Source organism: Salmo salar, chromosome ssa19 (assembly GCF_905237065.1).
Source record: "Salmo salar chromosome ssa19, Ssal_v3.1, whole genome shotgun sequence".
NCBI classification, from domain to species: Eukaryota; Metazoa; Chordata; class Actinopteri; order Salmoniformes; family Salmonidae; genus Salmo; species Salmo salar.
The window spans coordinates 28,984,822-29,129,000 of NC_059460.1; the positions used below are offsets into that span (position 1 = coordinate 28,984,822).

General features: G+C 43.2%; 2 protein-coding genes, 1 long non-coding RNA gene and 1 pseudogene across 6 annotated transcripts; 3 read left to right on the plus strand and 1 right to left on the minus strand.

Annotated features, from left to right (window-relative positions):
• The first annotated feature begins 10,073 nt into the window (after positions 1 to 10,073).
• Positions 10,074 to 40,555, plus strand: LOC106578714 (structural maintenance of chromosomes flexible hinge domain-containing protein 1-like; annotated as a pseudogene).
• Positions 11,250 to 12,508, plus strand: LOC123723864 (uncharacterized). The gene is made up of 5 exons (XR_006760700.1): positions 11,250 to 11,341; positions 11,439 to 11,552; positions 11,649 to 11,765; positions 11,879 to 11,956; positions 12,243 to 12,508. It is a non-coding gene; the product is annotated as an uncharacterized lncRNA (long non-coding RNA).
• A 2,301-nt stretch (positions 40,556 to 42,856) lies between the features above and the next one.
• On the plus strand, positions 42,857 to 67,500 carry LOC106578698 (EMILIN-2). 3 transcript variants are annotated; one of them, XM_014157802.2, is made up of 9 exons: positions 42,857 to 43,148; positions 43,556 to 43,681; positions 45,438 to 45,625; positions 45,854 to 47,935; positions 65,705 to 65,920; positions 66,069 to 66,119; positions 66,199 to 66,255; positions 66,403 to 66,519; positions 66,705 to 67,500. In XM_014157802.2, exons 1-9 carry the CDS (start codon positions 42,946 to 42,948, stop codon positions 67,040 to 67,042), a joined length of 3,378 nt encoding a protein of 1,125 aa, XP_014013277.1. In that variant the 5' UTR covers positions 42,857 to 42,945; the 3' UTR covers positions 67,043 to 67,500. The 3 variants fall into 3 exon arrangements, with proteins under 3 accessions (XP_014013277.1, XP_014013278.1, XP_014013279.1); XM_014157803.2 differs by having other exon boundaries at positions 66,202 to 66,255; XM_014157804.2 differs by lacking the exon at positions 66,199 to 66,255 and having other exon boundaries at positions 42,858 to 43,148.
• A 1,158-nt stretch (positions 67,501 to 68,658) lies between these two features.
• On the minus strand, positions 68,659 to 116,367 carry LOC106578699 (phosphatidate phosphatase LPIN2). Of its 2 annotated transcripts, none has more exons than XM_014157809.2 (20): positions 116,095 to 116,367; positions 84,382 to 84,582; positions 81,437 to 81,532; positions 80,913 to 81,232; positions 80,581 to 80,697; positions 80,027 to 80,159; positions 79,345 to 79,816; positions 78,494 to 78,596; positions 78,157 to 78,344; positions 77,811 to 77,904; positions 74,385 to 74,454; positions 74,221 to 74,304; positions 73,593 to 73,690; positions 73,040 to 73,187; positions 72,649 to 72,797; positions 71,738 to 71,824; positions 71,087 to 71,239; positions 70,507 to 70,621; positions 70,312 to 70,415; positions 68,659 to 70,110 (listed from the first exon to the last, which is right to left on the minus strand). In XM_014157809.2, exons 2-20 carry the CDS (start codon positions 84,571 to 84,573, stop codon positions 69,966 to 69,968), a joined length of 2,868 nt encoding a protein of 955 aa, XP_014013284.2. In that variant the 5' UTR covers positions 84,574 to 84,582; positions 116,095 to 116,367; the 3' UTR covers positions 68,659 to 69,965. The 2 variants fall into 2 exon arrangements, with proteins under 2 accessions (XP_014013284.2, XP_014013282.2); XM_014157807.2 differs by having other exon boundaries at positions 80,027 to 80,162.
• Positions 116,368 to 144,179: the final 27,812 nt, after the last annotated feature.

Consider the following 144,179-nt stretch of genomic DNA (forward strand, 5'->3'; position numbering starts at 1 on the left):
AGCATGTGTTGTTATATTGTAAGTATGTTGAAGAGGGGGAAAGATTGAATTGTAGGCTCATTGAGGTTGGGGGGGGGGGGGGTTTGGAAGGGATTTGGGGGATGGGGGAGGGTTTATTAGAAGTTAGTTGGGCTCTTTTCTTATTTTCTCATAAGTAGTGAGTTAGGGGAATTTAGAAATGTAAACCGAAATTGACCACACACTCCAGCACTGTAGGTGGTGGCATGCACCTTTTTTAAGGTTGGTTTGCTGACCGCCATTATATCATAGAAGAAGGGTGGCAGGTGCATTCTCCATCCAGGCATTACAAGCTGTCATATTTCCCAAGTTAAGGTTTGAATTAAATTGTTAATATCTAGTTACGTAGCTCTTGTTATACACAAGTTGTCACATTTGTTGTGAATACAAAATCTAAACCAAACTATCAACCTGTCACGTCTGTGTTGAGATATTGCTACACCTATTTCCAATGCTTTCTCTCCTAAGGAATTTGCCATTCCTTCCAACGAAACGTTTGTCTTGACAACAACAGACAGAACAGAAATAGATTCTGCCAGTGGCAACTACGGAACACATTGTGTTCCTCCCTCACTACGACACACTGGTCCAAAGTGGGTGCCTTAGTACAGTATTTCAATCTCCAGGCCAAAAATATACAGTAATGTTTGTATTCATTAGCTATATTCACACTGCACTTAGCCCAGGGCAAATTTGTACCCAGCGGATGCAGTATGAAAAGGTGTATTTTTTGCTATAGCTAATTAAAGCTTTGTTCCCCCCCCCCAGCGTATGCCTTTGCAGAACTAATTGACAATGCACTGTCAGCGACATCACACAACACAGGAGTGAGGACAATAGACATCCGATTGGTGAGTTAGTGTTTTTTATTTTTTTGAACAATTGTAAACCTCACTTTCGTTATTGTGTTCTTGAATAAAAGTGATGCATAAGGATTGAAGTGTTTTAGTAGTCCTATGAAGTTTAGAGTTCTGCACCTCAATACTGTGTCGATGGAATGGGACACAGCAGTTGTTGATTGTTTCTCATCTTTTCCCCCAGCTGTTCGACGAGTCCTTGGGGAAACCGACAGTGGTTGTCATGGACAACGGCTGTGGAATGACCTCCAAGGAGCTTAATAACTGGGCTGTGTACAGGCTCTCCAAATTCACCAAGGAAAACAACATGTTTGGTTGGTTTACCATGTGTAGGGCCACAAGTTTTTCTGATCACATGACCTGGTAATTCGATAAAAACAATGCTGCAAAAAATATTGCAGCATGTATAATGGAAACAGCAGCTATAGGAGAAATGTTCTAAAGATCAACATTTTTATCCGTTCGACAGGTGGAGTTATCTTTTGTGAAACTTTATTTTTGTAACATTTGAAATAATTGAGGTTGAGTCATCAAAATTGAATGATCATATCATTAAAATGTTTACTAATGAATGTAGCAACAGTTAGGTAGATACAAAAACTATATTCAACTAAATTGGGCAACTCTGATGCCAGAACACCAATATGTCATACAGTAATACCAGTGGCGCAATGTAACAAAAATGACAAACATATGATTATTTCAAACAAATTTGATCAATTTATTAGTTCATATGTTTAATTACAAATAATTTCAGATTTCATAAGATGGGTTCATTTTTAAATATGAACAATAAAATGAGGGTTATTAGTCAAGGATTAAGACCAAAAGATGAAGCCTATTGACTAAAATGTTTTTCATAACACAATATTGTCATACCAACATCTAAAACATGTCCACTAGAACATCAGAAACACTAACTTTGAAAATAAAACTGTTTTCCTAACCACACTGATACAAACATTTTGTATGCAGTAAAACATGTTCATGGAATTTTTTCCTGTATTATTCTTCACTTTTACTTCAGATATGTTTCTTTGCCCTGTTATTGTGTCGTGTCCATATCTCTGAGCCATTCTCCATTGCTTTCTGGCTACTGACGGCTTCTTCACTAGTAGCCAGTTTAGATCTGCCACTTTCATAGTCAGCTGCTGCACCAAGTATTTCCAGATACTTTGGCAAATTTGAACTGATCTTTTGTTCAATGACAGTTTCCTTACTGTGTAAGCAGTCTATGGACAAGGTATGACAGCAATCAATGCTTTGGTTTTATGCCACAAATACAAAATAATTAGCATTTTGAAACAGTGGCCAGGTAAAAAAAAAAAGTTTGGTTTTATCGTCATGTCACTGGTGTTACCAGCAAAAACAGTAACACCAGTGACGATTACGCCAGTGACAAATCTGCAGACAAGATGGCAAATCTAAGATGGCGGCCACTGTAGCTCAAACCACACTTCTTAAATTGTAAATAAGTCACTTAATCATGCAATTTTATCAATAATTTTAATCCAATTTCCTTTCCCCTTAATATAAACTGTATAACACCAGTGACACATCTTAAATCCTCTCCTGAAATTACCAAGTTAATCATCAAATTGTTAACATATGAAGAGTGCACACTCACCATGTGCTTTTCAAAACAGTCCTGTCTCCAATAAACCTTTGACCCAGGAAGAATTTGACAAGGATGTTGCATTTCTTCAGAGTGGTGTTTTTTTATACATTTTAACGCCAGTGACATGAAGTTGAGGGACAGCTATTATTTGTAATATTTATTTGCCATTTTAGTTTTTTAAGTAGTCCACTAAATAACTATAATACTTTCCTTTGCATTATGACATTTAGAGGAAGAAAATATATTTTAAAACTCAAAATATGTCATTAAACCATGACTCCTGACCTGAGGGACAAGCTAATTTCATGGTACTGACTGTGCTCTACAATATATACAAAATTGTTTGCAATATTGTCTTACATATGTTATATTAATAATAAAACACTTCAGTTAAAACAAAACATTTTTTTTTTGTCATCTCACACTTGTGTTTTTACTGGTGAATAAGGCCGGGACAGGAAAGCCACTATTTTCGTGGAATGACCCAACAGTGAAATGCTTACTTACGGGCCCTTCCCAACAATGCAGAGAGGGAGGGAGAGAATTAATAGAAAAATAATAACACAAGGAATAAATCCACAATGAGTAACGATAACTTGGCTATACACTGGGTACCAGTACCGAGTTGATGTGCAGGGGTACATTATGTCTAGCTGTACATATAGGTAGGGATAAAGTCACTAGGCAACAGGATAGAAAAACAGTAAGAGCAGTGTAGGTGATGTGCAAAAGGTTCAATGCACATGGTCTGAGTAGCTGTTGGTTATCTATTTAGCAGTCTTATTAATGGCTTGGGGTCCTGTTGGTTCCAGACTTTGTGCATCGGTACCGCTTGCCGTGTGGTAGCAGAGAGAAGTCTATGACTTGGGTGGCTGGAGTCTTTGACAATTGTTAGGGCCTTTCTCTGACATCGCCTGGTATCAAGGTTCTGGATGGCAGGGAGCTCGGCCCCACTAATGTACTGGGCCGTACGCGCTACCCTCTGTAGCGCCTTGTAGTCGGATACCAAGCAGTTGCCATACCAAACTGTGCACTCTTTACAACTGTTGGTGTGTGTGGACCATAATCCTTCCTTAGTGACGTGGACACCAAGGAACTTGAAGCGCTCGACCTGCTCTGCTACAGCCCTGTCATTATGTCTAGCTGTTTTTGTTGACACAAGCTAGTTCAATGGAAACACACCATAGCAGGCAATTGTTGCATCGATTTTTCTATGCAAACTTTCTAAATGACGACAAAACATCACTGGACAAGTTAATGGAAACGTAGCTAGTGACTCACAGTAAATGTAAATTGCAGTGCACTTTCCAAAGAATTAAATACGGGGATAAACTAGAAATATGTTTTTGACGCATTCCCTATAGCTATCGTCACACGCTGAGTATGTTCACCCTGATCCAGTCTCTCGTAGTCTCAACAGTGATATATCATATTTAGGTGTGGGAGGGGAAACAAGCAGTGTTCTACATTGGACAGTCAACCCGGGTAAGTGTTTAATTCTTGGTCATTTTCCTCCATTTTGCCATATTCCCCTAATGGACTGAAGCACGATGTGCCTTGATATGCCTTTGTTAAAGATTATCACCAAACCAGCGAGCTCACCAGATGTCCATGAATTCGAAATTTCAAAAGAAGAGTTTGAGAGGAAGGAGCGGAACAATGACAATATTTACAGTGGTTTCATCAGAAACAGGAAGGTAAGGGATTACCCACAGATCACCCAAAATGTTGACTATGTAATCAACAAAACTAAGGTTATCTCAATCCATCCATACTTTGAAATATTAACCTGTCTGTGTTAGGTCCAACTGCTGTACTACTATCCTTCCCACAGCGACCATCTTCTTTGTAATGACATCCATGTTAACTCTTCCCCCATGCAGATGGGTGACTTGTCCCACGTGAGAGATGACAAGGAGTGCTTTCTCCATGGGCTGATTGCTGAGGAGGTGGGAAAGGAGAGCTTCACAGCTGTGGTGGTGACAGGGATCCAGCCTGAACACATCACCTTCCTCAAGCAGGACATCCACCTGTGGACCAGAGAACTGGCGTGAGTCTGCTCGGAGTAGGGTGAAGTTGCCTCTAGCCACTGATCTTGACTCAATTTAGCATTTTTCTCGAATGGTTAAGGTTAGTATTATGGTAGGCGAATCTGATTCTAGATCTGTACCTAGGGTGAGAACCCCGGAATGAGTAATCACCCTACACTGCCTGATCCCATATACCCTAACCCTCCAATCTGATTGAATTATTGTCCTCTTTAGTTCTTTTTCATTTCTACATCTTCATTGGTTTCAATCTGCTTTGTTTCAGCCTCTTGTATCACTATTACATTCACGGCCTAAATGGGAACGACATGAAAGCCTCTTACCGTAACTCTGATTGTGTCTCCAACATTGACATTCAGGTGAGAAGATCAGTTGCACAAAAGTGACAATTTTGATCAAGTAGCCATGTAATCAGTGCCAAAAATTAACACCTGCCAAATGCGGTAGATTTTGGCATTGGCGGGTAAGATGTCTATTTGCCCAGTCACGTTGGCGGACGGTTAGGGCTTCAGAGTGTGAGAAGTTTCACTCGTATTTGTGAATAAAATATAGTCAAGTATGATCACATGTATAGCAAAATAAATTCTGCAGTAGCTATTTAAAGATTTCTGCCATTTTTTGGTTTCATGGTTGGTCATTTAATCGCACAAAGTCAAAACTACGACTCCTACTATAGCCTATCCCATCTCGCGCTTGAACCCTGCCTGGCTGGGGGCTGTGTGCACGTCAGGCATAAAATCTGGTCTAATTTACTTGAAATGAAAGTGATACCTTTGAAAGACTTTGTCCTTGTTTCTTGTAAATTTACAATATTTTTGGGGTTCACAAGCTATGTTATGTTTGAGTTTCAACTGTTAGGGAAGGGAAGACAACGTGGCTACTAGTCCAGCCAGAGTCCGTCAAAGAACAGGAAGTTATCAAAACAGAGAAGAAGAAGAAAATGTGGTTTTCGGTGATGGCTTTATGGCATAGCTAGAAACTTGTAAACGATTACCCATTCCTATAATTGAGTACTATTTTAAGACTAATGTTAAATAATACACATTGGCTGTTAAGCCAATTCTATTATAACCTAGTGACCTGCTTTTTATATTATATGAACAAAAAATATTAAATTTTATTTGGAATGGCTAGCCAGACAAAATTCAAAAGGCCTATTTATACACTGCTCAAAAAAATAAAGGGAACACTAAAATAACACAATGTAACTCCAAGTCAATCACACTTCTGTGAAATCAAACTGTCCACTTAGGAAGCAACACTGATTGACAATAAATTTCACATGCTGTTGTGCAAATGGAATAGACAACAGGTGGAAATTATAGGCAATTAGCAAGACACCCCCAATAAAGGAGTGGTTCTGCAGGTGGGGACCACAGACCACTTCTCAGTTCCTATGCTTCCTGGCTGATGTTTTGGTCACTTTTGAATGCTGGCGGTGCTTTCACTCTAGTGGTAGCATGAGACGGAGTCTACAAGCCACACAAGTGGCTCAGGTAGTGCAGCTCATCCAGGATGGCACATCAATGCGAGCTATGGCAAGAAGGTTTGCTGTGTCTGTCAGCGTAGTGTCCAGAGCATGGAGGTGCTAACCGGAGACAGGCCAGTACATCAGGAGACGTGGAGGAGGCCGTAGGAGGGCAACAACCCAGCAGCAGGACCGCTACCTCCGCCTTTGTGCAAGGAGGAGCAGGAGAAGCACTGCCAGAGCCCTGCAAAATGACCTCCAGCAGGCCACAAATGTGCATGTGTCTGCTCAAACGGTCAGAAACAGACTCCATGAGGGTGGTATGAGGGACCGACGTCCACAGGTGGGGGTTGTGCTTACAGCCCAACACCGTGCAGGACGTTTGGCATTTGCCAGAGAACACCAAGATTGGCAAATTCGCCACTGGCGCCCTGTGCTCTTCACAGATGAAAGCAGGTTCACACTGAGCACGTGACAGACTTGACAGAGTCTGGAGACGCCGTGGAGAACGTTCTGCTGCCTGCAACATCCTCCAGCATGACCGGTTTGGCGGTGGGTCAGTCATGGTGTGGGGTGGCATTTCTTTGGGGGGCCGCACAGCCCTCCATGTGCTCGCCAGAGGTAGCCTGACTGCCATTAGGTACCGAGATGAGATCCTCAGACCCCTTGTGAGACCATATGCTGGTGCGGTTGGCCCTGGGTTCCTCCTAATGCAACACAATGCTAGACCTCATGTGGCTGGAGTGTGTCAGCAGTTTCTGCAAGAGGAAGGCATTGATGCTATGGACTGGCCCGCCCGTTCCCCAGACCTGAATCCAATTGAGCACATCTGGGACATCATGTCTCGCTCCATCCACCAACGCCACATTGCACCACAGACTGTCCAGGAATTGGCGGATGCTTTAGTCCAGGTCTGGGAGGAGATCCCTCAGGAGACCATCCGCCACCTCATCAGGAGCATGGCCAGGCATTGTATGGAGGTCATACAGGCACGTGGAGGCCACACACACTACTGAGCCTCATTTTGACTTGTTTTAAGGACATTACATCAAATTTGGATCAGCCTGTAGTGTGGTTTTCCACTTTAATTTTGAGTGTGACTCCAAATCCAGACCTCCATGGGTTGATAAATTGGATTTCCATTGATTATTTTTGTGTGATTTTGTTGTCAGCACATTCAACTATGTAAAGAAAAAAGTATTTAATAAGATTATTTATTTCATTCAGATCTAGGATGTGTTGTTTAAGTGTTCCCTTTATTTTTTTGAGCAGTATATAATGAATATGAATTCGGAGGGCAGAAATGATTAAATATTAAAGCATTAGACCTCTCACTAAAGACATCAGTCATACAAAAGTTATACTTAAATCTGAAATGGTTCTCTAGTAAATTGGTAGGAATGTCTCACCCCATGTTCAATAATGGCCTTTTTTCCCTTTATTCAGATTACAACTGCTCATCTCCAAAATATCGTAATTTTTTTAAACAAGCCGTTGAAAGTTGGTTGCAATTTCAGTTTAATCCACCAGAAAAGACAGAACATATTAAATAATAATATAAATAATATAAATGTATGAATTGATTAAAAAAAGCTATCATCTTTCTAAATTAAATCATAAATAGGACTGATGGAGTTATGTCACACATGCAGCTAACACAGACATATGGAAATGTCTGCTCTACCCAAAATTACAACCAACTAATTGCACCATTACCACAAAAATGTAAGAGGCAAGTAGAAGGGGGAAAAAGTAAGGAACTTGTCTGTCGGCCTTGCATTAAAGACCATAAATGGTTAAAGAAAATTGTGATAAATAAAAACATATACCAATTTCATTTAAGGACCAGAAAATTGATAGCTGTGCCAAATAAATTGCAAAATAGTTGGGAAGAGATTTTCAATGTACCCATTCCATGGCACATGGTTTATGAATTGACACACAAAACAACGCTGGATTCAAAACGTCAAATTTTTCTATTTAAATTATTATACAAAATTCTTGCAACTAATAGAATGTATCCCCCATATTTATTTTTATTTTATTTATCTATATATATATATATATAATCTTCCCAGCTCTGCAGATTTTGCTGTGAGGAGGCAAAGTCATTTGATCATTTATTTTGGTACTGTCCATATGTAGCTCGTTTTTGGACACAGGTCCAGGAATGGCTGAAGAATTGTAACATTTACCTGGAGATAATGCAGCAGATAGCAATACTGGGTGATTTGAAAATTCATAGTCAATCAATCAATAATATAATAATTATTTTAGCAAAAATGTTTATCTTTCATTTACAATCTGTAGAAACTATGACAATAGAAAGGTTCAGTACTTTTGGGTAGCATCACAGCACAGTTGAAAAATATATGGCAAATAGAAATCCAAAATGGATGGTGTTAGAGATAGATGGGAGGGGTTGAATGGAGCTGAAGGGTGGGACTAATAACAAGAACCAATGTAAAACATACAGGTCTGTAAAATGTATGTAGGTTCAGAAATGTTGTGAAATAGCAGTTACAAATAGAATAGACATCAGAAATAGAGGAAGGACTAAAAACAAACAAAATATAACTATTGTAAAATAGATTGTGTATGTATAATATGTATAAACTGAAGGTAGAAGCCTAAGTGTTATTTGTTGTTTTTGATAATTGTTAGGTGGAGGTCACTAGCTACAATGGTATCTTTAGCCTAGCTTTTAGCTAGCTAGCTGCTCTGCAGTGCAAGCTAGCTTGATTTAAAATAAAGAGAAACAAGTTGAGGAAAAAGTAACTAAACAAAACATGTTTTATTAACACCTGAAACAATATATTTCTCATGTCTCGAATGAAAAGGTCATATTTTGTAATCTCCCAAAATAAATGCGAGACAAACGCTACACGTTCAGTTGCTGTGCAAAACTCAGTGAAGATGGCGTAATGAAATGCATCATGATGTGAATTGGGTATCCGACTCAATCTCACAGGCACAAACATGACTCAGTCACCTTACCACTGTAACCTCCTGCCCTTAAAGGCGCAGGTGAACTTTTTTTTCTTCTTCACATCTGTGATATTTTGGTTAAATAACTTGGGTCACAAAAAATGAAATTAAACAGTTATTGTTTTAGAAACATTACAAAGCATGCTCATCTGTTTTTTTTGGTGTTTTGTTGGTGTAATTTTTGCGAAAAAAATATTTTGTCTCGAAGAAAATCTGAGTGGCTGGTAGATTTATTTTAATTTACCTGCCACACTGCCTGGTGGACCAAAATGTCAATTTTAGGCCCTGCATGTAATTATGTGTTAATTTATTTTATGGTACTCCAGACAAGTGCTACAGACAATAGTCATCCAAGAGCATCTATACAGTCTTTGAAGATGCCTATTTTCTAACTCTAGTCTTTTGTGATATTATTGATCCTCATCTCTTTATCTGCCGTTTTAGATCTCTACTGGAGAAGTTCCCCAAGATCCCTCGCATGGTGAACCTCCGAGAGATCGACAACGACATGCAGACACTCTACATCAACGCATCAGCTGACACATTTGAGTTCAGGGTCTACGCAGATGCTGATGGAACAGTGGAGGTGTCCTGAGGTACCACCCCTTCCTCTATGACAGGGGAAACCTACCCTGAAGACCTCAGTGCCATACCAGGTAATCTAATTTGCATCCCAAATGGTACCCTATTCCCTACATAGACACGTGTGTTTGGACACATTGGTCACGGTCAAGTTTTTAAATCACAGTAGGCCATGTAATATCATGTAAGTGTCATAACCTAGAGTACTGAGTAGTAATGATATGATGTAGCATCTGAAATGTACATTTTATTGTAAAGCTCATGTAATCTCATCTTTGATTTCATTCTGTTCCCTCTTTCATTTTCACCAGCTGCGGAAGAGGATGATGAGGACAGTATCATCCAAAAGATTTTGGATATTTGAGTGTTTCTGGAATGGACGTCTCATCCCATACACAACTGTATCTGTGTAAAGAATTCCAAATACACTTTCAATAATGCATTTTTCTTCAGTGATGTATTCCCTTCTTGTTTTCTTAAAGTAACGTTTGAATTTTCTGTGTCCATCGTGTGTCAGGTTTGACTGGTGCACATTCCCCAAGAAGGCAGGGACAGTGCCTGCAGAGTCTTACAGCAGGTTCTCAGGGGTTCTGTTAACCAACGACAGGTTCCAGGTCAGCACCAACAAGCTCACCTTCATGGACCTGGAGCTGCAGCTAAAGAATGAGATCTTCTTCACACACATCGTGAATGGCCAGGTAGCTTCCCTGTGTCTGTGACGTTTATGGTCTGTCACAAGCAAACCCCATTCCTCTTGGGTGGAAGAAAATATTAAAGCAAATTTTAGCCTCACAGCTGACACTTAGACTCTTATTAGACAGTTGTGTGATGTTAACAGTTGATGCATTACCACCATGATGTGGAATAAAAATTACTGTTACTGATGCATGTCATTTTCCCTCCCAGGAACAAAGAGTTAAAATCCAGAAGGAGTTTCACCAGTGGCTGAAGACCTGCCACGAGACGTGGGACAAGCAAGTGACGTTCAAGAGCACCATTACACGAACGGACGTGGCCACCAAGAAGATGCAATCTCCCTGGGCTACCTTCTCCTCCATCGAGAGGGACGGTAGAACATACAAAGCCGGCCAATACGTGAGCATCCTCTCTTCCTCTTACTTAGACAGTCGAGCCTGGCTCAATCTCAATTTGTCTTTCTATGATTCCTCGCATCCTCTCTGAGGCTCATTCTCTACCACATTGGAGGAAAAAGTTCAGACCTTCTGCTCTGTTTTGAGAAGGAGATGAGGATGCAAGCAAATGAGGAAAGATTGATTGAAAAAGGGCAACAGAACTGTTTGGTTGCTGTGTTTGAAGTGTTAATAAACGTTCTGTTTTAAGCATCTCTAAATTCAGCCTGATCATTAAGTAGCTCTAAATCTGTTTCCTTCTAGGTGAAGTCTGAGAAAACGCAGCCCATCTTCTTCGGCTCTGTTGTTCAGTTCCTACTGTACGGCGATCACGAGGGAGATGTCTACGCCACAGGAGGGCAGGTGCACGTGGTTATGGTGAGACATGGATGTCATCAGAGAGAATGATAGTAGTAACGCTTTGCTCTGTGTGCCTTTTTTTATATAAACAATCTTCTGTCTACTCATATGTATTTGAATGATTTTGCCTGTAAAATCATCCCATTTTTATATTGGTTTCCGTAGGAACCAAAGGTGCTGTACGATGAAGTCAAGACTAGACCCATCTCCAAAATTGACAGAGTGGTTACCAATGCAGCCATAAAGACAAGCATTGATGATGAACTAGCCAAGTGAGCGAACCATTTTGGATTTAAATCCCAACATATACATTTGAATGTGGCCCTTAAGCCCCAGTGGTTCATGGGTTTTGTGCCTGTTTTGCCTCAGACCCCCAGACAAGCTGAAAGTGACCTGGCCGGAGGGCAACCCCTGGACCCAGAATGATGTCCAGACAGCAGGCACTCCACTAGTTACAGAGATGGGCTCCCTGCACCTTACACAGTAACTCCGTGCTATCTGCTAAGTATTTTTGATACTGTATCCTAAGTATGCACATATTTGTGAGTGACGGTAGGATCTCCCTTTCATTCCTTGCAGGGCCTCTCCATGTGGAAATTCTCAACAAGAAAGGAGAGCCGGTATGTAGGATATCATCAGCCACTCAAAACGCAGCACGGAAAGCACTTTCAATCGAACTTAAAGTTGTTTGGCATTGTAAGTTAATTTGAATGCTAAGAATGATTGCTGTTATTATGTTGTTGGCAGACTGTTTCAATGGCTAGTTTGTGTATACCGTGTCATAAATAGTTTTCTCTCTTTTTCCCTAGCACCTAATGGTGATGTGGAGACCAACTTTCACATTGCAGCACATTCAGCCAAGTGGGCATTCTGGTTCAGAGCCATGGGTACTTTCTTGTTTCAATTTACTGGAAATTAATTTCTTATTTCTAACTTTATTGTAATGATTTAGAGTTTCCTCTTAAGTATGGTAAAACCGTATTTATATGTTCTAAATTTCCTTAAATGTAGAACATAAATTTATGGAAAACATTTCCCTAAATTCTTAAATAAAGAAAAAAGCAAATTTTATGTTTTTATTAATATGCACGTTTTTGTTACTAGCTAATGATGCAATGTTTGTCATAATGTCTGACTCTCTGGTGGTTAAACAGTGTTGTTCTCCCTGTGTAGGGAACCTAAACAAGTTGGGGAAGTATACCCTGCAACTGAACACGGTACTCAACGAGAGCAACGCTACTGTCTGGGCTGGGAAACAGCTGCCCAACCACACACTGGACTTCTCCATTACTGGTAACCAATGTTCCCCGTAAGCTGTGTGCTCGGCCTCGCAGCTCCTGAAGCAGTCCCGTGCAGAGGAATTACCAGTCTCTGCAGAGATGCATGAGATTCAACTTCACAAAAATGTATCTTTCCTGGCTTTAAACAGATTGAATCAATGCAGCAAACCCAATCTAACTTCAAGACTGAGTTGGTGATTTTGTTGAGCCTGAGGAGTGCATCTGAGTAGCCTTTTTCTATTTCAAAGCCCAAGCGGTTTTTACATCACGAGCGGTCGGAGAGTAGCCTAGATGCGCATTTGAGATCGCAGAGCCAGTATGCACATTTGTTGATTTTCTTTGCTGGTTAGTGCTTTACTCCCCTGGTTATAGCAATTTTGGTCAGCAATGGGGGAGTGATTTGCTTCCTTACAAGAGCACAAAACTTGTACATATCTAACTGTCTTTGAAAGCGAGTCAGGAAAATAGATTTTTTTGTCTTAAAGGGGCAGTGTGATATTTTGAGGCTGAAAATGCAAATAAGCCAATTGGCAGAGGGTAGCATACATTTTTGTATGATTCTCTGAATGGTAGTAATAATAACCATTTTTATTTTGTAAAGTGGTTTCTTGCATCATAACCCAATGAAATTTTCAGACCTATTTGGCCAATTGATCATTGCTTATTTTTATATAGTGATTTGAGCTCGAGTAAAACATCAGTGTCAAGCCATGCATGATGTTTTTTTAAAGTATCATTGAATGTATGCCTACATTGAACACCACACCATTGTAGTCAACAGCTATATTTTTTACTTTATTTTAATCTTTATTTAACTAGTCCAAACCCTCCCCTAACCCGGACGAAGCTGGGCCAATTGTGCACTGCCCTATGGGACTCCCGATCACGGCCAGTTGTGATACAGCCCGGGATCAAACCAGGGTCTGTAGTGACGCCTCTAGCACTGAGATGCAGTGCCTTAGACCGCTGCGCCACTCGGGAGCCCACAAATATCCATGTGGAAATATGTATCTATGTGGAAATGTTATGGCATTTGCACCATTGGTTTTGTTAGGCCAACATTATGGTCAAAAAGCCACAATAGCCTATTGGCTGCTGTCTGAAACTAACTTAAAGCCCAGTGCATTCAAAAACATGATTTCCTGTGTTTAATATATATTTCCACACTGAGGTTGGAATAATATTTAGAAAATTCTGATAATGCCCTTTTTTAGTGTAAGTGCTGTTGAAAAGATTGCTTGAAATTTCAGCCTGTTTTGTTGGGAGGGAATTTTGGCCTTCCATGGTAACATCACCATGCAGTAAATTGATAACAGCTAATATTCAGTTTTCCCCTCCCCACTCATGCCATTCCAACAATCCTAGCAAAATTGCTGCTTGAGAAATTGCTCTATGCTAAGAAGCTATTTTTGAACTCGGAGTAAGGTACTTAATTGTTACCCAGAAATGATTTGATATGGAGATGAAAATGCTTGAGTTCAACCTTTTTTAAAAGTGGGTACAGCCTCTGTGTTCACAGTTAACACGTGCAGGAATGCTCGCAAAATGATATTGTTTCTGCTCACAACCTGAAATTAGCCCGGTGCTGGAAGAAATCTGAGGAAACATTGCTAGTAACCATCTTTGTGAAGTCAGACTGAAATACATGAAACGCTTTGACCCTCTCCGGTAACAATCAGATTGATCGCCTAAAGACCCATCTCTTTTCTCCCTCTCTCGCTGTCTCTCCTCTCCCAGAGGGCAGTGCTCTTTTCTCCCTCTCTCGCTGTCTCTCCTCTCCCAGAGGGCAGTGCAGATAGGTTTGTGGTGGATATTGTGAACACACCTCTCTATGTGGGGGTGCCTTTTAAAATCCCACTGGAGCTGGTGGATGAATACGGTCACTCTGCTTGTCCTCCTCCCAACCTCAAGCCCTTTCTGGAATGCAGGTAGGTTACACACAAAAATTGTTTAAATGGTTACTAGAGTTGGCTGGTATCCAGATGTTCATAGTCATGCTGTTTCTGTACCATACGGGGTATACCGTTTTGGCGAACATGCACACAAGGTGCTTTTTTTTATGCACTAAACTATTTAGGCAACATCTTGACCCAGGAGGGGATTGAATGTCTCTGCTGTGACCAAGAAGCTTGATCTTGACATCTAGCCGGAAGAAATCGGTTATCTCTTCCCTGCAGGGCTCAGCCCGAGTCTCAGGTTATTCATGGTGCCAGACAATTTCAGCCCCTCCTTGTTTAGCTGGTGGTTGTTACTGTGTTTCAGTTCCCTGGAATTGAGTTATGAGGGGGTGGCCACTAGTGGGACCACTTTCACCATCCAGGGCGTCAGAGCCAGGGGCGCGGTGCACAACTACCAGAGCAAGGTCAGAGACGCTGGTTTTCAAGGCTGCAGGGCTCTCACTTTAACTCTGTCCAGATGAACCACAACGAGACAGACAACTGAAAGGTCTCTCAAATTATGTCCTCGGCTAATGTTTGGTAATATCGTCTCAGCAGACGCACGACATGAAATTGGTCCTGCCTGGCCTCAAACAGGACTTGCAGTCTCTGAAGATCAGCCTTCTCCCTGGTAAAGTGATTGATTTATGTTGAAGAAGTCACAAAGTAAAAGAATGTTTATACTCTTATGTCCACCTGGGTATTCAGAGGAAAACATGTTTATTTGATAAACCATGAATTTACCTTTTTGCTTTAAAAGAAATTAAGAAAAATAAATTGTATATTAAATAATAACTACTGATTTACGGCACCACATTGGGGGGGACTGCTGCTCTGCTATAATAAGAAAAATCCTATTTAATGGGGGTTGTGGGTAAAGTAGATCCTGATAAGGGATTTTAAGTAAATTATTCCCCTGGTGTTGCTGATGCTGTCCAGCTGTGGCTGGATGGCTACTTAGGGTGACATGGGATAGAAAAATACATCAGCCAGCCTTTAGGCCTTATAAAAACATGTGTAGCTTAAACAGTGTTTTACAAGCAGCACTGTAGTTTATATTGTGTACATGTGAAGGACATTCCATAGTAGTGTGTCAGCTGAATGTTTTACAAGTAACCCAGATTCACTCAAAGTGAAACAAGAGAATCCAATCACTGTGGAGAATGGAACCTCTGTTTGCTTTGATGTGGAGGTCCATGACGAAGCAGGAAACGTTACAGTTCAACCCAAACTGATTGTCCGCTGCCAGGTAAGATCATACTACACCCTGATTCCGGCGGTATGAATAGCCAAGTCTTCCAAAGCAGAAGAATTACATATATAATGCACTTTATATCCCCATCACGAACTTGGCAACTTGGCTTCTTCCCGTTCATATTTTTCCCAAATCTGAAGTTCAATCCAGAGTTCTGTCTTTGGTGTTCTATGCTCATACATTTGAATGCTTTTACTGAATTCCAAAAGTGTAAAAGCACTAAATAGGCAGTCTGCCAAAACACCATTTCAGCCCGACAGGGTTGAGCAAGAGGGTGTGTCAATTGTCCCAGAGTATGTGCATTTTAGGGCCACTGTCCATTCAGCGTGTTACCAGGGTTGTATTCATTAGTGTTTTGCAACGGACAATGAAATGCAGGGTTTTTTTCTGGCGCAAAATGGAGCTTGAGATCCTCTTGTTGGCCGCAGTGCACATCTTGCCATGGGGCTGAGAACTGTCTGAGTGACTAAAACAATATCAATGGGGGCCCAATGCCATGACCAAAATACTCCTGAATGCATCATGTTTTTAATTCTCCCTGACTGCCTAGCTTTTATTTGGGTGATTTTCTAGTTCTCAAATGTAATCTCATTTAAAAAATATATAGGTCCATTTTCTACATTCTTTGTTTTAGTCTTAAGTAAAACTTATTTCCTGTTTGGACATAGACGGCCTGAAAACACTTAGTGAAATACTTTTCTATGCAGAAAACCCCCTGAAACAAGTGTTTATTGGACAAGTTAAGGTAGTCCATATCCTATTTGATTGGTTTCGTTCCTAGTGAATACTAGTTATTTGGGGGGGGTCGCAATATTATTTTGGATGATATTATATCAATACTTTGACTCCAAGTAGAAATTTGTTTAATATCTATCTATCTATATATATCTACACACAATACCCCATAGTGGCAAAGCGAAAACAGGTTTAGAAATGTTTGCAATTGTATAAAAAACAAAACAAATACCTTATTTACATAAGCATTCAGACCCTTTGCTATATGACTTTCCATTGATCATCCTTGAGATGTTTCTACAACTTGGAGTCCAACTGTGGTAAATTCAATTGATAGGACATGATTTGGAAAGGCACACACACACACCAGTCTATATAAGGTCCTACAGTTGACAGGGCATGTCAGAGCATATTGTCCGTGGAGCTCCGAGACAGGATTGTGTCGAGGCGCAAATCTGGGCAAGGGTACCAAAAAAAATGTCTGCAGTATTGAAGGTCTCCAAGAACACAGTGGTCTTCATAATTCTTAACTGGAAGAAGTTTGGAACCACCAAGACTCTTCCTAGAGCTGGCCGCCCAGCCAAACTGAGCAATTGGGGAGAAGGGCATTGGTCAGGGAGGTGACCAGGTACCCAGGATTGAGGGACAGGTAAACGGGGCAAAGTACAGAGAGATCCTTGATGAAAACCTGCTCCAGAGCGCTCAGAACCTCCGACTGGGCGAAGGTTCACCTTCCAACAGGACAACGACCCTAAGCACACAGCCAAAACAACGCAGGAGTGGCTTCGGGACAAGTCTCTGGATGTCCTTGAGTGGCCCAGCCAGAGCCCGGACTTGAACCCGATATAATACCTCTGGAGATACCTGAAATTAGCTGTGCAGCAACACTCCCCATCCAACCTGACAGAGCTTGAGAGGATCTGCAGAGAATGGGAGAAACTCTCCAAATACAGGTGTGCCAAGCTTGTAGCGTCATACCCAAGAAGACGTAATGCTGTAATCGCTGCCAAAGGTGCTTCAACAAAGTACTGAGTAAAGGGTCTGGATACTTCAGTTCTTAATTTTTGCAAATGTATTAAAAATATAGAAAAACCTGTATTCGCTTTGTTATTATGGGGTATTGTGTGTAGATTGATGAGAAAAAAAAGATGTAATCAATTTTAGAATAAGGCTGTAACCTTTTCCACATTTTGTTATGTTAGCTTTCCGAATGTGTGTGCGCACACAATGTGTGTGCGTGAGTGTGCACACAACCGGTCAAAAGTTTTAGAATACCTAGTTATTCAAGGGTTTTTCTTTATTATTGCTATTTTCTACATTGTAGAATAATAGTGAAGACATCAAAACTATGGAATCATGTAGTTACCAAAAAACCCTTTGCCGTGATGACAGCTTTGCACACTCTTGGCATTCTCTCAACCAGCTTCATGAGGTAGTCAACTGGATTGCATTTCAATTAACAGGTGTGTCTTGTTAAATGTTAATTTGTGTAATTTCTTTCCTTAATGTGTTTGAGCCAATCAGTTGTGTTGTGACAAGGTAGGGGTGGTATACAGAAGATGGCCCTGTTTGGTAAAAGACCAAGTCCATATTATGGCAAAAACAAATAAGCAAAGAGAAATGTCAGTCCATCATTACTTTTTAGACATGAAGGTCAGTCAATCTGGAAAATGTCACGAACTTTGAAAGTTTCTTCAAGTCAGTCGCAAAAACCATGAAGCGTTATAGTGAAACTGGCTCTCATGAGGGCCGCCACAGGAAAGGAAGATGCAGAGTTACCTCTAATGAACTTATCCTCTGCAGCACAGTTAACTGCACCTCAGTTTGCATCCCAAATAAATGCTTTACAGAGTTCAAGTAACAGACACATCTGAACATCAACTGTTCAGAGGAGACTGAGTGAATCGGGCCTTCATGGTCGAATTACTGCAAAGGAACCACTACTAAAGGATATCAATAAGAAGAATAGACTTGCTTGGACCAAGAAACACGAGCAATGGATATTAGACTGGTGGAGTCCAAATTTGAGATTTTTGGTTCCAACTGCCAAGTCTTTGTGAAATGCAGAGTAGGTGAACGGATGATCTCTGCATGTGTGGTTCCCACTGTGAAGCATGGAGGAGGTGTGATGGTGTAGGTGTGCTTTGCTGGTGACACTGTCTGTGATTTATTTAGAATGCAAGGCACACTTAACCAGTATGGCTACCACAGCATTCTACAGCGATACGCCATCCCATCTGGTTTGGATTTAGTGGGACTATAATTTGTTTTCAACAGGACAATGACCCAACACACCTCCAGGCTGTGTAAGGGCTTTTTGACCAAGAAGGAGAGTGGTGGAGTGCTGCATCAGATGACCTGGCCTCCACAATCACCTGACCTCAACCCAATTGAGATGGTTTGGGATGAGTTGGACCGCAGAGTGAAGGTAAAGCAGCCAACGGGTGCTCAGCATATGTGGGAACTCCTTCAAGACTGTTGGAAAAGCATTCCAGGTGAAGCTGGTTGAGAGAATGCCAAGAGTGTGCAAAGCAGTCAGCAAGGCAAAGGGTGGCTACTTTGAAGAATCTAAAATCCAAAATATACTGCTCAAAAAAATAAAGGGAACACTCAAACAACACATCCTAGATCTGAATGAAAGAAATAATCTTATTAAATACTTTTTTCTTTACATAGTTGAATGTGCTGACAACAAAATCACACAAAAATAATCAATGGAAATCCAATTTATCAACCCATGGAGGTCTGGAATTGGAGTCCCACTCAAAATTAAAGTGGAAAACCACACTACAGGCTGATCCAACTTTGATGTAATGTCCTTAAAACAAGTCAAAATGAGGCTCGGTAGTGTGTGTGGCCTCCACGTGCCTATATGACCTCCCTACAACGCCGTGGCATGCTCCTGATGAGGTGGCGGATGGTCTCCTGAGGGATCTCCTCACAGACCTGGACTAAAGCATCTGCCAACTCCTGGACAGTCTGTGGTGCAACGTGGCATTGGTGGATGGAGCGAGACATGATGTCCCAGATTTGCTCAATTGGATTCAGGTCTGGGGAACAAGCGGGCCAGTCCATAGCATCAATGCCTTCCTCTTGCAGGAACTGCTGACACACTCCAGCCACATGAGGTCTAGCATTGTCTTGCATTAGGAGGAACCCAGGGCCAACCGCACCAGCATATGGTCTCACAAGGGGTCTGAGGATCTCATCTCGGTACCTAATGGCAGTCAGGCTACCTCTGGCGAGCACATGGAGGGCTGTGCGGCCCCCCAAAGAAATGCCACCCCACACCATGACTGACCCACCGCCAAACCGGTCATGCTGGAGGATGTTGCAGGCAGCAGAACGTTCTCCACGGCATCTCCAGACTCTGTCACGTCTGTCACGTGCTCAGTGTGAACCTGCTTTCATCTGTGAAGAGCACAGGGCGCCAGTGGCGAATTTGCCAATCTTGGTGTTCTCTGGCAAATGCCAAACGTCCTGCACGGTGTTGGGCTGTAAGCACAACCCCCACCTGTGGACGTCGGGCCCTCATACCACCCTCATGGAGTCTGTTTCTGACCGTTTGAGCAGACACATGCACATTTGTGGCCTGCTGGAGGTCATTTTGCAGGGCTCTGGCAGTGCTTCTCCTGCTCCTCCTTGCACAAAGGCGGAGGTAGCGGTCCTGCTGCTGGGTTGTTGCCCTCCTACGGCCTCCTCCACATCTCCTGATGTACTGGCTTGTCTCCTGGTAGCGCCTCCATGCTCTGGACACTACGCTGACAGACACAGCAAACCTTCTTGCCACAGCCCGCATTTGATGTGCCATCCTGGATGAGCTGCACTACCTGAGCCACTTGTGTGGGTTGTAGACTCCGTCTCATGCTACCACTAGAGTGAAAGCACCGCCAGCATTCAAAAGTGACCAAAACATCAGCCAGGAAGCATAGGAACTGAGAAGTGGTCTGTGGTCCCCACCTGCAGAACCACTCCTTTATTGGGGGTGTCTTGCTAATTGCCTATAATTTCCACATGTTGTCTATTCCATTTGCACAACAGCATGTGAAATTTATTGTCAATCAGTGTTGCTTCCTAAGTGGACAGTCTGATTTCACAGAAGTGTGATTGACTTGGAGTTACATTGTGTTGTTTAAGTGTTCCCTTTATTTTTTTGAGCAGTGTATATAGAAATCTACATGTTTTACCTGCATGTGACTCTGAAGGAGGATTTGATAAAGTGATGATCCTTTCCCTGCATCTATAATTAACCATTTGATAACTGATAGGCCTAATATTGTCACTCATCAGATTGTTGTCAATTTATTCTTGTCTATAGGCTAGCTCTCATTATGTTTGAAATTCGATTTGATGGGCAGGCTGACTGGCATCGTTTGTTTCCCGCACATCAAGTTGGATAGAGTCAAGGATATGTTTTGCATTATTCTAAAGCCTACTGCAGCACACATCATGTTTTCGTTTTCCTTAAAATAAATGTGATTTAGTTATAGTAAATAAAACAGTCCTGTAACAGCTTTTTACAAAGTAAAACATAAAAGAGAATGGTAACAACCCCCAAGGGGTTAAATCAACCTCTTCACCTTCCTTATCATTCAGTAAGGCCTGTTTTTAATTTTTTAATTTTATTTTTATTAAATTGTGAAGTAAGGTGCATGATTATCGGCCATTCATCCATTTTTCATTCAGTGAGGAGAGAGACGCATTAGCGTCTGGCTGGGTACCAACGTCCTACAGCACATTGTCTTGGTGGGTTAAGTTAGGAATAGGTGTAAAAAAAAACAGGTAATGTTCTAAATAACTTTTTTGTGGTAAAAAAAAATTAAGACAAATTAGCAGTGTAAAATACAAGTGTTTAGGAAAAGTCAGGGAAGGAGCAAGACAGCTTTTATTGGGGGGGTCGATAAAAAAAAAAAAATGTATTTACAAAATCAAATGTCAGTGGCGTGGCTGTTGGCCTATGGTGGTTTTAGTGTTAAATAGAGAGCCAACTTGTTTTCAGTACCTTTTTAAAAAATTATTATTACCATGACTGATCAAAACAAATTTTCACATGTTCTCACTTGTCTGCCTGTGGTAGACGTATCGTGAGCAATATGTTTGGAACATAAAATCGCAGTGTCGAATTGCAATACGTATGTATTACGATTCTCACGAGTCTATATCGTATCGGCACTTAACTATCATAATAATATTGAATAGTGAGATCCCTGGCAATTCCCATCCCTAGTGAATACGATCAAGCTCTTTCCCAGAATATCTACCAGTAGGATAGGATCCATGAATGATATCCGACTTGTGGGCTTTTCTCCTCTGATTAGAAACAAACATGGGAAATCTGGGCATTTACTTCCAAGTGAGGGGGCTTTTCTCTTGGAAAATCTGATATCAACTTTGGAGGGGACAATTACATGACATTTTCTCAAGAGCGATTCCTGAGGGGGACACCAAAAGTAGTGCTGTAACACATAGCCTACATTGTAATATGGTAAATGTATATTGAGGAACGAAAGAAATAAGGTGTTTGCTGTACTCCTAACTACCGGTACCCAAAACTACACAACTAATCACAACAGCAATACCATTGCCTTTAACAAATCTTAGTTCAGTCACCAGTTTAAGTTGAGAGTGGGGGTATCCATGGTATTTTCCAATTATGTTCCTATTTTACAAGTTAAAAAAATTTAGAACCTTTCATAATGTTGCCAAACAAAGACTCAACAAACTTACCTGAGACTCCCTGTCTCTGCCAGTCTGTCCCTGCATATCTGTCCCCAACTCTGCTGTCTGTGTGCCATCTGTTGCCTGCTGCCTAATGACATCATTGTGAAACATTTCCATTAGAATGTCATTTCTTTCTTATGAACATTTTATCAACTAGTCTTTGAGATATTAGGCTACTAGGGTTCTTACTTTGCGTTTTGGTGTACTGAAAAATACTCTGATGTCCGTCTTTTATTTTTCTGCCATTTTTCTACCTGGCTGGCTGGCTACACACACACACACACACAGTGTGTAGGTAATTTACAGTAGGAGATGGGCTTCTATCATCTTATCTTTTATCATTCTATTTGGGCTTCGATCTAAAAGGTAGCTAGCAAATGTGAAATGGATTAAAATGAGAAGAGTTGACAGCTGTATGAGTTCACCATTTACACAACATATGCTGCAACCTTTTGTAATTTTAATAGTTTGTTTCATATTGGCTGGCTTCCAACAATAGCTGAATTTGCAAAGCTAGCGAGCACCAATTCCGTTTCAGTGGTGTTTGCTATAATCTTTGCTACCCGGGTTAAATAAAGGTGAAATAAAATAAATAAATAAAAGTTCCCTTGCGACAATTTAGCTTTTGCAACGAGACCATTAAATATATTTAAGACGATGGTAGAAGAGAGTGTAGTCCTGTTCAGTTTGGACTTCAGTTTATCGCTAACCTTATCACAGGGACTTTGAAGCACTAACTTACATCATCTGCATGCTGATCTTGGAATAAATTGACGATAGCAAAGATTCCATCTTTGACGAGTCCACATAAATGGAATAATTACTAGCTAGCTTAATAGTTAATATTTGCCCGCTAGCTCTGCATATTCAGCTAGTGTGTGTGCGCGATTGACTGGATTAACCTCACGTCAGTTACGTTCATTGAGTGCCTTTCAGACAGTGGATACCACCCCTCTGTTACCTTGCCAACTAAGGAACTGGCAGTGGATCAAACCATTGTGAGGCAAAGGGTGGGGGGGTCGCAATCTTTTGAAACTTAAAAACGCGCTATTAAGTGTCTATAATCAGCACAATTGCTTTCATTGCGTATTATTAATATTATTTAAATTACATAGTTATGTTTCAGTGATATATTTGGGGGGACAAATCATATTTTTCCCAGGATGGGGGGGTCGTGTGTCCCCCGTCCCCCCCGGGATTTCCGCCCCTGCTTGGAGGCAGATCTCATCTATCGGAATAGTTTTGTGACTTGGTAGTGCTTTTTAAAATCTCTTAAATCAATCCATTGCAAATCAGCACTTGCTTCTGAAATGTTTCAATTTGTTAAAGGTTCAATGCAGCCATTATCTCTATCAAATCATTTCTGGATAACAAATACCTTACTGTGATCGTTTTCTATTAAAATGGTCAAAAAGAAACAAAAAGCTTCTTAATTAACAAAGAGCAATTTCTCAAGCAAGAATTTTGCTAGGACTGTGGGAGTGGGGAGAGGAAAACAAGATGTTATTGGCAGAGGTTTGGAATTCTCATTGTATTGGTCTTAAGTAATTTACCACCTTGTGATGTCTGCAAAACAGGCTGACATTTCAGGCAGTCTTTTCAAACAGCTCTTACACTAAAAGGGTATTATCATTTTCACAATTTCACAGTATTATTCCAACCTCATAGTGTGGAAACATACACTGAGTGTACAAAACATTAGGAACACCGTCCTAGTATTGGGTTGCACCCCGCTTTGCCCTCAGAACAGCCTCAATTCATTGGGGCTTTACACCACTGTGTAAAGCAGTGTTCAAACTTTTTCTGCAGGGAAAACATTTCTTTCACCAGAATATATGGGGACCCCCTTTTTTTAAATTTCTTGTGACCTCACCCCAGATGATACAACCTTTTTAAAATCAGTACATTTAGATTTTTAAATCAACAAATGACCATCAATTCATTACATTTTCATCTCATCAAAATGAAAACCAATAAATACATTTACTCGATTGTATTTTTCAAATGATCTTTCTCACACGTTTGTATATTGTCCCATTCAATCTACTCATTTTGTTCCCAAAAAAATTTAAAAACTTTTATTTTGGTGACCCCACTGCAGTTCCTCCGCGCCCCCGACTTTGAATACCACTGGTGTAAAGCCTGTCACATGCTTCCCAGTCAACAGTTTGTAAATTTTTCAGGGTGTTCAAGCAAACACATTGTTTTTCTTGAGGCAAGTCTAAGTTCGGTAGCCTTAGTCGACGCCCCTACGTCGGTGATTGGTCAACCGTTCTACTCCTAGTAGAAGTGGGAACTATGGATGGGATTCTTCAAGGAAGTGTTGTCATTCACCAAGAGACCACTAGTTTTCATGCAAAAAAAAATTCACTTGAGAAATACTGCACCAAACATCTTAATGTAAAATAGTGTGACTAAGACCTTCTCTGCAAATTTTATTATCTTAGATTAAAGCAGACTATTTAAGGAAGTGTATACTGTCGGCGTTGCTACAGCGTCTCAAGTGGGACAAGCATTAATATTGCTGAGGCACCGAGTTCTGCTAGGAGTAAACCGACCCTAGTATGCGGTCGTCTTTACTCTGGTGGAGCCATTGGTCTCCATCCCTTTCCTTCCTCACTGTGAAGAGGAGTTCACTGCTTGCCAACAGTGCCCAATGGGCCTCATAGTATGCCCTCCATAGACAATCTCAGATTTCTGGAGCCAATCTTCCCTTCCAGATGCATGGATAAAGAGACTGTTGCCCACTGGGGCTGATAGATTGTCCTTAAATAAACATCAGCCTTCTGGAGCCACTCTTCCTTTCTAGATACATAAAGAGACTGTTGCCCAATAGGAATTATTTTTTTATTTTGTATTATTTGAGTCCTGGAAGTCAGTGTGTTGGCTTGACAATTTAATTGATTTGTGCAGTATGTATTTTTCTGTGGTGTCTCAGTTGCAGGGGATCCCTGGTTCGTCCTCCATGGTGGCTGTAGACTGCAGTAACACAGGAGCCGGGACCCTGGTGCTCAAACCAATTGCCCTCAAAAACATCACGGGAGACCAGACGGTTAAAGCTATATTTGATATTCCTGTAAGTAATCGATTGTCATCTGAAAATACCTCATTTTTTAATATTTTTTTGTTGTTTTCCTTTTAAGTTATCCCCTCCATGGATCTCAATGATAGAAAACAAGACACTCCTGCACACTGCCATTCTTTAATGCTCCAAAGGTTACTTTGAAAAAATTGTATAAACACATACAAAAACATTTTATCAAGTGAAATGATACATTTTCATGAATCCGTTTCACCAATCAAGAGTCAGAAGAGTATAGCTCCAGTCCAGAGGGATCTGAGGGTTGTCCCCAGCACCCGTGTGTGCCATCTGGAGGTGTACATTCAGGAAGATGAGGACAGTCTGGTGGACTTCACGTTGCTGAGGGACCGGGAGAAGATAGACTGGACGGCCGGGGACCACCTGGAGAACCTAAACTACAGACTGTATGACGAGGGAGGCAGGGAGGTCCCTCTGTCTCAGGAGATGGCCCAGAAGATCAAGGTAATGCCAACACCACCCTGAACATGTAGCAACTCATCCATTGAGATTGACTATCAGGGTCCGTATTCGCTGACTTATTGACTTACCTGGTTGAATAATGGCTAAATAAATAAATGTGGCGTATGAGTGCTGATCTAGGCTCATAATGAATAAGAGATGGTGTCTGATACTAGATCAGAATTCCTACTCTGAGACGCTTTGTGAATACGGCCCAGCAGTCCTTCATTGTGCTGTGACACTGTCAGGTGAACTGGACGGCTGAGGTGAGTGTGGCGGAGCTGGCCCAGGGGAAGCTGCCCAACGAACCGGTGCCGTCGCAGTTGAAGGAAGAGCACTTTTACCAGGTCTCGTACAAAGACCAGCTGGTGTCTGTCGACACTTCCTTCACTATATTGTAAGTCTTCTACTTAAACATGGTTAGAAACAGCTTACACTTTTGCCTCATGGTAATCTTTTAAGCTGTTCACAGTTAATTTGCTTATAGAAGTATACTGCTCAAAAAAATAAAGGGAACACTTAAACAACACATCCTTGATCTGAATGAAAGAAATAATCTTATTAAATACTTTTTTATTTACATAGTTGAATGTGCTGACAACAAAATCACACAAAAATAATTAATGGAAATCCAATTTATCAACCCATGGAGGTTTGGATTTGGAGTCACACTCAAAATTAAAGTGGAAAACCACACTACAGGCTGATCCAACTTTGATGTAATGACCTTAAAACAAGTCAAAATGAGGCTCAGTAGTGTGTGTGGCCTCCACGTGCCTGTATGACCTCCCTACAACGCCTGGGCATGCTCCTGATGAGGTGGCGGATGGTCTCCTGAGGGATCTCCTCCCAGACCTGGACTAAAGCATCCGCCAACTCCTGGACAGTCTGTGGTGCAATGTGGCGTTGGTGGATGGAGCGAGACATGATGTCCCAGATGTGCTCAATTGGATTCAGGTCTGGGGAACGGGCGGGCCAGTCCATAGCATCAATGCCTTCCTCTTGCAGGAACTGCTGACACACTCCAGCCACATGAAGTCTAGCATTGTCTTGCATTAGGAGGAACCCAGGGCCAACCGCACCAGCATATGGTCTCACAAGGGGTCTGAGGATCTCATCTCGGTACCTAATGGCAGTCAGGCTACCTCTGGCGAGCACATGGAGGGCTGTGCGGCCCCCCAAAGAAATGCCACCCCACACCATGACTGACCCACCGCCAAACCGGTCATGCTGGAGGATGTTGCAGGCAGCAGATCGTTCTTCACGGCGTCTCCAGACTCTGTCACGTCTGTCACGTGCTCAGTGTGAACCTGCTTTCATCTGTGAAGAGCACAGGGCGCCAGTGGCGAATTTGCCAATCTTGGTGTTCTCTGGCAAATGCCAAACGTCCTGCACGGTGTTGGGCTGTAAGCACAACCCCCACCTGTGGACGTCGAGCCCTCATGGAGTCTGTTTCTGACCGTTTGAGCAGACACATGCACATTTGTGGCCTGCTGGAGGTCATTTTGCAGGGCTCTGGCAGTGCTTCTCCTGCTCCTCCTTGCACAAAGGCGGAGGTAGCGGTCCTGCTGCTGGGTTGTTGCCCTCCTACGGCCTCCTCCACGTCTCCTGATGTACTGGCCTGTCTCCTGGTAGCGCCTCCATGCTCTGGACACTACGCTGACAGACACAGCAAACCTTCTTGCCACAGCTCGCATTGATGTGCCATCCTGGATGAGCTGCACTACCTGAGCCACTTGTGTGGGTTGTAGACTCCGTCTCATGCTACCACTAGAGTGAAAGCACCGCCAGCATTCAAAAGTGACCAAAACATCAGCCAGGAAGCATAGGAACTGAGAAGGGGTCTGTGGTCCCCACCTGCAGAACCACTCCTTTATTGGGGGTGTCTTGCTAATTTCCTATAATTTCCACCTGTTGTCTATTCCATTTGCACAACAGCATGTGAAATTGATTGTCAATCAGTGTTGCTTCCTAAGTGGACAGTCTGATTTCACAGAAGTGTGATTGACTTGGAGTTACATTGTGTTGTTTAAGTGTTCCCTTTATTTTTTTGAGCAGTCTATAAACAAATGAAGTCTGATTGTGCTTGTCACATCAGCTGGTGTGCTTGTTCTGATTCGCTGTTTGTTGGTTTTAGGCCACGCCCTGACAAGCCAAAACACATGAGGGCCACACTGAGCGACACGACCGTGAGGATGGTAGAGGTCCTATCAGGAAAGATCTGTGAGTCCGGATCCACCAGCAGCAGTTTACTGTCAACTTCTAACCATTATACTGCCTTCCTGACACACATTCACATTTAGGACTTCTTGGATTACCTTCCAAATGAGAAACTGGTAGTTCCCTCTTCCAGACTTAGCGCTTGTGGACCAGTATGGGAATAAAAGTCAGACGCTGACCTGGACCTGTGTGGACTTGCTCGCCGTGGATGCCGAGGGTCTCAACAAGACATCTCTGGTGTTTACCTGGCAGGTACATTGAATAAATCGAAGGGATTTGTAACTTGTTCATTTACTGTGATAATTTTTTTCCTGAAAGTATAATTGGAGACAAATATCCCATGTTGTGATTTAGAAAAAATATAAAATGACCATTATGCTGTGTGTTGTAACTAGGAGAGCACCAACTCCGTCTTGGTGTTGGGGGTGCGCTTCAACCCCGGGTTCCCAGGCATCAGAGAGACTTTGTGGAGCACTTGACCATCAAAGTGACGGCCGGGGTCCCTGCACAGCTCAAACTGGTGGACGGGCCACAGGAGGTGGGCATTAAGTTAGGGGCCAAGACACTCTGGCTGCGTCAATGGTGCCATTTGGGATGACATCGCTATGGTTAGGTATTGGTCATGGCTTTCCTTTCTCCCTCACTGTAGCCCATGTGTTTTGTTTCTAACCCAGCCCCTGCAAGTGCTGAATGAGCAAGGCATCCAGATGCCCTTTCTCTTCCAGCTGTTTGACGAGTGGGGGAACCCCTCCCCTGACAAAAGGATTGTCGTGGCGCTGAAGACCTCCAATCCGGCCCTGAAAGTCAGACACTCTCACCACCACTGTTGTAAAGTGGGACATGGGGATGATATGCAGTGGGGGATACTGATGCTGCATACTATATATTTACACTTGATAAATTAGTCAAGTCTATTGGGTGGTCTATCTTCTTGATTCAAAATTGTGATGACATCTTTTGTTGTTCAGGTGAAGTCATCTGTTACTTCACAACCAATGGACAAAGACAGAAAAGCCTGTTTCATAGTGGACCATGTGAGAGGGCCCAAGTGAGTTCCTAACTGTATAATTCCTAACTACTTGCCATAATGACACTGTAACCATATATTAATGGAGAGCAGTGTTCAAGACCTGTAGTTCTGTCAGGGGGGAGTATGTGCTGGAGTTCAGAGGGCCCTTCAACAAGCAGTCCATCCACGGTCCATCTGTGAAGCTCACCATTATCCCAGATCCCAACAATTCTGTCAAACTGGTGGTGGAGTACAACACGAACTCAGTGTTTCCTGCTGGAGGCACACTCACATGTCTGTACCTCCTGTTTATCTGTAAATCTACCTGTTTGTCTGTGGCTTTACCTGTGTGTAACTATGGATCGAAGTGTCTGTGGCGCTATCTACCTGTCTGTGGCTCTACCCGTGGGTCTGTCTGTGGCTCTACCCGTGGGTCTGTCTGTGGCTCTACCCGTGGGTCTGTCTGTGGCTATACCCGTGGGTCTGTCTGTGGCTCTACCCGTGGGTCTGTTGATATGTGTGTGCCACTGGCATCTCTGTATCAGCTGACATGGTTATCTGTATGTCCAGTGTTTTCAGTGTTGTGGTGTCTGAGGAGGGCAGCACCATAAAGAACCTGAACCCTGTCAACATCTCCATGATGATGTGGAAGTGAGTGCCATCAGGGACATCATGGCCCCCCTCAGGGGTTAGTTACTGGACAAATGGCACCCTACTGCCTATATAGTGCACTACTTTTAACTACACCCATAACTAGACCCAGAGGACTTTGGCTATGTCACACATGGACACAACGTTTCACATTACTTAAATATAAAAAGGTGATGACAAAGATTCTGTATCTGATGGGAATAATCAACTCATTGGTCTACATGCTTTTCTGAAGGCTGCCCAACTGAAATGCAGCAAACCCATGAAAGACAAAAGGGAAGACAGTTTTCACTTCAGGTAACTAATAGTGTTTTATATTCGGGCGCAGCTTGTGCCAAGTGCTGGGTACATCTCCTGTCTAAATGACTTTAGAAAAGAAACACTGAAAATACAAAATGGCTTAAAGCAGTGTGGCCGTAGTGTGTTAGCGATCACCAATTCAACGTGGGATGGTTGGGAAATTCTTGTCAGAGGGGTTAGCCACTTTGTGGTGTCTCTTCTCTTAGGTTTGTATCAACACAAAGGTAATCCTGTGATATGTATGTACAGTGAGGGGGAAAAGTATTTGATCCCCTGCTGATTTTGTACGTTTGCCACTGACATTAAAATGCAAATAATTTCATCACATTTTTGACATGCGTTTTTCTGGATGTTTTTGTTGTTATTCTGTCTCTCACTGTTCAAATAAACCTACCATTAAAATTATAGACTGATCATTTCTTTGTCAGTGGGCAAATGTACAAAATCAGCAGGGGATCAAATACTTTTTTCCCTCACTGTAAAAGGATTCATGTTCATCTAACAGAGACAAAGTCATCCCAGAACGTGTTGGGAGGTACACAATCCAGTTTGTGCTGTGTGTGGACAAGACAAAAGTGCAGTGGAGTCACCGGTTAAGTTCAACCTAAACCATGTGGTTTAGAGCAGTAAACCCACTTCCAGACACCCCCTAACTGGGCTTTGAATGAAACGCGTGGATATGGTCTCCACTCTCCAAATTGATCTCCTGTTTATTCTATCTAGAAGAAACGTATTTCATGTCGAGTGGCTGGATGTCTACAAGCCCTATAGGTTATTTTGGGCCATTTGTAGAACTAAAGTAATCATGTCTCTCTTTCCTGTCCTCGCCTTGTATGCCATAGACGTTGTGCCCAACGATCCTGTCAAATTGGTCCCAGACCTTCAGCCACCAACCCCAGTGGTCTCCAACAACATTGTCATTGCCAGTCGGACTCTGATGGAGGACACGTGTCTGAAAATAATGGTGAGATGATTAGATCCTCTGGCCAGCGGCCAGCGGATAGGCATTAATATGGCCAGCAGATAGGCATTAATATGGAGTTTGTTCCCCCCCCCCCCCTCGTCTTTGTCTATTTCTGAGGCTGCTGGTTTGTGTTGCTTCCCTCCAGGATGTGTATAATAACCCAGCTGGACTGGAGCTGAGTGGGAAGGTGGTGGTCACCATCAAGTGCTCCAAGGGCTCCAGTGACAAAGGCCTGCCTCTCTTTGAGGGCAAAGCCAAGAGCCTGCAGTTTAGCCTTGCTAATGGAGAGGCCCACATCACTGTGAGTGGGGTGGTGGTGCAGTGTGCTTGTACAACATCTTTTCTTCAGGCTTTGCGTGCTAACCGGATTTTGCATTATTTTTTGAAAATGTCTCTCTCCCTTCTAGAATCTGTCCATCATGAAGAACAGTCCTGGTCAGGATGGGAATGAGTACGTCCTGTACTTCAGACCTGTCATCCCAGGGTTTGGCCCCAAAAATCCCCTGGTAGCGTTTTGAGCTCCCTTTCCGCTTCTACAATCATATGTTTTATTTAATTGTTAAATCACATCAATGTCAGTTTGTCATTTTAATGGTAGATTTTTGAATAATATTGAGTGTTTGCCATCTAAAAGGGGTTGACACGCTGTGATCATGAGTGTCCAGCCGTCTTAAAGGGACATTTCACTCAAAGTTAAAATGTGTCGGATGTTTCAGACCTGAAAAGTAGACTAATGTTAAGATGACTTTCCACATCCTAGGCCATCTATCTTGTCGCTCCAGCTATGTGCCTCAGTCCCAAATCTATGGAAAAGATGAGCAGTCTACATTCCAGGTTGTATTTGTTGGTTATCTTTTCCATTCATGTTGGGTGGGGGCATATAGCTGGATCGACACAACCGATGTCGTTGGACGTGGATTCATCCTAACTTTGGACTACTTTTGATGGGCAAGTGTGGTGTCCATTTAAAGGCCAGTCTCTTGGCTCCTGGAACAGTGTGGCTCAGGTGATCCCAACTGTTCTCCTGTCCCCTACTAGATGTGGAGAACAGGAAGCAGATGTCTGAACTGGCCAGGAAGAAGGACCAGATAAACCAGACGATTGACATCTACAAGAGTCTGTTTGACACCAACAGGCAAATCATCACGGAGCTCGATAGTAGGTGTTGCGTTCCAAACGTGTTATGTCTGTGTTAACTGAGCTGCTAGAGAGAATGGAAACATACAATTTGGTTCCAGTTTGGTGCCAGGCTATCAGTGTTAAAACATGTTCCTGCTGTAGAGCTGTGATATCTCTTCCTTTAGATCAAGTGCTCAACGCCACCAACAAAGAGGGTCATCTGAAATCGGTGCTCAGGAAGAATAGCATGAATGTTGCACAACTGTCATCTGTAAGTATTTGATTATACCCACATTCCATCCAATTGACAACAGTTTTTCATGTGAATATTCTCAAATCTGCATGAAAACAATGTGCAATTTCCCACCAGAGATGTTTCCATAAAGTTGACTAAAAGGCGTGATGACGTAGTGCACATAAAATAACTTTTGCGGTTAAATTCCCATGTACAAAATAAAAAAATAAATACAAGTAAAATGGATTTCCATCGCATTTTCAACTCCACCGATGGTTTTGTCTAAACAAATGTTGCGTTACAGTGCCTTTGGAAAGTATTCAGACCCCTTGACATATTCCACATTATTACGTTACAGCCTTATTCTAAAATTGATTGCAAAAAAAATCCTCAGCATTCTACACACAATACCCCATAATGACAAAGTGAAAACAAGTCTTTAGAAATGTTTGCAAATGTATTAAGAACAAAAAAAATACCTTATTTTCATAAGTATTCAGACCCTTTGCTATGAGACTTGAAATTTGAGCTTTGGTGCATCCTGTTTCCATGGATCATCCTTGATGTTTCTACAACTTGATTAGAGTCCACCTGTGGTAAATTCAATTGATTGGACATGATTTGGAAAGGCACACACCTGTCTATATAAGGTCCCACAGTTTACAGTGCATGTCAGAGCAAAAACCAAGACATGAGGTTAAAGGAATTGTCTGTAGAGCTCCGAGACAGGATTGTGTCGAGGCACAGATCTGGGGAAGGGTACCAAAACATTTCTGCAGCATTGAAGGTCCCCAAGAACACAGTGGCCTCCATCATTCTTAAATGGAAGAAGTTTGGAACCACCAAGACTCTTCCTAGAGCTGGCCGCCTGGCAAAACTGAGCAATCGGGGGAGAAGGGCCTTGGTCATTAACCAGATGGTCACTCTGACAGTGCTCCAGAGTTCCTCTGTGGAGATGGGAGAACCTTCCAGAAGGACAATCATCTCTGCAGCACTCCACCAATCAGGCCTTTATGGTAGAGTGGCGAGACGGAAGCCACTCCTCAGTAAAAGGCACCTGAGCACTTTTTATTTAGTTTTTAAGAATTTTATTTCACATTTATTTAACCAGGTAGGCCAGTTGAGAACAAGCTCTCATTTATGGAAACGCAGCCAAAGGAAGTGTTGGCTTTGGGGATGACCAGTGAAATATACCTGCTGGAGCACGTGCTACGGGTGGGTGTTGCTATGGTGACCAGTGAGCTGAGATAAGGCGGGGCTTTACCTAGCAAAGACTTATAGATGACCTGGAGCCAGTGGGTTTGGTGATGAATATGTAGTGAGGGCCAGCCAACGAGAGCATACAGGTCGCAGTGGTGGGTAGTAAATGGGGCTTTGGTGACAAAACGGATGGCATTGTGATGGACTACATCCAATTTGCTGAGCAGAGTGTTGGAGGCTATTTTGTAAATTACATCGCCGAAGTCAAGGATCGGTAGGATAGTCAGTTTTACGAGGGTATGTTTCGCGGCTTGAGTGAAGGAGGCTTTGTTTGCGAAATAGGAAGCTGATTCTAGATTTAATTTTGGATTGGAGATGTTTAATGTGAGTCTGGAAGGAGAGTTTACAGTCTAGCCAGACACCTAGGTATTTGTAGTTGTCCACATATTCTAAGTCATTACTGTCCAGAGTAGTGATGCTAGTCGGGCGGGATGGTGCGGGCAGCAATCGGTTGAAGAGCATGCACTTCGTTTTATTAGCATTTAAAAGCAGTTGGAGGCCACGGAAGAAGTGTTGTATGGCATTGAAGCTCGTTTGGAGGTTTGTTAGCACAGTGTCCAAAGAAGGGCCAGATGTATACAGAATGGTGTCGTCTGCATAGAGGTGGATCAGAGAATCACCAGCAGCAAGAGCGACATCATTGATGTATACAGAGAAAAGAGTCGGCCCGAGAATTGAACCCTGTGGCACCCCCATAGAGACTGCTGGAGGTCCGAACAAGAGGCCCTCCAATTTGACACACTGAACTCTGTCTGAGAAGTAGTTGGTGAACCAGGCGAGGCAGTCATTTGAGAAGCCAAGGCTATTGAGTCTGCCGATAAGAATGCGATGATTGACAGAGTCGAAAGCCTTGGCCAGGTCAATGAAGACGGCTGCACAGTACTGTCTTATCGATGGAGGTTATGATATCGTTTAGGACCTTGACCGTGGCTGAGGTGCACCCATGACCAGCTCGGAAACCGGATTGCATAGTGGAGAAGGTACGGTGGGATTCGAAATGATCGGTGATCTGTTTGTTAACTTGGCTTTTGAAGATTTTAGACAGGCAGGTTAGGATGGATATAGGTCTATAACAGTTTGGGTCTAGAGTCTCTCCCCCTTTGAAGAGGGGGATGACCGCGGCAGTTTTCCAATCTTTGGCAATCTCAGACGATACGAAAGAGAGGTGTAATAGGGGTTGCAACAATTTCAGCGGATAATTTTAGCAAGGGTCCAGATTGTCTAGCCCAGCTGTTTTGTAGGGATCCAGATTTTGCAGCTCTTTCAGAACATCAGCTGTCTGGATTTGGGTGAAGGAGAAGCAGGGGGGCTTGGGCAAGTTTCTGCAGGGGGTGCTGAGATGTTGCCTGGGGTAGGGGTAGCCAAGTAGAAAGCATGGCCAGCCGTAGAAAAATGCTTATTGAAATTATCGTAGATTTATCGGTGGTGACAGTGTTTCCTATCCTCTGTGCAGTGGGCAGCTGGGAGCAGGTGCTCTTATTCTCCATGGACTTTACAGTGTCCCAAAACCTTTTGGAATTAGTGCTACAGGATGCAAATTTCTGTTTGAAAAAGCTAGCCTTAGCTTTCCTAATTGACTGAGTATATTTGTTCCTGACTTCCCTGAAAAGTTGCATATCGCGGGGGCTAGCTGGATGTTTTTGTGCTGGTCAAGGGCAGTCAAGTCTGGGGTGAACCAAGGGCTATATCTGTTCTTAGTTTTTTTCAAATTGAATGGGGCATGCTTATTTAAGATTGTGAGGAGTTGGAGTTTGCCAAAAGGCACCTAAAGACTTTGACCATGAGAAACAAGATTCTCTGGTCTGATGAAACCATGATTTGGCCTGAATGCCAAGCGTCACATCTGGAGGAAACCTGGCACCATCTCTACAGTGAAGCATGGTGGTGGCAGCATCATGCTGTGGGAGTGTTTTTCAACAGCAGGGACTGGGAGATTAGTCATGATCGAGGCAAAGATGAACGGAGCAAAGTACAGAGATCCTTGACGAAAACCTGCTCCAGAGTGCTCAGACTGGGGTGAAGGTTCACCTTCAACAGGGCAACGACCCTAAGCCTACAGCCAAGACAACGCAGGAGTGTCTTCGGGACAAGTCTCTGAATGTCCTTGATTGACCCAGCCAGAGCCGGATCTAACATCTCTGGAGAGACCTGAAAATAGCTGTGCAGCGACACTCCCCATCCAACCTGACAGAGCTTGAGAGGATCTGCGGAGAAGAATTGGAGAAACTCCCCAAATACAGGTGTGCCAAGCTTGTAGCGTCATACCCAAGAAGACTCAAGCCTGTAATTGCTGCAAAAGATGCTTCAACAAAGTACTGAGTAAAGGGTCTGAATGCTTATGTAAATATTCTATTTTTGTTATTTATTTTCAATAATTGGCACAAATTTTGAAACAGTTTTTGTTTTGTTATTATGAGGTATTGTGTGTAGATTGATGAGGGGGAAAAAAAACTATTTAATCAATTTTACAATAATGCTGTAACCTAACAAAATGTGGAAAAAGTGAAGGGGTCTGAATACTTTCCGAAGGCGCTGTATAAAGCGAATGTGCCCACTCTGGTCTTGGCACGTGTGCTCTAGCCAACAGCTCGCAGATACAGTGCGGTTAGGCTACTTACATGATGAGGTTTTTATGGGTAAGATTATTTTTATTTGTCAAACGGCAGCCAAGTATCGATCATCATGTCACCAGAATAAGACCCTCTTATTTATTGGAAAGGAGCATCAAGGTCATCACTGTGCACCTTCACCATGTGAAGTTCATCATAATTCATTTAATCTGTAGCCTAATAAACTGCAAGTCGTAGGGGACCACACAACATATCATCGCGTGACTCCAAGTTTACTTCGATATGATGGTTATTATATCAAAGCATAAAGGGTTTTCCACCACCATTTCTTGCATAATAAACTATACAGACACCAAAAAATTCCACCTGGTCTAGTGTAGTCTGTTTTGTCGACATTTGGATACTTTAGACAAATGTGCTGTTTCAATCAGCCTTTTGTGAATTTTTTTTTATCCGACATGAACTTTACTCACAAAAAGGTTGGATGGAAACCTGGTTACTGAGAAAGACCATACTCAACCACATTCACAAGACTGTCATCAGTACTATATATGATACATGCACTCTCAGAAGTTGAGAGGTTTGATGGATCCATTCTGTGTTAATATAGATCCCAGCGATCGACACCTTCATCAGTCAGAAGACAGCCGACACTGAGAAAATGAAATTCCAGGTGCAGGGAGTCTGCTCCATGCCCGATCCCTTTAGGGGCACCCCCTACATCCTGGGAAAAGTCATGTCATAATATAGACATTTACTCTGTTTCCCAAATTGAACCCTAATTCTTATATATATATATATATATATATATAGTGCATTTCTTTTGACCAGAGCCCTATTGGTGCCATTTGGGACCCGTCCCCTGTCTCTGCAGCGTTCTAATGCTTCATCCTAGTAGTGGTTGACTAGAGAAGAACAGTGTGTGCCGTGTGCTTCAGTTTCAGCAGGATTTAAATGTGCCGTCCTTCTGTCTCCGGTGCAGATTGGCCACCTGGCGCTGGTGGAGGACGATGACGTGGCCATCGTCATCTCCTGGGAGACATGGACTGTGTGGTCACCATGACAACGGTGGCAGCACGGAAGATCTACAACGACACCCAGGGGAGGCAGCAGGTCATGCCCCTGTACATGGTACAGCAGCAGGTACACACACACAAGCGCGCACACACACACACACACACACACACACACACACACACACACACACACACACACACACACACACACACACACACACACACACACACACACACACGAGTACCTTTAATAAAACAACATGCAGTTGTGGCTTCCTTTCAATATGGAAGTAAATGAGATTGACCTCTATAGTTTGAATCTTTGTGACCTGTGTTGGGAAAGGTTCTTGGAGTTTTCTTGTTCTCAAAGGTGTTCATGCTTTAGTGAGTTGTACTTGTTTCTTTTTTCAGACCCTTGCCCCACATAAGAAATGGCCAGGCCAGCTGTCTTCCCATTGGAAACCCTGTGTTTTCCCGAGACTTTCTTATTTTCCAAGAGAATGCAGAGGGCTGCCAGATGTGTGAGTCAGTCTTCTTCAGAATTTCTATTTGGATCAAATATTCCCCAATATGTAACTATGTCTATGCTGAGAGGGTTTCTCTGTAGTTCCAGAAGCTTGTCCCACTCTTCCTCCTTGGTCCCAGGAGATTTAGGATCAGTCCTGCCGTTTAGATCACAAAGAATAAGATGACCCGGACGACGGACCTGATCCTAGATCAGCACTACTACGCTGAGACGCTTGTTACACACGACCCTAGGTCTGGTCTCTGTTTGTTTGCAGTTGTTAGGGTAGTTTCTCTCTCTCTTCTCCCCCCCTTGTTCCTGGGTTTGGGGGTTAAACTGTTCCAGACTGAACCCCAGGCTCTTAACTCATTGGGGAGGGGGGGGGGCGCAGTTATGGGCTCCCTCTCTTGGGGACTCTGCTACTGGAGTGGGAATTGGACCCCAGCCAGCCTTTCACTTTAAAATGACTATATATAATGATGCTGTTTGTGTAATTAAAGGATTATTATCATTTGCATGTTTAACTTGAGTTTTTGTCCCCCCCCTATCTAATGAAAGGGCCTAGTTTCCAGTATTTCCAGATTTGGGACTGATGTCATAACGAGGGCTTCTGGAACAGTTTTGCATTATTTTTTACATTATGCTTCTCGGGGCTTCCACTTGTAAGAGGTTTTTGCAGGGGTATAATATCAAACTAAAATGGTTAAAACCATCAAAGAACACCTAGAGTTGAACTGAGTTTATTTATCTCGTACAGAAATAATTATTTGATATCATACACCCCTTGTCTTGAGCCAATTAATGAAACATGATTCACGATCAGTAAATGGAGGGTTAGTGATCAGTTTCAAGTAATCTGGTAGTAGTTTGGTGACTACGTATGTAATTACCCTTTGATAATCATCCCATGTTCCCGCCAGTATTTGGGAACCTATTGGGAGACACCATTTTGATTGATGACCTGGACTCTGCTAACCACTACAGGAAGGGGGTGAGTCAGATGAGGTGCGTTGATTGGATGGCCTTAACCAAGCCATCGAACAATACAGCCTGGGGTGTATTCATTAGTGCACACGTAGCAAAAAGTTTCGCAACAGAAAGCGTTTTGCAACAAACTTTTTTCTTTTGGACAAATTCAGCTAGGCCCCTCCCCTTTTCATACCATTTCAGACTGTTTGCTTTCATTTGGTTCTCAGTGAATACATCCCTGGCTTAGGCTGATAAAAATATGTATCTAGTGTGCATCTGAAATGGCACCATATTATTCCCTATTTAGGGCCCTACTTTTGACCATGGCCATTTGGGACACAGATGGGTGGTACAGGAACTTGTCCTGAAGTCAAGTCAGTATTTTACATTTTTACATTTTAGTCATTTAGCAGACGCTCTTATCCAGAGCGACTTACAGTAGTGAATGCATACATTTCATACATTTTCATTTCATGCATTTTTTTTTACATTATTTTTGTACTGGCCCCCCATGGGAATTGAACCCACAACCCTGGCGTTGCACACACCATGCTGGCGTTGCAAACACCATGCTCTACCAACTGAGCCACAGGGAAGGCTGTTTTCTTGTTTAAGAACTGGGTCTTGTTGTTTTGGTTTTGGCCAGGTGGTCCAGAGCAGAATCCTGTGCCCCACCCTCCTGACCCGGCAGGGCGAGAGGATCCGCAGCAACGCTGAGTTTGGCGGCTTGCAGAACAAAGCCCCACCAATAGAGAAACTGCGTGGCCAGGTGTTCGGTGCACCCCTCCCCAAGCAATACCAAACCTTTGTGGGCCAGATTGGTCAGTCACTGGATTTTAGTTCTGTTTGTACTGGTGCGTGTCTGTGTGCGCTTGCGTGCGTACTTTTTGTTGCATAGTATCATACATGGATTACATTTACAATGCCTTTCCTGTTTGTAGACCTGCTCCAGCAGTATCGGTTGGCCATGCAGAAGAGCATACAGGTGAAGGAGGACTTAAGGCCACATGCAATACCTGAAGTCACCTGAGATGGCGCAGAAAGAGGAGGAGCTTTAAGAGCGGGAGAAGCAGCTCAAAGACATTGAGACAAAGCTTGGTATGTGTATGTGGGGAGAGGTACATTTCAACACTGTAATAACAAATATATACAGTACCAGTCAAGTTTGGACACACCTACTCATTCAAGAGTTTTTCTTTAGTTTTACTATTTTCTACATTGTAGAATAATAGTGAAGACATCAAAACTATGAAATAACAGGTGTCCTTTAGTAGTGGTTTCTTTGCAGCAATTTGACCATGAAGGCCTGATTTCACGCAGTCTCCTCTGAACATTTGATGTTGAGATGTGTCTGTTACTTGAACTCTGAAGCATTTATTTGGGCTGCAATATGAGGTGCAGTTAACCCCAATTAACATATCAGATATAGCAGATATAACTCTAGGTTTTCCTTTCCTGTGGCGGTCCTCATGAGAGCCAGTTTCATCATAGCGCTTGATAGTTTTTGCAGCTGCACTTGAAGAAACTTTCTTGAAATTTTCCGGATTGACTGACCTTCATGTCTAAAAAGTAATGATGGACTTATCTTTCTCTTTGCTTATTTGAGCTGTTCTTGCCATAATATGCACGTGGTCTTTTACCAAATGGGGCTATCTTCTGTATACCACCCCTACTTTGTCACAACACAACTGATTGGCTCAAACACATTAAGAAGGAGAGAAATTCCACAAATTCACTTGTAACAAGGAGCACCTGTTAATTGAAGTGCATTCCAGGTGACCACCTCATGAAGCTGGTTGAGAGAATGCCAAGAGTGTATAAAGCTGTCATCAAGGCAAAGGGTGGCTACTTTGAAGAATCTGAAATATAAAATATATTTTGATTTGTTTAACACTTGTTTGGGGGTGGTTACAACATGACTCCATATGTGTTATTTCATAGTTTTGATGTCTTCACTATTATTCTACAATGTATAAAATAGTAAAAATAAAGAAAAACCCTTGAATGAGTAGATGTGTCCAAACTTTTGACTGGTACTGTGTGTATATATAAGCACATTTCTCACACCCAAGGCCCTAAAGAGCGTTGTTAGGTGATGCATTATTTTCCTGTCGCTTTGTTTTAATCTGTTTCTTATTTGTTCAAATATTTAAGGTGTGTTGTCTGTTCTGTATTTGTACAGCCAGTACACCAGTTTAGACGTCTCCTGCCATTGGGGTGAAACGGAGTCTTGAAGATGTCGGAGAATCGTCCGGTATGGTAACCAAGAGAACAAGGCGGAAGTTATTGAAACAGGACTTTTGATCATGCTTATTTGAGCGACATGAATGTCTATTTTCAATTGGATTCGACATGTACTATACCATCTGTTATAGCTGAGCCTGAAGAGTTAGTCTCCATCCATTTTCATTTGTTCAGCATTTTTCTGTTGTTGATTGTTTGTGATTTCATTTTACATTTAAATGTAGATGGCAGCTGCTGTATACTAAGCTATTTCATTTAACTTTTTATTTTGTTCAGTTTACGATTAACTGTATGTTTGGGAGGTATTGGGACAATGTCCAAAGATTTTTTTGTATCTTGAAATAAAAATTATATTTAATGAATTATACAAAACAAATGTAGTATTACTCTCCTCAGTTTATCAGACGTCCTCCAGCTATTTTTCCTTTCATTTCCTACTTTTCCTTTTGAATGGCGATATCCCAAGTATAAATACACACTAAAGGGTAAAAACAAATGTTTTGAGCAAAATAGCATTTTTTTTAGACAAGTGCAAACTACAAGGAGTAGGGCATTCAAGAAGTTGGTCTGATGTGATATAAATTAATGACAAGTCCAAAAATGGATAGCAACTAAGACTTTTCTGATTCGTGATTTACTTAAAGGCAATGTAAGTTATATTTAAATACAAATAGAATATACACCTCTTGTAGATGGTAAATTTAACTTGATGCTATTATTTGGAGTTTCTCCCATTCTTCTCTGCAGATCCACTCAATCTCTGTCAGGTTGGATAGGGATGTAGTTTCTGCACAGCTATTTTCAGGTCTCTCCAGAGATGCTGCCACCACCATGCTTCACAATAGGGATGGTATTGGCCAGTGCTTAGTTTCTAAGGCCTTTCTCCCCCAAATGCTCAGTTCGGCTGGGCGGCCAGCTCTAGGAAGAGTCTTGGTGGTTCCAAACTTCTTCCATTTAAGAATTCTTCCATTTAAGAATGTGTTCTCTGTTCTTGGAGACCTTCAATGCTGCAGACATTTTTTGGTACCCCTCCCCAGATCTGTGCCTCGACACAATCCTGTCTCAGAGCTCTACAGACAATTCCTTCAACCTCATGGCTTGGTTTTTGCTCTGACATGCACTGTCAACTGTGGGACCTTTATATACATTTACATTTTTAGCAGACACTCTTATCCAGAGCGACTTACAGTAGTGAATGCATACATTTCATACATTTTCTTTCTCCATACTGGTCCCCTGTGGGAATCGAACCCACAATCCTGGCGTTGCAAACACCATGCTCTACCAACTGAACCACACGGGACCATATAGACAGGTGTGTGCCTTTCCAAATCATGTCCAATCAATTACATGTATCCCAAGTGGACTCCAAGTTGTAGAAACATCTCAAGGAAGTTCAATGGAAACAGGATGCACCTAAGCTCAATTTTGAGTCTCAAAGTAAAGGGTCTGAATACTTATGTAAATAAGGTATTTCTGTTTTATAAAAACTTGTTTTCACTTTGTCATTATGGGGTATTGTGTGTAGATTGATGAGGAAAAATTGTAATTTAATCTATTTTAGAATATTAGACCATACAGAGGCCAAAATGATAGACTATTGTGTAGTTAGATGAGAAGATACTGGCTGTATGACTGGACATTTGTCTCCGGTAAGAATGACACTGGGACAATTCATCATTACCAATATATGGGTAGTGCAAATCAGCCAACAGAATGGCATGCAAAATGAATACAGAACTGTTCTGTGTGTAATTTAGCATGTTATCTTGCAGGGTAAGCTAGTGATTTGAAATCAGTACTCTTATATTGGAACCAACAGTTCAATGTATTGATGTGACAGAATAATATAAACAAAGTAAAATAATTGTTGCAATGCGACCTTGTGCACGCCAGTCTGTTAGTAGCTCTGTCAGCCGTTGAAACCAGTAGATAGAATAACTTTCATTTGTTTTCATTATTAGTGTCGGTCGAACAGGGCGAAAATTATCATATTCATTCTGCAACCCGTTCTGCAGCCATGTGAAGCACATGTGCATCAAGTACGGAAAATGCGGGCTAGACATCCTGCAAAAGCAACATATGGCAAAACGCATGTGCATCTGGTGGACATATGGCGTCAGAACAAATTAAAGCAGATGAGTGATGAGAGGAAAGTGGGAAAAGGATGGTTGTTCAGTTTGGAGCGCATTTTTCTTTGGTTTGGTGTTGGGGTTGGGGGGGGGGGTCGCCGCTTTGCCCCAAACGTCACACTACAGGCACCCTGGAAGTTAAGTTTTCATTATCAGCCTTTCGAGCTGCTGCTGGGAGAGGGAGCAAACGTCTAACCTCAATGCTTGAAATACATGTTTAATATTTGTCTACTTGTTGTTTATTTTCGTTGTCTAAAAATGAAGTGCCTTCCCACCGGATTCATCCTAAAAAGTGCCTTATTTCCCTTATTGCTCACCTTTCCATTGATCTATGGAACGCGGTCCCGGCATAACCAGGGGTATAACATGTTCCAGGGAAGCGCATACTCTGGCTCAGAACAAAGACAGAGGAATAAGTGAGTGAAAATTTCAGTAAAGTTTATACTGTTTATACAGTAATTTGATACTTTTGTGTGTAGTTGTGACAATTTATGGTTATTGTCTCTAATAGTCTAAATTGTCTAGAATATACCAATTTTAATTATTTCTTATGCCTCTTACTGTAGGCCTATACTGAATTAGGTGTGTTTCTATTTAGCATTGACAGAACAAAAAAAGCTAATTCATATAGGCCTACATATATAGCTTTTTTTTTTAATGGAATACACATTGACATGTACAATTTCGCTGCAATCTCATAAAATAATGAAATCAACATATTTATGGTAGGCTATAGAATGATTTTGATTATTCGACTAACTTTCTATTGAATAGGCAGCATTTTTCGTCGTCATTTTGTGTGACACAATAAATGCTTTTCCAGAAACTGGTGTGCATACGTTGTGCACAAGAACGTGAGCTGTGCGGTCGTGGGAGGTACGGAGAGCTTTGTGCAGCCGGAGTCAGCGCCTTGCCCGAAGCATCAGCCCATCTGCGCGCAACAAGTGATGTAAGTGTAGTGCTGCTATTTTGATTAGTCTAAAGAGCGGTGTTACAGCAGTGACTCAACATAATCAAGTATGATGACTTTGAACACTTATGCCGCATTCATGTGCTAGTAGGAACTAGGAAACTCTGAAATTTCCGACATGCTAACTGGTTGAATGCAGCACCCGTATAACTACAACAAGGTCGCAAGTCGGACATTTCCGAGTTTCGTAATTCCGACTAGCACTTGAACGCAACATTAACTTTGAACGTTCATTCCATGTTTCAAACAGTAGAGCTAGCCAGGGTGTAGATTTAAAACCCGGAAATGAGTTACCTCTGGTTCATTCAGACATCCCTATGGGAAAGAATATGGTTTTGGAATAAACACTGAAAATAAGGTCTGAGGTTAACACAAGCTCAGGAAATCTTATGTTTTGTTCTATGAGAAAATAGCAGTCTTAACATAACCTTTATGAATTATGAAGCCTTTGTGCTTTTTATATTTTACAACTTCTTCAAATTCACAAATTGACATTAGCTGATGAATATTATTTCATAGAACACAACATATAAGATCTAAGCCCGTGTTTACCACAGACCATCTTTTCTGCAGTTATTCAAAAACCCTACAAAAATGCCATTCATTTTCCTCATAGGCTTTGTCTAACGAACAATGGCGGAGTGGGTGCCTACAAAAAGACACCATTACCATTTCTCTAGTGTTGAGGATCCATGGTTGGTCCCATCCTCTGCCTGAGACTGTCTCAGAAATAGTATTCAAAACACTGTTACATGATTGCATTGTTTATTGGCATACCAACTAAACATGTGTAAATATCTATGTGATCTTTGCACCCACTGTTAGGTCAGTTGGGTCACTGACTGGGATAGTGTGTAGTGATACCCCCAGGACATAGGCCCCTACTTGTCCCGTCATCCTCTGTAATCTGCCTTCACCCCTTTCGATCATCAGATTATTCAATATTTACGACAGACAAGTGAATTTGATTGATTTATTCTTTATAGTCTATTTGACGAGTAAAATGTCAACGAGCCATTGAGCTTTATGGTAGATAAGGGGGGATAAAGGATTGTGCAGCTGAGAAGAATAGGTCCTTTATCTGCCTAAACTGTAAATAAGCAACTGCTTGTACTGGCATGCATTGGCACTGTTACTCACAGCCCCCCTGTGCAACATCAGAGGCATCTGACACATTTCTCCCTGGGTTGGCTGCTTTCATGCGTGTTATTATTGAACATCATGTTGGGCAACAAGCAGCCAGCTCTGAGATAATGTCCTGGTGCCAATGACGATGACTGGGTGTGAAAGGTGGAAAATATGAAGCAGCGTTAAAAAGGAGTGCGTGATTAATTAGGAGTGTGACTGGCTAGCTAGCCCATCTGGAGTTTGTCCTCATAAATAAACAGATCGTTATCGCTTGACAAAGCATTGTTCATATTTCATGAACATAAAGGCCCATTGAAATTTGGAAAGCAGAAGGTCACTGTAGAATAACATTGAGGGGGTTTTATGTTGTGCTCATAATTGCTAGAGTATGTCGGGGTTGAAGTCTTTCCTTTGAGATGTTCCCAATATCCTTCATGGTTATATTGATTAAATCTGTTTTTAAACGATATCATAAAAATAATATCATAAAAATTCCTAATTTGTGAGGACTGCCAGTCAAGTTAAATCAATACGATCTCCCCCATTGTAGAAAATGTGAATGCACCTTTTTGTCATCCGTTTCTTTGCCATCTTTCTTTTTTTCCAGGTATCGGACCCAATTCCGCCCCATGTATAAGGTTGGCTATAAGTTGGTGACAGAGCTGGAGTGGAGGTGCTGTCCAGGGCACCAGGGTCATGACTGCAAAGACTTGAAAGGCATCCCATCCAGTCAGACAGTGCTGGGGCCTCGGCCCACCCTGCCTCCTGCCCCTGATCACGTCCCAGAGACACAGGGTAGGGGAGTGTTGCTCAAACCTACCTCGCCTTGTAGAGACAGATACCTGACCCTAAACCCTATATAGAGCCCATACATGACTAGTATGCTTGTTTTCTCATATGATTCGTTTAGGAATGTTTTTGCACTAATGTAATAATGTTAAACATAGATTACACCCACAATTAGATGTAAGTTTCCGAGATGAAAAGAGGATTTATCCTAACCATCTGATAATCCCCCTGTAGATCCGGGACAGCAGGCATGGGGTCAGAGTGGCCACCCCTGGGGGGCAGGGAGGCAGCCAGGAGGTCAGACAGGCCAAGGGCCGGCGGGGGGCCAGGGAGGGAGTCAGACGACACAGCAGCTGGAGGTGGTGGTACAGCGTCTGTCCCAGCAGATTCTAGACATGCAGGCAGCCATGACCAGCCTGTCGGCCAACCTGAGGGTGGACCTGCAGGAGGACACCAGCAAGATGCTGGTCACGCTGCTCAATGTCTTGCGGCAGCCAGACAGCGTGCGTGGGGAGCAGCAGAGCATGCTGCTGCAGGGCCTTTCCCTGGAAAAAGAATACAACACGGTGGACATTGACAAGTTCACGAGCAAGATCAAGCACCTCACCGACACCATAAACACCAAGAGCAATGTACTGGATGACCTCCAAGCCAGAGTCAACCACCATGACGGACAGCTCCACCTGCTAATGGAGGCCAGCCCGGTCTCACCCCCACCCGCCAATGATGCGACCCTGCGCGCCTATGTGGACACAAAATTCCACACCCTGAAGAACGAGATGATGGAGGGCATGGAGATCAAGATGGCAGACCTGAAGAACTCATGTGACTATAAGATCCTGTCGGTGCAGGAGCAGTGTGCGGGCCAGGAGAACAGCTACCTTAGCCTGACCGAGCTCCTCGAGTCCAAGGAGATGGACCTCCGCAAGGAGCTCCAGGACTTCAAGAACCAGCTGCCTAATTCACAGAGGGGAGACGGAACCCCTCCAGGGGTGGAGGAGCTGCGAAAGGAGCTGTTCCGGGTCGCTGAGGCCCAGCTGAGCCTCCAGTCCAGCCTAGAGAAGAAGTCCAAGCCTGACCCACTCCTGCCCCGTGTGGAAGAGCTGGAGGCCCGTCTCAACATGTCAGAGAGGAGCGAGGAGGTGCGCAGCCTCTTCCTGGAGGAGAAGCTGAGGAGAGAGGGGGCGGAGGGGGCCGCAGACCTGAAGAAGGCTATGGAGGACAGGATGAGCTCCATGGAGGACCGGGTCACCACCCTACTGGTGGAGATAAGCAGCCCCGTATGTGGGGCTCAGACTGGTCTAGAGGCACTGCAGAGTGCTCAGGCTCTGGAGGACAGACTCAATTCCCTAGAACAGCTGTGCTCTACAGAGTGCAAGTCTGACCAACCGGCCATAGAGCGCATTCAACAGAACCTCCAGGTCTACAGAACTAGCCTAGACACAATGCAGTCTAGCATCAATGGGCATTCAGCTAGTCTTGGAGACATGGAAGAGTTTGTCCAAGGGCAGCTCCTGAACCATACCGCCAGTCTTACAGATGTGCAGGAAGAACTAAGAGCTCTTAAAGGACGTATGGGAGGACAGGAGGGCTCTCTGTCAGCAATGGGTCTCTCTCTTAGCCAGCAGTCCCTGGAGCTCCAGGTGCAGCTTCTGAACCACAGTGCCAGTCTTACAGGCGTGGAAGAAGCGCTAGGAGCTCTCAGTGGGCGTATGGGAGTACAGAAGGGCTCTCTGTCAGACTTGGGTGTCTCTCTAAGTGCTAATCTTAAAGATGTGCAGGAAAAGCTGGGAGCTCTTAGTGGGCGTATGGGAGAGCAGGAGGGCTCTCTGTCAGCCCTGGGTCTCTCTCTCAGCCAGCAGTCCCTGGAGCTCCATCAACTGAACACCTGTTGCCTGAACAGTGCAGGGCCAGACCAGGAGGCCACGGACCTGCTAGAGCTCCACCTGACCCAGAGAGAGGAGCTGAGGGCCAGGCTGGAGGAGCTGGGCCAGGAGGTGAAGGCTGAGGCAGACCACTGCAGGAACAGGACCGAGGGCATAGCTCTGGATGTTGCCAGCATGGACAGCCGGGTTACCAGCTTGGAGAACGTGTGTGGTAGGCTGGAACCCATCTCCAGCAGCCTGCACAGGATCAAGGAGGGGCTGAACAAGCATGTGACCGGCTTGTGGAACTGCGTCAGCCAGATCAACGGCACCTTGCAAGCCCACGCCAAGGACATCAGAGGACTGAAGGGAACATACCAGAACCTCCAGGACCACTACTCGGGCATCACCCAGGCCCTACATCATCTGACCACCAGGCCTGAGAACACTGGTAAGACTTGACATTGAGATTGACAACTTTGCTTGCTTAAAATTTGCATGATTATTCCAATACTCCAGGTTATATCGCCCATATGTTCTTAAACCTACATCTCCCCTGCGACAACTTTCTCCTGCTACGTTTCCTACTGGTTACATTGCAGTAATATAACAATAATAATAACATACACTGAGTGTACAAAACATTAGGAACACCTTCCTAATATTGAGTTGCAGCCCCTTTAGCCCTCAGAACAGACTCAATTCGTTGGGGCATGGACTCCACAAAGTGTTGAAAGCGTTCCACAGGGATGTTGGCTCATGTTGACTCCACAGTTGCTTCCATTTAGCAGTTTCCAAACTTAGTCATGCGTGCATAAATGTTACGTATGAGTGGTCCCAAGAATCAAACCCACTATCCTGGCAGTGCAAGCACCATGTTCTACCAACTGAGCTACAGAGGACCACTACAATATAAGGGCAATTCCACGGAAACGGAATTGCGCTGAGAATCACATTTTTCACTTTCAAATGTATAACAAACAAAAACCATTGATTTCAAAATTTAAAAAAACCATACAACTCTATGCACAAGGACTACTTTAAAAATGTTACCCTGGACATTTTACAAAATACACTTACTGGAAAAACTGTGCAGATGTAAAGTTTGGTAAAAAAAATAGATTTGACAGAAATTCTGTTATGTTTTCCAAAAATTCTGGAAAGAATGGGGTGTCAGCTATGACATGATACATTGACTTTGGGGAAGAATAAAAAAAATTGGTTAATGAACTACAGTAAGTGAAGTACACTTGGTAACATAATTGCGGAACGGAATGGGTCCCCAATCTATACATCACAGAAATGCATAATTATGGATATGAATGTCATTCTCTTCATGGTGATGTATCCTAAATAGGTACACAAAGGTACAAATATGCAATATCCTCCTTTTGCATGTTTGGGTATTATTCTACACACTGGCTATTATTTTAATGTTTGGGGGTGGAGAACCAGGCCAAATCTGACCGGACAAAATCTGAATCTATCATAGATGTCTGTTTCACAAGTTAGAGTAGAGTTCATTACATTAGAGTTCAGTACAGTATACTGTACTGAATTATAGTCTACTCAACTTATTTTTACTTTACTGTACTGTGCTCTCCATCTATGATTTGGTTTAGTTTTGATCATGACGGGACCAAAAATCGACATCTGTGGACATTGAAATTAAAGCCTGTCTTGACCATACCAAAAACAACATCCATGGACGTTGAAATGAAGGCCAGGGTGGACCAAATTTCAACTACTTTTCAGCATCCATGGACGTCTGTTTGTTGGTCAGTGCTCAGTGGATAAGAATGATACAGTAAATGGAAAGAGAGGGGGCTCATGGGTAGGTGTCAGTAAGAGCCGGGAGAGGTGACATTAACTAGCGAGAGCGAGGCGGAGTTTAATTTAACCTTTATTTAACTGAGCAGGTCAGTTAAGAACAAATTCTTATTTACAATGACGGCATACCCCGGCCAAACCCTAACCCGGACGACGCTGGGCCAATTGCGTACCGCCCTATAGGATTCCCAATCACGGCCGGTTGTGATACAGCCTGGAATCGAACCAGGGTCTGTAGTGACACCTCTAGCACTGAGGTGCAGTGCTTTAGACCGCTGTGCTACTCAGGAGCCTTAAACACCAGAAAGAAAAAGAAAATCTTTGAGTTGAACGTAACCGTAAGCCAGTGGAAGGGAGGACTGTAAAGCAGGTGTCCCAACGGTGGTTTGTTACTATGATTTCCCATTGTAGCCAATTCAATTACATTTATTCCGTTATGGATTTTCCAGAAATTCCATTACCGATTTGGTAACAGAATTGAGTTTTAACCACTTAATAATTCATAAACCAATAGATATCAGTAAAAACTAACTAATTGGTAGATCTACCCTTACTTGTTACTTCTGTGAACTTTCATTTTCATCATGAAGGAGAGAAATTTGAAAATATCTTCACGATATGCAGGTTTTTGGTAACAGAATTTCAAGGCAAAGGGCAATTGTTCTTAAACTTACACAAGGCAAATCATTTCTCCAAAACTATAAGTGTTGTTATTAGTTGGCAGGGTTGTTTACTTCAACATTATTGGGTTTTGAAGTATTTTTAATACTTTTTGAATACTTTCTGGTAGATGTTTTCTAAGACCCCTTTTCCGTTTGACCAGAAATCAAAGCCTTTGCTAATATTTAGGATGGAAAATGATTGAAAAATGTGTATTTTTATTATTTTCTCTTACTCTTACTTTTGATTTGACACCAGATTTGACATGCTCTTATAAACTTCACATGTTGGTGCTCATGGGTCCTTTTACATGGAAATGACCATCATCCAGGTGTTCCAGTAGCAGAGACTGGAGATTACAATCAAATGGTGCTAATAAGATCAACTTCAGAGCTGCAGCTGGGGCCAATTTGAGTTGTGTTGAATGTAGGACGGTTAGTTGAGTGTATGAGAACAGAGAGAGCGAGGGGAAGCTGGATTTCCATCTCACTGCGTTCTGACTCCGAGGCGGCAGCAATGATTGAACACACATGGTCTTTTTAATAGACCCGGTTTGTGTTAAGCAATGCCTGGGCTTTAAGGGATTATTACCGTGCATGCATGTGTGCGTGCATGCATTTCTGTAGTAACTACTTTTGTCGTGACTAATCTTGCTGTCCCATGGTCATCTGTGAGTTCAAAACCCCCATATCCTTTTACATGACAGATAACTAGTGTGGACATGGACTAAGTTATAAATGATGGTGCCCAGGTGACTCAACTGGGAATAAACGCACGAGAAGCACACTCCATTACATTTATGAGCATAGTGCCTCTTCTGAATACAGCTCAACATGACTTACTGGTTTACAGAGCAGCTCTGCACGCTCCTGTCTGGAAGTCCCATGGGGAAGGGGCCCTGGTCCTGGCTGTGAAGCCAGAGGTAGAGACTTTAGATCGGAGCCACTGTTTCTCATTCCTGGGTGTAGCTCTGGAAGTCAAGTGTGAGCCTTAATAACCGTCTTACTTAGAAAGACAGATGTCACACTTTTCCCATCGTGCGAAACGTGCATATGGAGACTCTAAGAAATGAAGTGTCAGTAGCCCGCCCTTCACTTGTAACAACTTATATTTAAAATCATTATTCTGTCAGCTGGAATGTTTGGGTAGTACCCCTCAGAGGGCAGCTCGTTATTCAGACTGGATGCCGTTTTACCCTCCTACCTCCTTATTCTTCCCCCCAGTGCCCTTGTGTTCCATCCCTCTCTCCATATCTCCCTGCACCCTTTTGCTCTGGTGTTGTTGAATCTGTTTAGCACACTGGCCTGGCCGTGTCTCTCTCCTCTCTCTAAATGAAAACACAGGGCTCTATTTTTGACTGCCACTAAGGAGGCGCAAGTGTCAAATGCACGTTGGTTTGCCATTTCATCATGTAAAAACTGTCACACTGGCATATTCCAGCCCTGACACCAGGTTTGGCATTTTACCTGTCTAATTTTAGCTCGCTTGCGCTGAGGTGGGACGGGTGGCAACATTTGAGCTGTGTCCTTAAAAGCAAGTGCAAAAGTGACAATTTCATGCAGCTGTAATGGGAAGTTTTTAAGACCCACTAAGCAGGTCTTATCAGTAACACAGTTGATAATGGCATGGATTTTGAGAGCGGAAGTGCAGCCTATCCAGCCATGACGCACAGTGCCCGTGGAAGGAGAGATGTGCCTTTTGTCCTGGTGAATCTCATATTTAGAAACATAGAAAAAAATATTGGTTTCCCCCATTTCATTTAATTTGATTAAAAACCAAGGATAGCCTACCCTCCCCTTAATTAATCAAGGCTGGTTTAGCAGCGTTACACAGCTGCATGTTTTTATCCTGGCCATTAGCCAAAAGTAGCCTAAAAATAAAGGAGTTTTGAATGGTCTACTGAGAATCCTTTGAAATATTTTTGCCTTCATGCTTTTCCTTATTCACTTCACATACCTCAATCAATCAAATGTTTTTATAAAGCCCTTTTTACATCAGAAACCCAGCCTAAAACCCCAAACAACAAGCAATGCAGATGTAGAAGCACGGTGGCTAGGAAAAACTCCCTACAAAGGCAGGAACCTAGGAATAAACCTAGAGAGGAACCAGGCTCTGAGGGGTGGCCAGACTTCTTCTGGCTGTGCTGGGTGGAGATTATAAATGAGTGACGGCCATTAAGGCAATAATGTTCTTCATGATGTTCATTGATGACCCAGCAGGGTCAAATCATAATCACAGTGGTTGTAGAGGGTGCAAGAGCTCAGTACCTCAGGAGTAAATGTCAGTTCGCTTTTCATAGCCGAGCATTCAGAGGTCGAGACAGCAGGTGCGGTAGAGAGAGTCGAAAACAGCAGGTCCAGGGACAAGATAGCACGTCCGGTGAACAAGTCAGGGTTCCATAGCCGCAGGTAGAACAGTTGAAACTGGAGCTTCAGCACGACCAAGTGGACTGGGGACAGCCAGGAGTCATCAGGCCAGGTAGTCCTGAGGCATGGTCCTAGAGCTCAGGTCCTCCGGGAGGGGAGAGCGGGAGACATCACTAGCCCCCCGGTACATAGACTTTTGCAGCATAGATACCAACATTTCGCTCATCCTATAATGTCATATCAATGGCAGATTATTTTGAGAATCTGCTACGCACGTAGGCAACGGGAACCTAGCATTTTGTATGGGGTGGCAGGTAGCCTAGTGGTTAGAGCATTGGGCCAGTAACTGAAAGGTTACTGGATCGAATCCCAGAGCTGACAAGGTAAAAATCTGTCGTTCTGGCCCTGAACAATGTTCCCGTCATTGTCAATAGGAATTTGTTCTTAACTGGCTTGCCTAGTTAAATAAAGTTTCAATAAAAAAAATAGATGTGCGAATGTTATATGTAAAGACATTTAGGCCTACAGTACGTGTACACACAGTGCCATGGAACGAGAGAAGCGATTTATGCATCTGACCCGATCCTTTAAAAAAAATATTGTTAGTGGTTGAACATTTTTTTTTTTCTTTGTTTAATTTGATTAAAAACCAACCTTTTTAGAAAGTTTGACCGTCCATGAATTTATGGTGAGGACAGACATGGCTCAAATGCAATGCAATTTCATCTACTAGTTCTGGAAAAGTGCAAATCTGATCTGTAAGATGGTTCCATGATGTTTATAAAACATTACATTTGCGAACAGTATAATGGTGAGTGGACATTCCCCCTCTTTATATTGGATCTTTATCCAGCTGCTGTGAAAAGTTTGGATGTGTGTAAAACCCTCCATAGTCGAAGTTTCCTTGTCTGTATTATACACCCACGGGGAGCAATTATGGTGCCTGGAACTGTATTTAGACAGCCTATTTAAAACAGTTTTTTTTATTGTTAGAATTTGATTTGAATTATACACTTTCTTTTTAGGCCTTATCAATAGCCTAGTGAATTTAATCTTGCTTATTGACTACATTTGGCATGTCCCCTCTCCAGACTGCTATTTACAGTAGGCATAGCCCCTATATCAGTGTGAATGCTCTAGCCTATGTATGTTTACCAATGTAAGTCCATATTGCAGCAATGCAATTACAACAATGTGGACTGCAGACATGTTTAACATATATTTAGCAAATATGGGGCAGGCTATTTAACGAACTAAGCTATAATGGACTAACATTCGAATTGGAGTTGATGAGAAAGCAATGCATAAGTAAACACAACTTGAAGCAACCACATGTTTTGATTGGCCAGTGAGGGGCATCGACACACCCACAACTTGTTTATTCATCAAAACCCAGCCCTTTTGCGCCACCACTCACTACTGCATCTATAATTCCGGTTGTGAAAATAGCAAAACCCCCGAATCTAAAACGCCAGCGCTAAGATTTACCACTGTGTTAGGTTTGTTAAAATGTAGCCCACAGGTTGCATTTCAAATGGAACCCTATCCCCTATATAGTGCACTTCTTTTGACCAGAGCCCTAAGGGCCCTGGTCAAAAGTAGGGCATTACAGAAGGAATAGGGCACCAGTTGGGACGCAGACACAGCGAGCAGTCAAGGCTTTCCCCTGAGCCACATGTTCTGCTCTGTACTGCCATGACGTCATACACACCCTGAAGTTAGAGCGTGAGTAAGCGCTGGATGAAGGGACCGAGATTAGGGATTTGGGACCCTCAATTTTCCTCAATGGTTTAGATAATAAATATCTTGATTGTTTCCTTTCAACAATCAGATTTTCCTAAAATGGTATGTTTGGCTGCTCACTGACTGACAATCCCGGCTTGACAAATGCCAAATTTAGCTTGGCTTGTTGACCGGTCTGAAAATCAAGTCCAAACTGCTAACAGATTTGGCTCGGGTATTTATGTTTTGTGTTCATTGGTTTGGAGCTCAATTACAAAACAACACGCATTTTACAGGGCCAACCTATCCACCCGTGCACGGGAGAAAGATATTTTGTTAGGTTTATCAAAAGTGTAGTTTAAGGCAATTTCCCAAACCATTAGTGACAACCAAGCAGCTATTGAGGTCTCTCCTGACCCTACCAATCACTCCCCAGAGATTAGCTGTGTGTGTGTGTGTGTGTGTGTGTGTGTGTGTGTGTGTGTGTGTGTGTGTGTGTGTGTGTGTGTGTTTGCGCATGTGTGTTCTCCCATGTGTGTCTGTGAGAACCACACATGCAATATGCCCACCCGTGCTTTGCCTCACCACCACCCAGAGGTTTCCTGACAATGGGATCTCCACACTATACTAAGTACTACTTCCTCAGTGTGTATGATATCTTGTGAATGTGCAGATGTTTGTGTCTGAAGTGAGTATGCGTACATAACAGCACATCCTTTTCATTGTGTTTGACAGAGTGGCCTCGGGTTACTAAAAGCCTGTTACAGACAACACAACACTTAAGGGTTCTGTTATGGCCAGTAAAGAGAACCTCTTCTGCCGCCTCAGATTCTATATTGTTCAGGTCAATGACCCTATGATAAATACGACAGGGTGTAGGATGACAGTCCGACGCACTGGCCAAGTGTGAAACCCCTGGGAGAGAGAGATGGTTGCGTCCCAAAGTGGCAATCTATTCCCTTTACAGTGCACTACATTTGACCAGGGCCCCCATGTGCTCTTGTCAAAAGAAGTGCACTATAAAGGGAAAAGGGTGCCATTTTCGACGCAGAGCTCTAGCATCACAGGTGCTGGCCCAGATAGTCCAGAGCAGTGGCGGTCGGTGAAGGAGGACAATATTTAGTTTTTATGAGCATGGCCTTCTGACAAATCACTGGGCTCCCACTGCAGTAAACACGTCACTTTAGTCTCTTGATAAAACCACCATGTAACTGCTCATTTTTATTCTGCGCCATCCCACTAAACGAATGCGATATATTAATTGTTAAAGGTTTAAGATGAAGATGTTCAATTATCACTTTTTCCCCTGAAAGTAGACTTTAGGTCCAAATTCTGGGAGTGAATGTATTTATTCCTAAATCCCAGGCTCTGGATCGTGTCCATTTTGGCTGACTCGTAAATCTTGTCTGTGGTACTAAACTGCTGTACAGTGGTTATGATGTGGTATGTAACATGGGTGACCACACGGATTCTTACGTGTCCTCAGACTGGTGGAGGGAATACTGTGCGAATGGCCCGGCTGTGAGTGTAGGGTTTTCCGGATACATTGTAACACTCCCTCCAAGGCTACAGCCAGCTGCAATTGTTTACATCCACCTCTTTAATCATGGTGCACACATGCACACACACGTTGGAGCTCCATCCTTAAATCATTACCCTGGGATTGGGGCTGAGATTGGCATTCAATCGGAGTCATCCAGACCCAGCCGACAACTACACAGACACTAAACGTCACATGTGTAAATGCGCCTCAGTCCCTCCTGTGGTGTTTTACAGGTTCCTAGTAGTCCTTTCTCTGCGTAGTGTTTAATAGGGAGTAGGGTGAAGCTGCCCCTAGACTGTGATCTTAGTTTCAGTTAAGCATTTTCCACACTAATGGTTAAGGTTGGGGATGGGGAAGTTGATCCTAGATAGGAGCTCTGGCTTTTAAAAAGTTTTAGTGTTGATTTTGGGGATAGGCAGCCTGGTGACTTGGTATGCAGGTATGCCATTAATGTAGAGCCTAGTCCCTTTCTGAAAGAGTTTGGACATATTGCCTGTTGTCTCATTCAGACTGCTCAGGAGAATAATGTTGTAGAAGTAGGCTGAAGTTTGCCCCTGCCTGGACACTGATCTTGGGTCTGTTATGCATATTCCCCACTAATGGTTAAAGGGCAATTCCACCAATTTTCAACTACATACTATATTCATTTTCTCCAGCACCATACCAGTGTCTATTTGTGGATTAGGTTATTTCAGTCACACCCATTGCTGACACATATATAAAATTGGGCACCCAGCCATGCAATCTCCATAGACAAACATTGGCAGTAGAATGGCCTTACTGAAGAGCTCAGTGACTTTCAACGTGGCACCATCATAGGATGCCACTTTTCCAACATGTCAGTTTGTCAAATTTCTGCCCTGGTTAACTAAGTGCTGTTATTGTGAAGTGGAAGCATCTAGGAGCAACAACGGCTCAGTCGTGAAGTGGTAGGCCACACAAGGTCACAGAACGGGACTGCCGATTGCTGAAGCGGCTATACTCAGTTGCAACACTCACTGCTGAGTTCCAAACTGCATCTGGAAGCAACGTCAGCACAAGACCTGTTCGTCAGGAGCGTCATGAAAAAAATGGGTTTCCATGGCCGAGCAGCTGCACACAAGCCTAAGATCACCATGCGCAATGCCAAATGTCGACTGGAGTGGTGTAAAGCTCTCCGCAATTGGACTCTGGAGCAGTGGAAACGGGTTCTCTGGAGTGATGAATCACGCTTCACCATATGGCAGTCCAAACAAACTAATCTAGGTTTGGCGGATGCCATGCGAACCCTACCTGCCCGAATGCATAGTGTGCCAACTGTAAAGTTTGGTGGAGGAGGAATAACGATCTGCGGCTGTTTTTCATGGTTCGGGCTAGGACCCTTAGTGCCAGTGAAGGGAAATCTTAACTCTACAGCATACAATGACATTCTAGACAATTCTGTGGCACCAGTTTTGGCCCTTTCCTGTTTCAGCATAATGCTCCCGTGCACAAAGCGAAGTCCATACAGAAATGGTTTGTCGATCAGTTTGGAAGAACTTGACTGACCTGCACAGAGCCCTGACCTCAAGCCCATCGAACACCTTTGGGATGAATTGGAACACCGACTGCAAGCCAGGCCTAATCGCCGAACATAAATGCCCGACCTCATTAATGCTCTTGTGGCTGAATGAAATGCAGCAATGTTCCAACATCTAGTGGAAAGCCTTCCCAGAAGAGTGGAGGCTGTTATAGCAGCAAAGGGGGGGGACCAACACCATATTAATGCCCATGATTTTGGAATGAGATTTTCGACAAGCACGTGTCCACATACTTTTGGTCATGTAGTGTATGTGAAAATGGCGCGTTTCTTATAAAGATAGGTCCTAAAAAAATGCTTCTCTGTGACATCACACGGTAGGATTAAAAGTAAGAAACTGATTTTCAAAACCTGCATCCAGTTTCTAGTTCCCCACATCACCTGTAAATCTGTTTGAAAATCAATGTTTTAAAAAAATATATAACTTTGGATTATGTCATCGGCTAGAACCTCTTAACTTTATTTCTTTTTTCTACAAAACGTCGAAATGCGCCATTTTCACATATGGGAAATTCCATGGTAACGGAATTACGCTGAGACTTTTTCACTTCAAAATGGTACCAAACAAAAACCATTGATTTCAAAAGTTTAACAAACCATACAACTCTATGCACAAGGACACATTTTTACTATTTCCACAAAACATTTTACAAACACACACTTACTGGAAGAACTGTGCAGATGCAGTTTGGCAACAGAATTTTGGTAAAATCTCCCTGAGTTTTTGACCACATTTTTCAAAACCTACCTGCCCTGAATTAAGATTCAAAGATGTCTGCAGAAAGAATGGGGTGTAAGCTATGACATGACACCTAGACTTTGAAACAAATCTATTTTGGTTATCGAACTACAGTAAGTGAAGTGGATTTACATCTGGTAACAGAATTATGGGAACTGAATTACATTTTGGGTCCCTGATCTGTACCAAATGCATAATTATAGCTCTGAATATCAATCTCTTCATGATGTATCCTGAATAGGTACACAAAGCTCGAAATATTCAATATCCTCATTTGCATATTTGGGTATTGTTCTACACACTGGCTATTATTCTAATGAGCTTCGCCCCCAAACAAGACCACATTTGGTTGGTCCGGACCAGACCAAATCTGAACCAATCACAGACATCTATGTTTCACAAGATTTGACAGTACAGCAGAGTTCAGTACAGTAAATTATACTGCACTCTACAGTGCTGTACTGTACTAAACTACTGTACAGTGCTGTACTATTCTCTACTTTTCTTTACTCTACCATGCTCTACTTTCCAAACTTATGATTTTACTAAGTTACAGTTCATATAAGGAAATCAGTCAGTATAAATGAATTCATTAGGCCCTAACCTATGGATTTCACATGAATGGGAATGCATATATGCATCTGTTGGTCACAGATACCTTAAAAAAAAAGTAGAGGCGTGGATCAGAAAACCAGTCAGTATCAGATATGACCATAGAGATGATCAGACTGTTGATTGTGGCCTGTGTAATGTTGTCCCACTCATCTTCAATGGCTGTGCGAAGTTGCTGAGCATCCCAAACATGCTCAATGGGTGACATGTCTGGTAAGTATGCAAGCCATGGAAGAACTGGGACATTTTCAGCTTCCAGGAATTGTGTACAGATCTTTGCGACATGGGGCCTTGCGTTATTATGCTGGCACAACAATGGGCATTCAAATTGGCATCGATAAAATGCAATTGTGTTCATTGTCTGTAGCTTATGCCTGCCCATACCATAACCCCTCCGCCACCATGGGGCACCCTGTTCACAACGTTGACATCAGCAAATTGCTCACCTACACGACACGACACAATACACGCTGTCTGCCATCTGCCCGGTACAGTTGAAACCGGGATTCATCCATGAAGAGCACACTTCTCCAGTCTGCCAGTGGCCATCGAAGGTGAGCATTTGCCCACTGAAGTCGGTTATTTTGTTGTGTAAACTCAGTCTCATCAGCTGTCCGGGTGGCTGGTCTCAGACGATCCCGCAGGTGAAGAAGTACCGGTGGTGGCATCTTCTTCCATCACTCTCATTCCTTGGGAAAACAAAGTTAGGTGGTACCTCACTTGGTCCTCTGCAAACTAGTTGTGTCCGAATTCTGTCAGTCAGAACTGAAGGCCAGTCAGCAGTGTCTGTAGACAGTGGTTCATCCTCAGCAGCAGGATGTGGTGGGGATGCTGCTACAGGCATTTCTAATGGAGAGCACAAAGGCCTTCGTTTACACACGTTATTCACAGCATTTATAGTGGTGGAACATCCCACATACATACCCAGTAATAACAAAATCATCATTGTTACCTACAATATGGAAACTTAACTTTGCAAAAAGGAAATTATTTATTTTGTTTATGTTATGCAGGGATGCACACAAACACATGCGTGTACCCACACCTGAAGAATCCTGCTGGGGAGAAGTGGAAGCAAATAGGTCTTCATCCTCAGGCTCAGACAACATTTGTGAAGACACCTGTGTGGCTGAGGAGGTAGATGGCTCCCTATCCTGGCCAGTGCCAGAGGGTGCTCCAAAATATTTCAGAAGTGCCCCTGAATTTTGATTGAAATACAGTATGAGTCTGACACCCTAAATACATTTGTTGCACAATTAAATATACATTTCATTATGCACAATTTATCAAACTTTCAGAAAAAGAACCAAATGAACCATACAACCTCCTTGGCTAATTCTAGGCATAAGACCTAGTCAATACAATCACAGAAAACCTTTATGATGTCACCTCAAGTTAACCAAATCAAAAATGTGCTAGTCGTTTTGCTGCAGGATACACACATTATCATGATGAAACTGTGTGAAATTATGTCCAATGTTATGTAAGCTAGTTGGACAGAAAACAGAATATTGTCACCTTATGCGTAATAGCATAGCAAGCAACATATACTGCTAAAAAAAATAAAGGGAACACTTAAACAACACAATGTAACTCCAAGTCAATCACACTTCTGTAAAATCAAACTGTCCACTTAGGAAGCAACACTGATTGACAATAAATTTCACATGCTGTTGTGCAAATGGAATAGACAACAGGTGGAAATTATAGGCAATAAGCAAGACACCCCCAATAAAGGAGTGGTTCTGCAGGTGGAGACCACAGACCACTTCTAAGTTCCTATGCTTCCTGGCTGATGTTTTGGTCACTTTTGAATGCTGGCGGTGCTTTCACTCTAGTGGTAGCATGAGACGGAGTCTACAACCCACACAAGTGGCTCAGGTAGTGAAGCTCATCCAGGATGGCACATCAATGCGAGCTGTGGCAAGAAGGTTTGCTGTGTCTGTCAGCGTAGTGTCCAGAGCATGGAGGCGCTACCAGGAGACAGGCCAGTACATCAGGAGACGTGGAGGAGGCCGTAGGAGGGCAACAACCCAGCAGCAGGACCGCTACCTCCGCCTTTGTGCAAGGAGGAGCAGGAGGAGCACTGCCAGAGCCCTGCAAAATGACCTCCAGCAGGCCACAAATGTGCATGTGTCTGCTCAAACAGTCAGAAACAGACTCCATGAGGGTGGTATGAGGGCCCGACGTCCACAGGTGGGGGTTGTGCTTACAGCCCAACACCGTGCAGGACGTTTGGCATTTGCCAGAGAACACCAAGATTGGCAAATTCGCCACTGGCGCCCTGTGCTCTTCACAGATGAAAGCAGGTTCACACTGAGCACGTGACAGACGTGACAGAGTCTGGAGACGCCGTGGAGAACGTTATGCTGCCTGCAACATCCTCCAGCATGACCGGTTTGGCGGTGGGTCAGTCATGGTGTGGGGTGGCATTTCTTTGGGGGGCCGCACAGCCCTCCATGTGCTCGCCAGAGGTAGCCTGATTGCCATTAGGTACCGAGATGAGATCCTCAGACCCCTTGTGAGACCATATGCTGGTGCGGTTGGCCCTGGGTTACTCCTAATGCAAGACAATGCTAGACCTCATGTGGCTGGAGTGTGTCAGCAGTTCCTGCAAGAGGAAGGCATTGATGCTATGGACTGGCCCGCCCGTTCCCCAGACCTGAATCCAATTGAGCACATCTGGGACATCATGTCTCGCTCCATCCACCAACGCCACATTGCACCACAGACTGTCCAGGAGTTGGCGGATGCTTTAGTCCAGGTCTTGGAGGAGATCCCTCAGGAGACCATCCGCCACCTCATCAGGAGCATGCCCAGGCGTTGTAGGGAGGTCATACAGGCACGTGGAGGCCACACACACTACTGAGCCTCATTTTGACTTGTTTTAAGGACATTACATCAAAGTTGGATCAGCCTGTAGTGTGGTTTTCCACTTTAATTTTGAGTGTGACTCCAAATCCAAACCTCCATGGGTTGATAAATTGGATTTCCATTGATTATTTTTGTGTGATTTTGTTGTCAGCACATTCAACTATGTAAAGAAAAAAGTATTTAATAAGATTATTTATTTCATTCAGATCTAGGATGTGTTGTTTAAGTGTTCCCTTAATTTTTTTGAGCAGTGTATATTTGTTAGCCTAAGTGTTATTCTAGCCTATTTCATTACATGCATAATATTATACACAAAGAGATGACATAGCTTTTATCTTTTGCGCGTTTCTCCTCTTCTTTCCTCATTTTCCTAAACTGGTCACTGATGGCTTAGACCTTTTCTTATCCATTTGTGTTGATTTGGTACTCGAGCGTCAATACATTACCCATCCCCCAACACTGTCAACCAAGAGTCAAGACTAAACCAATTCACCTTGGTGATGTGCAGTACTGGTTTTATATTATTCCTAACGATTTCACACAAACCAGAAAAAAATGCAACAATATGTCTGTGAAACTATATATTCACAGTATTATGAATGAATTGTGGTTTATTTGATAGCATTTCGTAGTGTGACTTTACTAATTGCATTAGTACTGTACAAAGTTAGAGGTGCGCTATTTGATAGATTCCCCCGCTCCCCCTACCTCGGGCTTCCAGTGGGGAGACCTGATGTCAACCTACCCCCGCTCCCTTCCCCATCTCGTACTTCTGAGTGGGAGACCTTCCCAGGCAGTAGCCTGCCTAGCTCACAAACTAGAATCAGGGCGCCCACTCCGACAAGGTTAATTGACCCACAGTCCCACGCGGTGACATATCATTGACGTGACGTGCAAATGAGTGACAGCAAACCGATCGCGCAAATGTCACCATTTCAATTTTTTTGGTGCGGGCGCCCCATGCCACCCCCGGCAAGATACCTAAATCCACCACTGACTGTGTCAGTAGTTGTTAAAAGTTGTGCAGCATTGTGAAGTTCCTCTCTGACTTCGAATGCATGCGTTCCTACAACACAGAAGTAAGACTTGAGGCTACAGGGCTGCTGAAGGCAGTGACGGACCCCGGCTTTAAGTTTACAGCCACCATGGTGTACAGAATCGTCGGTCTTCTCGATCCTCCAAACAAATTACTCCAGGCAAAAGCAACGGATCTTTACACTGGAGTCAAAGTGGGTCCTCAGTGCGTTGGAGTGTGTCAAGAAGCTGAGGTGTGACAGCGAGTTCGAAGCCATTTGGGAACAGTGCAGTACCAGCGGCACTGATGCACCAGCTCCAAGCAAATTACAACATTATGTAAGTACAAATTCTCAGCAATACGTGGTGGACAGTACAGTAGGCCAGCAGGACAGAGGAGAAGAGACAGTGTAAAAGACTGTTCTTCAGCATGTTGGACGCTGTCATTGGTGAAATGTCAGAACGATTCAGCGAATGTAACGGCCGGTGGAGGCCCTGTGTGCCCTTGACCCAGAGATGCATGACTTTCTAAAAAAATAAGTGAAACCACTGCGCTGGATCTAAGCAAAACAGTTTTGATGGAAGCTAGGTTTAGTGACGCTTGCTCTGGCTCCAATGAGTACAAATGGCCCCACTTGATATCCTGCAATGATTCTCTGGGCCCCTCTCCACTATTCCTACCGTGCTTACTACACTGAAACATGGACTGACTTTTGGGGTGTCCACAGCTACATGCGAGAACTCGTTTTCCACTTTGACAAAGGTGTTCAGTCAGCACAGAAGAAGCATGCTACCCCTAAGGAAAGCTCAACTACTCTAACTGGCATTTTAGGGGGATCTTACGTGAAGATTTCGGGGAGAATGGAATGATCGATGACTCAGGAAGTTCCATAGAGCATCAAGAAGGCTGCAACTCTTTTGAAAACGTATAGATTGAAACCATGTAGCTGGTTGTTTTTTTTACCCCGTTTCCTCCCCAATTTTGTGGTATCCAATTGGTACTTAGTCTTGTCTCATCGCTGCAACTCCCGTATGGACTCGAGAGGCGAAGGTCGAGAGCCGTGCGTCCTCCAAAACACAACCAAGCCGCACTGCTTCTTGACACAATGCCCACTTAACTCGGAAGCCAGCCAAACCAATGTGTCGGAGGAAACACCGTGCACCTGGCGACCGTGTCAGCGTGCACTGTGCCCAGCCCGCCACAGGAGTGGCTAGTGCGCGATGAGACAAGGACATCCCTGCCGGCCAAACCCTCCCCTAACCCGGACGGCGCTGAGCCAATTGTGCACCGCCCCATGGGTCTCCCGGTCGCGACAGAGCCTGGACTCGAACCCAGAATCTCTAGTAGCACAGCGATGCAGTGCCTTAGACCACTGCTCCACTCGGGAGGCCCAGCTGGTTGGTTTTTATTGAAATCTTGCTTTAGTGTGTAGGGCGCCGCCCATGGTGCTGATAGAGCGCGGCAGAGATTTCGTGCCATTGAACCTGTCACTTCTTGGTTTTATTGTGGTATAGCCAGATAAAGGGGAATGAAATAATATTTCAATGTAAGAACCCCCAACAATGTCACTTTATCCTGGCATTGGGTCTGATCTCTTGTGCGGTCTTTAATAACCTCTATTTAGGTCACTGATGACAGAGAGGTAATTACTCACTGTTTAGATGATAATGACAGAATCTCTCAGGCATAGAGAAACATTATATACAATAACTGTACTTTCGTGTAAAATGACTAGAGAAAGTACAGTAGTAAGGTGTAAGAGTGCAGAGCCGTGGTCAAGTGGGTAACACTCACAGCACATGATGCCTCCCCACCGGAGACTGGGGTTAAATCCTCGTATCTATCCTTCCTCATGTGTCTCCGTGTCTCCAACCTATTTATCTCCCCATCTGTTTCATGCCTGTCAAATAAAGTAAAAAAATACTGAGGGGAGTGGAATTCCCCCCAAAATTGAAAGAGAAGATATACTGTAACTAAAAACTACACCGAAAATGGGCCAATAAGGAAAAAAATACAAGCCACTACAATGGCATACTGTCAGTACGCAGACTATGTGCTGCACTAGAAAGTTAGTCGGGTCTCAACTTTACAACAGCAGTTTTCCTCTGTCAGTCACTGACAGTCAATCAATTAGCCCATATCAGCTAACATTTTATTGATTGCTAGGTAAGTTAGTCTAGCCAGCTATCTTGTAGTAATCATGGACGAATTATTGACCGGGCAAGACACGTGCCAAGACACGTGCCCAGGGGCCCTCATTGATTTTGTAAGAAACTCTCACTCAGATATCATATGAACATTGCATAAGTCATGGCAAAATGTGTTGAACTGCAGGGAATCGACTTTAAAACTGAAAAATGTTCTTCCTATCCCATAGAAAAATGTGTTAAATCACATGAAATTAGTTTTAAAATTGCTAAAGTTTCTCTCTGCCCCATGAAGAAATGTGTAGAATGGCAGCAAAATGTACTTTAAAACTGCAACATTTTCCCAACGCCCCATGGCAAAATGTGTAGAATTGCAGGACATTAACTTTAAAGCTGCAATATGTCACTTTTGGGGGGAGTTATAGATCTGTCAATCTCAATGAAAGCAAGTCTAAGAAGTGGTAGATATGTCCTATGTACGCTATTTCTATGCGCACATAAGTTTATTTTTTGGAGGAGTCTTTTACTTTCTGTTTTGTACACCAGCTGAAATACAATATATTTGGCTATGGAAAAGTTATTTCACAGCGGTTTAGATGGTATAATGATTTTCCACATTGCTTGTTTTGTCACAAACTGAAATTAGGTAAACTATTAGAATTTTAGCAACCGGGAAATGGCGACGGGATTTCTGCATATTGTACCTTTTTAAAGCTACACATCTCTCTCCATATTGCGTAGGGCCCCCAAAACGATAGAGGCAGCCCTACATTCTGGTGTTAGTTCCCACAAACCAGCTTTTACTGGAAGGTTGACTTTACTGGAAGGAAAGTAAAAGGTTTCGCTCTAGAAGCACAGAGGCTGTTTAAGAGTAATGACAGTGACAGCTTGACCTTTCTGTCTGAAAGGAATTCTCTGATGCCTCTCTTTTGTCTAGACATTTTGTCTTCGCTGTCATTTTTGGCCCATAACGTAATGCTGACGGGGCCGGGAGACTGGGAGAGTCCTACTGTCTATCAGTGTCAGGATTCATCACAACACCAGCTGGTTTGTAAACACGTGTTGACCTCTCCACAGCTGGTCTGTGGTTTTATCCCTCGCTCCATCCTTTCTTTCTTTTGACGCCCTTGTTTGTCATTACCTCCTCTTTTCAGGTGTTCATGTAGGTGTGGAGGAGTCTGGTAATCCCACTGAGACCAAGCTTGTCCCTCAGGGCCCTGTCCTACCTGTTGGGCCAATACCAGATGGGGCCCTAGCACATATGATGGAGACTGGGGAGGCAGGAGCCCCGGGAATTATCATCTCTTCCAAACCGCCCAAATGGGCCGACGGCAGCATGTCCACCCTCAAGGGCTTCGCTGGAGCCCCAGGTGAGATATAGGGGTAGCTGGAAGAGAGGCTAGGAACAAGTACAGAATGCATTTGCATATCCACACACACACACACACCCCCAGCAAGTAGGTATGTTTGCAAGATTAATTGCATTCTTTCATGAAATGTATCTTCGTTATATTACAGCCTCCCCACCCTCTACAGGGTCTTTAAAGCCTAATATACCAGTGATTTCTGGTAAGTGCTATTTGACTCATTTGATTTAATTTACTATCAATATACAATGTTGAGTCTCCTGAAAATGAACCTCTTTCAGCAGTTGCCCACATTCCTCTGCGACTGTCATTACACAAACCATATTTAACTTTAACAGGTAAGGTATTTAGTACTCTTGTTAAGATAAATTCTGTAGTATTCCAATCAGCTACTGTATGGACAAGAATTGTCCCAATAACCACTTTTAAAAAAATAAGTGAGAATGTGTGTCAATGTGACAGATTAAACTTTAACCCTGTATCAGGTGAGCGGGTGTCCTTCTCGGCTGGTCTCAACCGCTTGCCCTTCCCTGGGGAGGTGGGTATCATCCGCTTCAACAAGGTGTTGGTAAACGATGGGGGACACTATGACCCTCACACAGGTAACGACTATATCACCACACTAATATAGATGTAAACTACAACCTATCCAAATAATCAAGAAGAGTTTTATAGTTGTACATCTAGGTGACAATACAGTCATGTCAACTCATATATGTTCCCTCTCGCAGTTGACATGTATGAGTGCCCCCTTGTGGCTGATAGGTTTCCTCTTCATGTCTTCCAGGCATCTTTAACGTTCCCATGGAGGGCCGCTACCTGCTGAGTGCCGTGCTGACAGCCCAGAGAGGTGCCAGGGTGGAGGCGGTGTTCTCTGTGTCCAACCGCAGCATCCAGAGGCTGGACACGGCCGGTTACCTGCCTGATAATGGTGGAGGAGGTGGGGCTGGCTCCACCAGCTGTGACTGTGGAGGCTCTGCCTCCCTGAGCCTGGTTCTCACTCTGATGCGTGGGGACAGGGCAGGTTTAGTCATGACCGCAGGCAAACTTGCCATCTCAGAGAACACAGAGGTCCTCTCAACATTTAGCGCCGTGCTTCTCTACCCCACCCCCTCAAAAAAATAGCTGCCATGTTATAGACAAAGTTATCCCCTAAAAAAGAGAACCCCACCAATGATATTGCTTTATGTAGCTCCACCCTCAAAACACCCATTCTACTTTAGATTTATGCTGTGTTCACATGTTAGTCGGAACTAGGAAACTATGACATTTTACTTGCTAATTGGTTGTAGTTCTACACGTGTCGTGTTAAACCAGTTAGCAAGATGGTCATTTCTGAGTTTCCTAGTTCCGACTAGCACGTGAACGTGGCAGTAGTATGCCCAACATTTCATGCCTTACAGGTATTTTAGTAAAACAGGTAGATTGCTTTAACGTACTATCATATGACAGAGCTTTCATACAAAAAAGAGATGTATCAAATATTTGATCATAGGATTCTTATGGAGGAGACAGGGCAGGCTACTGCCATTTATGGAGTATTAACATTTAGTGATTGATTATATTTGAAATGTTTGAATGTGTGCTTGTGTTGGTGTGTTCAATTTGTTTACATTTGTTGTAGTTATTTTCAAATGACTATTTTATGAGAACAATCAATTACAATACTGTACATACAGGTAACTGACAAAATAAAAGAAACACCAACAAAGTTTCTTAATAGGGTGTGAGGCCCCCACAGCTTCAATGTGCCTTGGCATAGATTCTACAAGTGGCTGAAACTCTATTGGAGGGATGCGACACCATTCTTCCATGAGAAATTCCATCATTTGGTGTTTTGTTGATGGTGGTGGAAAACTTTCAGGCACCGGCCCAGAATCTCTCATAAGTGTTAAATTGGGTTGATCTGGAGACAGACAGCAATGGCACATTGTTTTCATGCGCATCAAACCATTTAGTGACCACTTGTGGATGGGGTCATAGCCGTGGTAGCCCAAAAAATTGCTAAAATAATGACCCTACACATGATGGGATGTTGATTGCTTAAATAACTCAGTGTTCCACCTGTGTGGAAGCAGCTGCTTTCAATATACTTTTGTATCCCTCAGTCATCAAGCATTTGCGTTATTTTGGTAGTTACCTGTAGCATCGTTAGAGGAACTAACGTTAAACAAATAAGCTGGTCATTTTTCTACATGACAAGGGATACAGAACTTTTCAACAAGGACAGTTGTTTTGAAAGGTCTTTTGTATTTCAACACATCCCAATGTGTCAATGTTCTTTAGGACCAATGCCTGAAAAGGAAATGTTTCAGTACCTTTTCTTGGATCAGAGGACTTAAATTCAGCCCCGGGGGCCAGTTATAAAAGCTTTGTTTAAACAGTAGCCATGAGTGTTTATTAACTAGGGTATTGTGTTATTATTATAATAATATAGGCCTACTGTTTATAGTATCACTATAAATTATGACCGAATGGTATCACAGATGTTTCTTACATGAATTACAGTGAGTTTTGTTTAGGAAAAAGTGGATTGCGTGTTCAAACAACTGTAGTAGGAGATACTCATTTAAATAATGGAATGATGTATCAGAAGTTGGTGCAACACTCTCCATTCTAACATATATTTATCTGATGAAGGTCTCTGAGCAAAATGTCACGCTGTGTTTTTAACAGAGTTGTTTAGCTAGATGAAGAGCTTTTCCAAAACTCACACCCTCATTACACCAAACATCTGCATGGAATCTTCGAATGTATTTATTCTTGTGGTAACCATTCATATCCCAAAACACACACTTCAATGTACATGGTGACGTGCAAAAAGGCATTTTGAGGTGGGAAAGAGTGAGAACTGTGAAATGAATCTCTTAACAGATACACTGATCACGATCCAAGCAGTTGCTGAAAAAACCCCACAAATACCAGAGTGTTAGGATGTGTATACTCTCCACACACAATAGCTCTTTCATAGAAAGAATGACATCATTACTGAGGAACTGCAACACCATCACATACAACAGCCAAATGAGGATGCTAAATCTAAATATAGTTCCAAATATACAAGACTAACCCAAGCCATAACAGAAATATATCCAATAAAGAAGAATTCATTTCATAAACATTGTAAAGGTAACCCATAAAATGTCTGCTAAAAGTTCCAACATAATACTGTAATTGTGCTTTCAGTGCAAATTAGTCTGTCTCCATCCAAAATCTCCAGTACTGTGTGTGTGAGCAACATCTACACTTTAGAAAGTGCTTCCTTCACCTTTAACCTCACCACAGCTACCTGTCTGTATGTCTTAAACATTGAGCCAGCTCAGATATATTAAATCTCTACCTATTAAGATTTGTGCCAGTTCCACTGGCAGCTCAGAGAATAATCTGTTAAAGCTTAGCATGCACTGTATACGTTAAGGCCTTTCAAAGCAGCGTGATTCTCCAAATTAACATCTAACCATATTGCAACAATATAACTTTTATAATTAGAAGCAGACTGAACCAAATGAGAAGTGAAAAGTCAGCATTATCACTAAAGCCAAATAATCAACTAACCTTACAACTAAGCCGGCCTTCTTTCTCTTCACATTGTATTCTAAGAAGGCTGTACAGTCTGTTAGAATGTATGTCTGCATGTATTATGTGAGGCAGTTCTTATTGATATCTTCACAACGAGTGCTTTTGTACCTGTGGAGCACTAAACAATTGAGTAAGCATCAGCATCAGTAGACACATAGTATACAGTCATCAAAGCTGATATTAAGGCAGTGCAAGCAATCATAACGGAAAGAGCCATGAAATGATTACGCAACACACAATATTGCCTATGCCGATTTGAGGTTGATTTCAAGTGATTTTTTTTTTTCGTCCAAAAAACAAAGTTTATCTACCGTACTAAAGTGTCTGTTAATTGCTACCTTAATACCTGAAAATAATACCACAGCTGTGGGAATTGTCCAATCAGAATCAGGGCAGCTCCTGAAGACCGACTTCAGTGATTGGTTGTCTCAGAGCAGCTCCTCAAGACAGACTTCAGCGATTGGTTGTCTCAGAGCAGCTCCTCAAGACAGACTTCATCAATTGGCTGTCTCCAGAAGCAGAAGGAACTGAATTCTGGGAAAGTGAAGGTGGCGCTCTGCTCCTTACTGCGTAAAGGAAAAACGTGCTCTACCAGTTCACTCAGTCGGCCGTACCTACATTGAGACAGGCAAGGGGTTAGATAACAGTTACTTACTGACCAAGGTCGGGATTCAAAGGCACATGGTCGGCCTACGCACTGCACTTGACTTTGAAGGTAATTGACGCCTGAGCTGAATTCCGGCCCAAATACTTCCAAAGAAACCCACACTACTGACATACAGACAGATAAACAGACCTGCAAAGTAGCTACTTACGACGTTTTATTGCCTTTTGATTGCTCTAGGATGAGCTCTCCTTTGGGATTGACTGTGAATATCCGACACACAGGGACACCCACTTGCTTGTAGGCAAACACATCCTGAGCCAAAAAATGGAAGAGTCATCTTAACAGTCCCCCCATTCTGATATTCAAAATTAGGTATATAATTACAAGATAAAACAAAGCTCACATTTGTTCGGTTTCCAAAGGCTGCATAGAAGGGATGTGTGTTTGGGTAGAAGAGGTTCTTGATGTCTGTGAGGCATTCAATCTTGAACTTCTCTGGCTTCTTTTCAATTACCTCCCTTATAGAAGTTTAAAGTAAAATAAAATGCTTGAAATGTAACCATATTACAAGACTATTACAATGTTTATATCAAACCATTTTGCAACACTATCATAACTGTATCAGAGTTTCTAAACCCAGATGCCCAACAGCTTCTACCCCCAAGCCATAAGATGCTGAACAATTAATCAAATGGCCACCCAGACTGTTTACATTTTCATTTTAGTCAAAAACAACTTTATATCTAAGGAATGCCTTTGATTTGACAGCCTGCACATGCGCAGTTCGGCGTGAGACAACCGTTAGACCCGATGGCGTGTTTCTGCGCGTGAACTTAGCTAGCCAACGTTGCCATGACATCACCTACAAGCGTAATTGCGCATTTCTACTGGAGAAGCCGTTTCTACATATCTTCATACTAAACCATATGACTATTACAATAATAAACAGACTGACCAAATGAGAACGGAAAGGTCAGTTTTACCTATGAAAGGCAGAGAAGAGGCTGCTAGGAGAGAGCATGAGGGGTCCTTGAGGCAGGATGGTTCCCCGGTCGTTCACCCAGTGCAGGTACCCTCTAGTCATGTCGGCCATGCCGATGGCCCGCGCCGAACAGTACAGGAACTTGTAGCCATTCCTAAAGACAGTAGACATAAGTACTGAAGTAACTGCAACCTCAACATGCATATAGAGCCTACATTGGATCATTATCCTAGCCACTCACTCTAATTGTTGAGCTACTGGAGTTTCTTTACGTGGAACAAGAATGTGAATAGTCGTGCATAAGTGGTGATTGTCAGAAACGGTAGCTCTGGGGCCGTATGTATCAAATGCTTCAGAGTAGGAGAGCTGATTTAGGATCAGTTTTGCCTTTTAGATAATAAATAAGAACAGGCTCTATTCAGTCTGGATCGCTGAAGCGTTACAGATTGTGCAAAATAAATGTAAAGGTAATTTCCGATATACACAGCGTTTAACTTGAATGCAGTCGCCGCTAACGCGGGAATATTGCCTTTACATTTTTTGGGGGAACGCTGAACTTCCGCGACACAGATTGAATAGAGGCCCTAATCCTAGATCAGTACTCTCGCTGAGAAACTTTACACATACAGCCACAGGCCTGGGGCCTACTTACTCATGCACCGAGTGGTAGAGCTTAGCGATGCCTTGATGAGTCCAGTCTTTCCCAAGCTGAGGGAGGATTTGGCCAAACACATCTGACCTAAGAAAATAAGCATTTTGTGAGGCTTCAAAACTAGCTTCACCTGGAGGAATTAGCTAGCGTGAATGCCTTATAGGATTATAATAATAACTTAAGAACTGATTAATTAAGTGTAACCATGATCTGATTACCAGACAGACCTCTAGTATCAAACAAACAAACTGTGAGATTAAAAGATCAGGAGAGGACCTTAATCCAACTCCCTATATAGTGCACTAGTTTTGACCAGGGCCTTATGGTGCACTAAGAGGGGAATAGGGTGCCATTTGGGACACAGCCTCAGACAGTAGGAGTTGACATTGAGTGGTGTTACAGGCTTTTGGTTTTTCTCTCAAAGTCAATTTCGAGGATGGTTCCGTGTGGGTGTGGCACGCTCTGATTGGAATCCTACTCATTGGTCAGGATGGGTTGCACTTGTCGTCCTCGTGAGTCAGAAGAGGTTTCACCTGTGCTGGCACAGCTGCTATTTAAAAGCTGTTGGTCCAGTGCTTCAGATATCATGAGGGATGTTGGAAGAGCTGCACCTCTTTTTTTTTTTAGCTCGTCCTCTTTAAGCTGATAAACAAAGCCTTTTATCTTGTGTCTCCCCTGTTAGGTTGTTTGGCTACACTTATTTTCAGTCCCTAAGCCAAGTGAGGTGTGGGTTTACTTTTCTTTTAGCTTGTCTGTTACTGGGAAAATCTAGTGGGCGTCCATGGTTGGTGTGTTAAGACCATAGAGAATGATAGAGGCCTCTAGTGGCCAAAAAGCGAAAGTATTTTTGGTTTCTTATTGGGGAATGTAACACTGGTAATGTAGTTCAACAGCATTGAAAGCCACTTTACTTGGTGATGGTGCCGTCGATGTCAGAGATAATGACTTTGTCATCCCAGTTCCACAGGTAGATGGTGCCCTCGCAGCGACACGTGCCCTGGTACTGAGTGGTGATGCTGAAAGTAACGTCATTAGGCCCCTCCCTCAGCTTCAGACTCACCTATGAGAAGACAGAGATGAAGTGGTGCGTGAGAGAGTGACAGCAAGTGGTTTTCCAAATATCTGCTGGTTATTGACAGGTGCTAATATACAGATTAGGAGAGAGGGTGCACTTGCCCCCAAAAGCCTTCAAATGGCGCTGCCCGTGCTGTCAGAAAAGCCATTATGGCAAGGATGCAGCGATGTGCACTCTGTCCAACTCTGTGGTAATATAACTTCATAAGTTATGAACGTGGCTCTTACTATCTGGTCAGATGAGAGGCGGAGAGACTTCTTGTAGGAGTGTGATCCGGTTGGTGCTGAAATCTCTGTCTGCACACGCTCAGTAGGTGCCAGTGCATTCAGCTCTTTAGATTCTTCATCACTGGAGGAGTCTGCTGCTGCTTTCTGCCTGCATTCCAAATAACAACAACCTCATTTCAACATCAGACTTCCTAAAAACAGTATAAGTTTAAACTAATATGAGTAAAGATGAGAGTGAGTAGTTACTCAAAATGAACTTGTATGTGTTGCCACTAGAGGGCAGTATCCCAACAATCTGAATTGTCATTCAGCTTCATTTACTACTGAAAGACAAAATGCTGATGAGACTTCTAAACCAGGTGCCTCATGCATGTTCTCAGGGGCACTTCCTATGAGTCACTGTTTTCCCAGAGCTAATCCAGTTTGTCATTTGTGGTGTCAAGAATATGGGTAAGGAGGGTGACATCAGTATGTGACTAATTGGGATTCCCCTTGTGAAACAATGCCAGGGCTGGTGGTGGGGGACAGACAGGGTGGTGCTGGGCTGACTCACTGTGGGACTGCTGGACTCTGTTGATCAAGGACAGGGCTCTCTGTGTCTCTGTGTGTCTCTGACAGGGACTCCTGCCTGTCCAGTTTGGCCTCTGAAGACTGGCGAGAGGAGCAGACAACATTAATTACACTATAACGGAACAACATTGATTTGATATGACAGAGTATTTATTCATTGATTTATAGTGTAATTACTGCGCATTTTTACTGAACAACTCCTTCCTATAGTCATGCTGTACAATGAGCACATGGTTCTCCTCACTCTGACTTGCTTAGGCTCATTTACAATGGAAATTAAAACAAATCCAATGCGATTCACATGGGAACTACTTCCTGCCCACACAAACAGAGGCATGACGAAAAAGAGGGTGAACACCATGGACCATCTGTTCAAGTTGACGAAGTATAGTATCCAGAAAGTAGTTCAGCTAGGGTCGATTTCACTATGAGTACTAGAGTATCAATACCAGTGGACCTATAGCATACTGCAAGAACACCCTGTTGTGCATCCCATTATGGCACCCTATTCCCTATGTAGTGCGTTCATTTTGATCAGAGCCCCTATAGGCCCTGATCAAAAGCAGTGCACTATATGGGGAATAGGGTGCCATTTGGGATGCATTTCCTACCTGTTTGACGCTGCTCTTCCTCCAGAACCACCAGCGGCCAGACTTCTTAGGCATCTTCTCCTTCACCCACGCCTCTTCTGTGGCCTGAGATTAAGTATTTATGAGTACACACACAGCATTTGAAAGTTATAACATACATTTATAATGCATAACTTGTGATCTACCTTGGGCAGGTTCTTCTGGAAAGCTTGCATACTCAGTATCAACGGAGCTGCCAATGTCCAGTTGTAATATCTGTAAAAAAAAAAACAGCACAGTACCAGTCAAAAGTTTGGACACACCTACTCAATCAAGGGTTTGTCTTTATTGTTACTATTTTCTACATTGTAGAATAGTGTGGATATCAAAACTATGAAATAACACATATGGAATCAGGTAAGTAAAAAAGTGTTCAAATCTAAATATATTTTATATCTGAGATTATTCAAAGTAGCCACCCATTGCCTTGATAACAGCTTTGTATACACACTGAACACAAATATAAATGCAAGGCAACATGTAAAGTGCTGGTCCCATGTTTCATGAGCTGAAATAAAAGATCCCAGAAATGTTCCATACGCACAAAAAGCTTATTTCTCTCAGATTTTGTGCACACATTTGTTTACATCCCTGTTAGTGAGCATTTCTCCTTTGTCAAAATAATCCATTCACCTGACAGGTGCGGCATATCAAGAAGCTGATTAAACATCATGATCATTACACAGGTGTACCTTGTGCTGGGGGCACTAAAAGGCCACTCTAAAATGGGAAGTTTTGTCACAACACACAATGCCACAAATGTCTCAAGTTTTGAAAGAGCGTGCTATTGGCATGCTGACTGCCGGAATGTCCGCCAGAGAATTGAACATTCATTTCTCTATCATAAGCCGCCTCCAATGTCAATTTAGAGAATGTGGCAGAAAGTCCAACTGGTGGGCGAGCAGTTTGCTGATGTAAACGTTGTGATCAGAGTACCCCATGGTAGCGGTGGGGTTATGGTATTGGCAGGCATAAGCTACGGACAACGAACACAATTGCATTTTATCGATGGCAATTTGAATGCACAGAAATACCGTGACGAGATCCTGAGGCACATTGTGAGGCCCATTTTTTTGTTAAGGTATCTGTGATCAACAGATGCATATCTATATTCCCAGTCAGGTGAAATCCATAGATTTGGGCCTGATCAATTTATTTCAATTGACTGATTTCCTCATATGAACTGTAATCTCAGTAATCTTTGAAATTGTTGCATTTATATTTCTGTTCATATTCATATATATATACACACACATACACACATACAGTATCTCACAAAAGTGAGTACACCCCTCACATTCATGTGACAACACTGAAGAAATAACACTTTGCTACAATGTAAAGTAGTGAGTGTACAGCTTGTATAACAGTGTAAATTTGCTGTCCCCTCAAAATAACTCAACACATGTCTAAACCGCTGGGAACAAAAGTGAGTACACCCCGAAGTGAAAATGTCCAAATTGGGCCCAATTAGCCATTTTCCCTCCCCGGTGTCATGTGACTCGTTAGTGTTACAAGGTCTCAGGTGTGAATGGGGAGCAGGTGTGTTAAATTTGGTGTCATCGCTCTCACACTCCCTCATACTGACTGGTCACTGGAAGTTCAACATGGCACCTCATGGCAAAGAACTCTCTGAGGATCTGAAAAAATAATTGTTGCTCTACATAAAGATGGCCTGGGCTATAAGAAGATTGACAAGACCCTGAAACTGAGCTGCAGCACGGTGGCCAAGACCATACAGCGGTTTAACAGGACAGGTTCCACTCAGAACAGGCCTCGCCATGGTCAACCAAAGAAGTTGAGTGCACGTGCTCAAAAGCACGTGCACTCAAGCGTCATATCGAGAGGTTGTCTTTGGGAAACAGACATATGAGTGCTGCCAGCATTGCTGCAGAGGTTGAAGGGTTGGGGGGGGGTCAGCCTGTCAGTGCTCAGACCATACGCCGCACACTGCATCAAATTGGTCTGCATGGCTGTCGTCCCAGAAGGAAGCCTCTTCTAAAGATGATGCACAAGAAAGCCCGCAAACAGTTTGCTGAAGACAAGCAAACTAAGGACATGGATTACTGGAACCATGTCCTGTGGTCTGATGAGACCAAGATAAACTTATTTGGTTCAGATGGTGTCAAGCGTGTGTGGCGGCAACCAGGTGAGGAGTACAAAGACAAGTGTGTCTTGCCTACAGTCAAGCATGGTGGTTGGAGTGTCATGGTCTGGGGCTGCATGAGTGCTGCCGGCACTGGGGAGCTGCAGTTCATTGAGGGAACCATGAATGCCAACATGTACTGTGACATACTGAAGCAGAGCATGATCCCCTCCCTTCGGAGACTGGGCCGCAGGGCAGTATTCCAACATGATAACGACCCCAAACACACCTCCAAGACGACCACTGCCTTGCTAAAGAAGCTGAGGGTAAAGGTGATGGACTGGCCAAGCATGTCTCCAGACCTAAACCCTATTGAGCATCTGTGGGGCATCCTCAAACGGAAGGTGGAGGAGTGCAAGGTCTCTAACATCCACCAGCTCCGTGATGTCGTCATGGAGGAGTAGAAGAGGACTCCAGTGGCAACCTGTGAAGCTCTGGTGAACTCCATGCCCAAGAGGGTGAAGGCAGTGCTGGAAAATGATGGTGGTCACACAAAATATTGACACTTTGGGCCCAATTTGGATATTTTCACTTAGGGGTGTACTCACTTTTGTTGCCAGCGGTTTAGACATTAATGGCTGTGTGTTGTGTTATTTTGAGGGGACAGGAAATGTACACTGTTATACAAGCTGTACACTCCCTACTTTACATTGTAGCAAAGTGTCATTTCTTCAGTGTTGTCACATGAAAAGATATACTCAAATATTGACAAAAATGTGAGATACTGTATGTATGTGTATATATATATATATATATATATATATGGCATGAATTAAACACAATATTGAGTCGCACCCCCTTTTTCTCTCAGAATCGTCGGGGCAAGGACTACAAGGTGTTGAAAGCGTTCCACAGGGATGCTGGCCCATGTTGACTCAATTGCTTACCACAGTTGTGTCAGATTGGCTGGATGCCCTTTGGGTGGTGGACCATTCTTGATTCACAAGGGAAACTTTGAGCGTGAAAAACCCAGCAGCGTTGCAGTTCTTGCCACACAAACCGGTACACCTGGCACCTACTACCATACCCCATTCAAAAGCGCAAATCTTTTGTCTTGCCCATTCACCCTCTGAATGGCACACATACACAATCCATGTCTGAATTACCTCAAGGCTTACAAATCTTTCTTTAACCTGTCTCCTCCCCTTCATCTGCACTGATTGAAGTGGATTTAACTAGTGACATCAATAGCTTTCACCTGGATTCACCGGGTCAGTCTATGTCATGGAAAGAGCAGGTGTTCTTAATGTTTTGTACACTAAGTCCATATAAAGTATATTGTATGTGTGTGTAATAAAAATAATTGTGCTAAGTTTCAAGTTCAAGGAAATCTAATTGTGATCTTCTGTTCAAAATGTCATAGTCTAAGAATTAGTACAATGTAGTAAGATGAATTAGTATGAGTATGACGGCTGTAACGACTCACCGGTTTGAAATTCTAACCACCAAATTGGGATTGTCGATGATTGCTGGATTTTCAGCAAATTCGTGATATGTGATGATGTGCTCCATGAATTTCTCTGCAATAAAAAAAATCTAAGCATTTGCATCACTATTATCATAAGTCATATTATTACTTGTGGCATTTGTGAGTAATAGTGTACTAGTTTATTATTTGCGTACTTATCAAGGTCCTAGGCTACATCCCAAATGGAACCTATTCCCTACAGGCCCTGGTCAAAAGCAGTGCATTATACTAGGGAATAGGGTGCAATTTGGGAAACGGCACTAGTCACTATAATATAACACTTACACAGAGTAGGAAACCTTACCTTTGGAGATTTCAGAGTTCTCTCCGACCCCTCCACAGAGAGACAGGGTGACATCTGGTAGATCCCCAGCCGAGTCAGACAGACAATCGGTCCCGCTGTCGGCCGCTGCACTGCCCACAGACTGAGGAGACTGGGACCCATCGCGCCGGCCCACCTCTACCCAGTGCTTAGGGACCGCCTCGGACTCACTGCAACACACAGGCACAACCACAGACGGGTCAGTCACTACAACACAACAATACAGGCCCTCGTCAAAAGTAGTGCACTATAAAGGGAATAGGGTGCCTATAAAGGGAATAGGGCTACAATACATGCGATGAAAGACATGATGAGGTACCTCTTGGGACCTAAGTAGCGTGCAACAATATCAGGCTCCATAGCGTTCAGGTCATCCAGGTAAATATCCTCAGGCCCCTGGTGTTGACTCCTCTTTCTCACACCTTCGTCACAGAGAAACCATCAACATTCACATAAACCGTTTACATTCTTATAAACCATTCACAAATACTGTTGTTCACCTTTTTCGCTTCCGATAAATCTTTGAGCATTCTGTAAAGCCCCATTCAGATGGAGGTTGCATCCTAAATGGCACCCTATTGCCTACTATAGTGCACTACTTTTTACCAGAGCCCTATGGGTCCTGGTCAAAAGTAGTGTATTATATTGAGAATAGGGTGCCATTTGAGACACAGCCTGAGAAGCAAGTAAGAACTTCCCAGACCTCAGAGCAAACCACTTCCTTCCTGTTATTGTATTCTAAAACACTGCTCTACCAAACACTGTCTGGATGTAACATTAGTTAATAACACTGTCTGGGTATAAGTCAATAACACTGTCTGGGTGTAACGTTAGTCAATAACACTGTTTGAGCTCATGAATAAGTAATTTCCTCTCTGTTGACATCACACCATTCTGAAGTGACAAAGCTATGGGGTTCTTAAAATAGGGGACACAAAACATCAAATAGGGGACATAAAGGTCCTGTGAAGACTTTGTTCATGCCAGCTGTCGTGGACAACAGAGGGCTATGACATGCCCTCATCCGGCACATTGTGCTACCATAAGCAAGTAAGCCTTATTAAGTCGTGTTATATTTGATCAATAAGCTATCTATATGAACCATCTCTGCATACTTTAGATGTGGTTTCTTAAATAAGTTTGGTTGCTTTTACACTGCACAATGAGTACCTCTCCTCTTGGACGGGGAGTCAGTCTTGGAGCCGATGGCCCCCAGGTCCCCGGCCATGCGGCTGGCCCCACAGGCAGCAGAGCCACTGTCCCTCCGGCTGGAACCAAGCACACTGGGGGGAGTGGAGGTCCAACGAGCCCTACGCTCAGGCTTGGGCAGAAGGGGGGTGGGAGTGGGATAGGGCTCTGCTGTGAGAGCACTTGGCTCTGGTTTGAGGGGACACAGTTCAGGTTGGGGGGGACAACGGGTTTCAGATAGAGAGTTGGGTGGGTGGTGTTTGGAGCTATGGAGGGCACTTTGTTTGGGAGTCCGGGGTTCTGGTTTGACGATGGCAGGTCCACACACAGGGTCCAGAGAGTTGTGGATGCCCCCTGCCTCCACCCCCATGGCCTCAGAGCTGAGGATGACCCTGAAGTGGGTGTTCTCTGTTGGAGTTATAGTTACCGTCTTAGTCAGCTCTTTCTTACAGACCTGGACAAAGAGAGCCAATATGAAATAAGTGGGTATAGGGATTTCATGTCATGACATTTTTGGCATGTTTCCATCTCTGAGATGGAGGACATACAGTCTACACTTCCCAAATGGCACCCTATTCCCAATAGTGGCCTATGGGCCCTGTTCAAAAGTGGCGCACTATATAGGGAATAGGGTGCCATTTCAGACGCAAGACCCAGGCCTTACCCTGGTGGATTCTGGGAACTCTCCCCAGGACCACTGCATGTGTGACTCTGCTCTGAGCATGCTCTCTGATGACTTCACCATCAGCTCAGAGTCGCTCTTTGGAGACATGGGCTCGGACAGGGATCTTGAGGATCTGCTGAAATCAAGAAAAAAACCTCCCAATACATTCACTTTGAACACAAGAGGACATGTATACACAGCTCCACAGGCGTATTTTTTTTACGTTTGTCGTAGCACTTACATTTAAATCTACCTAGGGCTGGGATTTATACCAAGGCATGTTACAGAGCAGCAAACTGGACAGCCGACAACGCAACTTTTAAGGTCATTTTTGCTTGAGCCAACGTCACGTCAGAGACATTGCGCCTTTAAAAGGTGCATTAACGGTTGTCCAGTGCACTGCTCTACAACGTGCCTTGGATTGAATCCCAACCCTAGTATCGGTTTTGTCAAATCCTATGAAAAGAAACATCTCTAATGATCCTGTCTGTTTGTATGATCTGTGTAAATATTTGAATAAGAAGTTAATAAGTGACTGACTGAGTGGGTCATACCTGAGGCTGCCACCGGTAGAGCAGTCTCCATCAGAGAAAGGGTAGCTGTCCAGAGAGTGGAGGGTGGGGTGCTGCCTGTTTTCCACTGTGTCCTTCACTGTAGAGAACGAAGAGGCCCTGAGGAGGTAAAAAGATCACACCATCAACCGCAGGGTTAACACAACACACTATGCAGAGCAGACCCACCCAGACCCAGAATACATACCAAATTGCACCCTATTCCCTACATACAGTAGTGCAATACTTTTGACCAGGGCCCATAGGCCGAAAGCAGTGAACTATGTAGGTAATAAGGTGCCATTTTGTAGGTACCTCAACTTCCATGGATTTACCTGCTGCTGTTGTTGTGTGTGCCACCATGCTCATCGTCTGAGCTCAGCTCACAGACCTCCTCCCCACAAGCAGTAGGGGTCTGTTGCTCCTCCTTCCGGGGATCTGCTTTGTGCTTCCTCCTGCGTCTCTTCTTCTTTTTCCCTGCTGTGATGCTGGGGGGGAGGAGGGGGGCGGAGGAGGAGGCTGGGTCCTCTGAGCACCCCTGGGGGGGCTGCAGCCCACCCTCCAGACCCGACCCTCCAGCTCGAGACTCTCTGCCCCTCCACAGTGCCTCCTCTGTGGGGATGGGCGAAGTCACAAGGTGGGCAGGGACGATCTCCTGGGACGGGGTGACAAAAAGAGAGATGAGTCACAAGTTTACGTTATAGAATGCGTCCCCAATGGCACCTTATTCCATACATAGTGCACTACTTTAGGTCAAAATAAGTGCATTCTTTGGGGAATAGGGTGCCATTTGGGATACATAGTCAGCAATAAGCTGTCTCAACAGTGGTTGACCAATAAAAAAAACAAAATAACTTACATTATGCTGCTCCGTTTCCTGAACAAAGAAGGCCTCTCCGTTATCCCCCAGCTTCATGTGCAGCTCCACTGGTTCTCCATTGATCTCAATGTCAATCTGCAGAGGTAAAGGAAAGGTCAGGCACCGATTTATGGAGGAACTCTGGGGCCATATGTATCAAGCATCTCATACCAGAAGTGCTGATTCAGGATCAGTTTTGCCCATAAGATTACATGGACAGGGGGGCACTCCTACTCGAAGATGCTTGATATACTGTATACAGCCCCTAGTCTACTAACTGGAAGATGCAACTGAATTACTAGGCGAAACTGACGTTTAACTGAGGCCTGGTAACCACATGAGAAGGTATGACTGTGAATTTGTCAAACATTCTCAAAACAACACTTTATAATAACGTCTAGTAATAAACCAAGCCATTAATAAACAAACAGTTTCCACAGAATGTTATAGTGTACTTGCTTAATTCAGCAAGACCACTCTAGATATTGGACATAGCCTAAATAAAAAAAGAAGTAGGCCTAACACTATGCTATGGTTGCTGAATGCAAACTGGGTGAACAGATTACCTGCCTGCAGTATATCATACTGTTTCCTGTTAAGCTTAATGAGATACTTTAGGATTTTGACAATGAGGGCCTGTATCTACTTCCCCAGAGTCAGATGAACTCATGGATACCATGCGTATGTGTCTGTGTCCAGAATGAAGGAAGTTATAAGTAGTTTCGCGAGCCAATGCTAGCAGATACCCATAGACTTCCAGTCATTGCACTAACGCTAGTTGCGAAACTACCTCTAACTTCCTTCACACTGGACACAGAAATGTAAAAATGGTATCCACGAGTTCATCAGCCTCCTCCTTGACTGCGTTTGTGCAGAAGGAATTGCCCTTCTGTCTATTGTTAAAAAAATAATCAGCCGAAATTGTTGCAACCCCTATTACTAGCCTATTCAACCTCTTTCGTATCGTCTGAGATCCCCAAAGATTGGAAAGCTGCCGCGGTCATCCCCCTCTTCAAAAGTGGGAGACACTCTAGACCCAAACTCTTATAGACCTATATCCATCCTGTTTTACCCTCGTAAAACTGACTATCCTACCGATCCTTGACTTCAGCGATGTCATTTACAAAATAGCCTCCAACACTCTACTCAGCAAACTGGATGTAGTAGATCACAGTGCCATCTGTTTTATCACCAAAGCCCCATACACTACCCACCACTGCGACCTGTATGATCTCATTGGCTGGCCCTCACTACATATCCGTCGCTAAACCCACTGGCTCCAGGTCATCTATAAGTCTTTGCTAGGTAAAGCCCCGCCTTATCTCAGCTCACTGGTCACCATAGCAACACCCACCCGTAGCAGGCGCTCCAGCAGGTATATTGCACTGGTCATCCCCAAAGCAAACACTTTTTTTGGCCGCCTTTCCTTCCAGTTCTCTGCTGCCAATGACTGGAACGAATTGCAAAAATCTCTGAAGCTGGAGTCTTATATCTCCCTCTCTAACTTTAAGCATCAGCTGTCAGAGCAGCTTACCAATCATTGTACCTGTACACAGCCAATCTGTAAATAGCACACTTGCTCTTTTGCACCACAGTATCTCTACTTGCACATCATCATCTGCACATCTATCACTCCAGTGTTAATGCTAAACTGTAATTATTTTTGTGTCTTGGGCCTATTTATTGCCTTACCTCCCTACTCTTCTACATTTGCATACACTGTACATAGATTTTTCTATTTTTCCTTCCTTTTGTGTTATTGACTGTACGTTTGTTTATGTGCAACTCTGTGTTGTTGTTTCTGTCGCACTACTTTGCTTTATCTTTGCCAGGTCGCAGTTGTAAATGAGAACTTGTTCCCAACTGGCCTACCTGGTTAAATAAAGGTGAAATAAATAAATCAAATAAAAGGTGCTCTAAGGAGGGATACTGACACCGCCTTAGTTTAGTCTGACCTTCATACAGGCTGAGGAGGCTCAGGCTAAACATCTATTTGGGATGCAGACAGAGTATTAATGGTCTGTTTCTGTAAAGAGAATAAAGAGACACTTGACTCAAGAGATATGCGATGAGGGGGAAATGTTTTCCGTCCATCAATAATGCAACCAGTGCAGTAGCTATACGAGTTTCCAAAAGGATCTTATAAAAGATAGCACCATCACCAAATCCACTACCTGACGCTGGGTCAATCCTCCCACACTGTTACATTACATTCCTCTCTGTACTGTAAAGGCCAGCTCTCCTCTTTTCTATGCAGAGACAAATCTAAAATTGGGTTGCCATAGTAACTGAGGCGAACGGTAGCAGAAGCAGTATAGAGGTGTTCCTGTCAGCGTCCCAAAATGGCATCTTATTCCCTATTTAGTGCACTACTTTTGACCAGAGACCTAATGGGTCTTGGTCAAAAGTAGTGCACTAAATAGGGAACAGGGTGCCATTTGGGATACAACCGCCGTGTCTCAGAGATGATGAGCTAGCCTGGTTGTCCTCCCCCTATTCACTCTCCTCTCTCAGGAGGAAGGTTAATACCTGGATCTGTGTCAGGCAGAAGCACCTCCACACAGCAATATGAAAGGGCCCTAATTGCATGTCAGGTATGCATGTGACAGAGGGTAACAAAGACATGCAACCCTGTCATACTAAACTGCCAAGACAGACCTGGACAAAGGTTGGCGACATCAAGCGGCCAAAGATAATGGGGAATACAGCAACAAGGTATGCATCACAAATAGCACACTATTCCTAATACAATGTATCACTTTTAACCAGTCTCATGGGCCCTGGTCAAAAGTAGTGCACTGTATGAGGAAATAGGGTGCCATTTGGGACATATGGGGGTGAGGTCATCCTTGGCCACGTGCGTTTTGCTTACAGTTTGAGGAAGCTCTGCTTGACTATACCCTCACCCCTCTCATTCTCTCTTCCTCAGTTATCCACAAACTCACCACTTTCTCCTTGGAGCGCAGCACGCCAAGTTTCCCAAAACGTACATGGAAAGGGGAGCAGTGGAAGGTCCCGTCAGGCTGTCTGACCACCACCACGTCGATGCAGCCGGACAGCGTAGCCTGGTTGATGCCCTTATACAGCTCCTTCACAGTCACCAGCACCTGGCCTGCCAGCTGGCCCACGTAGTTCATGGTGTCTACCTGTGGATCACACACTGCCAGTAGTGAAGATCAAATGAACTGCCAGTAATGAAGGTCAAATTATTTATTATTGTCTGATGTCCAATCCTCTCTGAGCTGAAGGGGTAAAATGGCTCCCTACTGTATTGCTGAGCAAAGGGATAGGCCATTCTTGGGAGATTCTCAATTGGTTTTGATAACTCCTCTGTCTTCCGTCCTCTCCTCGCCTCCTTTGAAAAAGGTCAAAGGTAATCGAGGAGAGGGTGGAGGAGAAGAAACACGGAAACAAATGCACTTATATGAAATGAGAATCCCAAAATGTGTAAATTGGTAATAATTAATTTTAGAGATAAAAGGATAATTAACATATTGTTTTGAAATGTGTGCATGCTTTTTCTCCTCTGAGAAAACAACAGCTGATTCAAGGGGGTGTGGCAGATTTCGGCTGAAGAGACTCCACGGGAGGAAGCAATCGAGGACAGAGGCAGACTCCTCCATTCACCTAATAACCATATTGACACTTGTCGAGCACTCAACCACTTATCGGTTTCCAGGTCACAGAGGAGAGATGACAGAGGAGTCGAGGAGAGGACAGACTTTTTCCTAAATGAGAATCTCCCCTTGATTCAAAAGGGTCATCATCATCATCATCATCATCATCTGAAAGCTATCAGGTCAAAAGTTTAAGGATCTAAGGTTAGCCAATCACAAGACATGGTAATCTCTGTTGCCGAGTAGATCCAGGAAACAAAGCTTGCGTACCATAAACCCATCAATCTATGAGTTGCAGGAAATGCAGTGATGATTCACACATTGTAACGTGACGACTTTCATTTACCACAAACACAGACGAGAAAGACAAAGCACAAGACAACAGAGCCGTGCTGCACCACTGCCAGTTGAGGGGAAAGGAAATTAAAACTTGAATCTCACTCTGTCTGAACCCAAAAGTTTCAAACGATCAGAGCAGTTGAACCAAGTTGAAAGGAGAATGGAACATCTGAATACAAATAATACAGAGAAATAAAAATAAAATGTTGTTCTGAAAGAACATTTCAGATTCAGCAGGGGATTTGGGCTCCCGAGTGGTGCAGCGGTCTAAGACACTGAATCTCAGTGCAAGAGGCAACACGAAAGTCCCTGGTTCGAATCCAGACTGAATCACATCATGCTGCGATTGTGAGTCCCATAGGGCAGTGCACAATTGGCTCAGCGTCATTTGGGTTTGGCCATCATTGTAAATAAGAATTTGTTCTTAACTGACTTGCCTAGTTAAATAAAATAAAAATGTATGTGTAAAGACCATGTTAGCTAGGCCTAATGTATGGGTAAAATGGGACCAAACAAATATCTAGATGTGGCTGCGGTTACATAGAGTAATACTTACAGATTCACGTTTAAGAGGACATTACACTTACAAATCAACATATGTTTTCAGACCTCCAAAGTACTCTGTCAAGATGAAACCACGTCCCAAAACATTGGTTGTGAAGATCCAGTTATATACCTTCAACCCAAATGAATGGAAAAGATAAGCACTGAATAACTTTCTTGCTATTGGGACACTGACTCAACTAACCTTGTTGTTCCGGAGCTCCCTAAACACAGAGGATCTGTCCCATTTCCCAAAAAGAGTCCCTAACAGCAGCAGACTAATCAGGCCTTCTATGGCAGTGCTGCATTCAGAATCAGATCACACCAGCAGCATTATGGCAGGGGCCCAGGCCAGGTTCCCATTAGTCACCATATGCATCGCCAATGGCACACTATTCCCTAAATAGTGCACTAGTTTTGACCAGGGCCCAAAGCAGGGCTCTACATTGTTACCATTTTAAGGGGCATATGCTCCTAAAGATTTTGCTTTGCTACCTGGAATTTTTATGTGGGAGCACCAGTGCCCCTAGAAAATAAATCACCAAGGTAAAAATGGTTGTAATGATTTCTTCGCTGTCCCGCAGCCTCAGTAGTACACGAACATGTGGTGACACAGAAAGAAAGGAACAGGGAGACCTTCTGTTGGAGATAAGCTTGAAAAGTAGCTAGGATTCATATTGGCTGAGCCAATGTAAGCTGTTTTTTGTGTAGGCTATATTTAGTTATTGTGTTACTTTTTACTTTATTTGGTAAATATTTTCTTAGCTCTTTCTTGAACTGATTGTTGGTCAAGGGCTTGTAAGTAAGCATTTCACAGTAAGGTCTACACCTGTTGTATTCGGCGCATGTGACAAATAAAGTTTGATATGATTTGATAGCTCATTCTCAATATCTAAAATACTTTTTTCTGGTGCTCCTAAACTCTGTATTATGTTATTGCTGGATATTTTTATCATTGAAAAAAATGCAATATGCAGTAACTACTAGAGGTCGACCAATTATGATTTTTCAACGCCGATACCGATTATTGGAGGACCAATAAAAAGCAAATACCGATCAAATCGGCCAATTTTATTTTGTATTAATTTTTTTAGATATATTTGTAATAATGACAATTACAACAATACTGAATGAACAATGAACACTTATTTTAACTTAATATAATACATAAATCAAATCAATTTAGTCTCAAATAAATAATGAAACATGTTCAATTTGGTTTAAATAATGCAAAAACACAGTGTTGGAGAAGAAAGTAAAAGTGCAATATGTGCCATGTAAAAAAGCTAACGTTTAAGTTCCTTGCTCAGAACATGAAAACATATAAAAGCTGGTGGTTCCTTTTAACATGAGTCTTCAATATTCCCAGGTAAGGAGTTTTAGGTTGTAGTTATTATAGGAATTATAGGACTATTTCTCTCTATACCATTTGTTTTTCATAGACCTTTGACTATTGGATGTTCTTATAGGCACTACAGTATTGCCTGGCTAACCTCGGGAGTCGATAGGCTTGAAGTCATAAACAGCGCTGTGCTTCAAGCATTGCGAAAAGCTGCTGGCAAATTGAGGAAAGTGCGGTTTGAATGAATGCTTACGAGCCTGGTTCTGCCTACCACCGCTCAGACTGCTCTATCAAATCATTGACTTAATTATAACATAATAAACACACAGAAATACGAGCCTTAGGTCATTAATATGGTCAAATCCGGAAACTATCATTTCGAAAACAAAACATTTATTCTTTCAGTGAAATACGGAACCGTTCCGTATTTTATCTAACAGATGGCATCCATAAGTCTAAATATTGCTGTTACATTGCACAACCTTCAATGTTATGTCATAATTATGTAAAATTATGGCAAATTAATTACGGTCTTTGTTCGTAAGAAATGGTCTTCACACAGTTTGCAACGAGCCAGGCGACCTAAACTGCTGCATATACCCGGACTCTGCTTATTTATTTATTTTTATTTTACCTTATTTAACTAGGCAAGTGAGTTAAGAACAAATTCTTATTTACAATGACGGCCTAGTGATAGTTGATAGTTTCCGGATTTGACCATATTAATGACCTAAGGCTCATATTTCTGTGTGTTTATTATGTTATTAATTAAGTCTATGATTTGATAGAGCAGTGGTAGGCAGCAGCAGGCTCATAAGCATTCATTCATTGCCTTGTTCAGGGGATTCAATCTTGCAACCTTCCGGTTACTAGTCCAACGCTCTAACCACTAGGCTACCTGCCGCCCCATGCTTACACTGAACGCAAGAGAAGTGACACAGTTTCAGGCACCGCATCGATTACATGCAACGCTGGACAAGCTAGTTAAACTAGTAATATCATCAACCATGTGTAGTTAACTAGTGATTGTTAAGATTGATCGTTTTTTTTATAAGATAAGTTTAATGCTAGATAGCAAATGACCATGGTTCCTTGCTGCCCTCGTGTAACAGGTGGTCAGCCTGCCACGCAGTCTCCTTGTGGATTGCAATATAATCGGTGTCCAAACATGCTGATTACCGATTGTTATGAAAACTTGAAATCTACCCTAATTAAAATCGGCCATTCTGATTAAAATCGGTCGACGTCTAGTTACCACATCCATTTTTTTAACTTAAAAATGTATGATATAAACCCATAAATGCCAATTAGCTTAGTTCAACTGTGGTATCCCAACAGAAGCCAAATATAACATTGTTCTATCAATGCTGGTAAACAAAGTAAAATGTAAATAAACACAGTATAGCCTCAAAACATGTTTAAACTACAACATTGATATCATGGATGGTCAGGCCTTGCATCCAAAGCTCTTTCTATGAATTTGAGTGCCTTTACATTTCTCCAGCCCCATACCTTAACCTTTAACTAAACAGTGGCGGGGAATTGCTTTGTTATTGTTTCAACTACAGACTGCCGCTTTAATACCTAACATAGTTTTCATTGTGTTCCTAAATGTTTCTTTGTGTATGCCTACATTTTCCAACTTAGGAGCACAAGTGCTCATGCCTTGTGTGCTCAAACCATAAATGTGTGCATGCTCAAACCATGCCTTGTGTGTGGGGTGTGGTGTAGTGTGTGTGGTGTGGTGTGGTGTAGTGTGGTGTGTGTGTGTGGTGTGCAATAGAGCAGAGATGGGACTCCATAGGAAAATGCTATGTGCTCAAACCATGAAATGTGTGCATGCTCAAACCATGCCTTGTGTGTGTGGTGTGTGTGTGGTGTGGTGTGTGTGTGGTGTGTGTGTGTGTGTGTGTGCAGTAGAGCAGAGATGGGACTCCATAGGAAAATGCTGTCTAAGCTCTCTTTGTTCACATGGTGTGTGGTGTGGCGATAATAGAAGACCACAAAAATGTAAATCCTCACAAACTCCGAGGCCAACCAAGCTGACTGTGAATGTGGGCATTAGAAAACAAGGCTACTTCCTCTCAAAGCTTGCTACCCTACTTAGAATGCATTAGGTGTGATCTAGTTCACACTGACTGAGGAGGTAGGTTGGTAGTGAATGCCTTTCTCGCCCACATTCACAGACTTAAGCGAGGCTCACAGCCAAGGAAGAACACAGTTTTACTTCCAATCTGGGGCCATAGATATCAAGCGTCTCAGAGTGAGAGTGATGATTTGGGATAAGTTTTGATTTTAGATCATATTGAATAAGATGGACAGGACAGGGAGAGCTGATCCTAGTTCAACACTCCTACTCTGAGAAGCTTGATGCATATGTAATTGAAGTGTAACTATTAACTGCCCATAGCGAAGGTAAAATTATTTATTATTGTATGATGTCCAATCCTCTCTGGGCTGAAGGGGTAAAATGGCTGCCTATTGTATTGCTGAGCAAAGAGATGGGAGATTTTCAATTGGTTTTGATAACTCCTCAGTCCTCTCCTCCTTTGAAAAAGGTCAAAGGTAATCGAGGAGAGGGTGGAGGAGAAGAAACACGGAAACAAATGCACTTATATGAAATGAGAATCCCAAAATGTGTAAATTGGTAATAATTAATTTTAGAGATAAAAGGATAATTAACATATTGTTTTGAAATGTGTGCATGCTTTTTCTCCTCTGAGAAAACAACAGCTGATTCAAGGGGGTGTGGCAGATTTCGGCTGAGGAGACTCCACGGGAGGAAGCAATCGAGGACAGAGGCAGACTCCTCCGTTCACCTAATAACCATATTGACACTTGTCGAGCACTCAACCACTTATCGGTTTCCAGGTCACGGAGGAGAGATGACAGAGGAGTCGAGGAGAGGACAGACTTTTTCCTAATGAGAATCTCCCCTTGATTCAAAAGGGTCATCATCATCTGAAAGCTATCAGGTCAAAGGTTTAAAGATTAGCCAATCACAAGACATGGTAATCTCTGTTGCCGAGTAGATCCAGGAAACAAAGCTTGCGTACCATAAACCCATCAATCTATGAGTTGCAGGAAATGCAGTGATGATTCACACATTGTAACGTGACGACTTTCATTTACCACAAACACAGACGAGAAAGACAAAGCACAAGACAACAGAGCCGTGCTGCACCACTGCCAGTTGATGGGTAAGGAAACTAGAACTTGAATCTCACTGTCTGAACACAAAAGTTTCAAACGATCAGAGCAGTTGAACCAAGTTGAATGGAGAATGGAACGTCTGAATTCATATAATACGGAGAAAGAAAAATAACATTTAGTTCTGAAAGAACATTTCAGATTTAGCAGGGGATTTGTAAAGACCATGTTAGCTAGGCCTAATGTACTGGTAAAATGTCCCCAATTCTGTATAGAGGAAAATGGGACCAAACACAAATCGCTAGATGTGGCTGCGGTTACTTACAGATTCACATTTAAAAGAACATTACACTTACAAATCAACATATGTTTCAGACCTCCAAAGTACTCCGTCAAGATGAAACCACATCCAAGACATTGGTTGTGTAGATCCAGTTATATACCTTCACCAAACACAAATCTCTAGATGTGGCTGCGGTTCAAGCAACACAAAAACATGTTTATCAGGGAGATGGAAATGTTACTAACGTTAGTATATGGGGTTACGGTGAGTATTTGGACATAGACAAACACTCCATCCTCAGATGGCAGCAGTAACCAGGTCTAATTTGCTGAGCCTTTATTTGCACATGTGCTACCAATTAAGGCGATCGACAGTCAGTGTCCCAGCTGGTCATGAGGCTGCTCGCTTTTGTTGAAGCCTTTTTTTTGTTTTTGAGTCTTTAGTTTCGGCATGCCTTTTTGTATTTTTTCCTTAACATTAAAGAGGACAAATAATTAAATACTGGACTGAAACAGAATCTTTATGCAGTGCATGTTTGGCTTAGTCTCACCAAACACAGCAACAAAGCCATAGCCCTAACGTTATTCAAACTTCAACAACCGGCAATCAAACTTGTCAAGACACTGAAAGAAAAAGCATCCTGCCTGCAAAAACCCCCAATGTACTCTTAAATCTCTACACGGTACATTCCTCTCTAGGTTTCTTCATTCTAGGGTTTTTCCTGTCCACTGTGCTTTCGCTTTTGCTCAGTGTATCTGCTCATTAGACAGGTCCAGTGATGATTTTAGCATGTAAATCTTGGTGGGGCAAAATCTAAAATGTTTTTGGGGATGCATGCCAGCAAAGCCACTACACAACACTAAACAATACATTAATTGCACTTTAACGGTGACAAACTGTGCCCACAATCTGGTAAGGCCTACATAAAGCTGTCCCAACAGCAGAGTCCCAACAGCAGTCCCAACACTTTACCACTGTTACACCTCGCTATCAGCGGAGCCTTGTCTGGCAATGAAAAATTAATTCAGCCTCATTTACTACCTTTTTAAAATACATAGCTGATATGGCTGACTTGCTTAAACAAATGTGGTTTCTACTGACCATTTAGATGTACAAACTATGGCATAAGGAAACGATGAGCGGATAAGAGGCAATCCGTAAATTTTGATTAAGACATTAATGAGCAAGCTAAGACGGACGTAGTCAATATAACTATTTGTTTAGCACTTTGACATGTACAGTGACAGAATTCAGAACATGGGTCGTTCTTACAGTATTCTCCCTGTACACCAAGTCAAAACCATAGGATAAATAAAGGGGTCATATAAGCAGACAATGAAAGCTCTTACAATATTTGATGATTACATTTCTCTAAAACAGGCTGTAGACTACATATGCACCACCAAGTCAGAACAGTAGGCTAAATTATGAGGGGGAAAAGGACCAAATGATTAGAGTGAGGCACATGGGCTACTAACAGCTTACCTCACAACATACACTTAGTATTACTTTCTTAGCTACAGTATACATATCTCCCTGGTATATTACATAATTCATGCAGCAGCATACAAGACATTTTTAAACAGTTGTGCTGTGCTCACGTGAACAGGAAAGTGGCACAACAGTCTTTCTTGTGGGCAAATTTTGTCATCAAAGTCTGACATTCTCTGGATTTATGGTGCTTTCAAGACACCTAGGAACTCTGAAAAAAACAAGGTTTAATCATGACATCAGTGATCTTCACGTCGGAGCTCTAGAAAGAGGCACGAGTTCCCGACTTGGAGTTCCGAGTTATTTTCCCCAGTTGGAGCTCGTTTTTTCCCCAGAGTTACCTGTTGTCTTGAACTCACTGAAGTCTGAGATTTCCCAGTTGTTTTGAACACAGTAGAAGTCATGCTGGATTGACAGCATGGCCAATGTATTCAACCTTTTCTGGACCATGGTATTGCATGTGAATGTTCATCCTTTTAAGCTTGGAAAAGAGAGCTTTAAACCCAGACTTGGACTACACACCCTCTCCACCGAAAAGCAGGGGAAGCAAAATAGTGATTGCTTGCAACGCATGCAGTTAGTCACTGATTCCTTCCAACCACTCATTGCTCAATTTGCGATTTCCAACTTGTTGTTTAATGTTTATGTCCAATGGCCGATGAGCACCGATACGTTTTATTTATCATTTCTCTTCATATGACAAGGATTGAAAAGGATTTGCCAGTAGAATGTCGATGTGATTCATGATATTTGTAATAGAGGCATGGCCGATTAATTAGGGCCGATTTCAAGTTTTCATAACAATCAGTAATCGGTATTTTTGGACGCCGATTACAGTGCATTCCATGAGGAAACTGCGTGGCAGGCTGACCACCTGTTACGCGAGTGCAGCAAGGAGCCAACTTATCTTATAAAAAACAAATCAATCTTCACATAATCACTAGTTAACTACACATGGTTGATATTACTAGGTTAACTAGCTTGTCCTGCGTTGCATATAATCAATACGGTGCCTGTTAATTTATCATCGAATCACAGCCTACTTCGCCAAACGGGGGATGATTTAACAAAAGCACATTCGGGAAAAAGCACAATCGTTGCATGAATGTACCTAACCATAAACATCAATGCCTTTCTTAAAATCAATACACATTAGTATATTTTTTTAAACCTGCATATATAGTTAAAAGAAATTAATGTTAGCAGGCAATATTAACTAGGGAAATTGTGTCACTTCTCTTGTGTTCATTGCACACAAAGTCAGAGTATATGCAACAGTTTGGGCCGCCTGGCTAGTTGCGAACTAATTTGCCAAAACATTACATAATTATGACATAATATTGAAGGTTGTGCAATGCAACAGCAATATCTAGACTGAGGGTTGCCGCCTGTTCGATAAAATACGGAACGGTTCTGTATTTCACTGACAGAATAAAGGTTTTGTTTTCCAAATGATAGTTTCTGGATTTGACCATATTAATGACCAACGGCTCGTATTTCTGTGTTTATTATATTATAATTAGAGCAGTCTGAGCGGTGGTAGGCGGCAGCAGGTTCGTAAGTATTCATTCTAACTTTATTACGTTTGCCAGCAGCTCTTAGCAATGCTTGCTTCACAGCGCTGTTTATGACTTCAAGCCTATCAACTCCTGAGATTAGGCTGGCAATACTAAAGTGCCTATTAGAACATCCAATATTCAAAGATATAGGAAATACAAATGGTATAGAGAGAGAAATAGTCAACGCGTCATAATTCCTATAATAATTACAACCTAAAACTTCTTAATGGGAATATTGAAGAACTGGGAATATAGAACCACCAGCTTTTATATGTTCTCATGTTCTGAGCAAGGAACTTAAACGGTATCTTTTTTACATGGCACATATTGCACTTTTACTTTCTTCTCCAACACTGTGTTTTTGCATTATTTAAACCAAATTGAACAGGTTTCATTATTTATTTGAGACTAAATAGATTTTACTTATGTATTATATTAAGTTAAAATAAGTGTTCATTGAGTATTGTTGTAATTGTCATTATTACACACACGTCTGTGTGTATGTGTATGTACACACAAAAATCGTCTGATTAAATTGGTATCGGCTTTTTTGGTCCTCCAATAAATCGGTATTGTCGACCTCTATTTTGTAAGTAAGATGTTGACATGATCAGTCCAATCAAAGCTACTGTAGATATGTGATTTGACGTAATTTTTTATCTGTGACCAATGACCTTGAGCCTTTCTTGGATGGGCACTTCTACTGTAACTCTATGGCAGCACCCAAGGGGCTTGAACTTTCTAACTCTCCCTATAGATTTTTTGATGACGTAGTGTCCCCATGAGTGACAGAACACTGAGCCAATCACGGCGCAACTAGAGAATATTACCAACCCCTACGCTCTGTATTTTCTGCTGGCTGACCCACCACCACAGAAAGCACTGAGCTAGGCTGAAGCAGATGCATTTTGGTGCTGCCTTACTCAAGAAACCAAAAAAAGAGACCATGCAGCTTTATTAACTAAATACAAAATATATATAAAAAAATATATTTTTTTTACATTGTTTGCAAACTGATACTGTATGTGACTCGTATTAATGCCAAAATAACATGCAAAACAGGCAAACAAGGAGGGGCTCAACACCCTTTGAATATGACCGGTGTCAGTAAACGTCAGCAAAAAAAAATGTTCAGTCACCAAAGCTCTAGATAACATGACAACAGCCTAACCAGCTCTGCTAGGGACAGTCAAAAGTTCAGAGTGAGGTGTTCTCTGATTTGTGTCTGGAAGTAGCTAGCAAGCTAGCCAACTTTAGCCAGTTGGCTCGGGTGCAGAACACTCGGCTCAACCCTAATCCTCAACCAGAGCTTCCAGTGTACGCTCCGAACACTCCAAGAGCGAAATGCTCTGAATTTACTAACGGAACAAAAATCTGAGAGTGAATTTGTAGAACACACCCATTATAACCAGCGGCATTACAGAGGCCATCATGGCATATGAACCTAAAATATTGAGTTCTTCATAGCCGACTGGCATAACACTCTGGGCTCATCCATTAACACCAGGTAAAACAAATCAAAATCATACATTCGTTGTTAACCAGTTTGTGTAGGCCTAAATGCGAGAGCAGAAAGGCATTGAAATATATTAAAAGTTGTAGAGAGGGATTGACTGAGTGTACAACACATTAAGAACACTTGTTCTTTCCATGACAGACTGACCATGTGAATCCATTGAAAGCTACGATCGCTTATTGATGTCACTTGTTAAATCTACTGCAATCAGTGAATATGAAGGGGACAGGTTAAAGAAGGATTTTTAAGTCTTGAGACAATTGAAACATGGATTGTGTACGTGTGCCATTCAGAGGGTGAATGGGAAGACAAAATATTTAAGTGCGGGGTATGGTAGTAGGTGCCAGGCGCACTGGTTTGTGTAAAGAACTGCATGCAACGCAGCTGGGTTTTTCACGCTCAACAGTTTCCCATGTGTATCAAGAATGGTCCACCACCCAAAGAACATCCAGCCAACTTCACACAACTGTGGGAAGCACTGGAGTCAACATTGGCCAGCATCCATGTGGAACGCTTTCTACACCTTGTAGAGTCCATGATGAATTGAGGCCGTTTTGAGGGCAAAAGGGGGGGTGCTCAGTGTAAATCTATACTGGGAAGGGAAGTAAAGGGGATACCTAGTCAGTTGCAAAACTGAATGCATTCAACCAAAATGTGTCTTCCGCATTTAACCCAACCCCTCTGAATCAGAGGTGCGGGGGGCTGTCTTAATCGATGTCCACGTCAACGGCACCAGGGGAGCAGTTGTTGTTAGGGGTTACCTGCCTTGCTCAAGGGCAAAATGGCAGATTTTCCCACCTTGCCGGCTCTGGGATTTAAAGCAGTGACCTTTCAGTTACTGGCCCAACGCTGTTAACAGCTAGGCTACCTGTCGCCCACTGTAGGGGCCTGGTAAGGTCATATTGTTTCCTGATAATCGCATAATGCTGTCCGTGTAACTCTAATAACCTGATGGCACTTGTGTTGTTGGTAACAACAACCTCAGCAAATATTTAGTTTTATCTGCTGCCCCATACAGTTTATAGACAAAGGGTTTAGCAGTCCCTTGTGGCTGCAGCCCGGGCACAGATTACTGCTGTCTGCAACACAGAGGTCAGTTAGGCCTATAGGATGTGTCTAAAATGGCACCCTAATCCCTATGGGTCCTGGTCAAAAGTAGTGCACTATGTAGAGAACAGTGTGCAATTTGGGAAGCATACATACAGTGCTACAGTACCACAGAGTTCACTAATAAAAACCAAAAGCCAACAGTAACATTGGCACTTAAAAAGCTATTTTGTTTGGGGAGGATTTTGCTGATCTGGATGCTTTTGGGCCCATTCATTTACATGTTCCACTGTAGAAGAGTGATTTGATGGATAAAAAAAAAAGCATGATGAACACATATATAAAAAGGTACACAGTACAGCGAACACACACGCAGTAGAGGTCAATGCCAAGGCATAACTCCAAAACAAAATTATATATTTTTTATTATTTATTGAATATTGAAAACATACGATATACTTGCAGTGAAGCCGCTCAATGTGTTGAAACTGCCCTCTTTTCATTAACACAAAAGTAGGACACAGAATATGGCAAAATAACATAACTACACAATAACCATGTTTAAGCACAGGGCCAGATCTAGGCATACGCGACATAAGCGGTCGCTTAGAACAACCCCTGGCAGTTAGGGGGCCCCCCCCCCCCCAAAAAAAAGTTTAGGAACTCAGATGGGGTCTCAACTTACTATTAAGAATAGCATAATACACGAGGAGCAATTTCGAAATTTGGTTGTGCATCAGCAGTTTATGTTTGTACAAAAAGTACTGTAATTTCTAAACAGTTCATCTGATGTGGATGAAAATACTGCCAAATTAAAGCTGACAGTCTGCACTCAAACCCCACAGACATTGTATCATTTAAAATATAAAAAGCTGGAGTACAAAGCCAAAACAAAAGCAAAATTGTCACTGTTCCAATACTTTTGGAGCCAACTGTATATTTAGCTTTTCTACCAACGGAGGTACTCAAAGCGCTCTACAGAGTAAGGGGGAGACTCACCTCATCCACCACCAATGTGCAGCACCCACCTGGGTGATGTACGTCCACCATCTTTGAACCAGAACGCTCACCACACATCAGCTATCAGATGGAGTGGTGAGGAGTGATATGCCAATTAGGAATGAGGGGGATGATTAGGTGGCCATGATGGAATGGGGCCAGGTTGGGAATTTAGCCATGACACCGGGGTTAACAACCCTACTCTTACGATAAGTGATTTTTTATGACCACAGAGAGAGTTAGGACACACATTTAACGTCTCATCCGAAAGACAGCACCCTACGCAGGGCAATGTCCTTAGACCAGAGGGAAGAGTGCCCCCAACAACCCTCCAACACCACTTCCAGCAGATTCTGGTCTACCATCCAGGGATCGACCAGAATCAACCCTGCTTAGCTTCAGAGGCAAGCCAGCAGTGGTATGCATGGTGGTATGCTGCTGACATGTCAGCTAGGCTTGGGCGGTATACTGCGTGCACAATTTAGGCAAGTGAGTATTCTGATCTTATCATTATTTCTATTCACATTTTCTAACTCCAAAACATATAAACTTGAATGCTTATTGGATTTAATCATTTTCAGGTGATATGTATTTGTGTAATGAGGGAGGGTGTGGCGAAAGTGAATAACACCTTATATCAAGGTGTGCATAATTATTAGACTGCCTCATTACCTCAGGTAAAATGGGCCAAAAAAGAGATTTAACTGACACTGAAAAGCCCAAAATGTAAAATGCCTTTCAGACGGATGCGCCACTTTTTAAATAGCTAAACTATTGAGGCGTGACCACTAGACAATTAAACATTTTGTTGCGAATAGTCAACTGGGGCGCAAAAAACGCATGGGGAAGAAAAGGCGCAAATGAACTGCAAAAGACTTGAGAAGAATTAAACGTCAAACTACCAGGAACCCATTATCCTCCAGTGCCACCGTATTCCAGAACTGCAACCTACCTGGAGTGTTCAAAAGTACAAGGCGTCAAGTGCTCAGAGACATGGCCAAGGTCAAGAAGACTGAAACAAGACCACCACTGAATAAGATTCATAAGTTGAAGCGTCAAGATTGGGCAAAGAAATACCTGAAGACAGATTTTTCAAAGGTTTTATGGACAGATGAAATGAAAGTGACTCTTGATGGACCAAATGGATGGGCCCGTGGCTGGATCAGTAATGGACACAGGGCACCACTTTGAGTCAGGTGCCAGCAAGGTGAAGGATGGGTACTGGTATGGGCTGCTATCATTGAGAATGAGGTAGTTGGACCTTTTCGGGTTGAAGATGGACTGAAACTCAACTTCCAAACCTACTGCCAGTTTCTGGAAGATTCTTTCGTCAAAACAGTGGTACAGGGAGAAGTCCTCAGCATTCTAGAAGGCCATGATCTTTATGCAGGACAATGCTCCATCACATGCATCCAAGTACTCCACTGCTTGGCTAGCCAGCAAGGGCCTCAGAGGCCTGAATAACGACCTGGCCCCCTTCCTCACCTGACTTAAATCCTATTGAGAACTTGTGGGCCATTCTCAAACATGAGATTTACAGTGAGGGAAGACAATACACCTCTTTGAACAGCATTTGGGAGGCTGTGGTTGCTGCTTCAGCTAAAATTGATCGTGAACAGATCAAGAAACTGACAGACTCCATGGACGGAAGGCTGGCTCATGGCAGTTCTTGAAAATAAGGGTGGCTATATTGGTCACTGAATATTTTTGAAAGGCCAAAAATGTTATATAATTGTCATTTTGTGTTACTTATCTGTTACACTTACTCTAAAAATTGAGAATCAACAAGTGAGTTGAGAGAAATTATTTTTGTAATTTAGTTGCCTAATAATTCTGCATACTAATAGTTGCCTAATAATTGTGCACACTTATATATTTCCCTGAGAAAGACAAAACTCACTTTTCCTTTGATAACCTCTTGACGGTCGCCTAGGATAGGGGGCGCTACAGAGAAGCTAGGATATGCATATAATTAATGCTTGTGGATAGAAAACACCCTAAAGTTTCTAAAACTGTTTGAATGGTGTCTGTGAGTATAACATAACTCATATGGCAGTCAAAACCCCGAGATAGATCATAACAGGATGTGGAATTCTGAATTGCGGACTCAACTTCATCACTTTGCCTATACATCACACCGTGAGCTATGGTTCATTGAGCACTTCCTATTGCTTCCACTAGATGTCCCCAGTCTTTACAAAGTGGTTTGAGCCTTCTACTGTGAAAACTGACAGAATGAGAGTCTGTGGAACGTGGTCACATGAGGGCCATCACATTATGACGCCGGCGCCCCTGGCTACCCTCCCCTTTCGAAACGTTTTGGAAGACAATGCAATCGTCCCCCATGAATGTTATTGGAGCTCTGGTTGAAAAAGGCACTAAAGATTTATGTTATACAACGTTTGACATGTTTGAACGAACTTAAATTTTAAAAAATGCATTTTGTTGAGAGAAGTCCCGCGGCCGACGGTACTTTTGGAGCAGCCTTCAGAACGTGCTAACAACAACAAGCTATTGGGACATAAAGGATTAACTTTTTCGAACGAAAATACATTTGTTGTGGACCTGGGATTCCTGGAAGTGCCTTCTGATGAAGATAATCAAAGGTAAGGGATTATTGACAATAGTATACAAGACTAGATTTGATATGTGATTGTTCCAAGATGGCGCTGACCTGTATTGCTAGCCTATTTTTCTGAGTATCGCATCCCCTTTTATCGCAAAGTGTGATTACCCAGTAAAGTTATTTTTAAATCTGGCATTGCAGGTGCTTTCAAGAGATGCTAATCTATAAATCTTAGAATGACAATATTACATTTTAAAAATGTTTTTGAATAGTAATTTAGTAAATTGTAGCGCTGTTTCACCGGACGCATTTGAGGGAAAATAGTTAGTCAACGTCACGCGCCGATGTAAAATGCTGTTTTTATATACAAATATGAACTTTATCGAACAAAAGAATGCATGTATTGTGTAACATGATGTCCTAGGAGTGTCATCTGATGAAGATTGTCAAAGGTTAGTGCTGCATTTAGCTGTTTTTTGGTTATTTGTGATGCATGTGGTTGGTCGGAAAATGGCTATGTGGCTACTTTTACGATATACTCCTCTAACATAATCTAATGTTTTGCTTTTGCTGTAAAGCCTTTTTGAAAATCGGACAACGTGGTTCGATTCAGGAGAGGTGTATCTATAAAACGATATAAAATAGTCCTATAATATTAGATTTTGTTATGCAAATGGCGATAGGATTTTTCGCTGGATGTCCGAGCCCATCCAGAGGTTAAACAGTCAGGTTTGAGGTTCAATAACATTTTGGATTGACTGAGAGCATTGTGTTCGTTCAACAATAAAATTAATTCCGAGGAATACAATTTGCCTAACAATTGTGTACGCAGTGTATATACCGTATACCGGGGTATTAGGAAATAGCCACAGGATGGTTTTTCAATACCGTCAAATCAAATTTTATTGGTCACATACACATGGTTAGCAGATGTTAAGGATCCCCAAGGCAGCAGCTACTCTTCCTGGGGTCCAGCAACATTAAGGCAGTTATATACATGATATTAAATTTCATAACACATTAAGTGTGTTCTCTCAGGCCACTACTCTATCACATATCTGCAATACAAAATCCATGTATACGTGTGTAGAGTGCATGTCTTATCATGTGTACGTGTGTCTGTGTGTGTGTCTCTTCACAGCCCCCACTGTGCCATAAGGTGTATTTTTAATCTGTTTTTTTTAAATCTGACTCTACTGCTTGCATCAGTTACCTGATGTGGAATAGAGTTCCATGTAGTCGTGGCTCTATGTAGTACTGTGCGCCTCCTATAGTCTGTTCTTGACTTGGGGATTGTGAAGAGACCTTTGGTGACATGTCTTGTGGGGTATGCATGGGTGTCCAAGCTGTGTGCTAGTAGTTTAAACAGACACCTCGATGCATTCAGCATGTCAACACTTCTTACAAAAACAAGTAGTGATGAAGTCAAATTGCTCATCCACTTTGAACCATGAGAGATTTGCATGCATATTATTAATGTAAGCTCTCCGTGTACATTTATGGGCGAGCTGTGCTGCCCTGTTCTGAGCCAATTGTAATTTTCTGAGCTCCTTTGTGGCACCTGACCACACAATTGAACAGTAGTCCAGGTGTGACAAAACGAGGGCCTGTAGGACCTGCCTTGTTGATAGTGTTGTTAAAAAGGCAGAGCAGCGCTTCATTATGGACAGACTTCTCCCCATCTTAGCTACTGTTGTATCAACATGTTTTGACCATGACAGTTTACAATCCAGGGTTACTCCAAGCAGTTAGTCACCTCAACTTGCTCAAGTTCCACATTATGATAAGATTTAGTTGGGGTTTATGGTTTAGTGAATGAATTGTCCCAAATACAATGATTTTAGTTTGAAATATTTAGGACTAACTTATTCCTTGCCACCCATTCTGAAACTGAAACTTTGCTGACGTGTATTGTGTTGAGTATTCTACATTAAAACACTGGTTTTACGCAAAGCCAGTTGCATGTCATTAGTAATGATAGAAAAAAGTAAGGGGCCTAGACAGCTGCCCTGGGGAATTCCTGATTCAACCTGGATTATGTTGGGAGAGTCTTCCATTAAAGAACACCCTCTGTGTTCTGTTAGAAAGGTAACTCTTTATCCACAATATAGCAGAGGGTGTAAAGCCATAACACATGTTTTTCCATCAGTAGACTATGATCGATAATGTCAAAAGCTGCATTGAAGTCTAACAAAATACCTCCCACAATCTTTTTATCATCAATTTATTTCAGCCAATCATGTAAGTGCCATGCTTGTTGAATGTCCTTCCCTATAAACGTGCTGAAAGTATGTTGTCAATTTGTTTACAGTAAAATAGCATTGTATCTGGTCAAACACCATTTTTCACAAAAGTTTACTAAGTGTTAGTAACAGGCTGATTGGTCAGCTATGAGCCAGTCAAGGGGGCTTTATTATTATTGGGTAGCACAACCTTTCTAGTAGGCTTAGATTGAATAAAGATTTAATATATGGCAAATAGCAGTGGCAATATCGTCCACTACTATTGACACGGGTCACGTTATATTGAACGTCTTTTTTTGCTTCAATAGAGTGATCAGGGACGTGCACCTATAGTTTTCCTTCACAGAAAATACATTTGTGCAAAACAATCGCTCAGCAGAAAATAGCTTCATTTTCATCAGATGACAACAGAACTGCAACGCTACAATGAAAAAAAAAAAAATGTATTTTTTGCAAAAACTATGCATTTCTGTTTATCATAGAAAGAATTTAGCCAGCTACATTTCCTCAAGTTCTGCATTTTACTGGAGAAAAGTAGGCTGGCTATACTGAGAAAAGTACTGGTGAAAAGTAGCTACACATCAGCCAGAGTGCGGTCTGCTGATAGAATGCTGTTTGCAAATTCTCAATCAAGTGGAGTGCAACTGAAGCACAAAATGAGTTTGATCCCAAGCAGAAATTACAATAAGAAGCATTTTTTACAAAACGCAGTAAGATACTGTATTTATTATGCGTTATCTTTTTCCACTGACGCGACCCCTAAATTTAACTTCCTAGTTATCTAAGTAAGTTGCTAAATTAATAAGGTTATGGGGCATCATATTCTGTTGGCTTTCTACGGTGTTTGAGAAGTCAAAGCCCTTTGGATGAGTTGTCTGTACAGCTGCCACTGCTATATTTTGCTCCTCCCCTATTTTCACTGAGCAGAGCAGGCAGGCCCGTTGCCCTAGCGACTCCAGACTCCACACAAAACAGTGTGTACATGTGCACATTCACATGTAAATGTTCAAACTTATCAAAAATTACATTTGGTATTTCCTACCTATACATGTATAATTTTATGAGCTGGACTGCCTGTCTTTGCAAAAAATAAAATAAAAAATAAAATCTATTTGCGCATGTTAGCATATTTTGCTAGAAGCCTCCATGGAAACTGCTATTACTTGTGCTAATTTTGTTAGCATTCTGGTAATTGCATTTTTACTGTAAATCCCGTGACATGAAAATCTGGATACTGCCCGACCCTAAAGTCAGCCACAAAAAAACAATTGTGGGGTTTTTTCAATTGAAAAAAAAAAATGAATACATTTGATGAAACCAAATAATCTGATTCAATGCCAACTGTTCTATTTTATTATTAGCAAGCCTATATTTCAAGTTGCAACCTATTTCTTTCAACACTGATCTTAAATTCCCCTTTGGTTAAAGGGCCAATGCAGAACATTTTATATCAATATCAAATCATTTCTGGGTAACAATGAAGAACCTTACTATAAAAAGTTTTCCATTAAAATTGACAAAAATAGCTTCTAAGCAAAAGATATTTCTCAAAGAATTTTGTTAGGACTGTCTGGGAGTGGTCTTTGTTAGGACTAGCTGTTATTGGCAGAGCCATTTGGAACTCTATTATCGGTCTATTCACCAATTTCCTACCTGGTGATGTCGCCATGCAAGCGAAACACCCGCCCATGCAAACAGGCTGATTAGAAGGTCCTGTGTACATTGTATTTTAAAAGGCAACTATTAGAAAATAACACTGATATTTTTTCTTCTCACACTTTTACAGTGTTAGTTTCATTAGCTATTGTACAATAGGATAAAAAAAACTACATTACATTTTTGGGGGACCGCATTGGGCCTTTAAACCTAATAAATTAATAGTTAGGCCTATACAACACATGTTTTATGTTGTACCAAGTAGATTTTTCACTTTGGAATTACCTATCCAAATTTCTTTCAATTGGGTTACAAGCAATTCAATACATTTCCTGTTAAGATTGGTTGGTTCCAAAAATGAAACAATGACAGACTTATTTAAGACTTACACATTAACTGGTTACAATATTGTAACCAAATCATCAATGGAAGCCTTTCCAGGCTATTGAGTATCACAGTAGACATACAGATCAGTTGGCTACACATCTGTTAGGTCAGAGACCTGCATGTACAAGTACAATGCCTAGGGTTGCAAAATTCTGGGAACGTTCAATAAATTCCCTGTTTTTTCAGAAATCAGTGAGTAGAATTTCAGTAAAGCAGACATCAAATTAAGTTTGATGAGGAAACTAACAAAAAATGTCATGCACACACAGAAAGAAGCCACTACATACTCTTACTGAGCTCAGCTTATGTGAACTATAGAATGGCAAGACCAGACAACAGAGACTGTTAAAAATGTTTATTTAACTAGGCAAGTCAGTTAAAAACGAATTCTTATTTACAATGATGGCCTACCAAAAGGCAAAATGCCTCCTGCGGGGACGGGGGCCTGGGATTAAAAAAAAAAAAAAAAATACAATATAAATATAGGACAAAACGCACATCACAACAAGAGAGACAACACAATAACTACATAAAGAGAGACCTAAGACAACAACATAGCAAGGTTGCAACACATGACAACACAGCATGGTAGCAACACAATATGGTAGCAGCACAAAACATGGTACAAACATTTTAAATGTGTCACTTGCATGTGGAGGTATTGCACCCATGGGACTGTATCCTATTTTGTGGATCAGAATATTCTGAGGTATGTTGCTGTCAACAACAATAAGCTCCTTCCAGAGTATCCTATTGGTGCTTGATGGTGTATTCAACTAACACATAAATACGATTATCTTTTATCATCCTAGACTCTCTGACCACTAGGATGATTAGAGAGAATCTTGGGTGGCGGTAATCTTTTTTACAAGCTTACAGTACAAAACCGGTCTTTCCCTGTCTACTGCTGGCACATTCTTCTACTGCTCCAAGTCCAAGTGCCCAGCAATGTGCTTCACAAAGATTGTGTGTTCAGTTCTGCCAATTGAATGGCAAAACACACTATCACGTGTTGGTAATAGCTAAAGCCAACATTCTGTAAGATGCTTACAACATCAAAGAGTGGGCCACCAACAATAATGTAAACAATAGACTATAGAGCAAATGCATCCCATGACTTTTCATTTTCAAATGGAAAATGCACTTTACAGATTGTACAACACATTAGGAACACCCATCTAAAATTGAGTTGCACCCCCTTTTGCCCTCAAAACAGCCTCTATTTGTCGGGCCATGGATGTTGGCCCATGTTGACTCCAATGCTTCCCACAGTTGTGTCAAGTTGGCTGGATGTCCTTTGGGTGGTGGACCATTCTTCATACACATGGGAAACTGCAGCATGGCAGTTCTTTACACACTCAAACTACTACCATACCCCGTTCAAAAGGCACTTCAATATTTTGTCTTGCCCATTCACCCTCTGAATGGCAACCATACACAATCCATGTCTCAATTGTCTCAAGTCGTCTTTAACCTGTCTCCTCCCCTTCATCTACACTGATTAAAGTGGATTTAACAGGTGACATCAATAAGGGCTCATAGCTTTCATCTGGATTCACATGGTCAGTCTGTCATGGAAAGAGCAGAGGTGTGTTCGAATACTCATACTAACCACGTTTATTAGTCATAGTATGGATACAGTTAGTATGCCAAAAGTTCCCGGATATCGTACTATATTTGCCAAAACATGAAGTATACAAGTAATGCACACTATTTCCGTGCTTTTAGGGCACATAATGCAATTCTTCAGAAAATGGGCGTGGCTTCACAGAGTTTTCAAATTTGAAGAAAAGGGCGGAAAATATGTAGCCGAAGTCCGACGAGAGCGGATACAAATTCGTTGCTTTAACTCAACATTATTAAAATGTTGAGTAATGTAATAAAGTAATGACTTCTCAAATAAATTGCGTTACACGTTATGTTGGCTGACAGTTTGTTAGCTACGCTATCCTTACGAACAGCATAGCATATCATTACAGCAGTATGTACTGGGTATTTTAGCTACCTACTGTAACGTTAATTGGATACAAATACATCAAACTTGCGAGTATATTTACTTTATGCTAACTACCTACCCAACATTTATTGACTTGAATATTCACAGCTTAGTTAAGTGGTATAGTAGTTTGGGTGTGTTCGTAAATTCACTCTGGCTATCTACTCCGATTTCAGAGCACTCTCGTCTGACCGTGCCAGAGCACAGAATAACTGATGAATTTACGAACACTCAACACCCATTGAATATGGCCGGTTTCACTAAACGTTGGCAAAAAAAGCGTAATTAAATTATTGCCAGTAGCATATTTACAGTCACCAATGCTCTGGATAGCATGAAAGCTGCCTAACCAGCTCTGCTAAGGCGAGTAAAATGGTCAGAGTGAGGTGTTCTCTCATTTGTGTCTGGAAGTAGCTAGCAAGTTAGCTTGGGTGCTTGACTGCTGTTGTGAGGTCAGAACGCTCGGATCAACCCTACTCCTCGGCCAGAGCGTCCAGTGTGCGCGCTGAACGCGCCGAGAGCGAAACACTCAATTTACGAACAGACAATTTGATAACGCCCTGAATTTACAAACACCCAGAGCGCACTCCACATTGAATTTACGAACACACCCGAAGTTAAGCTAGTAATTTGTTATGCTAACAAGCTAGCAAGAGGTTCCATAGCAACAGCATCAACTTCCAGTAGACAGGCGAAGAGCTAGTACGATCAACTGAAAGGATACAGTGAGTTTACAGTATACTAAAATGAACTAATATTATGTAGAATATACACTCATTAAGTATGTAGTATACAGTATGTTAGTATGGGTATTTGAACACAGCTCAGGTGTTCCTAATGTTTTCTACACTCAATGTATATCATACTGCATCTGTAATGCTCAAGGAATGACATTCATGAGAGCAACATTACTTTGATTTGAAGCCATATAAATTTGTTTACAAAGTATCTAATGCAAACAATAACATCAAACAAACAAGTATGAAATGTCCTTAGTATTTATGACATGATCTTATCAATTCACAGGGTATACTATTCATTAATAAAAATGAGACTGTGGAAATCTTAAGGTTACTTGCGTAACCCCAGTTTTATGATATTACGAGTGAGATATCTCACAGAATCTCTAAAGCAGTGTTCACATTGGCAGTTTGAAGTGACTCAAATCATATCTATTTGCTTATCCGATTCTAATCGGTTATTTTTCTTGAATAGCCAAAAAGCACATGGAACCGGATATTTCAAGCCACATTTAAAACCACTTTCGTAGGTGGTTTGAAGTCTGATACAAATCCGATTCCTGGCCATGTGACTTGTGTCTGAACGGTCAAATCTGATTTATTTGCCCTCGTGGTTTTTAGACTGTTATTCAGCATATCTTGTTGCTTGCTAGCTACTCTGTTGACAGTTTGACAAGAACATGTGGTAGCAACTAGCTTGTTAAAGTGAGGGAAAAAAGTATTTGATCCCCTGCTGATTTTGTACGTTTGCCCACTGACAAAGAAAGGATCAGTCTATAATTTTAATGGTAGGTTTACTTGAACAGTGAGCAACAGAATAACAAACAAAAAAAATCCAGAAAAACGCATCAGATACCTCTCAATCAGATATGTGCGAGGGGCTGCCATAATAGACAGCCCGGGGAACCAGTGGGTTAACTGCCTTGCTCAGGGGCAGAAAGACAGATTTTTAGCTTGTCAGCTGGGTATTCGATCCAGCAACCTTTTGGTTACTGGCCCAACGCTCTAACCACTATGCTACCACCACCAATAATCAGCCTACACTGTACACCAATGCACACACCCGCAAATGACCAGTCTGAACACACAAATCCGATTTGGTCACTTGTAACTTGCTGATTGGACAGTCAAGAGTCCAAAACAAACTTGCAAAACAGAACTGATTTGAGAATTAAGGCCTGCAGTGTGAACAAGGCTTAAGTAACTCAAATAACTAATCATACACATCTGTCGGAGAAAGACCGGTCAAGTGGCAAATGTGGCAAAAGTGGCCTAACAAGCCACATCACAAACCTCCTTTAAGAAGATGCCCTTAAAAGTGCCCAAGAGGTAGCTATAATTCTGGTGGAGTGAGCCCTCAGGCCCTGTAACCCCTTAATAGTATAGGCAAATGTACTAGACACAAATGGTGGAGTCGCTCCTCTTCCGTAGAAGGGAAAGGCAGCAGGTGGAATGCCATAATCTCCAATGCAACACAATTGTAATTGCCGCTGACCTTAGCTTGTTGCCCAACCCCGCCTTTATGCCCAACTTTGGAAAAGCCCTGGGCAAACTGTAGGCACGAATGGTGAACTGACAGTGCATGTAGTTCACTCACTCGCTTTGCAGATGTAAGGGAGACCAGTAAAGCGACTGTGAGCTTTTATTTCTTTCATCACATTCCCAGTGGGCCAGAAGTTTACATACTCAATTAGTATTTGGTAGCATTGCTTTTAAATTGTTTAACTTGGGTAAAACTTTTTGGGAAGCCTTACACAATCTTCCCAAAAAAAATGTGGGTACATTTTGGCCCATTTCTCCTGACAGAGCTGGTGTAACTGAGTCAGGTGTGTAGGCCTCCTTGCTCGCACACGCTTTTTAAATTCTGCCCACAAATGTTCTATGGGATTGAGGTCAGTGCTTTGTGATGGCCACTCCAATACCTTGACTTTGTTGTCCTTAAACAACCTCTTACATCTAGACGTTCCGCTAACGGAACACCTGCTCCAATATCCAATGATAGGCGTGGCGCGAATTACAAATTCCTCAAAAATACAAAAACTTCAATTTTTCAAACATATGACTATTTCACAGCATTTTAAAGATAAGACTCTCCTTTATCTAACCACACTGTCCGATTTCAAAAAGGCTTTACAACAAAAGCAAAACATTAGATTGTCAGCAGAGTACCAAGCCAGAAATAATCAGACACCCATTTTTCAAGCTAGCATATAATGTCACAAAAACCCAGAAGACAGCTAAATGCAGCACTAACCTTTGATGATCTTCATCAGATGACAACCCTAGGACATTATGTTATACAATACATGCATGTTTTGTTCAATCAAGTTCATATTTATATCAAAAAACAGCTTTTTACATTAGCATGTGACGTTCAGAACTAGCATACCCCCCGCAAACTTCCGGCGAATTCACTAAGAATTTACTAAATTACTCACGATAAACGTTCACAAAAAGCATAACAATTATTTTAAGAATTATAGATACAGAACTCCTCTATGCACTCGATATGTCCGATTTTAAAATAGCTTTTTGGTGAAAGCACATTTTGCAATATTCTAAGTACATAGCCCAGGCATCACGGGCTAGCTATTTAGACACCCGGCAAGTTTAGCACTCACCAATATCAGGTTTACTATTATAAAAGTTTGATTACCTTTTGTTGTCTTCGTCAGAATGCACTCCCAGGACTGCTACTTCAATAACAAATGTTGGTTTGGTCCAAAATAATCCATCGTTATATCCGAATAGCGGCGTTTTGTTCGTGCGTCCCAGACACTATCTGAAATGGTAAATCAGGGTCGCGCATGGCGCAATTCGTGACAAAAAAAATCTAAATATTCCATTACCGTACTTCGAAGCATGTCAACCGCTGTTTAAAATCAATTTTTATGCCATTTTTCTCGTAAAAAAGCGATAATATTCCGACCGGGAATCTCCTTTTAGCTAAACAGAGGAAAGTAAACAAAGCTTTCGGTCGACGCGGGCACGAGCCTGAGTCTCACAGTACTGTAACCAGCCACTACCCAAACGCGCTACTTTTTTTCAGCCAGAGCCTGCAAAGCCACGATTCAGCTTTTTACCGCCTTCTGAGACCCTATGGCAGCTGTAGGAAGTGTCACGGGACAGCTAAGATCCTCACTCTTCAATAAACAGAGACAAGAAGAACCACACCTTGTCAGACAGGCCACTTCCTGCCTGAAACCTTGTCAGGTTTTTGCCTGCCAAATGAGTTCTGTTATACTCACAGACACCATTCAAACAGTTTTAGAAACTTTAGGGTGTTTTCTATCCATATGTAATAAGTATATGCATATTCTAGTTACTGGGTAGGAGTGGTAACCAGATTAAATCGGGTACGTTTTTTATCCAGCCGTGAAAATACTGCCCCCTAGCCATAACAGGTTAAGCCATTTTGCCACAACTTTGGAAGTATGCTTGGGGTCATTGTTCATTTGGAAGACCCATTTGCGACCAAGCTTTAACTTCCTGACTGATGTCTTGAGATGTTGCTTCAACATATCCACGTAATTTTCCTCCCTCATGATGTCATCTATTTTGTGAAGCACCCCCACAACATGATGCTGCCACCCCCCGTGCTTCATGGTTGTGATGGTGTTCTTCGGCTTGCAAGCCTCACCCTTTTTCCTCCAAACATAACGATGGTCATTATGGCCAAACAGTTCTATTTTTGTTTCATCAGACCAGAGGACATTTCTCCAAAAAGTACAATCTTTGTCCCCATGTGCAGTTGCAAACGGTAGTCTGGCTTTTTTATGGCAATTTTGGAGCAGTGGCTTCTTCCTTGCTGAGCGGCCTTTCAGGTTACATCAATATAGGACTCGTTTTACTGTGGATATAGATACTTTTGCCCAGTTTCCTCCAGCATCTTCACAAGGTCCTTTGCTGTTGTTTTGGGATTGATTTGCACTTTTCGCACCAAAGTACGTTCATCTCTAGGAAACAGAACACGTCTCCTTCCTGAGCGGTATGACGGCTGTGTGGTCCCATGGTGTTTATACTTGCATACTACTGTTTCTGTACAAACGTGGTACCTACAGGCGTTTGGAAATTGCTCCCAAGGATGAACCAGACTTGTGGTCTACAATTGTTTTCTGAGGTCTTGGCTGATTTATTTTGATTTTCCCATGATATCAAGCAAAGAGGCACTGAGTTTGAAAGTAGGCCTTGAAATACATCCACAGGTACACCTTCAATTGACTCAAATGATGTCAATTAGCCTATCAGAAGCTTCCAAAGCCAAGACATCATTTTCTGGAATTTTCCAAGCTGTTTAAAGGCACAGTCAACTTAGTATGTAAACTTCTGACCCACTGGAATTGTGATAGTGAGTTATACGTGAAATAATCTGTCTGTAAATAATTGTTGGAAAAATAACTTGTGTCATGGACAAAGTAGATGTCCTAACTGACTTGCAAAACTATAGTTTGTTAACAAGAAATTTGTGGAGTGGTTGAAAAACTAGTTTTAATGACTCCAACCTAAGTGTATGTAAACTTCTGACTTCAACTGTGTCTGAAAATAACCATCCTTTAGGTCGACTGAGGTGAACCAGTCCCTCAATGAATAGAGCGAGACAGCACGTTGAACATAAGCATAGAGAATGTGAACTTCTTCAGATAGCTGTTGAGGACTCGTAGGTCTCCTCCCCCTTTTTGGGAACCAGGAATCACCAGGAATAGAAGCCGAAATGGCTCTCTGCCGCTGGTATTGCCCTGATAGTCCCATAAAAGAGAGGAGATTTCCTGCTCTAGTATGCATGCAGAGTCACGTCACCACTGATTTTAACATTTTGTTGAAAACGGGTGGTCCCAGAGCAAACTGCAGTCTGTACCCCTTCGTAACCGTGGACGAGACCTAGGGCTGGACTGCGAACGTACGTCAGTTCCCTGCTTTGGTGGCGAGTAGCCTACAGGTTGGTAGACTCTTGCTCACCAGTGGTGCCAAAGGCGATGGAGCGAGTATCCTTTCTATTGTATTTTTGCTTTGTACTTGGCATGACGCCTGGATACAGCAGACACTTTTTATTGAAAAGGGCAGTGATGACACACTGGAACAGTGTTTGGGGGCGACTGACAATTGGGGCTCTATTCAATCTGTAAAGCTGTAAAGAATCCGCAAAACAAATGTACAGGTAATTTCTGATTGAGCCGACATAAGCAGTGTTTACCGTGAATGCAGTCTCCGCTAAAACGGGAACATTGCCGTAATGCGGAACTTCTACGATGCAGATTGAATAGAGCCCTTAGTCCTCCTGCCCCGGCTGATTCAACTAGAGCCGGGTGGAGAGCTGTGGCAAGGAGAGCACTTGGGGTAGAGTGGATTCCCTCAGTCTTCCTTGAGAGCAAAAGTATGAGAATGGATCACTGCACAAAGGGAAGGGCTCCAGGAGCATAGATGTGCCTCTCCCCCATTGTCTTTGCTCTACCCTAGAGGTGGCAGCCCAGAACACGGGGTGAACTGTGGGCTGCACCTCTCTGCAACAGGGGGCCCTTATTTGGGGATCCAAACTGTAATGTCGATTCCTGCTTCGTCACTGGGAGTTACCCTTAGGAAGCCCTGGTGCCACCGAATTGCCCTCTCCCTGCCACAGCCTCCTTTTTTATAAGTTCTCACTTCTGCCAAATGGCGCAGACAGCCTGCATGGCACAGCCTTGAATGGTGCCGATACCCCTGGAGGCACGGTGGTTGAGTTCTGTGACCACACAGATATCATTCCGAAGGTCTGGGTTAGGCCTGCCGAAAGCTAGGAGATTATGCATATCTAGCTAATTGGCTTGGTAAGCCAGAAGTAGGGATGTAACGTTCAACGCCCAACCAGAACGTATGGCAGACGCGTAGACCTTTTGGTAGATGGATGCGGGGCCTTGTTCCGTCTTACCAGGGAGAGAAGTGCCTGTTAGTGACAGGGTACTGGGGTTGAGGTGCTTGGCCATTGACGGCTCGACCACCGGTGATTTGCTCCTCCATATCCTTGATATTCATGCTGGCAAAAAGTCTGGTTTGGACCTTGCCGGTCAAGCATTTGTCCCAATTGTGTTTGGCTTCTGCCACGCAAGCTTGGAGTAGTTGCTTGCCTTCAACGGTGCATGAGGGGAGTTTCCTCCCGTCGTACCAGTCCCTCTTCGACGGAGGATGTTAGCAGCAAAGTCGTCGAACACTGCTTCAAAGTCTTCAAGACCCAGGCAAATGACACACAGGAGGTGCGTGTCCTTGCCTGATATGGTGCCTCTGCTTGGACAGAGATGTGCAGGTGCTGGACCAGGGGCCAAGGCCTTGCTCTGTAACCCTTGGGTTGAGCTAACAGGCTCCATGGCTCCAAAAAACAGCTAATCTGAGAACAAACATAAATGTAACTAGCATTCGCCACTTGGGCTAGTAGCCTAGCTAGTTAGCAATGTGCTAACTGGAGAAGCTAATACTTAATGTGAACGTAGCTAGCGTTCACCTCGTGAGCTAGTAGCCTAGCTAGTTGGCACAAACTAAAGGAAGCAAGCACTATGTTGGTCATGCAGCGAACACAAGCGTGGCTCTCAACCAATAAAAGTGAAGCTAGGATGATCGGTCTAGTCAACAAGCCACAGTAGTGGGTTGAACTAAACCTGAGCGCAAGCTAGTAAATTCTTCCCATCCAGGTAGAAAAACTAGTCGGTAGGATAACCAAGTCTCAGCAGCTAGCCATGTGACGCGAGCTACCACAGGTGACATAGAGAAGAAAAAGCGGCAAACCAAATTTTTACCAGAAGCAAAAACGTTCCCAACACAAAAGAAGAGAGCTGAATAAACTGTGCTTGGCGGCGTAACCTTGCAGCACTGGAAAAGAGATCAAGTGCTGAGAAGAGCTAGAGTATAACTCTTCTGCGAGAAAGCGATGAGAGAATGTGGCTCTTTAGTATGAGGGGGAGGGGCTCCCTCATAAGCCACTCGACCTGTGTGTCTCTGACTGGCGTGCATGATTGGTTCTTCAAGATCATTAAGAGTGAGGTAAGGGGGGTATTTTACTTGAATACGATTGGAAATTAATGTTGAAAGTTCAATTTTTTTATTCTAAAACTGCCAATAAATTGGGTGTTAGTTTCAACTTGCATTGTATCAAGAGGACAACTTGTATTAGACAGCCAGCTACATTTTGGATTGTTGCATTTTGCTTCAAGAGGGTCACCAATGTGGAAAGGTAAACGCAACACTATTTTGTTAAATCACTCATATTGATTAGGGATGCACCGATATCCGGTGAAGTTATCTACCCACCTCGTTCCTTTCTTTTAGCATGTGCATGTAGTAAGTACACCATCATGCTTTCAGGATACGTGTCTTTTCAGATCGCACAATGATTGTTTAGTTGTGGACACTACATCACCGCACTCCCTCTCTTACTCTTGGTCCTCATCTTTGTAAGTCACCTTGAATTTGAACCTGTGTGTTTTATCAGTTTCTTTATGAAAATATTTTGCAAACTCCATGGCAGTAGCTAAAGAAAGGGGCTATAGCAGTGTAGCAGTATAGCTTCCGTCCCTCTCCTCGCCCCTACCTGGGCTCGAACCAGGGACCCTCTGCACACAGACAACAATCTCCCACAAAGCATCGTTACTTATCGCTCCACAAAAACCGCGGCCATTGCAGAGCAAGGGAAACAACTACTTCAAGGTCTCAGAGCGAGTGACGTCACCGATTGAAACGCTATTAGTGCGCACCCCGCTAACTACCTAGCCATTTCACACCGGTTACAGCAGCAAAAACTATACAAGTAGACTACAAATGCATGCTGGGCCGGGCATGCCCTGAGCTTGTGAAGTGACCACTACTGGAGCGAAATTGGAGTGGGCAAGAAGGCTAATGATGCTCCAGCCTTTGGGAATCTCGCTCCGTGCTCCAGTCAAATTGGGCACGCTCCGCTCCTCGCTCTGCTCCACATACTGTGGGTAGAAGAGAATCAAGTAAAGACAGTGGTCTAGATTCTAGGAGGCTGCAGAAACGGGGAAGAAACAAAACAGTTGCTTTGTTATTTAACTTAAAACGAATCACGACCCGACATAGTATATTAACACTAACAAGGGTTGGCTGTTAATTGACTCTCAAATCCATGTATCGGTGTGAGGCAAGTGACTTATAGAGAGCCAGCCCTGACTTCTCCATGCCATTGGAGTTCAAAAATGAGAGCAAGAGTTCAAAGTCCTACAACCTCCAGCGCAGTATGACAAAATCAACAGTACAAAACCAAAGATATTAAACTGTTTTAAGCAATTGATCTTGTGTCATTGGCTATAAAGTTGTTTATTAACATCAACAATCTGAGGTCAAAAGGATGTGTAACCCCCCAATTCGAGGAGGTCAAAACATGAGTTTGTGTAAGTAGTTGATGATTCTACAAGTGTAGAGAATCACTGTACCATCGAAACCTCTGTGAAATATATTTTCAATAACCGAAAGTAAAAATGACAAGAACTACTGGAAGCATAGAAAAAGAGCACATATTACACATATAACGCTTCTTAGACATGCTTTCAATGAGAATGACATATACAATTCTAATTTCTATTTGGTCAGGTAACCCCCAAAACATGTTTAAATGATTCAATATTTTAATCTAGGGTTATAGTAAATTAAGCAAATCCACAGATTGTTGGAACAATCACATATTGATCGCTAGTTTAACCATTTTGAGAGACTAAAAATGCTCGTATTCACAATTGAAACGGGAGCTCTAGAAATAGTTTCCATAGTGACTGTGCAGCAGCACCCTTTGCCCTCCCTACTCTGAGTACGATTGTGTGATATTTAGCTGTGGTTATATTCACATTTTCTGAAATGAGGTTATTATCTATGACCACTCTTTACACTTTATGCGTCAGGACAGACAAACTACAGAGACAAGCCTACCATAACCTACACATATGCTTAAACATATGTATGTATATTAAATTAGCCAACAATTTAGAACTACAGGAGCGAAAGGTAACAGAAGCTGGTCGTCAGAAGTCCTAAACAAAAAAAGAAGGATTTCCTTATAGCTTCATACAGTAGCCTAAAGCCGATACTGTGTTGCCCTACATAGCCCAGTCAAACATGAGCTTCACACCAAAGACTCTATGAAAAACCTGCTGTTTCTCAGAAAACTGGAGCTTATCAACTTCACCGGCGAGAGTAGTACTTGTATACTTACCGTTTGCAGACAGTCATTTGCCAGCCGGTATCCCTATTTGTCACGGTAGTATCTCCTCAATAATCGCAGTTCACTTCAGCTCGACATTGAATCGTCTCGCGGCACTATGATCTGACCATGTGACCAGGTAAACCGCTCTTCCACGTGATACAATATTATAGTCAAAGATGATGGATAAATAAAGATGTCCCACTCAGTCCGTTTAACATTTAAAAAACTGTCAGTTCCGGTCTGCTTAACGGGGTGGCTCTCCCATAGGCAACAATGTATTACAGCTGGGTCTGGTCCGTCAAATACAGTCATTGGTCTGGTCTGTTTGACACTGGGCACATACGTAAATTCAACGTCTATTCCAAGTTGGTGACGTGGAAACAACGTTGATTCAACCAGTATTTGCCGAATGTGTTAGTTCATTGACTGTATATGAATCAGAAAAACGAGGGAGTGGGATGTCTCGCTTCCTCTTCCAAATCTGTTTTTGACCAATATCATGTTCCACACAGATTCACTCTGGAGTGGCAGAGTGCGCTCTGGGCGTGTGTAAATTAGGAGCATTGTTAGATTGTCCGTTCGTAAATTCCGTGTATTTCGCACTAGGAGCGCACACTGGACGCTCTGGCCGAGGAGTAGGGTTGATCCGTGCGTTCTGACTTCATAACGGCAGTCAAGCAGCCAAGCTAACTGGCTAAAGTTGGCTAGCTTGCTAGCTACTTCCAGACACAATTGAGAAAACACCTCTGAACATTTATCTCGCCCTAGCAGAGCTTGTTAGTGTGTTCATGTTACCAAGAGGGTTCGTGCCTTTAACTGTGTTACTGGCAACAATTTAATAAAAACATTTAGCTAATGTGTACTTATACACGTCATAACAAACTGAGTTTGGGCATTCATAAATTCTTCAATTATTCTCCGCTCTGGCACTCTCAACCAGAGTGCTCTGAAATCGGAGTAGATTGCCAGGGTGAGTTTAAGAACACACCCTTACTCTGGCTGTGTATTTATCAATAAAGCTTCACAAAACGGTGCAAACACATTACATTTTACATTTTAGTCATTTAGCAGACGCTCTTATCCAGAGCGACTTACAGTAGTGAATGCATACATTTCATACAATTTCATACATTTTTTTCTGTGCTGGCCCCCCGTGGGAATCGAACCCACAACCCTGGCGTTGCAAACACCATGCTCTACATCCGGGTTAGGGGAGGGTTTGGCCGGGGGGGCTTCCTTGGCTCATCGCGCTCTAGCAACTCGTGGCGGGTCGGGCGCCTGCAAGCTGACTCCGGTCGTCAATTGAACAGTGTTTCCTCCGACACATTTGTACGGCTGACTTATGGGTTAAGCGAGCAGTGTGTTAAGAAGCAGCGGAGTGGTGGGTCATGTTTCGGAGGACGCATATCTCGACCTTCGAGCCCGTTGGGGAGTTGCAGCGATGAGACAAGGTCGTAAACTACCAATTGGATATCAGGAAAATGTGTAAAACATTTTTTTTTAAGTGTTATATGGGAAATGTCTCTTACGTATGGAGTTGCTATAGGAGTTGATGACGGTGTGTATCTGGTTGGGGGACAGAGGGCAGCCGTAGATAGAACTCAGGGTGCTGTAGTCCTCAGTGGTCAGGTCTGGAGGGCCGATGGCCGGGGCAGTGCACACCGTCACGTTAAAGTCCACCCTGCCATGACCCTGAGCCTTGCTACTGTTCTCCTTACAGAATGGAACCTCAAACAAGGGCTGTGTGTGTGCCAGCAGCAGTAGTAGCAGTGTGCGGCTGTGTTGGAAGTTCTGCAGAGTGTGATGGCCCTTCTCCAGGGCCTCCCTGAAACAACACAGTGTATCCTCCACATCCAGAGGAACACACACCACACACATGGCCCGGCGCACCTCAGAGAGTTCAAGGAGCTCAGCGTTTGGGTTGGTGGGAGTGTTGCACCCTCGTCTGGGGGCAGGCACAGCAGGGGGAGTCCAGCAATTCAGCAGCTGTCTCCCTGCATAGTTCTTATTGGTGATCTTCTCTCCAGTGAGGTTCTGCGTTTTGATGAAGTGTGGCTGAGGGACCGGAGGTCCTCCGAAGTAGCTGATCCTCTCTAGCAGTCTCCTCTGAGCGTGGACCAGGATAGGAGTGATCATGTGGGTGTAGCGCTCTCGTGTGTGTGAGTTGAAGAGCAGGGCGAGGTGAGCCAGAGTCTCCCAGCGAGCCTCGAGGTAGAGCAGCTCAAGGGTGTGAAGGATGAGGCTCCTGATCCATCTCAGGTCCACCAGGGTACCGTCATCCAGAGGGGCGGAGAAATGCATGCTGGCCTCCATCTCCTCATCCTCCAATTCAAACACCTGCCAGAGCTGCATCGTCTCCATCATGTTCATGACGAGGTCTGTAGCCAGCTCAAACAAAGGGGTGAGGACAGTGTAGAGCTGGTCCAATGTTAAAGGGATGGGGGGCTCCATGGATGCACCCCTGTCTACTAGTAGAGTGATGGTACAGCCCTGGTCCCATAGTGTCCGACACACACACTGCAACGTTGTCCAGTGGCCCCCACGATGGGCAAGTACCATGGCTCTGCGGAGGTGCAGGGCAGCCTTGTTGAGTGACTCTAGCAGCTGAGTGGCGGTGCGTCTGGTCGGGGAGGTGGTCATCACTGAGGGCTCACTATAGTCCGAGTCCACAGCCGGCTGGGTACGGGGAGAGTCCTGCTCACTGTCCTGCTCACTGCTCTCTGTCGTGTTGAAGTCCTCTCCACTGGTGGTGGTGGCAGCCTGTCCGCTCTCCTTGGCCTTGTGGAGGATGGCTCTGAGGCAGGGCTGGGGCGTGGCTTTGGGGGGCGGGGGAATCAGGTCAGGGACTCCGATGTGCTGATGCATGTTCCTCCACCTCACCAGAGTACCAGAGTGGGCCAGGGAGAACAACAACGGAGGCAGCTGGCTGTAGCTGTGTTGTAGGGCCCCAAGGCCCTGGTGGTTCTCCAGGCTCCTTCTCAGTAGTCCCAGGTGAGCCCTGGCGATGCTAAGGTTGAGGTGACACCTCCACAGCCACTCCTCAGAACACACCTGTCTCAGACGCCTCCGACGCTGGTGACGGCGCACCAGGGGGGCTAGCTGGTTCAGCATGGTGTCCACCGCCTTACACTCCCTCTCTGTGTTCTGTGCTTTCAGAGCAGTCAGTTGTTTCAAACACAAAGTTTGATTTGGCTGCTGGGGGGCAAGAAGACCCCAGCTCCACTAAAACCACTGACAACTACATGCCGTTTTCAAGGGATTGTTAAATAAATCGTATAACTATTTGGTTTTAATATAATCACCTCTTAAAGAGCACAGTCGGAACCACAGGAGGCTGGTTGCACCTTAATTGGGGAGAACGGGCTCGCGGTAATGGCTGGAGAGGAATTGTTGAATGGTATCAAATACATCCAAAACATGGTTTCCATTTGTTTGATGCCTTTCTATTTGAGTCTTTTCAGACATTATTATGAGCTGTTCTCCCCTCAGCAGCCACCACTGGCTTTGAACTACACATTTCCAATGAGTCCACGTTTACCCAAGTAGCACAACACGTTCCTGGAACCTAAATCAACATTGAACTTAAGATGGGAAAGGTTATATATTGGTGTTGCAAAAACAAGCGTTGTAAAAATATCCTCTCAACATTCCTAAACAAACGTTTAAAAATAAATGTATTTCAAACCTATTCCAATGTATCCAATAGGTTGGGATTTGGTACTGTTTGACACATACGAGAAGGAACTCTTGGCCAACGTTTATAAACGTAGGTTTCAAAATAAACGTTTAAAAATAAATGTATTTGAAACTTATTCCAACGTAGCCAATAGGTAGGGATTTGGTACTGTTTGACACGTACGAAAGGGAACTCTTGGCCAACGTTTATAAACGTTGTCACTAGGTTTCAAAATGAACTTTTGCTTGTACTCCCATTGCCATAGAAACGCACAGTTCCGTCAACTTGTTTGCGGAATACTGATACGCGCGACCACTTGAGTGCATACAAGACGCTCTTTACTAACTGGTCACTTGGTAATTTTTTATATCTGATAACATGTAACATTAGCTTTTAATTATGTAATTAGTGTTGATGTTAGATTATTAACCAACTGAATGCCTGGAGTTAGCTAGCTAACGTTAAGTAAGTTAACGTTTTAGTACAAGGTAATGTTAGCTATCGTTAGCTTACCTAACTCAGTTGACTCACGTAACGTTAACCAAGTTGACTAACGTTAGAATAAACTAGGCTTACAGCGTTAACACTATCTAACTTTACTGTTCTGCCAGACAGCTGACCAGCCGTAACGTTACCCCACCGTGGTAAAAATAGTTTCAGATTGGATATTCAACGGATATTCGTGCTTTCAAACCACTGGAGCCACAGACTCCAAATAAGTGTCATGATGTTGGAAAGTTGCGCACAACATTGCACAGGTCTTATTTTCACGATTTGGACCTTAATTCGCTTTGCAAAGCTAATAAACATGTAGAAATGTGAGCAGCATTTTGTATTCCTAGTTTAATTAGTTATAGAGTGTAAACAAAGTACAAACTTTTTTTACATTTGAATTTCAATAGCTCCTTGGTCATGTGACCTACTGACTTCAAACATGGTTCAGAATGTACACTCAGTGGGCCTACACATTGCACACCCTTTAGTTTGTCCATTTTCATCTAACGCAATTTTACATTCATTTTCAATGTTTTTCAAGGTTTCCAATTTCAATAGCTCCTTGGTCATGTGACCTACTGACCTCAAACAAGGTTCAGACTGTTCACTCACTACCCTTCTATATTGCACACCCTTTAATTTGTCAATTTTCATCTCACACGTTTTTAAATAAAAAAATGTATCTTCAGACTTTCAATAGCTTCTTGGTCGTGTGACCTACTGGACTCAAATAAGGTTCAGAATGTACAATCAGTGGGCCTACACATTGCACACCCTTTAGTTTGTCCATTTTCATCTCACATGATTTTACATGAATTTTTCGAAATTTTACATTTCAATAGCTCCTTGGTCATGTGACCTACTGACTTCAAACAAGGTTCAGAATGTCCACTGACTACCCTTCTATATTGCACACCCTTTAGTTTGTCCAATTTCATCTCACACGTTTTTACATACATTTTTAAATGTTCTCATTTCAATAGCTCCTTGGACATGTGACCTACTGGACTCAAATAAGGTTCAGAATGTACAATCAGCGGGCCTACACATTGTACACCATTTAGTTTGTGCATTTTCTTCTCACACGATTTTACATTAATTTTGTAAACGTTCTAATTTCAATAGCTCTTTGGTCACTCACACACCTATTCACTTGGGCCTTCTCCCTGGGGCCTTCCTGACCTCCAGGCAGGCCCCCATTGACCTGGTGACTTCTGACTCCAGGCCTCTAGGCCTACACTCCCTGCCCGCCTGCCTGCCCCTTCCCAGGGCCTGAGTGTATAACTTACACCCTGGAACTACAGACCTCCAGGCCTCCACACCTACTCTCCCTACCCGGTCAACACCCTTCTCCTTTGGCCTTAGAGTATAGCTTACTCCCTGTAATTACTAAGGCCAAGGAAGAGAGGTGTTGACCGGGTAGGGAGAGTAGGTGTGGAGGTCTGTAGTTCCAGGGTGTAAGCTATACTCTAAGACGTCTACAGTCCCGCTGTCAGGAACCATGTGCACAGAGCCTGTTACGGGTTAACAGGTGCACGTGGTTCCTGACAGCGGAACTGTAGACGTCTAATTCCAAACAGGATCTGTGCACCTGGTAACCCGAAACAGGCTCTGTGTTCCTGGTGATCCGCCCGCTTTTATGCGCTCAGAGGCTAAGTCCCCAACCCAACCTCCACAGCCTGAGTGCTGCCCCCAGCCCCTGAGTCCAGCCGCCCATGCTCGGACTCTGAGTGCTCCCCGCCTTGGGGGATTCCTCCTCATGCACCTGGTGACCTTTTGACTTCCACAGCAAGTCCCAACCTGACTCACAGTCCCACCAGAGGACGGGCCCGGGCGGATGGGCGACCACCACCGAGTCCCTTATCTATCCAGAGCCCAATGTCAATGTCTTATGCCTTCTACCCACCTGCCTGGTCTCTCACATTGTGTCTGGCCTCTGGCCCCTGGCTCTTCTCCGTGCACCTGGTAACCCATAAGTAAAGAAGGAGGTGGAGGAAGATGCCTTCCATCCCCGACAAAAGCTTGGATTGAGAGCTGACTTTCAATAGATCGCAGCAAGTGAGCTGCTCTGCTATGTACGAAACCCTGATCCATAATCAGGTTGTCTACGAATGATTTAGCACCAGGTTCCCCACAAACATGCGGTGCGCATCAGGAGAGGGGCAGCAACTCATCTGGCCGCACCGCAACCCTGTCACGAACGGCTCTACTCACCTGCCAAAAGAGGCTATCCCGACGGCCGAGGCCTCCCACTTATTCTACACCTCTTATGGCTCTTCACTTTGTCAGACTAGAGTCAAGCTCAACAGGGTCTTCTTTCCCCGCTGATTCCGCCAAGCCCATTCCCTTGGCTGTGGTTTCGCGAGATAGTAAGTAGGGACAGTGGGAATCTCGTTCATCCATTCATGTGCGTCACTAATTAGATGATGAGGCATTTGGCTAGCTCAAGAGACTTAATTATGTCCCGCCGTTTACCCCCCGCTTCATCAAATTTCCTCACTTTGACATGAGGGGGTCACAGCCACCCTGAAGGTAGTTTAAGTTTGACCGCAAAGGGTATCATGCTACAGTCAGATATCATCAAATTGACATCCATTCGAGTCACGCCCGGTGGTATCATCACAGTCTTTTCTGTCTTATAAAATGGACATCAGTTGCCGCTACTAACCTTCAGCGGACTTTAACTGGGTTTTTACACCCAATCGACATCAATATTCCTCACTTTGACATGAAGGCGGTCACAGTCTCCCCACGGGTGATTTGAGTGTGACCGCGACAGGTGAGTACGCTCCTTTTGAATTTCATCAAGTTGACATTCAGTGATCCATGCCCAGTGGGAACCTAGGCTTCTTCCGTCTGTTTTATGGTTCCGCAGCAAATCAATGGGCGTGGATGGTACTACCCTCATCAGATGTAGGCTTCCCTCCCCAGACAAGCTGGATATACAGTGAGGGAAAAAATTATTTGATCCCCTGCTGATTTTGTACGTTTGCCCATGAACAAAAATTATAGACTGATCATTTCTTTGTCTGTGGGTAATCGTACAACATCTTCAGGGGATCAAATACTTTTTTTCCTCACTGTACCTCTCCCCACTTCGTAAGGCATGAGTCAGTTCCATGCAATGCCCTATCACTGCGGGGCCAATGGGTTTAGTCTGCGCCTCAAGTCTAGTGAGCATACAGGAGACCTCCCTACCTACAATGTGTGGGGGCCGGCGAGTGCCGTAGAGAGTGCCCAGCGCACGTCCAGAGTTGCAGCCGCCAACCGCCAGACCCAACCCCCCCACCTGTCTGCTTTCGACCCGCCGATGGACACCACACTGACGAACCCCCGCACGCAGCCCTTTGCGAGACCACGGACAAGAGACAGCGAGATGGACCGCACAATGAACTTCCAATGGTGGCGAGAGGAGGGCGATGGAACGACTGCTCCCCCAGCATCAGCTCGAGCCCCGCTTTGCACCCCAGCCCTTAGAGCCAATCCTTATGCCGAAGTTACAGATCTTTTTTGCCAACTTCCCTTACCTACATTGTTATAACATGCCAGAGGCTGTTCACCTTGGAGACCTGCTGCGGATATGGGTACGGCCCAGCGTCAGATTTACACCCTCTCCCCCGGATTTTAAGGGCCAGCTCACCAGGCAACCTCCAAAACCGCAACGCTTTCCAGGGCTTGGGCCCCTGTCTCGGGGACGAACCCATTCCAGGGCGCCCTACCCTTGTCACGGCTGTCTGAAGGATCGGACCAAAATGCAGCGGGTTCGTAGCTCCACATCTTTTATTTATTGTGAAACGTTTGCAAAACACCAAATACTTGAAAATACAAAAACAACAAACCGTGACGCAGAGAGGAAAACACACTACTCAAAAGATAATCACCCACAAAACAGGAAGAGAAAAATAACCTACTTAAATATGATCTCTAATCAGAGGCAACGAGGATCAGCTGCCTCCAATTAGAGATCAACCCAAACAATCCCAACATAGAAATAGAAAAACTAGAACTTAAACATAGAAATAGACAACATAGAACAAACACCCCCTGTCACGTCATGACCTACTCTACCATAGAAAATAACAACTTACTATGGTCAGGACGTGACAGTACCCCCCCAAAGGTGCGGACTCTGTCCACACCTACAAAAACAACAACAAAACCCCCCTGAACAACCCCCCTCCCCCCTCCAAAAAAAACACAAAACACAAAGGGAGGGTAGGGTGGGTGACTAATGTCTAAGGCGGCGGCTCTGGTTCCGGGCGTAGTACCCCCACTGCCCGCTGATCCCCCCGCTTCTGTATGTCCGGAGGAACCAGACGATGGATTATCGCCGGAGGCTTCGGACCGCCAACCGCCGCTGAAGACTTGGGCTGCAGACCACCGCTGAAGGCTCTTGGCTGCAGACCGCTGCTGAAGGCTCTTGGCTGCAGACCACGGCTGAAGGCTCTTGGCTGCAGACCATGACTGAAGGCTCTGGGTTGCAGACCTCCGCTGAAGGCTCCGGGCTGAGGAGCGTCGCTGAAGGCTCCGGGCTGAGGAGCGTCGCTGAAGGCTCCGGGCTGAGGAGCGTCGCTGAAGGCTCCGGGCTGAGGAGCGTCGCTGGAGGCTCCGGGCTGAGGAGCGTCGCTGGAGGCTCCGGGCTGAGGAGCGTCGCTGGAGGCTCCGGGCTAAGGAGCGTCGCTGGAGGCTCCGGGCTAAGGAGCGTCGCTGGAGGCTCCGGACTGGGCAGGCGCACTGGAGGCCTGATGCTTGGGGCTGGCATAGGAAGCGCCAGACTAGTAACACGCACCTCAGGGCAAGTGCAAGGAGCAGGCACAGGACGTACTGGGCTATGGAGGGGCACTAAGGGCCGAGTGCTCACAGCAGTCACTGGCTGTACCGGGTTATGTATGCGCACTGGAGGGAGAGTGCGAGGAGCAGGGATCGGTCTCACCGGACTGGGGAGACGCACTAAGGACCGAGTGCTCACAGCAGGCACTGGTTGTACTGGGTTATGGATGCGCACTGGAGGGAGAGTGCGAGGAGCAGGAACAGGACACCCCGGACTGGGCAGGCGCACTGGAGGCCTGATGCGGGGGGCTGGCATAGGAGGCGCCAGACTAGCAACACGCACCTCAGGGCAAGTGCGAGGAGCAGTCACAGGACGTACTGGGCTATGGAGGCACACTGGAGGGAGAGTGCGAGGAGCAGGCACAGGACGTACTGGGCTGCGGATGCGCACTGGAGGTCTGGAGCGTATGGCTGGCACAACCTGTCCTGGCTGGATGCTCAACTCAGCTCAACAACTGCAGGGTGCGGGCACACAACACGGTGCCTGCCCCGTTGCTTGCTCCCCACAGTAAACACGGGAAGCTGACTCAGGGCTCCACCCTGACTCTGCCCAACTCCCCGTGTGCCCCCCCCAATTTTTTTGGGGGGGGGGCTGCCTCTCGCACTTGCCTCTTCGTTGGTATCGTGCCTCCTCTCATCTCCACTCTGCTCTCGCTGCCTCCAACTGTTCCCATGGAAGGCGATCCCATCCCGCCTGGATCTCCTCCCATGTCCAGGATCCCTTGCCGTCCAATATCACCTCCCATGTTGACTTTTCCTGCTGCTCACTTCCACGCTGCTTGGTCCTTCGGTGGTGGGTGATTCTGTCACGGCCGTCTGAAGGATCGGATCAAAATGCAGCGGGTTCATAGTTCCACATCTTTTATTTATTGTGAAACGTTTGCAAAACACCAAATACTTGAAAATACAAAAACAACAAACCGTGACGCAGAGAGGAAAACACACTACTCAAAAGATAATCACCCACAAAACAGGAGGAGCCTGTCTCTGCCAGTCCGTGGACATTCTAAAAGTAGTTTGAGGTCAGTAGGTCACATGACCAAGGAGCTATTGAAATTTGAAAAGTTTGAGAAATGTATGTAAAATTGTGTGAGATGAAAATGGACAAACTAAAGGGTGTGCAATATAGAAGGGTAGTCAGTGGACATTCTGAACCTTGTTTGAGTCCAGTAGGTCACATGACCAAGGAGCTATTGAAATTAGAATGTTTAAAAATGTAATGTAAAAACGTGTGAGGTGAAAATTGACAAACTAAAGGGTGTGCAATATAGAAGGGTAGTCAATGGACATTCTGAATCTTGTTTGAGGTCAGTCGTTCACATGACCAAGGAGCTATTAAAATAAGAAACATTGAAAAACATTCAAAATTCATGTAAAAACATGTGAGAGGAAAATGGACAAACGAACGGGTGTGCAATGTGTAGGACCACTGAGTGTACATTCTGAACCTTGTTTGAAGTCAGTAGGTCACATGGCCAAAGAGCTATTGAAATTCAAAAATGTAAATAAATCATTTCAAATAGTGCAAGGTGTACATCGACCAAAAAAAAGTGTGTGCAATGTGTGTCTATGCCATCGGGTTAGCTAGAACCAGTTTTTAAAATTTTATGAGTAATGGTTATTAAAGAGCTATTGAAAATTGAAAAATTTGATTTGTCACTATGTTGACGGTCCCTGACTGCTGTAGACGTAAGGAAAACTACAGGCGAATATCCGTCGAATATCCAACCTGTCTTTACCTCGGTCGTTACCCCCTTGCCTTGTGTTCTTTGGATCATCATTCTCCTTTTGCCAAGTACTGCTGCTTCGGATTTCTCAAGCCAAGCCCAAGTCACCTTGCATTGAAACATGGCAATCTCTGTTTTCTGCCTACAGTTACAGCCTGCCAACCAGCCAATCAATGAACCAGCTGTAGCCCTTGGTAACTTACTCTTCATAAGAGTCTTCCTCCTCCAGCCAGCTAACGTAACGCGATCAACTGAATTGTTGAAATGAATTAACCCACACAATTACTCAAATAAGCACCCCACTAGCCACTGTGTATATCCCATTGACACGACCAATACATATATTTCAGGATATAATGGATAGAGCGAGAAAACAACAGGAAATGGATTGCCTCAAGGAGAAAGCTACTAAAGGACTGTAGCTTAAATAGGCCAGGCCAAGAAAGGCACATTGATCCTGCAGAGTCAGAGATTGCTATGGAATGCACACCAAGTCCTTATGACTTAGACACATCAAACAAAATCAGAGAAAGTGACAAGCATGGAGCCAACAATGATAATGATTGGGAGATCAGTGAAGGGGACATTCATGGAGCAGATGATGATGGAGAAATCAGTCAAAGGGATATTTATGGGGACTCAGACAATGACACAGTGATGGAATCCACTCTAAGAGAAGACTTAGCCTCTTGGTTTGTTGTGAATAATATAAAGCACACCGTAAGTAGATGGTTTTCTCAAGATACTGAAAAAACATGGATTTGATGATCTGCCATGTAGTGCACGTACATTGTTAAAAAACTGATAAACATGTGCGGGTCGAAAGGAAGTCTGGCATTGACTATGTGTTTTTGGGAGTACAGAACATGTTTAAGAAGAACTTAGACAAGTGTCACAGTTGCTTCACAGATGAGACTGAGTATTTGAATGTGTCTCTGAATGTTGATGGACTACCCCTATTCAAGAGCTCAAAAAACAACCTGGTCCGTGTTTTCCCAGTTGCACTGTCATGTGGAAATTCTAATCCGAATGACCTCGACTTTCTTAATGATACCATACAAGAGATGAAGAAGCTTAAAGATGAGGGAATGGTGTATAGAAGCAGGCAAGTAAAAATCCTTCTGACAGTGTGTAGTGTGTGACGCACCAGCCAGAGCCATGGTAAAAGGGATCAAACTATTCTCAGGATACTATGGATGTGAGAGATGCAGCCAGAAGGGAGTCTGGCTTGGGCGAGTTACATACCCGGCTCTAGAGGACCTAGAGGCACGCACTGACAAGTAATTTAGAGAGCACATTCAACAAGAACATCACCAACAGGTGTCTCCATTCATAGAGTTGGACATTGGCACGGTGAAGGCCTTCCCAGTAGTCTATATGCATCAGGCTTGTCTGGGTGTCACAAAGAAGTTGATTCTGACTTCGATGCATGGAAAGAGGGAAACAAGAATGTCTAGGGGTCATATTGTGAATATCAGTGCCCGCATGTTGGAGCTGAAACCGGCAGTGCCCAACATCTTTGCTCATAAGCCTAAGAGTCTAGATGAAATCGAAAGATGGAAAGCCACTGAATTCCATCAATTCGTGCTGTACACAGGCAAACTTGTACTTAGGGCATCCTAAGACCAGACCTATATAACAATTGTTTTTACCTTCTCAGTGGCTATGTGTATACTTGTCTGTCCAAACCTCATTGAGCAGCACTATTACTTTGCAAAAGAACTGCTAGCCTATCTTGTCAAGAAGGCCAGGGAGTTGTATGCCCAGAGTTTGTTGTTTACAATGTGCATAGCATGCTCAACATTGCAGATGATGCAAAGCAATTTTGTGGACTGGACAACTGTTCTGGCTTTCCGTTTGAAAACTACAATCAGAAATTAAAGAAGATGCTCTGGACACCGTCCCTTGGCCCAGATTGTCAAACGTCTCACTGAATCTGTCGCTGTGGTTAAAATACCTATGTCTGCCAAGGAACAATAAAGTGTGAAATGCAGGAGGCCTGACAATGTGTTCCAGACAGGGAACAAGTTCTGCGAGGTGTGCGAGGAAGTGTCACAGGGCGGTGGGTTCCTCTGCAGGGTGCACCATGACCTTGAGTCATTCTTTTCTGAGCCCTGTGTCTCAGGATTGATTGGAGTGTGCCATGGTAGGACAGGGAATACCTCAATAAGAGTCCCTCCACTGGCAAGCCTAAACAAACCAGCTGTAATGGTCAAGGCGAGTGATGACTCTGCTATATTTCTGAGAATTCTTCACAAGATGTAAGAAGTTGTAAGTGTATTACTGAAATAACAGTATAATGATGTCTTCAGAGTAGCCTAATCAACAGAGTTCTCTGATGTGTCACTCAACTGCTCAATGAATAAGGCTTGTTTCATTTTGCAGATGCCAGTGTATGCAGTGGTGGAGTTCCACAATGAAACTCCAGTCACAGTGGCAGCAGTGGTAAAGCCATGGATCGTGACCACCAAGAAGGTGCTAACTTCTTTAGAAGCTGTGAAATAGAACCATAACATTAAGCTAATTCCTATTTGGTCTGCACTGTGCTGTTAATGCCCGTGGATGACAATCAAGTACATTTTCCTTTCAGGGATCCCTGTGCTACTGGCCATCAACAGGCTACAGCAAGAAGCTGAAGAGAGGTGACGCTAGGGCTGGGCGATATGATGACATATATCGTGTAACGATAGAAAAATGTATATTATTCATATTATGCTGTATCGTTTATTTCGTTGTGTCGCAAATCACACTCTTTACGGCAATATTTTTTGTCAATTGGACGATAATTTGTGTGCCGTGTGGAAGGAAATTTGCAACACAAACAAACATGGACGAGAGTGAACATGACACAGAGCACGGAGACACGGAGCTCGTACCTAAAAGAGGGCCTACTTCGGTCGCATGGATGTGGTTTGGGTATGAAAAGTCTGACAAGCACCAGATATTCTGGTGCTGACAAGCACCAGAAAGTCTCACAAGCAAAATATGCTGCAGGCCGGTCCCGACAACAGGCTCAAACACCACTAACCTCTTTTACCACCTACACAAGAAATCATGCGAAACAGTACGGAGAGAGTCTACGGATGAGACCCAAAAGTACAGTCGAGTGCTCGAAACAAACCTCCGACTCAGACGTTGCAAGAGGCTTTTTCCCGCGGCACACCATATGGCAAAGAATCACGAAGATGGAAGGAGATAACGGCTGCCGTTACAACTTACATCTCCAAAGACATGGCCCCAATTTACACAGTCGAGAAACAGGGGTTTCGTGAGTTGGTGCTAACACTCGACCCAAGGTACCAAATGCAAATTGATATGTGACACGTATTAATACCAAAATAACATGCAAAACAGGCAAGCCCCCCAAAATATATATATTTTAGGCCTATATTTATTTTGTTTGCAACTATAGTTGAAGTGTTTTCTATTTACCTTTTTAGATTTTATACATTAATATTTTATATTTTGTTACATGCTTAATAAAAATTAGCACAAAGGTTCTAAATAAAAGGAGAAATAATCCAAATGAGTAAGTACCTTTTATTTGTTGAGTGTAATTCGAAATGTAATAAGAAATAGGCCTTTACATGTGGTCATTTTATATAAACTATTTATTAATTGAATTTACAGAAAATGTGCTATATCGTGATATGCATCGTTATCGGGATATGAAATGAACTATATCGGGATATGAGATTTTGGCCATATCACCCAGCCCTACGTGACGCTCCTGACAAGGAGAGGTGACCTAAATATAGCGTCCGTGTCATCCCTCACACAACAACTGGTAAAAGTGTACCACCGATGTAGTTTGTCCATAATCAACCAACAGTCACTGTGTCACTGTTACGTTTCTGTTCCCCAAATGTAATCCTATTTGTCCAGATTTCTCAGAGGACTACTCCAAAGCACGGCACTTTGCAAAAAAAGCTGGGGAAAACTCCAATGTGGAAAGCACTAGCGAAATGGAGGCACGACCACACACCATCCCAGCTCGTTACCAGACTGGTTGTTCTGATGACAGCAGCAGTAAGTTGATTATTGTCACGAGAATTTTAAATCCCAATAATGATAATTAAACAATCATTTAATCTTTGACCAATTTCCCGAGGTTTGTAAGACCCTGGGTTCAATAATAACTGGGCAAAGTCTCAGATTTTTATAAAAGGTTCGTTGATCTTTATTCATGAGAGCTCTAAAGTAAAAAATGAGGACCCAGTCCTTTTATAATACACACACACATTCCTATCTTTAGACCACTCCCTGCTCAAACAACCAGTACTTTTCCACTAACCACAAAGAACTATGCATTTTGTCACATCCTTCAAGGCTTTCACCCCCCCCCCCATTGGGGCCCTCTTGGTTTGAAAACCTCTAATGATGTTCTATTATCTACTCTACAACTTCACTCTGCTTACATATCTACTAAAGAATATAATACCCTAGTATTAAAATTCTAACAGATCTACACACCTCGTTTTATCTTCTCATGATTCTCAAACATTTCACACTATCATACAATTTCAGAGTGGAACACTTTAGCCATTATTCTAAAACATACAAATTATTCTATCAATCCACCCTTTGGCTAAATGTTACATACTGATACTTCAATTTTTATTAGAAAATAAAATCATACCAAATCAACCCATTAAATGTATATACATCATCTACCCATTGATGGATGTTTACTACTACTTCCAACCATAACTCTTGTGTTTAGGATTTTCATTATAATCTTCATTAAATAAACAGTCTTCCTAAACATTGAAAATAGTCTCATTAAGTTCCGGCTCCTCAGGATCAAATGTATCAGCAGTGTCCACCAGGTCTGTATATTTATAGATTTCATCCCATTGGTCAGACTCTGGGATGGGCCCGTACCTCACCATCTGCTGAGTCACTGCATTCTCCAACACCTTGCTCACCAAACCTCAGACACAGGGAATAAAACAACAACCACATAATACCAGCATACCCATACACACAATAGCAGCCCCCCCCCCGATAGTTGCTACTATGGTTTTCCATTTGCCAAACATTTCATCAAACCACCCTGTCACAGGTGTATTAACACCTGAGTTCTCAGCCCATTCTTCACTTAGTGCGGTCAACCCAGCCAAGGCTCTAGTTACAGTCCCCTCTGGTGATGTATTATTAGAAATAAAAGTACAACAATGAACCCCTATCATTCTACATACCCCGCCCTTTTCTGCCAATAACATATCGAGAGCCAACATATTTTGCCAAGTCATGAGGGAGGTGGCGGATAATTGGTCAGAGATTCCCTTCACTGCATCTCTAGTATGATTCACAAATCTTTGTTGATTATAATAGATATAGTTTATCCAATCCACATTCTTATTTATCGTAACCCACCAAAAGAAAGTAGTAGTGAACCCTTCACCTATTTGAGTCAACGCCTTGTATTGATCGGGTACTCCTCTAGGGATCCCTATGGAATCCATTCATATGGGGCTACCCTGATCTAGGACCAGACTTCTCTTATTTCTTTCTATTTTACTCACAACTGGCCGTTGATGACTAATCCTCACTGGTTGAACCAATAACACCGGGGCGCAAGTACCTACCCACCCTTTTGGTAGCGTCTGCCTTATGCGTCCTTGGTCGGTACATGCCCACCATACATCAGTTATAGGTGCTGTGAGGTTCAGAATTTTCTCCTGCACTTCCGAATCTAAGTCTGTCACATTAACTACTGTCTTACATCCATTCAAATCTACCAAATTCCTGATGTCATTCTTGTGTCTATAACACTGGTACTCTCCAGGAGTTAGAGTGAACTGAGGTGGATTGGCCGCGCTTTTTAATCTGGCCAACCCCTTCCCTGTACAGTTGACCTCTTTCTGATTAGATCCCAAGTCTAACACACAAGAGAACATAGTCTTTTGGCATTGGAGCAGTCAACAGTTGGTTGCCCAGTGGAACATGCATAACAATTAGTTTGGCCCAGAGCCCTGGCCGTGTAATTCATCCATTTTAACCAGAGATTTTCATCTGGTATTCCTTCTACCTCCCCTTGGTTCCTTTCTTGGAGAAGGAAATCCTTCACATCAGGTAGACTAAAAGAACCAAAGGAATTTCCACCTGAATGATCAACTCGATTTGTTCCTAATAACGGATTTACCACGGGGTATTTCACTGTGGTGTCTGTCAGTTGAAATGATAGGCAGGTATCCTTGCCATACTCATCAGCGCATGCCATATACTTCATTTGCATGTCACTCCTAGTTACATTTTGTATAGTTACTACTATTCCCAACATACATGAAGGAATGTCCTTATTCCGTTCAACACCCCACCGTGCACTCCATTTCCAGATATTAGTCTCATAGTCCCTGCCCCATGTGTGTTTAAACACCTGGGACCAGGAACACGTGGACATAGTTGGTTGACACAGGTATAAGGGGGTGTTGTCGTCGGTTATCTCCTTATAACAGTAACCCCAACCGTTAGTCATATTTAGTACCCTTATCTTAAATCTCACGTTTTGTCCTTCTCTAACCCCTATTTTATATGTCCCTCTTCCTTGCCTGTCCTTATTTTGAGTAGTTTGTCTTTTGCTTCTCAACAATGGTAGAGATTCGGTACGATTTATGGTGACTGGTGGTGGATCTAGATGTATTAAGAATATTACTAGTACTAAGATGCAGCTTAGGGTCCCCCATATTCCCAAAATCCACCAACCCTCTCCTGCCTGTAGCCTATCTTCCTGGAACCACCCCATACTCACACTCTAGGAGCACACACAGTGATGACAGGTCGGGTTAGGGAATCTTCGTTAAGTAAGGGAGATAACGAGGTAGCCCTCTAGCAGGGTTCTTCCAATCCCTCCCTGTATGTCACCTGTTGTCGCTAACGATGCAAACCAAACGGGAGTTACCTCAGTACTAGTCCATACGCAAAGAGAGTCTTGCAGATGGTGACGGGTGTTGATTGTTAACGGTAGGCGGCAGTCGGTCGTGGAATATGGGACTTTTGGTCAAGCATAGGAGGGGGGTTCCACCAGACTCAATGATTTGCTGCAGGGCTCTTGTAAACGAATCCTGACCTTGACAGGAAGCCAATCAGAGAATGATGTCTCAAACGCATCCCTGGCTTTGGCTGGGAGGGGGGAGTTAAGTCCTGGGAGACGGCTGATGAAAGTGTACTACAGGCATCAGTCTGATCACAGAGCGGCTGTGGTGAAACGTTTAAACACACGTCCCCCGTATACTTAGCTAACTCTAAACTGCGAAGGTTTGAATCGAACGCTGGCCTCGGCTGGACCCGCTAACATTGGAGCACTAAATTGAGATGGAATGTGCTTAGCAGTTATGGACACTGCCAGGTCTCAGGTCCGCCTGGGTGCGGGACTCTACACATTCTATGTGGGAGCTCTCCTCCACCCTCCTTGGAGCATGTAGTGAAGATGACATGTGCCTTAACATTAGCTGACACTACCAGGCCTCAGGCTTGCCTGAGTGCGAGACACCACACATTGTAGGTGGGGAGGTCTCCTCTACGCTCACTAGACTTGAGGCGGAGACTAAACCCATTGGCCCCGCAGCGATAGGGCGTTGCATGGATCTGGATCATGCCCTACAAAGTGGGGAGAGGTATCTGCAGCTTGTCTCGGGAGGGAGGCCTACATCTGTTGTGGGTAGTACCATCCACGCCCATTGATATGCTGCGGACCCATAAAACAGACGGAAGAAGCCTAGGTTCACACTGGGCATGGATCACTGAATGTCAACTTGATGAAATTCAAAAGGAGCGTACCCACCTGTCGCAGTCGCACTCAAATCACCCAAGCACATTTGGTGTATGTGCTTGGCTGAGGAGCCAATGGTGCGAAGCTACCGTCTGTGGGACTATGACTGAACGCCTCCAAGTCAGAATCCCCCCTAAACATAACGATACCGTAGCACCACCGATCTTCGGTTGGCCCGGGACAGCCTGCCTCTTTTGGCAGGGGAGTAGAGCCGTTTGTGACGGGGTTGGGGTGCAGCCGGATGCGCACCGCAAGTTTGTCTTTGTGAGACGCAGAGTAGGTGAACAGATGATCTCTGTATGTGTGGTTCCCACCATGAAGCGTGGAGGAGGAGGTGTGAAGGTGCTTTGCTGGTGACACTGTCAGTGATTTATTTAAAATTCAAGCCACACTTAACTAGCATAGCTACCACAGCATTCTGCAGCGATACGCCATCCCATCTGGTTTGTACTTAGTGGGACTATCATATGTTTTTTAACAGGACAATAACCCAAAACACACCTCCAGTCTGTGTAAGGGCTATTTAACCAATGAGAGTGATGGAGTGCTGCATCAGATGACCTGGCCTCCACAATCACCCGACCTCAACCCAATTGAGATGGTTTAGGATGAGTTGGACTGCAGAGTGAAGGAAAAGCAGCCAACAAGTGCTCAGTATATGACAAGACTGTTGGAAAAGCATTCCATGTGAAGCTGGTTGAGAGAATGCCAAGAGTGTGCAAAGCTGTAATCAAATCAAATTCAAATCAAATGTATTTATATAGCCCTTCTTACATCAGCTGATATCTCAAAGTACTGTACAGAAACCCAGCCTAAAACCCCAAACAGCAAGCAATGCAGGTGTAGAAGCACAGTGGCTAGGAAAAACTCCCTAGAAAGGCCAAAACCTAGGAAGAAACCTAGAGAGGAACAAGGCTATGAAGGGTGGCCAGTCCTCTTCTGGCTGTGCCGGGTGGAGATTATAACAGTTGTCGAGGGTGCAACAAGTCAGCACCTCAAGAGTAAATGTCAGTTGGCTTTTCATAGCCGATCATTGAGAGTATCTCTACCGCTCCTGCTGTCTCTAGAGAGTTGAAAACAGCAGGTCTGGGACAGGTAGCACGTCAGAGGCAAAGGGTAGCTACTTTGAAGAATACATTATTAAAATACTTTTTGGGTTACTAAATGATTCCATATGTGTTATTCTACAATGTAGAAAACAGTAAACATAAAGAAAACCCCTCTAATGAGTACTGTAGGTAGGTCCAAACTTTTGACTGGCACTGTATAAGCCACATCAAACTCCAAAATAACAATTTCACTAATGTAACCAGCTTTCTGATTGTTACCCCTCTTGATCCTTTTTGCCCTTGTTAAGTCTGTGGTTTCTCAAAGGTGGGGACATCATCTGGTTTTGCCTCATCTGCTGTAGCAGTGGGTGACAGCAGGGACAGGCTCTTGTCTGTGGTTGTGGGTACAGCATCAGTTGTCCTCCACCTTTTCTTCCTCCTTCTCAGTCATATTTTCCTCCTACCCCTCCTCCTCTGGAGGCTTCAGGATTACAGCATTTTAGGAAGAACACACACATACAGTTCAATAATTTTGCCAATATCCCTGGATTTTACAACGCTCCTTCAAGAAAAAGATAATGCGTCATGACTAAATGTTTTTAAATCACTTACTCAATAAGAAGACGACTTTGCCATCACCAAAAAGTCCATTCAAAACAACTTAACTAGTTTGGTGTTGAAAAACCCAACCTAACTCAACTATTTTCTTAACTTTAAACACAGCTTGTTGTGATGATAACTTTTGCAAGGCACTGTAAACGCTGTCATCCCCCTTGGCATTTTTCCTACTTTGTTGCATTACAACCTGTAATATAAATAGATTTTTATTTGGATTTCATGTAATGGCCATACACAAAATAGTCCAAATTGGTGAAGTGAAAAATAAATAACTTGTTTAAAAAAAAGGAAAAAAGAAAGTGAAACGGAAAAGTGGTGCATGCATCACCCCCTTTGCACCAGATCTTATTTAGGGGCTTCATGGCAATTAATTACCTTCAGAAGTCACACAATTAGTTAAATAAAGTCCACCTGTGTGCAATCTAAGTTTCACATGTTATGTCACATGATCTCAATACATATACACCTGTTCTGAAAGGCCCCAGAGTCTGCAACACCACTAAGCAAGGGGCACCACCAAGCAAGCAGCACCATGAAGACCAAGTAGCTCTCCAAACAGGTCAGGGACAAAGTTGTGGAGAAGTACAGATCAGGGTTGGGTTATAAAAAAATAAGAAACTTGCAGACTTGTTTACGCTGCTGTGCGTTTTGTTGCCGATCTTACTTTGCTACCTGACGGTTTTTTACTTTTTCATTACCGTATATTTTTACTTTTTCCCTCACTCAACTTTTTTCCTCACTCAACTTTTTTCATTCATCCCCGGAGGTTTTATCTGGACATGGTTCGTCAGGACTTCAAACAGCCGAAGCTAAGTAACATTAACATGATGCCTTCTAATTGCAGTCGTTGTACCTATAATATACAGGAGAACGATCGCCTTACGGCAAGGATAGCTGTGCTGCAAGCCCAGCTTCAGACGCGATCGTTAGGCAAGGGTAATTTCAGTGTAGGAAAGGATGAAACAGCGTCTGTGCCACCAGTAAGTACAGATAGTAACGTTAGTATAAACCCCCTCGCACGGTCCCCGCAGCCGGACAACTTTCTCATGGCTTCTGGTGGGAAACGCTGTAGGAATGCTCAACCGGTGTCGCTTATTCAGCCGACAGAAACTTTCAACCGGTTCTCCCCATTAAGCGAGTCGGAGTCGGAGGCCGAGACTTCTCTGGTCTCTACTCCTCCCGTTGTGGGGTCCGAGACGCCGACGGCTCCCACCATTAGCTCTGACAAATTGAAAACCCTAGTCATTGGCGACTCCATTACCCGCAGTATTAGACTTAAAACTAATCATCCAGCGATCATACACTGTTTACCAGGGGCAGGGCTACCGACGTTAAGGCTAATCTAAAGACGGTGCTGGCTAAAGCTAAAACTGGCGAGTGTAGAGAGTATAGAGATATTGTTATCCACGTCGGCACCAACGATGTTAGGATGAAACAGTCAGAGGTCACCAAGCGCAACATAGCTTCAGCGTGTAAATCAGCTAGAAAGATGTGTCGGCATCGATTAATTGTCTCTGGCCCCCTCCCAGTTAGGGGGAGTGATGAGCTCTACAGCAGAGTCTCACAACTCAATCGCTGGTTGAAAACTGTTTTCTGCCCCTCCCAAAAGATAGAATTTGTAGATAATTGGCCCTCTTTCTGGGACTCACCCACAAACAGGACCAAGCCTGGCCTGTTGAGGAGTGACGGACTCCATCCTAGCTGGAGGGGTGCTCTCATCTTATCTACGAACATAGACAGGGCTCTAACTCCTCTAGCTCCACAATGAAATAGGGTGCAGGCCAGGCAGCAGGCTGTTAGCCAGCCTGCCAGCTTAGTGGAGTCTGCCACTAGCACAGTCAGCGTAGTCAGCTCAGCTTTCCCCATTGAGACCGTGTCTGTGCCTCGATCTAGGTTGGGCAAAATAAAAAATGTCGGTGTTCGCTTAAGCAATCTCACTAGTATAAAGACCTCCTCCATTCCTGCCATTATTGAAAGATATTGTGATACCTCACATCTCAAAATTGGGTTACTTAATGTTAGATCCCTCACTTCCAAGGCAGTTATAGTCAATGAACTAATCACTGATAATAATCTTGATGTGATTGGCCTGACTGAAACATGGCTTAAGCCTGATGAATTTACTGTGTTAAATGAGGCCTCACCCCTTGGTTACACTAGTGACCATACCCCCCGTGCATCCGGCAAAGGCGGAGGTGTTGCTAACATTTACGATAGCAAATTTCAATTTACAAAAAAAAAACAATGACGTTTTCGTCTTTTGAGCTTCTAGTCATGAAATCTATGCAGCCTACTCACTCACTTTTTATAGCTACTGTTTACAGGCCTCCTGGGCCATATGCAGTGTTCCTCACTGAGTTCCCTGAATTCTTATCGGATCTTGTAGTCATAGCAGATAATATTCTAATTTTTGGTGACTTTAACATTCACATGGAAAAGTCCACAGACCCACTCCAAAAGGCTTTCGGAGCCATCATCGACTCAGTGGGTTTTGTCCAACATGTCTCTGGACCTACTCACTGCCACAGTCATACTCTGGACCTAGTTTTGTCCCATGGAATAAATGTTGTGGATCTAAATGTTTTTCCTCATAATCCTGGACTATCGGACCACCATTTTATTACATTTGCAATTGCAACAAATAATCTGCTCAGACCCCAACCAAGGAGCATTAAAAGTCGTGCTATAAATTCTCAGACAACCCAAAGATTCCTTGATGCCCTTCCAGACTGCCTCTGCCTACCCAAGGACGTCAGAGGACAAAAATCAGTTAACCACCTAACCGAGGAACTCAATTTAACCTTGCGCAATACCCTAGATGCAGTTGCACCCCTAAAAACTAAAAACATCTGTCATAAGAAACTAGCTCCCTGGTATACAGAAAATACACGAGCTCTGAAGCAAGCTTCCAGAAAATTGGAACGGAAATGGCGCCACACCAAACTGGAAGTCTTCCGACTAGCTTGGAAAGACAGTACCGTGCAGTATCGAAGAGCCCTTACTGCTGCTCGATCATCCTATTTTTCCAACTTAATTGAGGAAAATAAGAACAATCCGAAATTTCTTTTTGATACTGTCGCAAAGCTAACTAAAAAGCAGCCTTCGCAAATGGAGGATGGCTTTCACTTCAGCAGTAATACATTTATGAACTTCTTTGAGGAAAAGATCATGATCATTAGAAAGCAAATTACAGACTCCTCTTTAAATCTGGGTATTCCTCCAAAGCTCCATTGTCCTGAGTCTACACAACTCTGCCAGGACCTAGGATCAAGGGAGATACTAAAGTGTTTTAGTACTATATCTCTTGACGCAATGATGAAAATAATCATGGCCTCTAAACCCTCAAGCTGCATACTGGACCCTATTCCAACTAAACTACTGAAAGAGCTGCTTCCTGTGCTTGGCCCTCCTATGTTGAACATAATAAACGGCTCTCTATCCACCGGATGTGTACCAAGCTCACTAAAAGTGGCAGTAATAAAGCCTCTCTTGAAAAAGCCGAATCTTGATCAAGAAATTATAAAAAACTATCGGCCTATATCGAATCTTCCATTCCTCTCAAAAATTTTAGAAAAAGCTGTTGCACAGCAACTCACTGCCTTCCTGAAGACAAACAATGTATACGAAACGCTTCAGTCTGGTTTTAGACCCCATCATAGCACTGAGACTGCACTTGTGAAGGTGGTAAATGACCTTTTAATGACGTCAGACCGAGGCTCTGCATCTGTCCTCGTGCTCCTAGATCTTAGTGCCGCTTTTGATACCATCGATCACCACATTCTTTTGGAGAGATTGGAAACCCAAATTGGTCTACATGGACAAGTTCTGGCCTGGTTTAGATCTTATCTGTCGGAAAGATATCAGTTTGTCTCTGTGAATGGTTTGTCTTCTGACAAATCAATTGTAAATTTCGGTGTTCCTCAAGGTTCCATTTTAGGACCACTATTGTTTTCACTATATATTTTACCTCTTGGGGATGTCATTCGAAAACATAATGTTAAATTTCACTGCTATGCGGACGACACACAGCTGTACATTTCAATGAAACATGGTGAAGCCCCAAAATTGCCCTCGCTAGAAGCCTGTGTTTCAGACATAAAGAAGTGGATGGCTGCAAACTTTCTACTTTTAAACTCGGACAAAACAGAGATGCTTGTTCTAGGTCCCAAGAAACAAAGAGATCTTCTGTTGAATCTGACAATTAATCTGGATGGTTGTACAGTCGTCTCAAATAAAACTGTGAAGGACCTCGGCGTTACTCTGGACCCTGATCTCTCTTTTTAAGAACATATCAAGACTGTTTCAAGGACAGCTTTTTTCCATCTACGTAACATTGCAAAAATCAGAAATTCTCTGTCCAAAAATGACGCAGAAAAATTAATCCATGCTTTTGTTACTTCTAGGCTGGACTACTGCAATGCTCTACTTTCCGGCTACCCGGATAAAGCACTAAATAAACTTCAGTTAGTGCTAAATACGGCTGCTAGAATCCTGACTAGAACCAAAAAATTGTATCATATTACTCCAGTGCTAGCCTCCCTACACTGGCTTCCTGTTAAGGCAAGGGCTGATTTCAAGGTTTTACTGCTAACCTACAAAGCATTACATGGGCTTGCTCCTACCTATCTTTCCGATTTGGTCCTGCCGTACATACCTACACGTACGCTACGGTCACAAGACGCAGGCCTCCTAATTGTCCCTAGAATTTCTAAGCAAACGGCTGGAGGTAGGGCTTTCTCCTATAGAGCTCCATTTTTATGGAATGGTCTGCCTACCCATGTGAGAGACGCAGACTCAGTCTCAACCTTTAAGTCTTTACTGAAGACTTATCTCTTCAGTAGGTCCTATGATTAAGTATAGTCTGGCCCAGGAGTGTGAAGGTGAACGGAAAGGCTGGAGCAACGAACCGCCCTTGCTGTCTCTGCCTTGCCGGTTCCCCTCTTTCCACTGGGATTCTCTGCCTCTAATCCTTTTACAGGGGCTGAGTCACTGGCCTACTGGTGTTCTTCCATGCCGTCCATGGGAGGGGTGCGTCACTTGAGTGGGTTGAGTCACTGACGTGGTCTTCCTGTCTGGGTTGGCGCCCCCCCTTGGGTTGTGCCATGGCGGAGATCGTTGTGGGCTATACTCGGCCTTGTCTTAGGACGGTAAGTTGGTGGTTGGAGACATCCCTGTAGTGGTGTGGGGGCTGTGCTTTGGCAAAGTGGGTGGGGTTATATCCTGCCTGTTTGGCCCTGTCCGGGGGTATCATCGGATGGGGCCACAGTGTCTTCTGATCCCTCCTGTCTCAGCCTCCAGTATTTATGCTGCAGTAGTTTATGTGTCGGGGGGCTAGGGTCAGTCTGTTACATCTGGAGTATTTCTCTTGTCTTATCCGGTGTCCTGTGTGTATTTAAATATGCTCTCTCGAATTCTCTCTTTCTCTCTTTCTGTCTTTCTCTCGGAGGACCTGAGCCCTAGGACCATGCCTCAGGACTACCTGGTATGATGACTCCTTGCTGTCCCCAGTCCACCTGGCCGTGCTGCTGCTCCAGTTTCAACTGTTCTGCCTATGCTATGGAACCCTGACCTGTTCACCGGACGTGCTTGTTGCACCCTCGACAACTGCTATGATTATTATTATTTGACCATGCTGGTCATTTATGAACATTTTAACATTTTAACATCTTGACTATGTTCTGTTATAATATCCACCCTGCACAGCCAGAAGAGGACTGGCCACCCCTCATAGCCTGGTTCCTCTCTAGGTTTCTTCCTAGGTTTTTGGCCTTTCTAGGGAGTTTTTCCCTAGGGAGTTTTTCCTAGCCACCGTGCTTCTTTCACATGCTTTGCTTGCTGTTTGGGGTTTTAGGCTGGGTTTCTGTACAGCACTTTGAGAATATCAGCTGATGTACGAAGGGCTATATAAAAATACATTTGATTTGAACATCCCACAGAGCACCATTAAATCCATTATTAAAAAATGGAAAGGATATGGCACCACAACATTCCTGCCAAGAGAAGGCCGCCCACCAAAACTCACTGACCAGGCAAGTATGGGATTAATCAGAGAATCAACAAAGAGACCAAAGATAACCCTGAAGGAGCTGCAAAGCTCCTCAGCGGAGATTGGAGTATCTGTCCATAGGACCACTTTAAGCCGTACACTCCACGGAGCTGGGCTTTACGGAAGAGTGGCCTGAAAAAAATCCATTGCTTAAAGAAAAAATAAGCAAACACTTTTGGTGTTTGCCAAAAAGCATGTGGGAGACTCCCAAAACATATGGAAGAAGGTACTCTGGTCAGATGAGACTAAAATTAAGCTTTTTGGCCATCAAGGAAAATGCTATGTCTGGCGCAAACCCAACACCTCACATCACCCCGAGAGCAGTATCCCCACAGTGGATATGGTGGTTGCAGCGTCATTCTGTGGGGATGTTTTTCCATCGGCAGGGACTGGGACACTGGTCAGAATTGAAGGAATGATGGATGGCGCTAAATACAGGGAAATTCTTGAGGGAAACCCGTTTGTCTTCCAGAGATTTGAGACTGGGACAGAGGTTCACCTTCCAGCAGGACAATGACCCTAAGCATACTGCTAAAACAACACTCGAGTGGTTTAAGGGGTAACATTTAAATGTCTTGGAATGGCCTAATCAAAGCCCAGACCTCAATCCAATTGAGGATCTGTGGTATTATTTAAAGATTGCTGTACACCAGCAGAACCCACCCAACTTGAAGGAGCTGGAGCAATTTTGCCTTGAAGAATGAGCAGAAATCCCTGTGGCTAGATGTGCCAAGCTTATAGAGACATACCACAAGATACTTGCAGCTGTAATTGCTGCTAAAGGTGGCTCTACAAAGCATTGACTTCTGGGGGGTGAATAGTTTTCCTTTTTTGTCTTATTTCTTGTTTGTTTCACAATAAAACATATTTTGCATCTTCAAAGTAATAGGCATGTTGTGTAAATCAAATGATACAAACCCCTCAAAAATCTATTTTAATTCCAGGTTGTAAGGCAACAAAATAGGAAAAATGCCAAGGGGGTGAATACTTTTGCAAGGCACTGTACACATTCTATATGACTGAAAAAGGATAAACATGACAATGAGGCTCTCCCCACTTCTTCTGAATGGGTTTAACTAAACTGACACATTGTAGTGAGATAAGCCCTAGTCTCTTGTGACAGACTGTTTTACCAGTACTGGGTTCTGAGATTATATAAGGCCTGACTCATGGCTGATCAGAAATTAGTCTACATGGTTTTGAGACAATTTACAGATGTGGGATCTTAAGGAATGCAGATGAGCTTGTCGTGTCTTTGGGGGTACCATTAAACTGAAGACATGTTTATCAATTACCTCCCTGTAATTATTATCACGCGACTAAACTGATTAAATCGTTTAATTGTAATTAACTAGGAGATCGAGGCACCAAGGAGAATATTCAGATTACAAAGCTATACTTTTCCTAATATAAACTTTCCTGTACTATAATATTATATTCTATTATAGTATAGGCCGATTATCTTCTGGTTTAAATGGTGTATTTTACCTTTAGTCCAGTCTCATTCCAAACGTCGTAAATTGTTGTATCTGCACGAACCCAGTCTTTACTAAAATCATCCATACATCAATTGTCTTAAAATCATTTATTTACTACACTAAGTAATTAACAGAAAACATACAAACAGTAATTATCGTCACAAAGGATTGGTTTAGTAATGTGCGCTAATGGCTAACAGGCATGGCTGGTCTGTTAGACAATGGGTCATAAACGGTCAGCTGAGAAGGTACACAGAGTTCATTAATATTAACAATTGAAGGCTCGCTCAGTCGGGAACAATTGCAATCAATATATATTTACGCTCATGTGTCGTCGTTCTTTGTTGGAGCGCCGTTCGGTGGAGAGTTTCTCTCACTCACTCACTCACTCACTCTCTCAC

What these genes read in the sequence shown, in the direction of transcription:
- LOC106578698 (XM_014157802.2), top strand. Translation starts at nt 42,946, where the DNA reads ATGTTTAATATTTGTCTACTTGTTGTTTATTTTCGTTGTCTAAAAATG. An exon ending in ATCTGCGCGCAACAAGTGAT is followed by an intron (nt 43,682 to 45,437) that starts GTAAGTGTAGTG and finishes CTTTTTTTCCAG; the next exon opens with GTATCGGACCCAATTCCGCC. An exon ending in GGGCTTCGCTGGAGCCCCAG is followed by an intron (nt 65,921 to 66,068) that starts GTGAGATATAGG and finishes GTTATATTACAG; the next exon opens with CCTCCCCACCCTCTACAGGG.
- LOC106578699 (XM_014157807.2), bottom strand. Translation starts at nt 84,573, where the DNA reads ATGAACTACGTGGGCCAGCTGGCAGGCCAGGTGCTGGTGACTGTGAAG. An exon ending in TGCGCTCCAAGGAGAAAGTG is followed by an intron (nt 81,533 to 84,381) that starts GTGAGTTTGTGG and finishes TTACCTCTGCAG; the next exon opens with ATTGACATTGAGATCAATGG. An exon ending in AGGAAACGGAGCAGCATAAT is followed by an intron (nt 81,233 to 81,436) that starts GTAAGTTATTTT and finishes ACCCCGTCCCAG; the next exon opens with GAGATCGTCCCTGCCCACCT.